The following is a 126,999-nucleotide window of genomic DNA, read 5'->3' on the forward strand; positions in this document are numbered from 1 at the left end:
GTCTGGAGGGCTGTGAAATCACCCCTGCCTGGAGCTCTCAGAGCGCTGAGACGGGGTTTCTCCGTCTGGCAGGGCGTAGGATAGCTTCATCCTTGATTGGAAGGCAAGCAGAGAGACGGTGGCCTGTGGCTATGAACCTTCCTCCTGGCTTAAGAATTCCACTATCATGTCTTTTCCTGAAAGGAGTCCCCTCCTCCTCCTGCACAGTAGAAGATACCAGATCCCAGAAGGAAATAAGCAACAGTTGGAGCCAGGACAAAAGTGGGAGGAGAAGGTTTGTAGTAACTGGCCCGCAAATGAACTCCATTGAGCCCAGGCCCTGCGAGAGGGCTCTCTGCCCAGTTCCTATTGACGAAAGACAGACATGGGAGCCTCTGGGACGAGGGAGGCTGGGCCCCGAGAACTCTTTGGAGAGGAGGCACAGGGCTCTTACTCATCAGCCCCGTCAAAGGTGAGGGTCATCGCACGAACACACACAGCTCGCCTCTGGTAAACCACATCACCACCCATCCTGGCAACCTGGCTTGTGTCTCAGAAGTGTCTCTTCCAAACTCTTGCAAAGGTGGCCTGGTTCAGCATGAGAAATTAGACCATTTCCCCAAGGTCTGTGTTACCGATGATCAGGTCCAATGGCATCTATGAAATAATCTACGTTTGGGGGTGTATCTTTTCTCTGCCTCCGTCCTTTCTTGTCTTGAATGAAAATAGAACCATAGAGTATCACCTTTTCTTCCTTTTTTTAATTGTTAATTTTCACGGCCAGTGGCAAATCCATTTGGGGCTTCCGGCCATGGATCTTGAGCTATCTGCTTGCAACACCCCAATCTCAGGTGAGGCCCTCTCCTTGAGAAAGTCCCTGCTCTGTGCTGATGGTGCTGATAGGCTGGCGAGCAGCTGGCCAAGGACCGTCCTGCTCCTTCGGGAGCTTTTTAGTGAGGATACGACAGCTCATGTAAGGGAGAATGCACAGTGACCAGAAAGGACTACAGCAGGGCCTGGCCAAGTGCCAGCTTCTCTCTTCCTGGAGCAGGGAATGAGAGATCTGTCTGGTCAGAGAGCTAATCTGTTTCCAATGGCTAACATCAGAGGAGAACGGGGAAACTAGCCCAGTCATTAGTGCACGAGCATTGTTCCCCGAGCCCCGGAAGTCTCCAGGAAGCCAACCAAATCGGACCGTTAAGGAGGGCTGTAGCTGGTGCAATCAGAAGCACAGCCGACGTTCTTTATTTAGTGCCACAGTCAGCAGGCAAACAAGGGCTCTTTAAAATTCGTCTTCACACACACCTAACAAATTCCAAATTCCTAGAAGGTAGGGCCTTTTTTTAAAAAAAGTCTCTTTATAATCCCTATCATAGCGTTAGACATAGACACTTATTAAATTTGAAGGGTGATGCACTTTCTCAAATTAATAATAACAAATCAAACCATGTCATGGATTTATCTTGCATAGGGAACATTTTAGGAGTCGTGCCCGAGTATGAGTAAGGGCTGAAATTCATGCTGAATTGTAATCATTTTAATGAAAGGATTAATTCAGATTCTGGGAAGCCTTGGCCAGTCTGTCTAGGAAAAGGAAAGTCCATATCTCTCAGGGAGGACACAGGAAAGTGTGGTCATGGAAGCTATCTCTAACTTCTTTCCTTGCTCTAAAGGTGAGGCAAATTTGCAAGATTCTTCTCTTCATGAGTGAACCTAACCAGTTCAAGATTTTAAACAGGAGAGAATGAATCATTCAAATTTTTCCATTTTAAGAATACAAATAAGGGGCGCCTGGGTGGCTTAGTCGGTTAAGCGTCCGACTTTAGCTCAGGTCACGATCTTGCGGTCCGTGAGTTCGAGCCCCGCGTCGGGCTCTGGGCTGATGGCTCGGAGCCTGGAGCCTGCTTCCGATTCTGTGTCTCCCTCTCTCTCTGCCCCTCCCCCATTCATGCTCTGTCTCTCTCTGTCTCAAAAATAAATAAAAACATTAAAAAAAATTAAGAAAAAAAAAGAATACAAATAATAAAGATACCAAATATTGTCAATACTTGATAAATACTTGTTGAATGAGAAAGGTGCTTAATAAAGGGAAGTAGGTTGAAACTATAGTAGTTTCCACCTTCAAAGCCATCACTATTCTAAAAAAATACAACTTGTGAACAGCACAGCCTATCATTAACAACAGAATTAACAAAAGAAAAGATGCCTACCCATGCCGGCTTTAGGCTGAGAATTTCACAAGAAATATATAACTATGCTCCCAGAACTTTTTTTTTTTCTCACCAAATAAAACACAACTTTCTTAGAGCAGGTGTAGGAGGCTAGGGTCCATAGGACTCTCATTACTGTGGGGTTTCACACTATAGTTTGCATATTATCACTGTTTAAAGTTACCCAACCGTAGCAAAAAAATGTTAGGGTTATACACACAGTATAGATCTGTTCACTCAGACTTGTAAGCATGTGTCAGCTGAACCCAACAAACAAAACCAAGAAAGATGCCTTAGAATTTTAGTCATAAAAGTTTCAAATCTGTATAGATTTCCCCATCTTTCTTCTCTAAAATACAAAAACAGTAGAAAGAAATGTATGTAGCCTCTCACCTACCCAGGGCGATGCTACCCAGGGAAGATGAAATTACTGAGGAGAATAATTTTCACATTTCACTGCAAGTTTTAGGTTTTCTTGCCATTGTACAAGGCCACGAATATACAAGTCAAAGACATAAATGCCATTGGGAATTCCTGATTTGGGCTAAAACAAGTATATTTTTAAAATACCCTTTAAAACCCGAGCCACTGGTTAAATGCCCTCATTGGAATCAATCATCAGGCATGGGGTGCACATGAACTTATACCATATACTTTTAATGAAAATTATTTGCATTATTTTAAAGATCGACTCCATTAACATGGGGCAACCTGGCATATATAAATTGTGTTTGAAGTTAAATAAGAAAAAGTAAGAATCGAAGTGAACATCATTCAAAGTTAATGAAGTTTGCCCTTGACCACGGAGTGTGATTTACATTTTTCTTGCTGTATCTGTAGACACATGTACACCTGCCCTGACGATTACAGTTCCAACAAAAGTATCTCTTTATAAATTCAAGAGCATGCTAATCAAGAGCTTTATGGAATTCTGGAGTACTCACCTTGCTGCTGTACAAGTGCGAAGATGAAAGAGACCCAAATTCTAAGTAATGATGAATAATTCATCCTGGAATTTTAAAAAGAAAAAGAAAAAAAAATCCCCAGCTTGCCAGAGTAAATAGAACACCAGGTGTGTTTGGTAGCAAATCCCAAGCCACATCACAACCATCATAGAACAAATTCACATAACGACATCAACAGTTCTGCATCAGGTTGAAATTCCCTGAATGCTGGCAGGTCCTCCCAAGTTCAATGCTTCACGAACAAATTAGACTCCCCCATGAGATGCCGGTTTGTAAGTACAATAAGATCATTCAAATTGCAGGAAATTCTATGGAATCAATGAAGGTGGCAACGAGTAAAGGAAAGGCGTCTATGCTGTAGCTACCAAGGACGAGAAATAGGACCAGGCTCTAAAGAGGCAGGTCCTGTGTTGTGTCTCTAGAACAAGCATTTGTCCTCTGTGAGACCTGGCTCTCCTCATTTTTAAAATAGCTTTTGATCAGGAGCAAATAAAAAGTTGATTAAAGCACAATGTGTTTCTGCAGGTAGGAGAGGAGGATTTAGAGTTTTGCCATCGCCTTCCCTCTAGGACAGAGCCAATCCATCATTTTGAAGTACGGACCAGATTCACAGGCAATAGAAGACTCTGTCCACTGACTTTCCTTAGTGAAAGGAACGATAGACACGTTGGTAATAGAGAGGAACCACGCCAGGATTGCTCCTTGGCATTACAATAAAAATAGAATCCAGTACGTAGCAAGCAAGTCATTAGTTCCAGCAAATTAATGAAAGCAGGAACATCACAAAAGTGAACTTGTTTGCATCTTAGTTACAATCATTGAACTGGCGGCTTTGTCCTCCGTGAGGAACTGGTGGATGGTCTGTGCCGCTCCACAAAGCTGAGATGCGCACACATAACGCAAAGACCCAAGTTACGCATATACCTGCTTGAGAACCAAGTACACAGGTAGACCCTGCAGTCTGCTCCGATAGAATTCTCAAAAACTGAAAAAAAACCCTCCTCTTATTATTGGAAACGACTGCAATTTTTCAGCCACATTTTCATGGAAAATCAGTGGATTTACCCTGGGAGAGTTTTATGGTAAATCTTCAATGTCAGGTATATACATTGAAGTCTCAAGCACACAATAAATATTAGTCCGTTTGCTGAAAATGGTAGTAAGACTAACAGAGATCACACGAGGCTTTAGCAGAGGGAGCTGCCATGCGAGTTTAAGACTTGAGCCTTTAGGGAAACAGTTCAGAGAGCAGTAAGGAGGATTCATTTTTAAGTATTTGTATTTATGAAAAATGTCACTAACCTGTTCTGTAGAGACTGGAGGAACTGTCAGAAATATTAAGCCAAATCTTGGGAAACCAGGCAAAAATTAGGTAAGACAAGAATTCATGTCAGTTCTCCCCTACTTGCTGCCGATTATTTCTGATTCCTGAAATGATGTCTGAATCCCCTCCTCGTAAAACCAAAAATTCAGTTAGTCCTGTGTTAGAGTCAGATAAGTGTTGAGTTGCAATCAAAGGTTTTTTCTATTGATTAAGGAAAAGCAAATCTAAAGATCGGTTTCAGGATTGCGCAGAGAGGTTCTTTTCCTGAAAAACTAGACCTTTCTTTCCCCCTCTTAAAAAAAAAAAAAAGTAGATTCAGATGGAAATGTCAGGTAGGAGCTGAAACCTTGGTCCTTTCTGATCAGAATCACTTTGCACTGAAAAACACAAAAGAAAACCCCCCTTCCACCTTTGTACCCAAAAAAAAAGGCAACTGTATAATGTTACAGAATTAGCATCCACCAGCATGGGATTAAAACTCCAAACAAAGCTGCTGCCTCTAACGTTTAAATGAAGTTGGTTTTCTACTAAAGTCTTCCCCCCACCCCAGTTGCCACAGATAGGCTCTACTCTGTTTTTCTACCCCTCCCCCCCCCCCCGCAGGTATGCATGAAGTATTTAAAGGAACTTTCTCAAACTTTTCTAGGTTTTTATTCCTTCCCTTTTCTCCCTGATATGCCGCTGCACAGCTTGATGGGCCAGGGCGCTTTCCTCACAAAACCAAAGGAGGTAAGCAGTGCAAACCATCCCTTTTCACCAGGGCAAAACCACGCCAAGTCCTGAAAACCTCCCCTGAGGCCTGCTGAGGGTCCTCGGAGGAAGAGAGGGGAGGGACCGATCCCTCCTGACAAAAATGTGCAGTAAAGCAAATAATTTAAAAGGCGTTGTGAGCAAAGTAAAAACACACTACATTTGATGCAGAATAGGAAAATTTGCCTGAGGCATAAAGTCGGTCAAAATATTTCAAAATTCCTCCCAATTTCTCTCTGACCAGACATTTAAATGCCCCACTGGACAGAAAAACATAATTCCAGTCGAGCAAGTTGTCCTAAAATGAATGGGAGCTCTTGGGGAATGTTTTAGTCTACTTTATTCAGTATTTTCCCCGAAAGCTGGGACATAATTTAGTACATTTTGCACGTTAAACCAACTCTCTCACCACTATTATGAGTCTTCCACATCGATTTACTTACAGGTGTCAAAGGATTATTTGCGTCTGAGAGGCACACGTCTATATAACAGAAAATCTAACTCTTGGGGGTGTCGATTTAAAATAAGATTAAACACAAATCTAAGACCTCCTAGAAAAGCTTTCTCCTTGCCCAGTCTTTATTAAGTCTTTACTCCTATGCTCAACCTAAACGTCTTAAAGCAAAATGGTTGGCTCTATTTGAAAAACTGCCAGCGGCATCATAATTGCTTTGGTTTTCTTTCTTCACGCACTCAAGGATATTTATATCTCAGCCCTTTTGACCCCTATTAAATGCATCCTTCTTGAGGCAGGACCAGGGCAATGTGCCGTCTGGGCATAACCGGATATACAAGACGGTGGCGTAAATGAGTCGGGATGACTTTGGGAATCTGGGTGCCAGCTAGTGCCATTGCTCGAGGAGAGGCTGGCCCTGGCTTATCACCGGTTGGGCCGGGAAGCCGGTCCGCGTGTGTGCGCGTACTCTGGGCGTCCGCTCCGTGGTCACAGATGGGGCAAGGACAAAAAATCCCTTTTTATGCCGTGTCGGCAGGAGGGCTTATTTTGTTGAAGGCGTGAAGTGAGCAAAGATTTTTGACAAGATGTAGACCAAAGGTGGCGTGGGGGTGGCTTGGAGCTAGTAACTCCAGACGCGTGTGCTTTGCGAAGGTGCTGCGCTTCAGGCAGGAGGCGAGACGCCCCCAACACACCCAGAAAATGCAATTCCCTGACAACAAGCGGAAGGGGCTTTACGTGCTGTTTTTGGTCCGCTTGCTTGTCTCAGGTTGCCTGGACCGTTTCTGTGACAGAGATGGTCAGATTGGAACCAGGGGGGATGGATGCAGTGAGAAGTGTGCTTGGCCATCAGCCTCCAGCTGGTACCTCCTGCAGGCTCAGCCTCAGCGTAGGAGCCAAGGGCAGGCTCTTCTTGGGGCAGCCCCTAGCCAGCGACTGGGCAGCTGGTGGGACAAGAGTCCAGCACTTTCCACCGAAAGCAAGCCTTCTAGAATGGGCAGTTTTGCTCTGGAGAGCCTAGTTGAGCTGACAAAGACTATGTCACGTGCTCAGCCGACAGCTCTATTATGCCAAAATCAGGGCCTAATTGGAAAAAGCTTATATGTATATTTAACGTCATATATACATACATACACATCTATATCCATATAGACACCATATATATAGATATATATCCATATATCCATCTATATCCATACATACAGATAGGTACATACATATATACGTGTGTGTGTATGCATGTGTGATGGCATTATCTGGTAGAAACCCCCAAAGATTTTGACCCTCCGGATTTCTCAAAGTTTTTGAGCCCTCAGACACATCCCACTCCACCTCATTAAGAGCTAACATTTCTCCCAGCACAGGAAGACAGTAGAGAGGATTCCCTCCCCTTCAGAAGCTGTTCCCATCTCCTGACTGCTAGGCCTATAATCAAGGTCAAGTGGCAGCTCACCGGGCCTCGTGAAGGAGGAAAGGGACCACCCCCAAAGGAGCTGCAGGGCATCCTGGCGTATCCTGGCATGGGATTGGATTGCGAGAGCGCTCAGTCAAGGAGACTGGGCCATGACATGGAATAAGAGAAGGTTCATGCACTTGGGGGCACTCTCTAAGGATACAGGCCTTAACATGCAAGGACCCCAAGGAGTGGTGCAAACTCACTGCTAGGGCAGCTCCTGGAAGCTTGGAAAAGAGTGAGAGCCCACACTGAGTGATGCTGAAATGCCTGAATTACTGTGGCAGATGGTAGAAGGGATTAAAGGCTCAGGGAATTGAACATGCGGGATCAGATATATTACGAGAGTCTGGAAGACCCACTAAATGGCCATGTTCCACGGGAAGGCCCAGAGGACAGACACATCCTCCACCAAAGCCAGCAGGAATCTGCTGGTGAGGAAAGCACCAGCGTCACTAAGAGACTCGGTGGTGGTTTCCCTCTGCAGGCCAGAGAGCAGGAGAGGGGGTCATAGAACTCGGTTACCTGATACCAGTGGAGAAGATGGGCCCCTGAAACGATAGAGACCGGGTAGCAGCACTCTGCTGCCTGAAGCCGAGGGAGCCACAATCTTCATAATGACCAAACAGATCAGAGTGGCAGCCAAGGGAGCCTGATCCATAGAGAATTAAGGAGATGATTAACAGAGCATGGCATTACAGGGCAAAGTAGATGAGCAGCTGACAAGGGGGATTGCTTACTATGTATAATTTTATAAGGGCAAAATTGGTGGATCAAGAGGCTGAAGGCAGTTACCCCCCCCCCCCCCCCCCCCCCGCCAAATTCTTGATCACTTGCTCAGTTTGTGGCTCGGAGTCAGTTTTCAAATTTGGATCCTGTAGACTAAAAAAGGTAACCAGGTCCCCAAAGAGAAGGACCCTGAAACACCATGACATGGTAATGATTCTCCCACTCCTTCTCCCAAAGACCTACTTCATTACTTCGATAACATCAAACTGACTGGGCATGATGAGCAAGAGGTGACTAGAAGCCTCCAGGCCTTAGGAAGACACATGTGCTCCAAAAGATGGGAGATACATCCTTCAAAGATTCACGGCTAACACCTCAGTAAAATTTTTAGAAATCCAGTAGTCAGGGGCATGCCGGGACCTCCCCTCCAAAGGAAAAGACAAATTCTGCATTTCGCGACGTCTCTACAAAGGAATTCTTCTTTGTTGTTTTCTTTCGGTTCTGGAGGCCACACATTCCATACCTAGGAAAACAGCTCCCCTATTCCAAGTGATATGGAATTCAACCATCTTTGACTTGGGCAAAAGAACAAAGAGCAAAAGAACTTTGTAACAGCTCTAGGCTGAAATGCAAGGAACCTTGACACTTGGGTCATATACTCAGTAGACCCTTTGTTGGAGGTGTCAGTGGTGGAAAAAAGATAAAATGTGGAGTTTGTTGCAAACCCCAGTGGGAGAATCACAACACAGGTCCCTGGAGTTTTAGAGCAAGGTCATACCACCTGCAGTAGAGAATAACCACACCTCCTGAAAACCAGCTCCTGGCATGTTACTGGGCCATGTGATGGCACATTTGACCAAGATCCAAGTGACCATGTGTCCACAACTCCCATCATGACCTGGGAGTCAGAAGGTCAGGTGGACCCAGTAACAATGTATCATAAGTTGGAAACAGTGTATCTAAGACTGGCAATGGCAAGCTGCCTGGCCAGGTAGATCAGACTCCCTGTCACGTGCTATGGTTGCACCAGCACCCCCTTAACCCAAATTACACATATGGCTACATGTGGGGTGGGGGTGCCTACAATAAGCTGAAAGAAGACAAAAAGCCTAAGCTTGAGGTGTGGATGATTCAGCTTGGTGTGTGTATGCAAGCCTAAAGCAGATAGTAGCTATTATTGCCCCACTCAGGGGTAGATTTGGAAATACAATCATAAAGGGACATCTTTCCAACATGCGGAACTTTAGGCAATATATTTTGTCATGTACCTTGTGTCAAAGGAAAAGTGTTCTGAAGTTAGAAACATGTACAAACTTGTAGGCAGTAGTGAATCACATAGCCAGCTAGACAACGACCTGGAAGCAAAAAAGCTTGGAAAATCAGCACCAAGGAGGCCTGGAGTAGAGACATGTGGATAGACAGATGGGAATGTACACCAAGTATGAAGATCTTCGTATCATATGTTAACATCCACAAAAAAAGCATCCACTACAGAAGAGGGACTAAACAACCAAGTAGACAAAAAGACTTTGCCAATTGACGTGAGAGAGATTTTGTCAGTGTTGGGACAATGCGTACATGTATGAAGTGGCCACAACAGCAGGGATGAAAGTAATGAATAGACCCAGTAGCATGAACTCCCCTTTAGCAAGGCTGACCGGGCTTCCATTGCCTGTGAACATTCAATCTGCTACTAACAGAGACTAAAGCTAAGCCCCCAGTGTGTCCCTGCTCCTTGGAGAGACCAACTGGTCACTTGGAGTCAAGATGACTCTGTTGGAGGGGCCAGTGGTTCCTTCTCACAGGAGTAGACCTCTACTGGGGGTACTCAGTCAGTACCGTTAATGACAGGCTTACAGAATGCCTGAGCCAGAGGCCTAGAATCGCATGCAAAATAACATGTGACTAGGGAAGCCACTTCATAAAAAGGAGATGTGGGAGTGGGCCATGACTATAGGATCCACTGGCTGGAGCACAAATGCCATGACACAAAAGATGCCAGCCTGATCAAGCACCGAATGAATTGCTGAAAGAGCAGGGTAGGCACCACCTTGGAGATAATACCGAGAGGAAGGGGTATGGGTGCTACCCTCAAGGATACTGCACAGGCATTGGGTCAGAGACCTGTGTATGAGCCAGTAGGAAGTAGTCCCCAGTAGGGGACGGTATGAGGCAGTCCCCAGTAGGAAGAATACATGGATCCGGGAACCAACGTGTGGAAGCAGAGGTGGCCCCACATGCCATTACTCCCAATGATTACTGAGAGATTTTGGGCTTCCCAGCCCCTCATCTCTGGGTCGTGCAGTTTGACATCCTGGTCCCCAAGAGGGTACACTCTCACCAGGGGGAACACAGCGAGAGTCCCACTGAACCATAAACTATGGCTGTGGCGTTGCCTGGGCACTCGGGCTCTGTGTTCAGAGAGCAGAAGGAAAAGAAGATGAGGTACCATCCTGTTAGGAGTCATTGACCCTGATGAGCGGGACGAGGTGGGGCTGCTGTTACACGATGGATTCAAGGGATAATGTGCGTGGAACTCAGGTGACCCATTTTGGTGGCTCTTGGTGCTCCCTTGCCCAACTGTGACTGCGACGGGCAAGTGTAGCAACCCAGGTCTGAGCAACATATGGTTACGAGGGTCTCAGACTGTTTGGGAATCAGGGCTTGGGAGAAACCAGTAGATAAACGCTGAGACCACCAGACGTGATAGCTAAGGTGGTAAGATGGACAGTGGAAGAGGGAGACAGTGTCTACAAGTTGTGACCCTGAAATCAACTGCCATGACAGGGGCTCCAGTTCATTCCCTAACCTCCCTATTCTCAGCATCCCCCCCAGGAAGAGGGGGCCACTGGAGCCTGAGAGGAGCTGGCCCTCATTATAGAAAACTGGATCTACAAATCGCACGGGATGCTCCGTGGTAGATACGAAGGTGCCCCGCTCGGATCCACCTTCACGCAAGGAATACTTTCCCGCTACAAGGAGTGTGGTTAGCTGACATCTTCCAGTTGTTGGCTCCTTCAGTATTCACATCAGGGTTCAAGCTGAGGTTATGTCCTTATTGTGTTCCTCGCTCGTTGGCCGAGAAAAGCATCGGTCAAAGGGCCCCGGGCGGGACTCCTCTTGGCTCCAGGGCATCTTACTGGGCTGGCAGACTGTTAGCTCTACAGCCTGGTCTGTGGCCCCTCCTGTCCAATCCTCCTTCTCCCCCTTTGCTTTCACAGGGGTTATTCCCCAGTAAGCCTTTTGAACTTCTATGAGTGTCTGCTTCCCAGATAACTGAATCTGGGACACTGAGGTCTTGAATACCTTTACGAGCCCTTTACAACTGAATGTTCTGCCTTGTTGGATAATCTGCCATGGAGGTTCCGGATGTATCTGTAGTGCACTTGTTTCTACCACTTAGCCACGGATTTAGTGATGTTCGACCTCCTAGATCCAGTTCAATGAGGTGATTGCATCTAAGGCCATACTTACGGTCTCCCTGAAAAATGGCGGTTATCCAGAGCAGAATCCTTGAAATGGATGATGTAGAAGAAGCAGTTATGCTCCTGAAGACTTCTCCTAAACAGTAAAGACATTCAGAATGAAGTGATTCTGAAGAGCATTACATCTGGATGTTTCCTTCTCTCACTGCCTCACGATCCTCATTCTTGGACGTCTAGATTAACTTTTATAAGATGGGATACTCATGTGGTCTGTTGGTTTTCATTTATTCATTTATTTATTTATTTATTTATTTATTGTTAACGTTTATTTATTTTTGAGACAGAGAGAGACAGAGCATGAACGGGGGAGGGGCAGAGAGAGGGAGACACAGAATCCGAAACAGGCTCCAGGCTCTGAGCGGTCAGCACAGAGCCCGACATGGGGCTCAAACTCACGGACCGCGAGATCATGACCTGAGCCAAAGTCGGCCGCCCAACCGACTGAGCCACCCAGGCGCCCCTCATTTTTTTTTAATTAAAAAATTTTTAACTTAATTGAAGTATAGTTAACATACAATAATATTAAATTAGTTTCAGGTGCACAGCACTGTGATTCAACTCATATACATTACAAAACGCTCACCATAAGTGCATTACAATATTCTTGATTATATTCCCTAGGCTGTACTTTTAATCTCTGTGACTTATTTTATAACTGAAAGTGGGGGGAGGGGCGCCTGGGTGGCTCAGTTGGTTGAGTGTCTCTTGATCTCGGCTCAGGTCATGAGCTCACAGCTTGTGAGATCGAGCCCCACATCAGGCTCTGTGCGGTCAGCATGTAAGTCTGCTTGGGATTCTCTCTCCCTCTCTCCTCTCTCTCTGCTCCTCCCCCTGCTCATGCATACTCTCTCTCTCTCTCTCAAAATCAATAAACATTTAAAAAAATAATAATTGAAAGTATGTACCTCTTAGTCACTTTCACCCATTTCACCCACCCCCCTCCCCTTTGGCAACCAACCACCAGTTTGTTCTCTGTGTTTATGAGTCTCTCTGTTGTTGCTTGTTTGTTTAGATTCCATTTAATATAAGGGAAATCCTATCATATTTGTCTCTTCCCTGCCTTATTTCACTTAGCATAACACCCTCTAAGTCAGGCCATGTTGTCACAAATGGCAAGTGTCCCCTTTTTGGGGTTCAGTAATATTCCACTGTGTACACATACCACATGTTCTTTATTCATTCATCTATCAGTGGGCATTTAGGTTGCTGCCATATCTTGGCTATTGTAAATAACGCTTCGATAAACATAGGGGTACATATATCTTTTCGAATTAGTGTTTTGGTTTTCTTTGGGTAAATAGCCAGAAGTGGAATGACTGGATCCTATGGTACTTTTATGTTTAGTTTTCTGAGGAACTTCCATAATATTTTCCACAGTAGCTGGATCAAGTTACATTCCCACCAACGGTGCACAGGAGGGTTCCCTTTTCTCCACATCCTCATCATTACTTGTTATTTCTTGTCTTTTTGATACAAGCTTTCCGGTAGTTTTATTTCTTAAATGCAAAATTTTTAAAAACCTGATATAAAACTTACTTCTAAATTTGTTCATATGTATTAGTATCATGGCAAACTGAAACCATCAGTTCAAATTGTAGCACAAATGATCTGGAACCTGTTTTCTTAAAGAATTAATATTAGTTGCCTTTAAGTTACATTTCTTTTTTATGCAGGCCTTACTCACTCTAGACACTGAGCTCGAACTAAGCTAATAAATATGGCTTAATTACGAGAAAAATGGCATTGGCTCTTCGAAAACCACATTGAATGACACTTATTAATGTTTATTAACCAATCAGGAAGACTTTCTAGACCTAAGATCTAAAAAGATGTTCATCTCTGAAATTTAAATAAGGACTCAAAGATATTTTCTGAAAGCAACTTTAGCATCTGTATCTAGCCAAGGAGTTTGGAACAGCTAATTCTAAGGAGACCAATAGAACCCAAAAAAAGCTCACAACTGGCCTTATTCTAACATCCTTGCCAGCACCTTAGCATAAAGCTGGAAAAAGGGTAGGGGGCGGACACACTATATTCCCTATTCGCCACATAGTACCAAGTAGTTCCTCTAGAAGAATTTCTCAGGTAAGAAGCAGTTCCAATCAAAGCTTCCTGTAGACAATAAGCAAAGGGTTTTAGGGCTATTAATCCATCACTTTTCAAGAGCACTCAGATGAAACAAATACTCATACGTTGTTAAGGATAAATAATACATATACCTTCTCCTGCAGAGGTGAAATCTCACCAAAGATTAAACATTAGATTCCAGAGGAAAGATAGCTCAGAAAATAGGCGAGGTGCATGGCAAATTGAAGTCTGTAATGTGTTGAATTCAAGTGCCTAGCTTTGCACGCCTAATTGGGAAGAACCCTATCTTAGTTGCACAAACCAGTAATCATATATCAAGAACAAGATCAGTAAAGTCTTTGACTTTGCAGGGCTGGGACACACAATAAAACCGGTGGGTGGGGGGGGGGGGAGTTATTTTTATGTATCTCTAATGCAGAACAATTTGGCAATATCTACCAAAAGTACAAACACTTTGACCTTTTGATCCAGCAATCCCTCTTCTAAAAATGTATTCTATGGATTTATTTCAAATATGTGAAAGAACATATGCTGTTTACTGCAGCAAATTGAAAATAGTAAATAAAAGAGAGATTGGGATGGAGAGACACAGAGACAGAGACAGAGAGACAGAGAGAGAGAGAGAGGAAAAAATGTCTATCAATAAGGTATGAGTCAAACAAGGATAAAGTGTGTCCATATAAATATTATTAAACTGAAAACAAAGGACAAGGTGATTCCCTATGTACTGCTATAGAGATCCGAGATCTCCAAGATACATTTTAAGTGAAAAAAAGCAAGGTGCATGATAGTGTGTAATATGCTAACTTGCTGTATAAGAGGGGAACAAAAAAGTATCTTCTTTTTGGCTATTATTTATGTAAACTCTGGAAAGATGCATAAGAAACTGATAAATGATGAAATACAGGGGGTTATAGAGTGGGGTTTTTCCAATGTATACCATCTACATTGCTTGATTTTTAAACCATGTGAATGTTTTCTATTTAGAAAATAAATCTAAATGGTTTTTGAAAAGACTTTTTTTGTAAACAAATTGAAATTTGAACCAAACAAAAGTTGAACACAACCAAAGCAATTCGTAATGTCCTATTTATATTCTTTAATAGTGGAGTAAGGCTTACATGTACCTTCAAATATATCAGGTATCTCGGAAAACATTTTTTTTCTCTTTAATATGTATTTTTTTAAATGTCTGCCCCATTATATTCTCACTTAACACCTTAATTGTATTACTTACAGTGACTAAGAACCATTCAAGGATGGAGAGTCTGTGTAAGAAAGACTTGACAAACTGAAATTGCAGTTTGTAACTTTTTGGTACATCTAGATCTTGCAGACCGTAATAGATGAACTTTCTCTTCTATTTTGCCAGCAATATTTATATTCTTCACAAGGCTCTCACTTAAATTTTAAAGAGGAACAACAGCAGTGACAGCCTCATCCTTTCCTGCAACGAAACCTTTGAAACAGGCTGCATTCAATTATAAAACTTTTTTTCCTCTATAAATATCCATTTTAAGTTCACTTAAACACTGGTGACTCTGAAAAAAGTCTGAGATTGAACGGAGTGACCTCTCTCACCTTTGTTTACAGAATAAAAGTTCTGAGGCTCTAGAATGTTCTCAGGTTAAAAGCCAGAATATCTGTTTTCTTGCATCATATTATTTGGTTCATTTGGTCTTGTCAACAGCACCCATCACAAGCGTCCAAGTGGCATTTCAGAGGAGCAGGGAGGACAATAGATACACATCAACTGCAGTCTCATGATTCTGGAAATGGCATGAGGACAAATACCAATTTGGATTTAGAGCCATCGGCCACATCAGTGATTTTGTTATAGAGCAAATCAATTTAGCAAATGGATGTTGAGGAACATAACGTTTTAATGACACATAAAGAACAACAGTGAAGAGGGGTGTGTGTGTGTGTGTGTCATGGTGGGGAGTGGGGGGAGGGTTATGGAGAACTTTAACGGCAAGTACTACATAACAGCTGTCAAATGCCTGGATTCCACAGCCAAATTCCCCGGGTTTGCATCCTGGCTTTGCTGCCATTTGCCAACGGTGTGACCTTTGGCAAGTTACTCAACCTATCTGTGCCTCCACCTCTTCACTAGTAAGAGAAGATAGAGACAGCAACAGGGCTAACCTCACAGGGATGCCATGAAGACCAAATGGGCTTGATACGGTAGTGCATCTAGAATGGGTTCTGGTTGATAATCATGGCTCATTTATAGTGTTTAGAAGAAACGTGAGAAACAAACATTCTAAGCCTGGACCCCTGGCAATGATTCATACAACCCGCAACTCTATCCAGGTATGGCTCTCCTTCCTCCTGGGTTACGAGTTTGTTACTCTCCTCGTAATATCCGTGCCTTCAAATAGAGTGCAAGCAAATTATGCAGGTGTCTAAACCACATTGAAGAAAAGGGTAAGACAAAACATTCAATTAGTGGCAATTCTTGTTTGACCTATTTAAAAAATGGGTTTCCTTTCTTTAGTTGGCTCTGTTAGGACGAAGTATTGTTTAGGTCACTGTTTCAGTGACCTAATAAAGAAATAAAAAGTTGTAAAAATGTCACTGACTCAGAAAAATGCTAAATTGTATCAGTAAGAAAAACCTCAGTTGTGTTGCTGTCTTTAGTTCAGAGTAAGGTGGGAGGCTAGCACAGGAATCCCCAAAGTGTATTATATTCACACATATAGGCAAATACATGTATTTGAGCATTTTAATAGATGTCTGTTAAACAAAAAATGCTAAAGATTTCCAGCGTTATTCTCCAATTTTTGAAGGAAAGGAATCAGAAATTCATGGTATCTTAAGGAGATACAATATGATATGTTCATGGATTAGCTCAGATCCTAAGTCTTGGTTACATTAAAAGGTTAAAAGTAGATGAAATGATATATAGGTTTCAAAAGTTATGTGGACGAATTTGGGCTCTGAACTTCTAAGTTGGAGACCACAGACAACTAACGTCCTTTCCAGAGGAGGGTTGGAAAGAGAAACGTTGACTTCAAAGGTTAACCTTCTTGTTTTACGTGCATCTAACTGGGAACTGGTGGGGGTCACACTGTCTTTCAGTCCAATGGGTATTGGATGCCTTGAAATAGGTCTCCTTTGCCAGTATACTCAGAGAAGCTCACAATAAATACTGCCTTAAAAAGCATTTAGCAAAGAAGGTAAAATTATATTCTTTGAAATCTGAAAAAGAGGTAGAAATATTTAAACAGATCACGGTACTCACGTGCTTCTGGGGCACTGAGAGAGAAGCGAATGGACTCCGTCTTCTCAATACAGAAATATAGCACACTTCTTGGGCCTTCATTCTTTGATATAAGGTTAACTCATTACAGCTCACCCAGAAATTAGTGGTAAGTGGGTAGGGTTCAAGGGTCCAAAACCCTGATTCTTACAGAAAATTATTTTCTAAAGGCAAAGAGCGTCACTTGAAAAAATGTCGTAAATTTTTCGTGCACCAAAATGAGGTTTTCATTCTTAGAGGATGCCAAGTATCTCCAAGGGAGGTCTTTATCCTTAAAAGGATAAAGAGGGAGTGTCAAGAACATGCTAGAAGTATAAACACACTTCCTATGAATCTCTCTTTTGCGGTTTCCATTTACAACTGGCAAAATCCCAATGAAATCTGTTAAAATGGTCAAATTCTTCCCAGCTTCCACCAGTTCCCCAGAGGACTCGACCACAGCAGTGATGTCAATTTTGGGCTGTATAAAAATGAACACGTATCTTGACCCCAAACTCCAGAAAAAAAATCAGAACACAAAGAGAAAGTAGACTTGGATTTTTAATTTTTTTAAAGATTATCTCTCTATATATGTATTAATAAAAAGTGCAAAGAATAGACCTTCATGTTTAAATTATATTCTAAAATAAAATATATATTTCCATTAGCTGCAGGAGACAACTGGCAAGTGAGGAAGGAGCCTGGGAGAGCCCCGTCCCTCTCCGTCACTACAATGGACATGTTATATTATGGAAGCACCTATGAGAAACAGAGTGTTCACAACACATCTGGTAACACAGACAGCTTCTGGGTGTACTTGAACGCAGGTTGTTTGTGTCTTCAAGCTAACATGAAACGGAGGGAAAAATCAAATTCATAAACAGCAGTGGCATCGCTGAGAACAATCTATTATTTTGTACTCCTGTTTTATGTGCCCTAGAGCCTAGCACTTCGCAGAGGTCAAGTCACACACACACACACACACACACACACACGTGCACTGGTAAAAGCTATCACCAGCGAGCCCTGAGTGGGGGTCAGATCCCTGTGCAACAAAGGTCCTCCGGCTGGCGCACTGCTTACTCGGCAACACAGCTGAAACATCTGGTGACGTTTCATTTTGTTAAGCGAACAAAATTTTAAAACATAGCATCATGACACTCGGCTCTGTCACACGTAGCTCATGTTTCGGGCTTATTTCCACCAAAGGCTCTTAAAAGAAACAAGGTGTGGGATTTCCGTTGCTTTCTTATGTGTTTACGGATATGGTGGCAGAAACAATAGAAAATGTTATAATAATGAAAGACACTGGGCTCAGCTTTTTTTCTCCTTTAAAGCAGTCTGGGATATTTCAACAATTCGATTAAAAAGAAAACTGATCTCTGTTGTGGCCTCAGCAGCTACGTGTGAGCACGGAGGACCCCTCGGTTTTGATCTGGCTTCCTTTCCCTTTTCGTAACTGAAAAGAATTTCTAGTTGAGGACAGGTATGTCCTATACACTGCGCCTGCAGCAACGTATCTGTAACACTGGCTCTGACAGCATTTTGCCTCATAAATGCCAATAATATGCTCTCACTGCATGTGGATGGAGGAAGTCAATATTAAAATACATAAGCTGCAGCAATCAATTATGCATAACATTTAGGCTCAAAGGTCCACGGTCTCTTGTCTCCTTTCCGGCCTGTTACAAAAATAATTTTGGTTACAAGTGTCTACACAGCACCAATTTTATTTCAAAAGCAGCATCTTTGCTCAGCCCCCCAAATACATCTACAGGTACACATGCTCAAATAGCTTCTCTCTTTTACTTCTGTTCTGTAGCTCTAAAAGACCAGGAATTGTGATAGATTTCATCTCCATCAAAAAGTATGCGGCAATTATTGAAAGCATCAATTACAAGGCCCTAAAAATACCCACATCCACTGCATGAGATGAGAAGTTCCCCTGACATGCAACTGTATGATGGGCGAATTATGCCTGCAGTTGACGGACGCTGTGTTCCGTCGTAACAGAAGCAACAGGTCTCTGATAGTAAAAAAGCGTTTCATAAAACTTTGTCATATATAAAATAGCTCATTAGTCGTGACCATTCCACTTATGATTAAAGCATAACAGAAGTGTTTGCTCTGCCTTCTGCTGCGGGACAGTCAGGGGTCATAGAACCTCAAAAAATAAGAGTGCATCTGTCTCCCAGGCTGACGAAAGCAATGGGCTCCATTACACGGTTTCTCTTTCAAACTCGTCGGCACTCATGCACACATACACAAAGCACCCACAGTTTTTGTCTTCACGACACTGTTGCCACGCTTTTTTCCCCGCTTCCAAAAATCTGTCAGGAAAATGTGACTGCAAAATAATTATTCTTGTTTATACCCAGCCCCGGTCTCCATTGCTCATTCTTCTGATTTTGAAAGATAGAGTCTTGCAGCAGGAGGATGGGCTTCGTTCATCTTTCTCAAACCCTTTGGTTTCCACCTTTAATGTTACAGTGAACGTAGATTTGACTCAGTAGGCCTGGGTCAGAGGCTTTACAGACACTGAACCTGAAGTGCATTAAGAGAATAAACATCTGCTGTTATGGCATAGGAAAAAAAATTTAAAGTAGCAATAAGAGTCACAACTCTGCAGATGTGAAGGATTTTATAAGAGCCATCTAAAAATTTCTTACGAAATTAAAGAATTTGTAGGAGCGGTGGAATCCTATAACAAAGGTCAAAAAGTCAAATGTAATCAGATAATGATCACATTCTTCGAAAAAGAACATACCTTCTTTTTTATGTGCGCATCTCCTGCCCTTAGTTATGCTAAGCCTTCCTCAAGTCTCCCAAGTGTAAACATGGTGGACCAAGAAAGACATACATTAAAGAAAGGGAGTACACTGATTAACAAAGGACTACAAGAACAAACACAAAGATTTCAGAGCAGGCGAGGAACCAGCTTTTCAAGAAAAGTGCTTTAAATATGCTTCTGCAAAAAATATGACTTGGAGGCAATTCTGGAGTTTTGACACTTAGACTTTACTCATAGATTAGGCAGAGTTGTTCTTCAGTAGGGGCGACTAAGTTGAAACGTAAAACAAAAAGAACTGTTCAATTACGACGTCACAAAATCCCAGGGAAGAACTGGGAATCAAAACTCCCTTTGATTAAAATTCCCCACTTTTGACGCAAAGTGCAAGAGCAAGGACTTCAAATGACGACACAGGCAGGAAAGCCACGACACTCTCTTTCTCCTGTACGACCTGACTTTTCTCCTGCGATGCTCCCTCACACACGCCACAGATCGTCTGTTAGCTAATTCTCACCTCTCCTGGCACGTACATCCATTACTTTTTTGGGTCCTTCCTAAAGTCAGGCCTCTGGTCCCAGTAGTTTAAGGTCAGGAAAAAGATAGCTAGATATGAGGAAATACATTCGAACTGGGGAATGCTCGGGAATGCGACATATTTCATACTATGGACGTGAGGGTTGATACAGTGTGTGCGAACACCCACGTGGACACTGCTACACACAGAGACCAGGCTGCTCTGCCTGTGCTGCCGAACAGGAAGTTTTCCTGGAGTTTTAACTCTCCGTCTGCTCCTCTTCCAGATCCTAACAGAGTTATAGGTGCTAACTGAGTACCTGAGATCAGGATCAGGTTGAAAAATGCTTAAAACACGAAACTGTTTCAAAAGGGAGAAATGAAGAAAAAACCCCGCCCACACTGAGAAATGAGAAGTTACTTATAGACAGAATGAAGCTACTAGGTAAACAGGGGCTGACGCTAGTCAAAGTGAAAAACTGAACCACAACAGGAAAGGAGGGAGAACGAGGGAACGCGGAAGAACGGGGGGAGAGAAATGCTGGCCCTTCCTGGAAAGATCCCTGCTCCGGATTTAAATAGTCAAGTTACCCTCCTGCGGGGGACACACTGTTCGTGCTCTTTCCACAAGTACCCCGAAGCGGTCGGGACGACCACGCGGCAGACACGTCCCAGTGAACACGGTACGGACACGGCGGCTTCCTGCTCATCTTTCGTGAGGGAGGGAGGGCGGGCGGACTGGAGATGTGGCCAATTCTGCTGGCTGAGCTGAAGAAATCTGTGGTAGAAAATACCAAAAACAGTCCCCTACCCATCCTAGGGGGAAAAATATACAAAACCCCCCTGAAACTGAAACAAAACAAAACAAAACGAAACGAAAACAACCTTCTCCCTCCTAAAGAAAACCATTGGGAACAAATGCCCTGCAAGAAGTCCTTATGTATGTGTTTTTACAAGGCTCGTAGAGGTTATTTTGTTTTGGATTCCACATAAATTTTATCTCCATCCCTAATGCCAAAAGAATGCAATGCGCGAGAGCTGTACTTCATTTCCTCTGGGCCAAAGGGTGCTTCGTGGTCAAAATAGTAGAGAAGCATGTTGCTCGTGGGTAACTGCACTAGAGTTTTTAATTGTTTCTTTAGTTCTGCAACTGTTTGGTCCAGACGAATGCTCATTTCTTCCACCTGATCATTGAAGTGGACTTCTACTTTCGCGCTGCTCTGGGGTCTTAGGTCCACTTCTGCCAAAGGCTCCAACTTCCCATATTTTGTAATCAGTTCATGATACCTAGAAGGATAAAAAGACAGTGTCAGCTCAAGCCGCTAGCACATGGACCACGGACTTTTTCAGAACTACGGGTAAACTGCACTGCCACCACCCTATTCTAACATGATCTCCATGGAGCTACCTGACAAATTATTTGCGTCATCTGTGATCTGATACGGTTGCCCTCTTGAGGCTACAGTAAAACCACATTGTTGTGGATAGAAGAGTCTGTCCTAAAGATGGTCAGCATGCCTGCTGTTAATCATTATTTACGGAGAGCCTTACAGAGGAAAGGAGAACCGAGAAAAGTAGACATTCCCGGAATTTCAGAGCGATGTCTAACCACTCTGTAAAACTTGCTTACTTGGACGCATCATCAAAAAGGGAAGACATCTAAGCACATGTTCCTTGGTAACAGATGGGAAGGTGGAAGCAGGCTGGCTTCTCGCCACCAGAGAAGATGACTTACAAACAACAACAACAACAACAACAACAACAACAGTCGAGTTGTATGTGAGCTATTAATCTAGCTTTTTCAGTGATGCCTTGTTTGAATGTTCCAGCCTGGTCTCGTTGGCTGCAGTACAAGGAACTTGTGGAAGACTCCAGAATACATTCTCATGAAAAAGTGGCAAATGGCAAATGAGGAATAGAAGTTCCTTGATCAAGGTGGGAAGAAATGGCAAAAGATGCTACGAGGAAGGTGAGTTACAGAGGTGAGAGCAGGGCCCACAAAGTCAAGTTTCCTATGTGGAAGATCCTGTCTCTACTGCCAGCCTTAGAGAATCTGGGTCTGATTTTACTGAGGAAGCTGAGCAGTTCCTACAAATCAGGGAAGGAAAAAATGATGAAAAAACCTGATATCGGCTTTATTATAACCAAGACACTGACGTTAATTCGCGATCAAAGTACAATGGTCACGTAAGATTATTCCCCCACCTCCCCGTTCCTCCTTCTGGCTTTAACTCAGTTACATCAATGTTATAGGTTGGTAGGAACATTAAAGACAGAGGTAGACGCCTGTGATTAGGGATGGAGGTAATCATTTTCATCAAAGGGAGTAACAGGTTATGGTAAAATAGTACTTGCTTTGCAGTCAGAAGATCTAACTTCAGAATCCTGACTCCATCTTATAATTAGCTATGTGACTTACCGACTCAATCCCTTTGGATCTCAGTTTCCGTATTAGTAAAACTGGGATAAAAAGTCTGCCCTTCCTACCTTATAAAACAGTCAAGAGAATTATATAAAATAATAGATGAGTGAGTACTTTGTGAATTCTAAGTTTATATACAAATAAAAAATGTCAACATTACATTCCTAGTCTGGAATTTACAGTGTCAAACCATACACACCCTTTAGAAAATAAATACTTGAAATCTAGGTAGAACTTCTTGGAAAAGATGGTGGTATGATGAGACAGTTTACAGAATCTTCTCTCCTAGAACTTGTGTCAAAAACGGTATTTTTTTTTCAACGTTTTTTAATTTATTTTTGGGACAGAGAGAGACAGAGCATGAACGGGGGAGGGGCAGAGAGAGAGGGAGACACAGAATCGGAAACAGGCTCCAGGCTCCTAGCCATCAGCCCAGAGCCTGACGCGGGGCTCGAACTCACGGACCGCGAGATCATGACCTGGCTGAAGTCGGACGCTTAACCGACTGTGCCACCCAGGCGCCCCTGAAAAAACGGTATTTTTTTTTTAAAAGTGTAAGAATATCACCAGCAACAACTAACAAGAAGAGAGGGAGTAACCTTACCGGGATAGCCCTTCAGAAAGGAACCGCAGCCGTGGACTATGTGGTTCTGCTAGCAAAGATTCTAACCCAACCCTCAGAGTCCATTACGGAGAAAGAAAGTAAAGAGGAAAATCCTGAGCTAACACTCCCCAATTTACAGAAAATTGGGCTGAAGGGATGAGGAGCCAGCCAGGAGAAAGACTGAGAAAACACCGCGGGGACCAGAAGCCTCTACACCCCACTGCCGGCATGTCAAGATCTTAGCAAAGGGAAACAGGACAGAACAGAACAAAACAAGCTCAAACAAACAAAAAGCGAAACTACCAGGCCCTGAAATTTTCCCAGGCTCCAAACTGAAAAAGTGAAATGATTCAAACTCCAAGGTTATCTTTCCCGACCCCCATCTCTTCATATATGACTTCAAACAAGTGAAACAAGGCTATGATAATTGAGCAAAATCTCAGAAAAGATAGCAGAACCCAAGAGGCCAAATAAAAGCTAAACCCAACTCCAGAGATGTTTTCCCTTCAGACTACAGAAAAGTAGAATCGTAATACCTCACTCTCACTCCCAAACTCTGCCTAGGGGGGACGGAACAATGGTGAAGGGGTCAAGGAGAGTTTACTTAGACTATGTTTCAGTAAAGAGATGGTCTGGAGAGAGGTGCCCACTTTTAAGCCTAAGTGAGAAGACACAAAATGGCAACTAAATGCATCCCATAGCAAAAGGTAGAAAAGAAAGAAACACAAAGTAAGTAAAAGGCAGAGGCAGGACTCAACCCGAAAGAAAACATAATCAAAGGAAAGTGGCCTGGAACTTAATAAATGCATGAATATGATAAAACACGAGCTCAAAGACAAATGATGGACAGCAGAATGAGCTGAAAAGAAAAACTGTAGAGCAAATGAGACAAATGGAGGAGCAAAACAATGCCAAAGCTCACCAAGTAAATGTATTAGAAAGCATGACCCAGGGATAATATACCTTGCCAAGTTTTGTTCAGAAATACACTTAAAAGGCAATTATTCTGGGGGCGCCTGGGAGGCTCGGTCAGTTAAGCATCTGACTCTTGATTTCAGTTCAGGTCATGATCTCACAGTTTGCGAGTTCAAGCCTCGTGTTGGGCTCTGCGCTGACAGCACAGAGCCTGCTTGGGATTCTCTCTCTGCCCCTCCCCTGTTCTCTCTTTCTCTCCCTCTCTCAAAAATAAATAAATAACATTTAAAAAAAAAAAAAAGGAGGCAATTATTCTACAATAAGAAGAACTCAGGGAATAGGGCACCCGTGAGTTCTTCTGAAAAACACTGCTCAACAATGAAATTAAATAGCTAGCAGTAATCTCTAAACATATTTAAATATTAAAACTAAAACTTAAAATAATAATTATATAATCTTAGAGTTATTTATACCTGACACTAGAGCCAACTGAGTTAATCTCACCCATAAACATATTTGTACACAAAAGTATGACCCACAGGCAGAAACTAGCCTACTTGCCACAACAGGCCAAGTCTATCTACCAATTAAGTGACCTATAAAATAGGACATTCTAAGGTCCTACAGTTTTCTCAAAATCCAGAAATAATCCATTGTCACTGCTAACCATCTTTCTTTCGGTCTTTCTTATGTCAGTAAATGGCACCAGAAACTACCTACTCATCCTAGCCAGTAACTGCACAGTCATCCTGATTCCTTCCTATCCCTCCCCGCCTCCCCCCAACCCCCATTCCATCAATTGCCATGATCTATCAATCCTACTCCTAAACGTTTCACGAATCTATCTGCATCTCTCTTGCCCACTTGCCTTGTAAATTCAAGCCATTATCATTAATAACCTGGATTGCTAGAGCTTTCTGTGGACGAGCTTTCTCAGCATGTGCTTCAACCTCCTCTGGAATGCCTTCCTCCTGGATTGCCAAGACTGGAAAGCTAAAAACTCCATTTCCCACATATCTTTGCAGGTGAGCTTCAGTTTCTATCAGTTACACTCAACAGTCCTGGAGACACAGATCATGGATCTAGCAGATGCTATGAGAACAGTTTGGGCACAGGCTCCCTATTACCAAATGGCAATTCCCTGCATTCCCTGCATTCCCAGGGTCAACATCCCTGGCAGCAGTTTGCTGATCCCCAGATCAGCTAAGGTGCTGTGATCCACCACCAGGGACAGCAGTTTTGTGAGCTTCTCCTTGTCTGACTCCACCAGAGGCAGCAGTGCCATTGGGGGGCCAGTCTGTGGCAACATTCTAAAGGTAATCCTAGGGACGCAGCCATCTCCAAAATGTTTGTAAGCACTTTATTCCCTGTTTTAAGTCCCTTTCTTCTGAACATAGCTAGCATGATTTCTGTTACCTATAACTGAATCTCAAACGACACTCCTTCAAATGGTTTCCCATAACTTCACGGTGGCCCCAAACTGACTCTTGTCTACGTTACAGCCAAAGCGATTGTTATAAAACACAAACGTGACCACATCACTCCTCTACTGAAAATCACATAAAGCCCTTAAGAAAAAAGCCTGAACTCTTTATTGTGATTGTGGAAGGCACAATTTTGGCCCCCACAATCTTCATCCCCTTGAGTGCTATTCTCAAGATTATATTATGTCATATGGTACTGTTGACCGTAAGACAGAGAGATTCACTCACTGGACCTAAGCTAATCATATGAGCTGTTAAAAGCAGCAAACTTTCTCCAGGCAGCAGCAGAAGAGGAAATCAAGAGAGATTCCAAGCATGAGAGAACCTGATATACCACGGCTGGCTTGAAGATGAAGGTGGCCACGTGTAAAGGATGAGAAGGAACATAATTCCGCCACCATCCTGAATGAGCCTGAAAGGGGATTCTTCTCCAGAGCTCCCAACAACAAACACAGCCCTGCTAACCCCTTGATTTTGGCCTGTGAGATGCTAAGCAGAGAAGCCGGTTAGGCCACACCATGCCCACACCTCTGACGCACAGATACTGTGACATAACAAACAGATGTTGTTTTAAGCCACTAAGTTTAGGGTAAATTGTTACAGCAGCAATAGAAAACTGAGTGACTATAAAAGGCCCTTCATTATCTGGTTGCTTTATAACCTTCCAAACTTATTTTTTGCCATCAACATTACCACTTCTGCACCTGCCTTCCCACTTGTTTAACTCTTAAAATTTAGACTTTTGCACATGGATGGAAGTTTTGATATGGGCTCTAACACATTCACTCTTTATTCTATAAAAATGAAGGAAAAGTATCAGAGTTGTGACTCAGTACACATCCTAAATATGCTCCCCTAAAGGTTACATATGTAACAAGTATGATTTTAAGAGAATATGTTTAATCCCCATTTTCTTATTTTGGATTCTCTTTAAGCAGGGAAAAAAATCAGTAAATATAAAAAAAATCGTGATCTTACAAAATGCCCAGTAAATTTCAGATCCCAGTTTCTTCCTAGTCTTCCAGTTCAGGTATTTTATTCACTATTCAACAGTCCATCCAAACTGACCTACAGCTGCGAACTTGGTATTATCTGAGCTTTTCTCAGCACTGGCCCCACAGCTATAGTCTTAAGAGGTAAATGGTTTCTGATGACTAAGTATTCTTCAAAACAAATAATCTCAATTTATATTAATATTCTCAATCAATCAGTACATTATAAGTCTCACTTCTGAAGTGGGCAAAATGCCATAAACCCACCTTGAAAGATATTATTGACAAGGGTGTACTGTAATAATCAAATGCTAAAATGTAATATATACTATACTTCTGTTCAGGAGTTCTTTTTTAAAAATGTTTATTTATTTTGAGAGAGAGAGAGAGGAAGAGAGACGCTGGGGAAGGGCAGAGAGAGAGAATCCCAAGCAGGCCCAGGCCATCAGTGGAGAGGCCAAAGCGGGGCTTGATCCTACAAACGTGTGAGATCATAACCTGAACCGAAATCACGAGTCAGACGCTTAACTGACTGAGCCACCCAGGTGCCCCTGGAATCTTTATTTTCAATAAAGCTATCTTACTCTAAAATAAATCCCTAATCCTCTCTTTAAGGAAATGTGACACAGAATACATGAAAAATCTCTGATGGTTTGCTTGGTTTAACCAAATCACTTAATAACTAGAAGAAATACATTAATTTAGTTTACTCTGTTTCCTAAGGCATTATGGACTCAAAGTAAATTCCAAACATCTGATTGCTGGCATTTAATCTCTCTTGCTATACTATGCTGTCTCTCATTTTGATATGGTATCACATCATGGCATATGTAGAAATCTCAATTCTACAACTGAGCTTTCACACACCACTAAAACAGTCTTCTCAAGGTCACTGATATTCTATTTATTAAACACACAAACATCGCATGTTAGACACAAAAAGGATCTTAGAGATCTTCTAGTATGCATTTTACAGATACAGTAATTGGGGCAGTTTGTGAACCCAAGGTCTAATAGCTCTGACGGAAGGGTGGAAGATAGCGCTCAGGTCTTGTTCTCAGACTGTCATTCTGTCTTAATTCTCACCACTTTTATGGTTTGCTAGAGTAATACTGTTCTGGAAATTCTCTTCTCCTTTCCGTATTTCAAATGCCGCTTTTCAATCTCTTTTTAGGGGTTCTCGTTCCTTTCGACCATCTACACTCAGGTAGTTCTCAAGATTCCTTCCTGGAAGCTCTTCCCTTTTCTCTTTATGATCTTCCATGTCAGATCTCATTCTCTTACTTAGTGTAAGCCACAGAGGTTTTCTCACTGGTCTTCTTCAAGCTTCTGTATTCTACCTACCTCTAGGATTATTTACCCTTACCTCTCACACATGGCAAAGTACTTGAGCTGAACTTAGTATTTTTCATACTAAGTACATTTCATCAAGGCTTAAGTCATAGAATTTGTTTCAACTCACTATTAAACTCAAGTGCTGTCAAATAACTTAGTGATTGGATAAACAGAGTGTGGCCTATCCATACAATAGAATATGATACAGCAGTTAAAAGAATTATTTTGATCTACATTTATCAACATGATTAGGACTTTGATCAAAATGACTCCATAAATTCACATTTTAATATACTTCTGCCCCAAACATAGAGATTTAAAATGGATAAAATATGAAAGGTTGAATTCCAAGAAGGCAGCCTAGCCTCAGAAATAATAGACATTTCTATGACCAGACACAGAAAAGAAATGCAAAGCACACAAGTAAACCACAGAACCACTGGATCCCAAACCCAAAGCAGGTGGTGGCGGTCAGGAGCTAAAGTCCTGTTAGTCAAAGGAGAGTAAAAGTACTCTATGGGAGAGAGAGGAACTCAAGCCAGGTTCACTGCATGAAGCAGGGGTAGAGTTGGAGGGATGTAAGGCTGAACAGAAAATAAGAATGCAAAAAACTGCTACAGATCCAATGCTCTTTAGAGCAAAGGGTCTAGATAAAAGAATGAAAAAGACAGCTCTGGCACCAGGAATTGAATCAAATCACCTGCTGCCTAGGTGACTAGACAGGTACTAACTACAATTACCATGGGACCGGAGGCTGGGAAGCTAGTTAGAGACAACTGCAAAACCATTAGATAGGGAGAGGTAAACTCAAACAGGGAGACATAACAATCTTCAGTGTGTATGTACCTAACAATGCAGCTTCAAGATAATGAAGCAAAAACGGACAGAAGTGAAGGTACAAAAAAACAAATCCACAATTACAGTTGGAGACTACAACACTCCTTTCTCAATAATTGATAGAATAAACAGACAGAATATCATTAAAAACATAAAAGACATGAATACTACTAAAAACTTGACCTGACATTTATAAAACATACTTCCCAACAACATTAGAACACACATTTTTTTCTAGTACATGTGGAGTACTGACCAAAACAGACCATATTCTATGCCAAAAATATATCTCAATTAATTAAAAAGAATCAGAATAATACAAAGTATGTTATCTTACTGCAATGAAATTAAACTAGAAATCATTAACAGAAAGATAGCTGAAAAATCCCCAAGTATTTGGAAGATACACAACACACCTGTAAATAACCTATGTGTAAGAAAAGGAAAGTCACAAGAGAAATTAAAAAATATCTGACTTCAATGAAGATGAAAATACAATATATGAAAATGTATAGACTGTAGTTAACACAGTGCTTAGAAGAAAATTTATATAATTAAATGTTTATAAGAGAAAAAAAGAAAGGTCTCAAATCAATGACATAAGCTTTTACCTTACGAAGCTAGAAAAAGATGATCAAATTAAGCCCAAAGCTAGAAGAAAGGAATTATTATAAAGATATTAGCAGAAATCAGTGAAATATAATGCAGGGGGAAAAAAGAAAACCAATAAAACTCAAATCTGGATCTTAAGGGGAGCAAATTTGAGAAACCTCTAGCCAAATTGATCAAGAAAAGAAGATATCAGTATCAGGATTGAACAAAGGAACATCACTACAGACACTACAGACCTTAAAGGTTTATAATAAGTGAGTATTATGAACAGCTTTATGCCCATAAATTCAATAACTAAGATGAAATGGGTTAATTTCTTCAAAGACACAAACTACCAAAGCTCATTCAAGAAGGATATAACTTGAATCAAGTTATATCTCTTAAATAAATTAAATCATAGTTAAAGCTTCCAGCAAAGAACACCAGGCACAGATGGCTTCACTGACAAAATTCTACAAAATATTTAAGAAAGAAATAATACTAATGCCACACAAACTCTTTTAGAGAAGAGGAGAGATAACTCACAAATTCATTTTATGAGGCAAGTGCTATCCCAATATTAAGTGAGACAAAGACATTATAAGAAAAGACAATTAAAAATCAATATCCCTCATGAACAGATGCAAAAAATCATCAACAAAATATTAGCAAATGAAATCCACCAACATAAAAAGGAGATAATCATTATAACCAAGTGAGATTTATCCTGGGAATTTAAGGCTAGTTAAACATTTTAAAAAATCAGCCAATATAAGTCACTATATGAACAGACTGAGAAAAACTGTATAAATTTTTCAGCAGATGCAGAAAAAGAATAAGAAATAGAAAAAGAAAATTTTAAAAAGTTATATAGATTGGAAAAGAAAATACACACTGTACTTCATAGGTAACATGACTGTCTACAATAAATCTACTACAATAATTCTAAATAAAAGAACTACTAGAATAAGTTTAGCAACGTTGTAGAATACAAAGTCAATATACAAAAATCACACGTATTTCTACATCTAGCAATGAACAATTGAAAATTGAACATAAAAAATACTATTTTTAACAGGACTAAAACACATGAAATCCTTATGTATAAGTGTAACAAAATATGAGCAGGATCTATATGTGGAAAAATACAAAACACCAATTTCTGAAAGAAATCAAATAAGACTTACATACACGGAGAAATATACTGGTTCATGAACAGGAAGACTCAATATTATTAAGATGTCAATCCTATTCAAATTGTCCTGCAAGATTCCACACAACCACAGTCAAAATCCCAGAAGAATTTTTTTTCCCTAGAATTCAACAAGCTTATCCTAATATTTATATGAAAAAGCAAAGGAACTAACATAGCCACAATACTTTGAAAAGAAGATCAAAGTTGGAGGACCAACATGACCTGAATTTCAAGACTATAAAGTGACAGGAATCAAGACAATGGGATACTACCAAAAAGGACAGACACATAGATTAATAGAAAAGAACAGAGAATCCAGGAGTAGAGTCTACCTATATGGTTGACTGATTTTCAACACAAGTATAAAATCAATTCAATAGAGAAGGGATAGTCTTGTCAATAACCACTGCTAGAACAATTGACACTCATATGCCAAAGTTTCAGCAAAACAAAAAAATTCATATTCTACACCATATACAAAAATTAGCTCAAATGAATCAAAAGCTTAAATGTAAAACTTAAAACTTGTAACATGTCTAGAAAACATACATGATAATCTCTGTGATCTTGGGTTAGTCAAAAATTTCTTAGATATCACACCAAAATCATGATCAATAAAAGGAAAAAAGAACAGTGAGTTGAATGTCTTCAAAATTTTCTTTACTGGTTTTGAAAAAAGTATTTGAGGAATGCAATGAGAAGCCAGACTGAGAGAAAAAAATGTACCAAACACACATCTGGCAAGGGATGTATATCTGGTGTATATAAAGAACTCTCAAAATCCAATAATAAGAAAACAAAAAACCTACTACGAAAAGGGGCAAAAGATTTTAACAGACATTTCACCAAAGAAGGTATCTGGATGGCAAAGAAGCTCCTAAGAATATGCTCAACATCATTGGTCATTAGGGAAATGCAAATTAAAACTACAATGAGATACCACTATACATCTATTAGAATGGCTAAAATTAAATAAAACAAAAAACAGAACAAAAACAAAACAGAAATAAGAAATTGAAAATACTGAGTGATGATAAGGATGTGGAACAATAGGAACTCTCACATGTAGTTAGTGGGAAAGCAAAATGGTGTGCCACTTTAGAAAACAGCTTAGCAAGTTAAACATATACTTTCCATGTGACTCAGCAATTCCACTTCTGGGTATTTATGCAAGAGAAAGAAGAAGTGTATTCACACACAGAAACCTGTAGCTATTTATCACAGCTTTCTTAATAAATTGCTAAAAAAAAAAAAAAAAAAAAAAAGGAAACACTCCAAATGTACTTCAGTTGACGAATCACTAAACTGTTACGTCTATATAAAAGAATACTACTGGGCAGTAAAAAGGATCTCATTAGTGATATACACAAGATAGATGAATATCAAATGCATCATGTTTAGTAAAAGAAAGGAGACTCAAAGGGGTGCCTGCATCTCTTTTCAGGAAATGATAAAACTACTAGGCAGAAAATGAGCAAGAACAGAGATTTGCACAAAACAATCAATCATCAGTATCCAATTGACATATATAGAATTTTATGCCCAACAATAGCAGAATACACATTTTTTGAAGTACATGAAATAATCACCAAGATAGGACATAAAATTAACTTTAACAAATTTAAAAGAATTAGTATTACCTAGTGTATGTTCTCTGACCATAAGAGAACCAAAGTAGAAATCGGTAACAGAAAGATAACAATTTACGAAAAGTCCTAAATACTTGGAAATTCAACTTTTAAATAATCTAGAGATCAAAGAGAAAGCCTCAAATAATTTTTTAAAAACAAAGAGCTGAATGAAAATTAAAATATAACACATCAAAACATGGGATGCCAACAGTGCTGTGAGTGTAATTTCAAGCACTAAATGTTTATTAGGAAAGACCTCAAATCAATAATCTACATTCCTACCTACCTCAAAAGCTAGAAAAAGAAGAGCAAATCAAGCAAAAGGAAGGAAATAATAAAGGTAGTAGAAATCAAAATGGCACTTTATAAAAAATGTTTATTATTTATTTTTGAGAGAGACAGAGTATGAGCAGGGGAGGGGCAGAGAGAGAGAGAGACACAGAATCCAAAGCAGGCTCCAGGCTCTGAGTTGTCAGCACAGAGCCCGACACAGGGCTCGAACCCATGAACCATGAGATCATGACCCGAGCTGAAGTTGGCATACTTAGCCAACTGAGCCACCAGGCACCCCCAAATGGCATTTTTAAAAAAAGGAAAACAACAAGGGTACCTGGGTGGCTCAGTCGGTTGAGCATCTGACTTCGACTCAGGTCACAATCTCATGGTTCATGAGTTCAAGCCCTACATCAGGCTCTCTACTGTCAGCGTAGAGCCTGCTTCAGATCCTCTGTCCCCCCTTCTCTTTCTGTCCCTCCCCCACTTGTGGTCTCTCAAAAATCAATAAACATTAAAAAAAGAGAAAAATATTTAAAGGAAAAAAAAGGAAAATAACACTGAAAACTACAAAACATTGCTGAAATAAATACAAATAAATGGGGAAAATTCCATGTTCACAGATTAAAATATTTAATATTATTAAGATGTTATACTAACCAAGGTAATATACAGATTCAATGCAATCTCCATCAAAATTCCAATAGCATTTTTTTTGCAGAAAAAGAAAAAAATCATCCTCAAATTCATATGGAATATCAAAGGACCCTGAATAGCCAAAATAATTTTGAAAAGGAAGAATGAACTTGGAGGACTCACACTTCCTTACTTCAAAATATTACAAAGCTACAGTAATCAAAACAGTTTGTTACTGGCATAAAGACAGACATATAGACCAATGCAAGAGAATAAACAGGCCAGAAATAAAACAACATGTATGTGGTCAAATGATCTCCAATAAAGCTGTCACGACCACTCAATACATAAAGGACAAACAGTGCTGGGAAAATCGAATACCCACATGCAAAAAAGTTAGAGTGGATCCTCATCTTAACTACATACAAAAATTAAGTCAAAATGTATCAAAGACCTAAATGTACAACCCAAAACTATAAAACTGCTAGGAAGAAAACATAGGGGAAAAGTCTCACTGACATTGGATTTGGCAATGATTTCTTGGATATTATACCAAAAGTACAGGCAACAAAAGCAAAAATAGACAAATGGGATTACTTCAAACTTAAAAACTTGTGTGCATCAAGGGATACAATGAGCAGAGAAAAAGCTAACTTACATAATTGGAGAAGATATTTGCAAATCATATATCTGACAAGGGGTTAATATCCAAAATATATAAAGAATTCCTTCAGCTCAATAACAAAAAATAAGAAAGAAAAATGATTTAAAAATAGGCAAAGGACTTGAATAGACATTTTTCCAAAGATGGCATACAAATGGCCAACAAGCATATGAAAAGATGTTCAACATCACTAGTAATTAAAGAAATGCAAATCAAAACAACAGTGAAACACCACCTCACACCCATGAGGATGGCTATTTCCAAAAAAACCCCCAAAAAACAAAAAAACAAACCTACACACATATACACAAAATAATCAGTGTTGGTCAGTGGAGAAATTGGAACTGTTGTGTACTGTTGGTGTCACTGTAAAATGATACAATCACTATGAAAATAAACAGTATGGTGGTTCTTCAAAAATTTAAAAAGAGTTTTACCATAGGATCCAGCAACCCAATTTCTGGGATTCAAAGAATGATAAAGCTGGGTGTTAAAGAGAAATCTGCACATCCATATTCACAGCAGTATGATTCATAATAGCCATGAGGTAGGAGCAACTCAAATGTCTATTGATGGATGAATGGTTAAATAAAATGTGTATATACATACAATAAAATATTATACAGCCTTAAAAAAAAAAAAAAGGAAATCCTGTCATGTGCTACAACATGGATGAACCTTGAGGACATTAGGCTAAGTGAAATAAGTCAGTCACAAAAAACATACTGTATGATTTCATTTATAGAAGGTATCTAGAATAGTCAAATTCATAGGGACAGAAAGAATAGTAATTGACAGGTGACTGCAAGGGGTTAGAAGGAGTGGGTAATGAGAAGATGATGTTTAATGGGTATAGAGTTTCAGTTTTACAAGATGAAAAATGTTCTGGAGATTTGCTGTACAACAATAGAAATGTATTTAACACAACCAAACTGCACTTTAAAGTGGTTAAGGTAGTAAATTTTACGTTATGTACATTTTACCACAATTAAAAAAATAGTTAAGATGGCAAATTTTGTTATATGTATTTTACTACAGTGAAAATTTAAAAAAATTTTTAAATGACAAAAAACATTAACACCAATTGTACCCAACTTTTCCAGAAAACAGAAGAGAAGGGAACACTTACCAACTCATTTTATGAAGCCAGTGTTACCCTGATACCAAAAGCACATAAAATACATTTTTTTAAAAGAAGCATACTACATACTAATCTCTCTTATGACCTTAAACACAAAAATCCTCAACAAAGTATTAGCAAACCGAATCCAAAAATGTAAAAAAAGAAACATACACTATGATAAAGAGGAATTTATTCTAGATATCTAATGCCAGTTCAACATTTGAAAATCAATCAATATAGCTCTCATATCAATAAGCTGACCAAGAGAAATCAGATTGACACAGAAACAGCATTTGAAAAGAACTGATATCCATTTATGATAAAAACTTTCAGCATGTTAGAAATAGAGGGAAACTACTTCAACTTGATAAAGAGCATCTATGAAAAATCCCATAGCTAACATTGTACTTAGTGGTAAAAGACTGAATGCTTTTCCCTAAGATTGGGATCAAAGCAAGGATGTCCACTCTTACCACTCGTATGCAACACAGTACTGGAAGTTCTAGCCACTGCAATAAGGCAAGAAAAAGAAAAAGGTCATACAGATTGGAAAGGCATAAATAAAATTTTTATATTTGCAAATGACATGAAATATTCAGGTGTAAATCTAACAAAAGATTTGTAAGTCTTGTATGTTGAAAATTATAAAATGCCAATGGAAGAAATTAAAAAGGCCTAAATAAATGAAGAGACATACTGTGTTCATGCATTGGAAGATCCAATATAGTAAACGTGTCAATCTTCCCCAAACTGATCTACAGGTTTAATAAAATTCCCATCAAAATCTCAGCAAGATTTTTTGTAGACAGAGACAAACTTAGTCTAAAATTTATATAGAAAGGCAAAGGTCCTAGAATAACTAAAATACTCTTGAAGAATAAAGTGGGAAGAATCATTCTATATGATATGAAAGCTAATTATACAGCTACAAGACAGTGTGGTACCTGTGGAATAATAAGAGACATAAATCAGTGGAACAGAACAGAAAACCCAGATATATACCCACACAAACACACTCTCACGATTTTTTTAAAAAGCTGCAAAACAATGCAGTGGGTCAAGCAGCCTTTTCAACAAATAGTGCTAGAAAACTGGACAACCAGAGGTAAAAAAAAAAAAAAAAAAAAAAAAAAGAGCCTCAGCTTAAACTTCCCACCTTGCACTGAAATTAACTCGAAATGGATGACAGATTCGAATGTACAATGTAAAACGATAAAACTTTTAGGAAAAAACAAGAAAAACTTCAATATCTATGCCTAGGCAGAGTTATTAACACTAACAGCACAATTCATAAAAGGAAAAACTGGTAAATTGGGTCTCATCAAAATTAAAAATTTTTGTGCTATGAAAGCTCACAGGAAAAAAACAAAAAGACAAAGCTACATACTAATAGAAAAAATTTGCAAACCACATATCTAACAAAGTAGTATCTCAAGCATATAAATAGCTCTCAAACTCAACAGTAAGGAAAGAAACAATCCAATCAAAAATTGGGCAAAAACCACAGAGATATGTCACTGGAGGCTTTACAGATGGCAAATAAGCACATGAAAAGGTATTCAAGATCTTTAGCCATCAGCGAATTCCAGGGGATTAAGTCATCAGCCATCAGGAGATATTATGCACTGACCAGAATGGCTAAAATATGAAAAAAGTGACAACATCAAATGCCAGCAAGAAAATGCTGCAGAGAAATTTGATCACCCATTTATTGCTGGTGGGAATGTAAAATGATACAGTTATTCTAGAAAACAGTATGGTAGCTCCTTATAAAACTATGGATGTAAATTTAAAAAAATAAAGAATAAAACAAGTTAAAAAAAACAAAACAACTATATATGCAACTACCGTGCTGTTCGGCAATTGCACTCCTTGGCATTTATCCGAAGGAATGAAAATTTATGTTCATAAAAAAAACCTATACAAGAATATTCATATATTATTTGTAATAACCCCAAACTGGAATCAATCCAGATGTTCTTCAGTAAATGAAGGGTTAAATAAACTTTAGTACATATATAGCATAGACTACTACAAAGCAGGGGCCCCTGGGTGGCTCAGTTGGTTAAGTGTCTGACTCTTAGTTTTGGCTCAGGTCACCATCTCACAGTTTGCGAGATAGAGCTCTGAGACAGGGTCTGTGCTGACAGTGCAGAGCCTGCTTGGGATTCTCGATCTCCCCTTCTCTCTGCCCCTCCCCAACTCGCACACACACACTCTCTCTCTCAAAATAAATAAACTTAAAAAAAAAAAAGAGGTTAGTAAAAATAGACGGATCGGTGACGCTTTGAGTAGGTATTAATTAAAAAGAATAAAAGAGTACTACGTAGCAATAAAAAGGGCACAAAGTACTGATACGTGTAACAATTTAGATGACTCTCCAGGGAATTAAGCTAAGTGAAAAAAAAAAAAAAATCCCAAAAGGTTATATACTGTATGGTTCTATTTTTCTAACATTTTTGAGATGGCAAAATTTTATAAATGAAGATAAGATTAGAGGTTGCTAAGGGACAGAGATGGGAATAGGGGAGCTGGCAGGGAGTAGAGTGTGGTTATAAAAAGGCAATGTGAAAGGTCATTGGTGATGGAACTGTTCATCTTGACAATGGCAGTGGACACATAAACTTACACATGCAATAAAACGTAGAGAACTAAAATACACACAGACACACAGACACATGTACAAGTAAAACTGGAGAAACCTGAATAAAATCAGTGAACTGTATCAACGCTAAAATCCTGGTTGTGATACCGTACTACAATTCTGCAAAATTTTACTATTGGGAGTAAATAGATAAAGGGTACATGGGACCTGGCTGTATATATTTTTTTAATTTTTTCTTAATGTTTATTCATTTTTGACAGAGAGAGAGAGCACAAGCTGGGGAGGGGCAGAGAGCGAGGTAGACACAGAATCTGAAGCAGGCTCCAGGCTCTGAGCTGTCAGCACAAAGCCCACCACTGGGCTCGAACTCCCGGGCTGTGAGATCATGACCTGAGCTGATGTCAGATGCTTAATTGGCTGAGCCACCCAGGCGCCCCTGTACTATTTTTTACAACTACATGTAAATCTACAATTATCTCAATAAAAATTTCAGTTGAAAGAAAAGGTCACATACTATGTGATTCTATTTATGTGACATTCTGGAAAAGTGAAAACTATAGGGTCAGAAAACAGATCAGTGGATGCCAGAGGATGAGGTCAGGGAAAGACTTTTCTGGGCGATAGAACAGTTGTATGTTCTGACTGTGTTGGTAGTTACATAATTGTAGTTTTGTCAAAACTCAGAAATGTACACTTAAAAATAGTAGAACTTACTCTGTCAATTATACCTCAATAAACCTAACTTTAAACAAAGGATACTACTAAAAATATAATCATTCAGTAGGACCAATTAAAAAAAGAGAGAGAAAGGCAGAAATAAACATTCAGAATGAAAAAGGAGATGACTATTAATGCAGCACTTTTCTTTGATCACAAAAGATCAACTATATAGAGGGTGTGTGTGTGTGTGTGTACAAATATGTAATAAGGGCATTATAGAATGTTGTTGAAGATCTACTGTTAAGTAAGAAAAAGCAAGGCTATGTACAAAAATTATGTACTAAACAGCAACGTAACTGTAACAAGAAAACAGTGTCAGTAGTCACCTGGGGACCACATATCTGAATAGCTGCTGCTAAGGATAAAAGTGGGAAGAGGGGCACCTCAGTCGGTTAAGCATACGACTCTTGATTTTGCCTCAGGTCATGATCTCACAATTTGTGGAATTGAGCCCCGCATCAGGCTCTGTGTCAACAGCACGGAGCCTGCTTGGGATTCTCTCTTTCCCTCCCCTGCTCATGTGCGTGCACTCTCTCTCTCGCTCTCTCTCTCTCTCTCTCTCAAAATAAATAAATAAATAAACATTTTTTAAAAAAAGTGGGAAGACTTGGTTTATGGTCTATATGGTTTCAGAAATTTTCAGTTGGGTTCCATGTGGAAGCATCACCCAGTCCAAATGAGAATTAAATAGAATAAAATAATTTAAAAACATAAACACCTATTCCCAAATCCTAAGAATATTATGAATGACTATAAAAAGTTAACACTAAATGAAAAAGTTACTTTAATAGAAAAATATAAAATTACCAATCCAATTCATTTTATGAAGCTAATAATATAACCTTCAATAACAAAACCAGAAAAGAACAGTAGTAAAGAACATTACAAACCAATACCAAATATTTAAATATGAAAATGGATGGAAACATCCTAAATAAAATCATAAAATTAGATTCTGCAGTGTTGTAAAAGAACACTTAATATTTTACAACCAGGTTGAATATTCCAGGAATGCAAAGATGGTTCACTATCTGAAAAATGCATCACTAAAATTCAGATTATCAAAACAACATGTTCACCTCACTACAGAAAGAACATTCTGTAAAAAAACAATAGTTGTTCATATTAAAAGAAACTCTTAGAAAAACAGAGGCAGTAAGTACCTCGACCTGATATGAAAAACAACTATGAAAAACCGACAGCAAAAGTCGTATTTCATATCAAAATACTTCACACCGAAACTTTGGAAGCAAAGTGAGAAACAGTGAGAAACAAGATGACGATGCCCTCTTTTACTGATAATACTACACTGCAGGACTGTCTACCCAGAAACCCAGAAGAAAGTAGAGATTAACTATCTTACACGACAGCGAGACCGATGGCTACATGACCAGCACACACAAATACACAGCATTCTTCTACACCAACAACAGGCAATTAGAAAGCAGTAACAGAAAAAATGATTTCATTTAAAATAGCAACAAAATGCATAAGACGCCTAGAAACAGAACTGAACAAATATGCACGAGGCCTTTGAGAGAGAATTAGAAACAATGCTGAAGGACATAAAAGATGCTCTGAATTAAATGGGAAGATCTCCTATGTTCACAGATGAGAAGACAAAATAGTATCAAGCTGTCAATTCTCCCAAATTAGTCAGTGAATTCACTACAATCAGAATCCAAACTGCAGCAGGATTTTTGTGGTTCTTGGTAAGTCAACCCTAAAATTTACTAGGGAAATGAGGCTACAATCTCAAAGGTAATCTGAGAAACAATTAGGTGTAGAGACCTGCCCTTAATGGGAATTCAGACTTTGCAATGTGATTTCATGATTTTGTAACGGTATAGGAAAGGACACATACACCAGTGGAAAAGACCAGGGTGGAGGCAGAACCACGCATGCATATAAAAAATGAGATATATGACAGAGGCAGCATTAAAGATCAGTGGTGAACACCAATTATCCATATGGGGAAAAAAGCAAACCCTCACATCTCTATTTGACACCATCTGCAAAAACAGATTCCAGGTGGATCAAAGACACAAATGTGAAAACACATTTCGAAAAAAAGCCAGGAGATTATCTTAAGTGATCTCTGGAAAAGAAAAGATTCTGTTAGAAAAGATGGAGTAAGAATAAACCACAGAGTGAAAGACTGACACATTTAATGGTAAACTTTTGAAACTTCTTTTCAACAAAATACAAAGTGAAAAGAGGAGACTGAAAAGTTATAGACGGAGAGAAGAAACTGCAGTGCATATTAACACAGAGTTATAAAATCCCATTGTATATTTTTATGGATATATACAATATAGTAAGTAGACAGAAGGGATACACATCAAATTCTTGCCAGGGATTACTTCTTGGCATAAACAGGACTGAGAACAGGGGCAAAAACCTCCTCTAATTTCACCTGTGATACTGTTACTTTCAATTTAAAAAATAAACTGGCAGTGAATAGTAAAATATTAGTAATCACCAGTTCTGAATAACGTGAACATGAGTATTTTATTTTATCGTTCTCAGTATTATTTTTTTTTAATCCTAAAAAGCAAACAGAAGCAAAACAAAGATCAAAACTGGCCCCTGCCCTGGCCAAAACAAAAGTCGAGACGCCAAAGATCATTTCCCCCAAGACCATGATGTGGGGGGGCCGATTCTCATTCTCTCTTTCCTTTGCAGGTATATGCAAATTCTCATATATAACTCCAATCAAGATGAGGAAGGTAGCCTATCTTCTGCTGGGCTGGGAAAGTGGCAAGAAGTCAAAATCAAGTCCAAGGTAATTGGAATGACAAAGGCTGTGAGCGACAGGGAAAGCTACCATTTCAGGGGCTCTCCGTGGTGCGCCAAGGAGAAAGCCCCTTTTGTTTCTCATCAGACTGGAAGCTGAATGGGAGGAGTGCTGTGTCACGGCCCTTGTCAGAGGATGATGGAGCCTGGCAATATGGAGAAGCCCAAGAGACTCCTGTCCAATGTAGGAATGTTCCTTCACAACAGCAGGTCCTCTGTCTGGGAGGAATATGAGGTAACAGATGCAGCACACTAGGATTTCTCCAGCATCCAAGACAAAGCAAGCCTTCACTGAGGTGGTGTCTGAATACAAGCTGCTGCCCTGCTCTCACAATAACGTGAAGATACAATCAGCTGTATTTAGAAAAGCCATTAGTCTTAAGGAGGAAAAAAACATACTCTCCATATTTTAAAAAGCATGCCACTAATGACAAGCCAATAAGCATTTGAGGAATGCCTAATATAATCCTTGACATAATTAAGGACTTCCCGGGGCATAGTTTAGGGACCCCTTAGGACAAACAGAAAGTGAGGTATCGAAGGAGAGTAAAACTGAAGCAAAGCCTTTAAGAAAACCTATTTCTGGCTTTGCTGCTCTCTCTGACAGCAGTGTCTCTTCCCAGCAAATAATTGTTCACTGGAGCTATGCCTCTTCTAACTCTTCATGAAAAACAAAATTCAAAGCCTGAAAAAAAGAGATCCCCCAAATCAGTGAATTTACTTCCTCCCCACTATCATCAAAAACAAAAAGAAACATCTTCAACAAATGACGTTGAGAAAACTGGACAGCAACATGCAAAAGAATGAAACTGGACCACTTTCTTACACCAGACACAAAAATAAATTCAAAATGGATGAAAGACCTCAATGTGAGACCTGAAACCATAAAAATCCTTGAAGAGAGCACAGGCAGTATGTCTGTGACATCAGCAGTAGATAGGTCCCCTGAGGCAAGGGAAACAAAAGCAAAAATAAACTACTGGGACTACATTAAAATAAAAAGCTTCTGTCCAGTGAAGGAAACAGTCAACAAAACTAAAAGACAACCTACTGAGTAGGAGAAGATATTTGCAAATGACATATCCGACAAAGGATTAGTTCCAAAATATATAAAGAACTTCTAAAATGCATCACCCAAAGAGCGAATAATCCAGTTAAAAATGGGCAGAAGGCATGAACAGACATTTCTCCAAAGAAGACATCCAGATGCCCAACAGACACATGAAAAGGTGCTCATCATCACTTATTGTCAGAAAAATACAAATCAAAACTACAATGAGACCAACACCTCACAGCGGTCAGAATGGCTAAACTCCAAACCAGAAGAAACAACAGGTTTGGGCAAGGATCTGGAGAAAAAGGAACCTTGGGTATACTGCCGGCGGGAATGCAAACTAGTGCAGATACTCTGGAAAACATATGGAGGTTCCTCAGAAAGTGAAAAACAGAAGTGCCCTACGATCCAGCAATCACACTACTGGTATCTACCCAAAGAATACAAAGACACTAATCAAAAATACTGTAGCGAAGGGACACATACACTCCTATGTTCACAGCAGCATTATTTACAATAGCCAAGATACAGAAGCAGCCCAAATGTCCAGTGACTGATGAAGGGTAAAAAAGATGTGGTATATGCATACAAAAGAATATTATTCAGCCACAAAAAAGAAGGAAATTTTGCTAATTGCAATGACATGCATGGAGCTAGACAGTATAATGCTAAGTGAAATAAGTCAGTCAGAGAAAGACAAATACTGTATGATTTCATTCAAATGTGGAATTTAAGAAACAAAACAAAGGAGCAGAGGGGAAAAAAGAGAGACACAAACCAATAAACAGACTCTTACCTAAAGAGAACAAAACTGATCGTTACCAGATGGAAGGGGTGGGGAGGAGTGAAATAGGTGACAGGGATTAAGGAGGGCGCACATGTGTGATGAGCACCAGGTGATTAAAATAAAAACGTAAAAAACAACAAAAAACAAAAAACCACCAACCGCCTCCCCCAAAGAAACAGTTGAACCGTAAAAGATACATGATATGTTGATTTTTTTTTTATTATTATTATTTACATCCAAGTTAGTTAGCACATAGTTCAATAATGATTTCAGGAGTAGATTCCAGTGACTCATCCCCTACGTAGAACACCCAGTGCTCGTCCCAACAAGTTGTCTTCCTTAATGCCTCTTACCCATTTAGCCCATCCGCCCACCCACAATCCCTCCAGCACCCCTCAGTTTGTTCTCTGTATTTAATAAGAGTCTCTTATGTTTTGTCCCCCTCCTTGTTTTTATATTATTTTTGCTTCCTTTCCTTTATGCTCACATGATATGTTGATTTCTCAAAGAAAAGTTACATGGGTTTTCTTTTTGTTTCTCTTTAAAACTTAACAGAGGAAGACCGGTATTAGTTCAGTACTAAATAAGCAATTTAAATTCACGCAGAGGAAATGGAGATAAAGCAAACAACATAAAGGAAAAACTGATAAATATAGGCAATGCAGACAGACATTTGATAAATGGGGAGGCAAAAACGATAGTACGCTTTAACTTGCACAGATTCACAAACGTGTAGGTTTCTTTTTCTCTAAAAATGATACTCTTATACCCCTAGATAAATCAGGGCTATACATATCAGAAAACAAGTAGAACTTCCCCGTGCGTTTTCTAAGGACTATTTCAAATTCCACAATGGAATTCAGTCCTCACGTGCCCCTCTGCATAAGGACATAAGCCACCCCCAGTGCACATTTGCTTTACCAAAGTTTCAGTTATTAACTGGTTCTCTCTAAGCTTCTCCCTCGAAATAGAAACCACAATCTTCCCGAGAACTTCCCCACTTGAAATGTCTCAATGATTTTCCACTGCATGCAAAAAAAAGTCCTAGTGTCCTGGCATGGCATACCAAGGTCTTCAAGGCCCTGCCCTGGCTCCTACCTTCCCGCCCAGGACTACTGTGGCTACTTTCCACGAAGCATTTCAAACCACTGCAGATCACTACACATCAGGAGTTATTTCCTTTTTTGCCCTTCTGTCTGGAACATTCTCCCCTCCCCTTCACCAGGTTGACTCATTCATTGTCTAGGAAGTACCACCTTTTCCAGCAGAGCAGAGTAACCCTGCTTCGTGCTCCCTGAGCATATGCGGAGATTCAGTCATTTTACTGAACTATTTTGGCTGTTTTGTCAGGCACCACCCTAGGCGTTGAGGTTAGGACCAAGTACAAAACAGAAGTCCCTGCCTTTACAGAACTTACAGTAGAGTGTGGGGAGGCCAGGAGCGTATAAAAAATGCAAGTCAGGTGTTGCTAAATAAGAAAAATAAAAGTAGGTTAAGAGAATTGCAGGAGACAGAGTCGCACTGTTTGAGATCAGCTGGTCAGGGAGGAGTCTCTGATAAGGTATCCCAAAGAGAGAAAGCCATGCAGTTAACCTTGTGCATTCCACAGAGGGAAAAAGTACAAAGGCCTGAGGTGGGAGTGTGCTTGATGGGTTTCAGGAACAGCACGGGAAGGCTTTTTCGTTTTTTGTTTTTTAAATAAACTTGAGTTCTGATAAACTGGCTCCCATGTGGACAATAAGCCACAGGGGCAAGGTGAATTGAGGGAGACCATATAGGAGGGTGCTAGAATAATACAGGTAAGACACGACGGAAGCTTGAACTAAAACGAATGGTAAGAAATAGACAGATTGCCTATATATTTTTGGAAGTGGTACTGAAAGAAAAAAACCTAATCGACTAGATGTGGAGTATGGGAGAAGGAAATCAGGGACAACTCTGAGGTTTTGTCCCTGGCAACTGGAAAAACGAGCGATGGAAAACTTGCAGAGGAACAGACTTGCAGAACAGTAGAGGCAGGGGCCAGAGAAAGGTAAGGGAGGGTATCAGAAGTTTGGTTTGGGACACAACAGGTTTAAACATTCAGGTGGAGATGTCAGGTAGGCCTTTGGAAATACTAGGCTGAAACTCAGGGGCAGATCAGAGCTGGAGAATGAATTTGGCAGTTATTAGAATAGAGGAGGCACGTAAAGACGCAGGACTGGATAAAAGTACCTAAGGATGAGTACAAAAGAGGAGAAGTCCGAGGACCAAATCCTATGGTATCTTTATTTTTAGAGGTGGAGAACATGAACAGGAGCCAGCAAAGGAGATACGTCTTTAGCTTAGCCCAGATGGCAAGCTTCTTGAGAGCAGACAGTACTTTTTTGTCTCTTTGCCTCCCACTTCTGGCCCACAGCCTCTTGGTTCACAGCAAGTGTTCGGTAAATAAGTTAAACTAACTGCCCTTTGAAACCCAGCTAGAATCCAGAGTTACTTCCTAGAAGTTCCTCTGGTAAAATCTGAGAGTCCAATAAATGAAATACAACCAGCCCAGTGAGGACATCTTTTCAGCCACCAGCGGCACACACGGAACTTATTTTGAAATAGCACACCACTGTTACACAAGCCACGAAAAGACAAGGCACAGATGAAGGCTTCAAAAGAAAGTGTCCATTGATTGGAAAAGCAAACACTATGATGTTTAAAGGTCAAGAATCAGGAGTAGAAATTTTTTGCCTTCCATTATCTCACAAAGTAAATCCACATGAAACATATAAGCAACTGCTCGTTCTTCTGTGTTAGTCCATTATTACCATGAACATCTACAGTAAACGACAGACTTCCAGCTCCACCTATCAACAGAAAACAATAAAAAGGATAACTGAGCATCTGTAAGAAATTACAAAACTCTTAATTAAGTGTATCTCCCTTTTGTCCTCTAAACATTTTATTCTGTTCATCATAAAAAAATTGAAATCGTTCAGGTAACTGGAGCTAGTGTTGTAGTCTGAGGGAGAAAAACAGAATATGTAAATTTATGGATCATCTTTATAAAGTCTTCTGTTGCTAAAACGACTAATCACATGGAAACAGATGTGTGTGAGTAATACAACTGACTCACAAAATCACTTTGCTACCATAAAGGACATTCAACTGATCATAATGGCTTTTTATTCATGCCCTTGAAAGACATACTGGCTACCTTTTCTTACGTCTAAGTTGAATACAAGTATTACATGTTTAATGGAAGGAGAAGGAAAAGCTCAGGGAACCTAACAATTGGAAAAAGATGTTGGTAGAAGTCAGAATTTATAGGAAAATCAAGTTAAGCACTGGTTTTTAAAAAATCCATGGTCAAATGGATTTTATTTCTCCAAAACCCATCCTACCTGGAAACTAAAGTTCAAATGTGGTTCTGTATGAATTATTGAATTATCCAGAGTTAAATTTTCACCTTTTATTACCTAGACACTGTGTTATTCACTGTTCATTGGTATTTTAAGGAGAGATTATGCATATAATTTGGAAGACAATTAAAAAAATGATAGCCACAGTAAACACCTTTATAGATCAGTATTCTTAATTCATAATAAATGCATTATAATACAAATTCCTCCATGCTTATCCATCATTCCATCTTGATATCAGGATGAATGGTATTACAGTTCTTTTTTAATTGCCTAACACAGTTCCTAGCGCATTACAATGGCTCAAAAAATATTTGCTCTACCGGAGCAGATCATTCTACTGGAGGATTTATGAAAACAAACAAACAAACACACAAACAAAAAAACTATTAGGCAACAGGTACTATAGTGGATATATGTCAACTTTAGCTGTCCAGCATCGGATTTGAGGGAAACCCCAGACAGATCAGAAGTAGGAACTATTTTCCACTACAAAACTAACGAGGAGTAAGTACTCTTTCTTCTTTCCCTGAAAGCCAAAACACAGGAAGGTAACAAACTTACCTAACTGTAACTGGAAATGCAAAGACACAAGGTCTAACAGCGATTATTCATAGCAGATACAGAAAAATCAAGAATTCAAAGGCATGACTGTAAATGTGTGGGGGCAATGAAGTCTAGCAGCGTGTTGATGACTGACCAGTGACCAGAGTCTGTAGAGAGAGATCTAGAAATCTTGGCTGTGCCTGGCTTTCCAACAATCCTGCCTAAGCCTGATTTTCTAATCTTCCTGTCAATTCTGTGAGCTACATAGTATTCATTATTCTTTTACTAAATTCATACCCTACTGAAGTTGGCCAGAGTTGATTTCTGTTGTGTGCACTCAGAAACTGGCACCAGGGAGATTACCAGCAAGAGCCCCGCAGGTAATTATAGGCAATTTGAAATTGGTTTTTGGCCTAGCAGGCCCAGCGAACGTCGTCTTAGTGTTCACGGAAGGGATTGTGCAAAGGCCTTGACGTGGTGTAGTGAAGTAACTCATGACCACTTGTGGCCCCATGGAAAGCTCTAGGTGATTCAGAGAGTGCTGCCAAGAATAAAACAATGTGAACGGTAGGAAGAATTCAAGACTATGAGGCAGAGCATCTGCTACTCTAAGGGCATAAGACAACCTGAATCAAGAGAATATTAAGGTCAAATCCCTAGGAACTAGGCTTAAAGCAGACTGAAACCCAGGTACTTTAAAGAAAAGTGTCTTTTCTCTTACAACAATAAAGCTGAGGTAGCTATTAAAAACAAATGCACACAGTTTGATGCCCCAGGTTGCTGAATTACAGGCCAGTTAAATCTGTATCCATATCGGGACTGTTCTACGAAAGCTGAAGCACGGACCGGAAAGAGTGGGGATGGGGAGGAGAATGACCCGGAGTAGAGGTACATAGGAAGACTCTGAGGGCTCGGGAACATCCTGAATCCCTAATCCTCACTCAGGCCCCTGGCTAGCAGGCTTAAAGAGACTGTTCCTCTCTTGCTTGAGAAGGCGGGAGAAACCCCTGCCTAAGGGAATTACCTTGCAAGAGTGAACGAATCCCTATTTGCCTCATCCTTCCACACACACACACACACACACACACACACACACACACACACACTCTGCTCCACTACCATCAGATCACAGCATGCTCTGTGGGGTTGATTACAAAAACATCAAAGGAATTGCAAGAATTCGGTCATTTACGTGGACAAAATGCAGGAAATAAGTACAGGAATAGATTCCGAGTGTGCTGACCCAGGAAGGAGAAGCAATGTTAGATCTAGCTGATTTTGTTGATGTAAGTACAGTACCAGAGGTTCTGAGTTCAAAAAGGTAGCTTTAGTGGCTGGAAGTGGTTCTAAAATTTTGTCTAGTTGGATGATTAGAAATTGGACTCATGGTGGTCTATGCTAAACGAAGTTGAGATGCCACCAATTTGGGGGATGATGTGGAAGGAGAAAATAAAACACTTCAGGACACAGGAATGATGGAAATTATTGCCACCCATGTTATTCCTTCACTCATTCTCCATCTATGAACCAAAGGACCTAGAAGACACTTCCTTTTCCAAGGCCTTGAAAAATACATTCGTGAGTAGAACACTCACACCTGTGAAAAATATTTAACAGACCAGTAAGGCACTGACATCAGTTTGCTCATTTCAATTTCAAGAAAAGTGGAAGACACTAAGCAGTGACATTTAACCACTAGTGAGTGGGAAAGGAGGCATAATTCCATAAACAGGCAGCAAGGCCAGAGTGGTAATTAAAATAGCTTGAATCTTTTACAGTAGCTAATTGGTCACAGTCTTTAGGATTAGAATAAACAGGTTATCTCATTTCAGGGAGAAAGAAATGTGTTTTCATTTGTACAAGGACTACATTAGGACAGGTAAGAATAATTTTTTATATGTAGAACTATGCGGAAAAGGTATCCTCATAGATGTTGGACAGTCAAAATGGCAGACTATCATAGAGGGTCTTTTTGCTGAATTGCTCCTGTTTGGGGAAAAGTCCCAAGATCAGGCAAAGCAGGATTCTACCTCTCACTGCAGAAGCCAAAGTGGAACAGGTAATCCCTCTCCCTATCTCTCTGAAGACAAAATGTGAGCACGTACCCTAAACACAGCCAATCGATTGGTCAGACACAGAGGCAAAGGTCAGCGAGAGATTATTTCCAGCACAGCCCGTTGCACAACCGCAAGCGTCCGGCGGTGAAGTCCAGCACTGTGGTGACTAGGGAGGACGGTGCCAGCAGAGACACGTGAGGCCAAACACCAAGTGACACCTTGGCTGCTCTTGCTGCCCCTGGCTCCTGTCTACGCCTGGTTCTGCAGCTTGCCTAACAATTCTCGAAGTTTCTTAATATCCTTCCAATAAATTCCTCCTGTGGTTGAAGATGGTGGCCGTGACCCGAATTCAAGAACACGGACTAGTGCAGAGGTATATACGCACTTTAGGAAAATTATGCCATCGAGACAGAAAACAACGTACTGCCTATATGTGCGCTACTTCCTGCAGCGGGCTGGAAATTAAATAAACTATAATGATGGGCTTATGCTCAAAGCCCAAATATTTACTTCTCCCGTTAATAAGTTAGAGTGAATCAAGTAAAACTATAGATGTTAGGTCATGTTTTACAAAAAAGAAAAAAAAAAAAAAAGGTCATGCTGCTTAACCTATTATTTCTAGGTTGTATTAAAAGGCACAGTAATATTTATTTCTCCCTATTTGGCTGTCCTTAGCTAATTTTAAAAGGCAATCTTCAAAAATCTTGATTTGTCTCATATTTTTAAAATGTTTACGCTTTAAAATACTACTAACAAAACCACAGAATCTTTTTATACAGTACTACTTGAGCCTTATAGAATGTTAACCCCCTCAAAGCTGTAAGTAATAGAAAACTCTGGGGAAAATTAGATATATTTAGTAAGGATGAATTGGAATCACAGAAATTTATAACCAGAAGATCAACTGACTAGACTCCCATTCAGTCCTAACTTGCATCCTGCTTGTCTAATGTGATTCGTGTTATTTCTTAAGGTCATTAAGGAAAGCATAGAACATTTTTGCTTAGTGGTTCTAGTTGCCAACACCTAAAAACCAGTTTGGGGGGATATTTTTTCCTTGTATGTTTACCTATATCATACTTGTTACATTTCCTTTTACATTTACAGGGTATTAAATGTAGCTCTTTCCCAACCTTCATGCACTATGGTGGGAACGTAAATTGGTGTAGCCATTGTGGAAAACAGTATGGAGGTCCCTCAAAGAATTAAGACTCGAAATACCATATGATACAGCTATTCCACTTTTGGGTACTTATCCAAAGAATTAAAAATACATTAATTTTTTTTTTTTTTTCAACGTTTTTTATTTATTTTTGGGACAGAGAGAGACAGAGCATGAACGGGGGAGGGGCAGAGAGAGAGGGAGACACAGAATCGGAAACAGGCTCCAGGCTCCGAGCCATCAGCCCAGAGCCTGACGCAGGGCTCGAACTCACGGACCGCGAGATCGTGACCTGGCTGAAGTCGGACGCTTAACCGACTGCGCCACCCAGGCGCCCCAAAAATACATTAATTTGAAAAGATATGTGCACCTCTATGTTCACTGCAGCATTATTTACAATAGCCAAGATACGGAAGCAACTCAAGTGTCCATCGATAGATGAGTGGATAAAGATGTGGCATGTGCACACGCACACACGCACACACACACACACACACACACGCTGAAATATTACTCAGCCATAAAAAAGAATGACATTTTTTTTGCCATTTGTGACAACATGGATGTACCTAGAGGATATTAAACTAAGTGAAATAAATAAGATAAAGACAAATGCCATGTGATTTCACTTGCATGTGGAATCTAAAAACCAAAACAAACAAAGCAAAAAGCAGAATCTGACCTGTAAACACAGAGAACAACCTGGTGGCTGCCGGAGGAAGGGGGAAGGGGGAAGGGGAATGGGCAAAACGGGCAAAGGGGACAGGAGGACACAGGCTCCCAATGATGCCATGAGTGAAAGGTACAGAACGCAGAATATAATGAATGGTATTGCGATCGTGTTGTGTGGTCCCAGACGGTGGCCACACTGGTGGTGAGTGCAGCACAACATACACACTTGTTGAATCTCTCTGTTGCACACTTGTAACTAATGTGACATTGTGTGCCAACTATACTCAAAGTTTCATTTATTTTTATTTAATAAGCAAACATAAAAAAAGGTAGTTGCTCCTCAAACTATGTACAGTAACTCTTCGTATGCTTAAAGGTAATCACTAATTCAGCCCTCCGCATTTCTCTTCATACTCAACCATCCTAATTCCTTTAGTATTTCCTTAAGAGTCTGTTTTCTAGTCCTTTCCCCGTATTCTCGAAACCTAATGCCTATTTGCCAAATCTTCCAAACTGCAGAACCTAGTATATCCTGAAAGCAGGTCAATGTGAAAGAAGAGACCAGTTTTGGGGGAGGTGAAGATGTGTCCCTGGAGAAGAGAATCAAACAGGAATCAATGACATGGAGCATGGGGGTGGAAGTGGTCAAATACTTACCCGACCATTCTTAATACAAGTGCAAGGTTAGAAGAAACACACTGTGGAAAACGAGATAAAATGGGTTTGCTTTGTGTTTCTTCCTTTTTTTTTTTTTAACCTATCACCAAAGTCCTCTAAAAGGGTCGCATAACAAATTATTAGATTTGCTCTAAAGCAACAGTTCTTAAATTGCCTCAATACTTGCTAAAATGTAGCTAAACTGATGAGTAGTTTTTACCTGAATGGCACTTCTTCCTGTGGAACATCCACATAGTAACGGATAAAAAATCTCTCCGAATCTTCTCGCTCACCATCAGTAACAACACTGCCATTAAGTTTGGAGACGGATGGCAATCTGTAAGTAAAAACCAAAATAAAGACATGTTAAGATACTAAGAATATTCAGCTTTCGAAATAAAATCATTGGTTTGAGGCCCAGTCTTATTCTCTTGAAAGGACACGTTTGATGTAACTCTGCTTATGTACAACTACCTACATGAACTAAAGTGGTATAGAATAAAAGGACCCAAAATGTCTAAAGTCTCGTTAAAAATTTATTTATTTATTTATTTATTTTGAGAGAGAGACAGAGAGAGTGAGCAGGGAAGGGGCAGAGAGGGAGAGAGAATCCCAAGCAGGCTATGCACTGTCAGCACAGAGACTGACACGGGGCTCCAACTGAGAACTGTGAGATCACGACCTCAGCTGAAACCAAGAGTTGGATGCTTAACCAACTGAGCAGCCCAGCTTCCCTTAAAGTTTCATTTTTAGATGTGACACTGACCTTTTATAATTATACCTTACCTTTCAAAATAAGATTCTAGCCAGCACTGTCCAACTTAAATATAATCCAAGCCACGTATGTAATTTTAAATTTTCTAGTAGCCTTATTTATTTAAAAATATTCATTTATTTTCTGGGAGAAACAGAGAGAGCAAGAAAGAGAGAAGAGAGAAAAGAGACAGAGAAGAGAGAGAGAGAGAGAACACGAGGAGGGGAGGGTCAGAGTGTGAGAGAGAGAGAATCCCAAGTAGGCTCTGTGCTGTCAGCACAGAGCCCGACATGGGGCTTGATCCCATGAACTGTGAGATCATGACCTGAGCCAAAATCAAGAGTCGAACACTTAACTGACTGAGCCACTGGGCGCCCCTCTAGTAGCCATATTTAAAAAAATAAAAATACAACAGGTGAAATTAATTTTAAGGATATATTTTTATTTAACCCACTATATCCAGGATTTAATCATTTCAACCTGCGATCAATACTAACAAATAACTAATAGGATACTTAATGTTCTCTTTTTCATATAAAGTATTTGAAATCCCGTGTATATTTTTACACTTACAGCACATCTCGATTCAGACTAGCCATAATTCAAGTGTTCAAAAGTCACACATAGCTAATGGTACCATACTGGACAGCAGAGGTCTACAGAGTAGACAGTACAGGAATCAATTTACTATATTTACAACAGAATTACGTGAAGAAAGTAAAGTATAAGGCCTACTACAAGACTTACTCTTTCTAGAAGGAAACTACGCTGAAATGTATTTCTTCAATGAGATATTAACGTGTATGTTACAAAGCAGTAAGGATCTGTTAGGTGTTAGCTGGGTAGAAAGAGCAATACCCTGTTTAAAGAATACTCTGCTTTTTTAAATTTTTTCGTTTTTCAAGTTTTTATTTAAATTCCAGTTAGTTAGCATGGATGTAATATTAGCTGCACGAGAATCTGGTGATTCCCCACTTATATACAATACCTGGTGCTCACCACAAGTGCCCTCCTTAATACCCATCACCTTCACCTCCAGCAAACCTCAGTGTGTTCTCTACAGTTAAGAGTGCTTTCTGGTTGGCCCCTCTCTTCTCTTTTTTTTCCCTATGTTCATCCGTTTTGAAGAACCACTCTTCTTTAGGGAACTTAAAGCCCCTTTCAAAACCACTATGTATGGCACGCAAAGAGAACAAATGAAAGCTTCACGGCCCTTTACATCTCAGGCAAAATCTTACTGCTGCTAAAGGCTTATACAAAAATAAACACTCATTTCAGCAGTCTGGGAGAGGCAGAGATGGAGACACGAGAGGCAGGGGAGCCAGAGGAAGAACACAGCCGTGTGGTAGTCATGTTTAAGTCAATCTATATTCAAGGAGAAAACACAGATGCTGCTCTCTTAAGCTTCATAGAACTGAAACCGTCCAATTTTTAGGTATTTACGCTTTAAATGACACTATTTAACAGAGAAAATAAATACAACTAAAACAGAACTCATTCCCTGTTATACCTACTTTTTCTCCATAATCCAAAACAGGGCTTCAAATATTGTTAAGTATTAAAAAGTGTAAAAATAGAATAGATTTGTGAGGGAACGTTTCAGTGCTCTTGGCAGGCCGATTACTTTTCACATTTTTCTCATCACACCGTGTTCTCTTTCTTCTGGGATCTGGAGCTACAGACGCAGCCCCTTCAAGTGCTGTCTGTTCAAGAGACGGGGAAACGTATGGTGCACTCCCCCTCATTAGCGCACCATCCCTTTAATGAAACAAGGCCCGAGAGAAGCAAGGAGAGTCATCAGACAACAGACCTGGCTATTACCAATTTCCTCCGCTCCTCGGTGGTATAGGGCTGCAGGAGAGGAATTCCTAATAATCTCACTTCTTCAAGTTTGGGGAATGAATTTAGTTTGTCAATGTCTTCCCAGGACTGCAAACCTGATTTGAGAAATATATCATTTAAGTAAATCCAGAAAAGCACATAAAAAAGAAGATTAACATAGAAAAAACTGCTTCAATTAATTTCTGAAATGTTAAAAATGATCGTAAACTAGTTAGAGATCCTGAAAATCTTCTTACATGCAACGACAGAACAGAATACAGTCAAACACCATAGAAACTTCCCTAGAGCCGCTCCTCTCCCTATGATCCCAGTGGTCAAGGAGAAGAGAGCTTCATTCTCCAACATCCTACTAAGGTACTGATTGTCCACCCAAATGGCCTTGTAAAGAGGGTCACCGCCGGTTTCTATAAGCACGATGTATGCCATGATTACATTAAAAGGGGGACGCGGTCAACTTTTTCACCAGATACAGACTCACAGAACATAACTACTGATCAGAGTTAATACTGTCAAACTCACATTTTTACCTAACAAATTCTAAAACGGGGCAAGTTCAATAGAGCCAGAAAATAAATAATATCTTACATACTGCCCTCATTTTGGGGACAGGGAAAACAGATTTTAAAAGCAAAACAAACAAAAGCAAAAACAGACAACTTGAACCATTGGGTCATGAGAACATGCAATAAATTAAGATTACTTAGTGCTAAAAGAAAAGTCTTCCTATGGCCCGTGAGCAAATATATCATCCAAGTCAATAGTTGGCACTTCCAGGAAAAATATGCCTGTAATAATGAACATGGTCAATTTTATAACAGGCTCAGTCTATTTCAGAGAACAACATAGCCCCTTCCTCTCTCCATCAACCTGAAGCAAGGGTAAGCAGAGGAGTGATATATGAGGGCTCTGGTGTATACTGTCCCAAGCCACCACTGTTCTCTTCCCTTCAGTTGTGTCATAAGCAGCTTCCTTATGCAAAACACTGGTTTTTAAAACCTCATTCCCACTTCCATGGCATGACTTCCATGGCAAATTAAGCTGTGTGTTTTTTCGATTGTAGATTAGAGTTGTTTTTAGCTACATAGGTTTTAAGAAATGGGCCGAAAGACAATGTCAAGAGAATGAGAAGAAAAGTCACCGACTGGAAGAAGAGATTGGTTAAAAACACATCTGATAAACGATTGTTGTCCAAAATACACAAAGAACTCTTAAAACTCAACAGTAAGGAAATAAACAACCTGAGCTAAAAAATGAGCAAATGACCCAGACAGACACCTCCCCAAGATGGCAAATAAGCATAGGAAAAGATGCTCGACATCATAGGTCATTACAGAATTGCAAATTAAAACAAGATTCCACCACACACACCTAGAATGGCCGAAATCCAACACATCCACAGCACATAATGCTGACAAAGATGAGGAGCGACAGCAAGTCTCATTCGTGGCTGGTGGCACGCCAAGTGGGGCGGCCACTTTGGAAGGCAGCAGGCAGTGTCTCATAAAACTACACATATTCTCACTGTATGATCCAGCAACCGCGCGCCTTGGCATTTACCCAGATGAAATGAAAACTTACTGTCCACACAAAACCCCGCACACAGAGGTTTACAGCGGCTTTATTAATAAGCGCCAAAACTTCGAGGCAACCAAGATGTCCTTCAGCTTGTGAATGGATAAACAAACTGTGGCGGAGCCACACAATGGAAAGTTACTCAGCGCTGAAAAGAAATGAGCTATCAAGCCATGAGAAGATATAGAGGACACTTAAAGCGTATTATGAAGTGAAAGAAGCTTATCTGCAAAGGCCACATACTGTATGAGTCCAACTATATGACATTCTGGAAAAGGCAAAACTACGGAGACAGTAAAAAGGTCTCTGCTGTTTGCCAGGGACTGGGCGTATGGAGAGACGAACAGGCAGAACCCAGTGGATTGTTAGGGCAGTGAAACTTTTATGTATGATACTATAGTGACAGATACATGTCATTCCACGTTTGTCCCAAGCACAGAACACCAAGAGTGAGCCCTCATGTGAGATACGGACTTTGGGTGATGATGTGAAAATGTAGGCTCGATTAACAGATGTATCACTTTGGTGCTGGAATGTTGAGAGTGGGGAGGTTGTGCGGGGGGAGGGGGGGGGCGGGGGTGCAGAGTATGTGGGAACTCAGTACTTCTGCTCAATTCTGCTATGAATTTAAAACTGCTCTAAAACATAAAATTTATTAGTTAAAAAAAATAGGCTAAAAATACTCATTTCTGGGAGACACAGAATCAAATGGCAGCAAACTGGCTATCAATCCTATCTAATACTATGTAACTACCATACCATACTAGAAGAGAAAAGTAAGCACTTACAGGGTACGGTAGGTTGAAATTCCTTAACCTGAATCCAGGCAAAATGGGCTAGTTTGTCATTCCTTGTACTCTGACTCTGCCTTTTACTGTCCAACTCATCAATCTGTCTCACTCCTTTCATGGTATGACCTCTTCAGCATATAAAACATAAACAGCTAATAAGATGCTATGCCACTTGGTATTTATCATTTACGAACACGGACGCCCTAAATTTAGCTAATCAACTGGCACCTGCATGTCACCCTTGAAAACGCATCTTACAAGGAGGCAGAGCCGTGACTGAAAGAAATACACGATCATTGATCTCATGTGTAAGCTCAGATCAATTTGCATGTACCTCACCTGATTTGTGGAGGCTGATGGATCGTAGATTAGGAAACAACCGGGCCAGTGAATCATCAGGCTCCTCAATAGCATTCAAATGATTGTTCGCCAGGACGAGAGTATCCAGTGAAGGAAACATAACTCCTAACTTTCGTATTTCAGTCCAGTCTTGGAGGTTATTGTCTGTTATATGTAGTAGCTTAAGAGAATGACAGCAAATAGAAGGACAAGACACTGTTTCATAGTCGTTAAGGCACAGGAAGAGCTCCTCCAAACTGCAGAGAAAAAAGGAAATATTTCATTGTTGAAAGCAGATATGTTTCTACTTTGCACCTACTTTCATTGATTCGATAAATAAATAAGTGCCTACTGTGTGTGAGGGTCTGGTAGGTATTGCGGGGAAGACATAAAGATGTCTTTCTCAAGCTTAAAATATAGCTGGAGACACAGAACCCAAAACACATAAAACAGCAGAGAACGATATAACCCAGGATGATAACCCACTAAATTAATTTTGTGCTTAAATAACTAAATGCTAAATAAGGCAGTACTCACTCTAAGATAGCAGTTCACATAGGAGTGGAATTGAAATTGTAGTTAGAATAGTCAGGGAAGACTGCATGGCCTTGAAGGAAGGGCAGACTTGCAAAAGTTGAGAGGAGATAAGAGGAAAATCCCAGAAACAATGTGAACGCAATGTGTGGAAACAGAACTATTAACTATCATTTACTAAGTTCCTACCCTGAGCCAGGCCCTGTTCCAAGTGCTTTATTTCTGCCAGGTAGATACAGTTACACCCATTTTACAGACAAGGAAACGGAGTTCATTCGCTTCTCAACAGTCATATGGCCAGTAGGGGGAAGCAGGCTCTCCAAGCTCATTCTCTGCCATGCCAGGGGTTGTGTGAAGTGAGTGGCAACCAGTCTCATTAGAGGGATGGTGAGAAACTCAGATGGAATAAATGGGGTGAGACCAGACTCAAAAGGCTTTGATAAGTTCCATATTTAGACAAAGAAACTACAGTTTCACATATTTCTTTAAGCTGCTTCCTTTGAATACTCGTGTGTTTATTCAAAGCTACATACAAACAAATGTAAGAAAGCATTTCTAAACTGACAAACAAAAGCATAATTTCTTGTTTAAATTATCGAAAAGTGTTCCATTTTCCCATCGGGCCAGCGAGGCACTTAATCATCTGAGTGTTAATATATTTTATAGATCGTATGATTTTTTTTTTCGTCCCAAAGAAAAGCGCTGACGCAAAATTCTGAAATCAGGTAATCAGAAGATTAAAATGGAGAAAGGGTGGGTTGATCTAGAAATGATAAGTGCTTCTCAGGGATATTTTCTCGCCAAAGGATGACATATCTTATGTCTGGGTGCTACTCAACACTAAACAAGTATTCCAAAGAAAATGCTACTAAATTACCCTCCTTCTAAGTACTTCATTTTTCTGACTTCGTTCTCCATCCAATCTGCTGTTCTAGTGTTTCTGAGATGGGAGATCAGCAGTGATTCTGTGTACTAAGAAAGATGGCAACACAGCCCCCTCTCCATCATGCTCTCTGAGCTTACTCGGGTAACTCCTGCAGTATCGTGTGGACCGTCTCCCAAGAAGCTTTGCTGTTGTTGAGGACAAGTTTGCGAACCCCAGAGAAGGACCCAGCACATGTTCTTTCTAAAACCGACAAATTCAGAGGGTTGGAACTCAGGTTTAGAAACTCCAACTGGGGAACATTTGACACAATTTTACTGACCTGGGGAGAAAAAAAGAAATGCGTATCAGGCAGCAATCAGAGTTTTTAAATCGCAATCATGCTCATAAAGCTTAAGTGAGTGGGGCTCCAGGCAAAAGGCCATTCACATTAGGGAGTCCTGTTAGTGACGATACCTACAGAGGGGTGTAAGTAATTTCAACAAATCTTGGCAAAGAATTTAATCTTTCTATGAAAGAGTGACATAATTGAAAATTAATGGTACAAAAGAAAGACTTTACACGTTGCCTTTGGCAAGGTTTTTGATTCTGTTCTGTATGATATTCTCTTTGATAAATGGAGAAAAGATAATTTTGATGACGTTTTAGGCTGCAAGTTTCTACAGACCTGAGACTGGGTCATGTAATTCTCTTTGACTTTCTCCTTCCTTTTGTCCTCAGTACAATATTAAGGCTAATTAAAGATTTACTGAAGAACACACGGTAACAGCTCAGGTGTTCAAAACTGACATAACCACAGTCACTTAGAAACAGTTTCAACTTGGGGTGCCTGGGCAGCTCAGTCAGTTGGGCGTCTGACTTCCGCTGAGGTCATGATCTTGTGGTTTGTGAGTTCCAGCCCCGAGCCAGGCTCTGTGCTAACAGCTCAGAGCCTGGAGCCGGCTTTGGATTCTGTGTCTCACTCTCTCTCTGCCCCTCCTCCACTCATGCTCTATGTCTCAAAAATAAATAAAACATTAAAAAAAAAATTTTTTTTTAAAAGAAACAGTTTCAATTTGGCTCAAAGATGACCAAATTGGGGGCACCTGGGTGGCTCAGTCGGTTGAGTGTCTGACTTCAGCTCAGGTCATGATCCTGTGGTTTCACGATCTCGAGGTTTGTGAGTTCAAGCCCCACATGGGGCTGTCTGCTGTCAGGGCGGAGCCCACTTCAGCTCCTCTGTCCCTCTCTCTCTGCCCCTCCCCCACTTGGCTCTCTCTCAAAAGAATAAGATAAAAGAAGATGACCAAACTTTATATACACTCAAAAACAAAAAGCATCCATAACAAAAGAGGAAACATGATCATCAATTTAACGATTTAGCTAGAAACTTGGTAGGAAAGAAGATTTTTTTAAAAAAGGAAATCAGCATTACTCACCTTAACTATTACCTCTACATGGTACTAGTCTCTTTTCATAAAGCTTATTTCACTCAATTCTCAAAACAACTTGCAAGATAAACTATTTTCATTTTAACAAATGAAGAAAGTCAGGCTCAGGAATGTTAAACAATTTGACTAAGGTCTCAGCATCACAAGAACCCAATCTAGGATTTAAAAATCAGAGCCATGGTTCTTCCAACATACCACAACTAGATTATAAATACAACCAGAAAAAAAGAACGAGCTTAAACAGTATGAAGTAAATGTTCAAAGCCCAGTAAATGTAGTAAGCATCAAATAGGAAATGTGGTGATTAAACGTTATGAGAAATAGGACTGTTTTCAGAGTCAAAAAAAGCTAGGTTCAAACCAGGTTCCAACACTTCCTAGCTGTGTGGTCTGACAAGTTACTTTCCCTCCCCAACTCTCCACTTCCTCATTTGTAACTTAGAGACAATAGGACCCACCTGTTTCACAGGACTGTTGGTGGGAACAAATGAGATCCAGTGTGAAGCACTGAACCCAGTGTAGAAACTTACTTCCTTACCTATTCCCCAATAGGATGTAAATTCCATGAAAGCAGGGGATAGTTCACTACTGCACAGTGGGCACTTAATGTTTGCTGAATAAATTAATGGCACAACATCATTCAATAAATGTAACTATTCCTAACATAGTAAGTATAGTATGAACCAATCTGTCAACCCTGGCTGTATGTTATATCGTATGGAATATCCTAGAAAAATAAAATTGGACTATAGTCTAATAATTCAAGCAGGAAAAAATAATATATGTTACAAATAAAAATATTCTTTAAAAGGTTAAGGCTAAAAAGGATTTGGGGGTAACCTTACACTAATGATAAGATTTTCAAAAATATATTAATTACACAGGCAAATGTACTTCTAAAAATGTCCTACAAACAAACATTCAGCGAGTTTCTAGGGCAGTATACTGACTTACCTTTTTTAAACTCTAAAAAAAAAAAAAAGACTCCTTTAGTTAGAGTGATACAGCTGACCCTTGAACAACGCAGAGGTTAGGGGCACCAACACCCCACAAAGTTGAAAATCTGCCTACAAGTTTTGACTCCCCTGAAACTTTATTGATAGCCTACTGTTGACGGGAAGCCTTAATGATAATGTAAACAGTCAATTAACTTTTCTGTATGTTGTATTATGGACTGTATTCTTACAATAAAGTGAGCTAGAGAAAATATGTTTTTGTTTCATTTTGTTGTTTTAGTAATATGTGTTTTGTTTTCATATGGAGAAATATAAAGAAAACTAAAAAAGGCCCCAATTCAACAGCCCCGGTAATCCTTAATGAAGTCAAAACAGAACAGTAACAAAATGTTCACAGTTATGAAATTTGAACAGAACAAATTCTTGCGATTCTTCCCAGAAAAAAAAAATGCATGCATATTCCAACATATACACTTACATCTGTAGATATTTTAAGAATTTTTACAAAAGAGATCCTCTCTTTTACACCTGACCTTTTTTTCTTCTCTTCTTCTTTTTTCTATATGTTTCAAGTCTTTATTTAAATCCTAGTTAGTTAACATATAGTGTAATATTAGTTTCGGGAGAAGAATTTAGTGATTCGTCACTTTCAGACGCCAGCCAGTGCTCATCACAAGTGCCCTCCTTAGTACCCATCATTCATTTAGCCCATCCTCCACCCACCTAGAGAAAATGTTATTAAGAAAACCGTAAGGAAGAGAAAATATATTTACAGTACTGTCCTGCAAGAAGCCTGCATGTAAGTGGACCCACACAGTTCAAACCTGCGTTGTTCGTGTGCCGAAACATGGAGTGAACTTACACGACCTTCTAGGTCTCTACAGTTCTATGATTTAATAGAGGAGCCTCTACTCTGCTTGTAAAAATGAAGAAACTAAACTTTTGAGAAAAATGGGGAAAGGGTTGTAAGATAACAATCTGTAACTTATACCCAAGCTATTCTCTGCCTCACCTGAGGGGCTAATTCCTCCCTCCTCTCAACTACTTGGGTTAATTTCTCCTATAAAATGGTTTTGATAAGAAAGGGAGGAAAAAGGAGATGCCTTGGGAAATTCAAGTCAAAAGCTAAAAAATGCATCTTTTTTCACACACAGATGCCCAATTTTCAAAGGATGGAGACAAATCTTTGCCTCCCCTCACAGTATCACACTTCTCACTCATATTTATCTTTGTCCCTGAATATACATACAGTAGCCAGTAGTTTAAACTACAAAAGAAGTTACTTATAACATTAGTCACCATTCAAAACACGAAAAGAACAAACTATCTTATTTGGTCCCACATTGCTATATCAAAAACTGGCCAAAATAAACTGACTTAATGGCCAGGGATGAATTTATCGTTTTGGTGATCAGGTACACAGGTTGTAAGGAGGTCGAAATGTAATGTCTTAAAACTGTGACCTATGAGGCATTTGTAGCCTGGCAGAGTTTAATCTATCCTAAAAATCAATATTCTTCTGCTGTCAGTGTTTCTCCCATCTCTGTGCTCTCTGATAGATATTCTAGAAGATTGGCATCAACTACAGTTAAAGCAAAGGACAAAATATAAAGGAATGATGAAAACAAAAATAAATTGGAAAACGGAAACCCGAACGGTAGCAGCAACAAAGACTTATTTGAAAACTGCCTGGATATAGACTTATAGAGGACACGTAAGAATATGCATACAGAGCACAAATGAACATATGACCCTCTGGCCATACATGTTAATGGATGGAAAATATTTAGTGTAGACCTTTCTCTAAGCAGAGAAAAGGCTGAACTGCCTAGTGTAAACTCTGTGTTCTGATCCACACTGACATAGATTGTTCTTCCGAGGCACCAGCTCGATCACTGTTAAACTGTTCTCACCACTTGGCAAAAGCTTAGCTTATGTACGTGGTCAAAGCACAAAACCTTTGTGAAATTTTACACTCCCAAAGAAACACATTTAAGGGAATCAGCCTGCGAACATAGGATGTGAAATGATTCAGAGGAAAATGTGGTCTGACTTGTCACCCGTGCAGGTTAAAAACTCTCCCTGGAGGTTCAGCAGCAGACCACTGTGGGAATTCGGGAGATGGGGAGGGGTGAAGCAGGCAGTTCTTGTTGCCTCTGTGCAGCGTGGACACAGCATGCATGTCAACTAAGCATCTCAAAGGACCAAGAAGACAAAGACTGTAATTTGTTGAACAGTGAACTATACTAGTTGTTTAGATAAATGAATTAGTAAATAAATCCATGTACAAATAGAGATTATTTCTTGGAACACAAATCTGCATATATATTAACAAGTCACTTAAAAATCAAAGGACATGCATCTCAAAGAATTTGGTAAACATCTTAATAAAAATAGGAAATGTAACCAGAAGCACAGTTATCAGAGTAAACAAGACAATGAAACAGACAAATAATAAGAAAAGCTGAAGACAACTAGGTCACCGACAGGTTTTTCTTAAACAAAAAAGCTGTCTTGGAATCTGTATGGCATTTAATACCCACAAAGCACCTCAATGATCAGTTTTATCGGCAGCCCCGGCAGCCCCGTCTTAGAGGTGAGCAAAGCAAAACACCAAAGGATTAAGTGAGCTTCTTAAGATCGCAGGAAAAGTTGGAGCAAGAGGTCTTGATCAATCCTTAAGATACAATCATTTGTTCATTAATGCATTCAACGAACATTTGAATACCTAGTATGACACTCTGGGTGCTGATGATAATAGAGACAAAAATCTCGACTTTTAACAAGCTCAGGGTCCAGCAGGAAAACTATCAAGTAAACAAGTGACTGTACTACATCGTGATAAATAATCACATGTAACATAGCAGCATGATACAGGTGCTGGGATAATCTACTTCTGCCTGAATGAGAGCCGGGGAAAGTTTCATAGAGGAATAGTGACTTGGGCCAAGATACATGGGAAGGAAGACGCCAGGGAGACAAGGAAAAACAGCAGTGGACTGAGAATGAATAAAAGCAAGGAAGCTTTTCATGTCAAGAGTTTATCATGAGCTGCAAGAAAAAGCATATGGCTAAAGACGGAGATAAAGCTCTAAAAGTAGCCAAGGGCCATATGGTGGAAGGCTACATTTAGAGAGTTCAGATCTTAGCAACTAAAGGACTTTAAGCAGGAGAGTGTCATAATCTTATTCCATTTATTAAAAGGAGTCTGGTTGCACTATAGAAGACAGCTTACGGGAAGCCGGAAAATCCATCAGGAAACTTTCTCCACAGTTTAAGCAAGAAAGAAGATCCTAAATTAAGGCAGGAGAATGAATGAAGTAGGAAGAACTATTTTTCCCTAATTCTTTTTTATTTTTTTGTTGGAGAGGGAGAGAGAGGGAGAGAGAGAGAGACAGAGAGAGAGAGGGAAGCTTAAGCAGACTCCACGCTCAGCACTAAGCCTGACGTAGGGCTCAATCCCATCACCCTGGGACCGTGACCTGAGCCGAAATCAAGAGTCAGATGCTCAACTGAGCCACCCAGGCACCCCTTCTTCCCTAAGTCTTAACAGTAGCTTCCACGAGTTAATTTTATCATCAGGTAGGCAATGTTATGTTGTTAATACTTTTATTTGTGTAGTTGGTTTGACTTACTCTGAGGTCAAAAGACATCGGGTCTGTCAAATCACCTATGAGACTTAACAGAATAAGGAAAAGTTTTAAAATATTCGTTTTAGAAAAGTTCTTAAAATTTGGAGTAAATTTCAGTAGTAAAAATTAATATTTTTACAATCTTAGTTTTGAGCTCAAGCAATTTTTATGTGAATTTATAGTAATAAATGGTGAACGAGTGGTACAATGAACACAGGATGTGTAAACTAGTGAAACAGTAGAAACGCCAATGCATTGTTGGCAGTCTACACCTCTGCAGCCTTATTAACCTCTAGATGCCTGGAAGAAAGTTCCCTGGTGCTTTTCACATTAATGAAAAATTAGCAGTAACAATGTTAATTGAAAAGAAAAAAACCAACAGAACAGCTGAAGTAGTCAGTTATTTATCTTGAGACACAGAGACAAGAATCTCCAGTGAGAACCAGAATTCAGTAGAAGTCACCAAAATGCAGCAATATAAAAACTTTACCTCATGCCAGTCTTCGAGTTTGTTGTCAGAAAGATCTAGTTCCGACACATGAGCACAGAAGGCAGCAATTTCTTTTTCATCTCCTGCACATGTTATTCCACAGCTGTTCAACACCAGTACACTTGGGAGGTTGAGGCGATCTGAATCGGGGCCGGGGGGGGGGGGGGGGAACACAACACGTTCTAAATCAGCCTGATTCTTGTCTACATACATTCAGCCCCCAGGAATCAAAACCAAACAGCACAAAATTACACGAGGACCTGGAAAACACGGAATATGATGGGATCAAAGGGTACTGAATTTAATGGGAAACAGTCAAATATGGACCAGGAGGAGAATAAAAGTACTGGACTAGTACAACCCAAAGAGTCTTGCAGGCTTCCCCCCATGGCAGGATTGCTGATCTCAACCACAAACAACACGGCTATCATCCTTGCTATGATCTTATCATCTGAACACTAGAAACTGTGATTCATCTGGACTACCACTGCCTTCTAACTGGCCTCAATTCTTTCTTTTTTAAAATTTAGTTCAAAAGTATCATTCTGGATAGCTCTTTTCTCTCTGTCTGATGTGTATTTCCACCAATTGCTGCCCTCGAAAATTATTTCAAACCATTAGTTAGTCTACTGTGAAATCACTCCTATTTTCAAATTCCTATCATTGAGGAAATCCTCCTCACTTAAGTGGATTCATTAAAAATCTACGTCTCTTTCTCTCATACTTCTCTGTCAATCATTTCTGTTTCATATCCATGTAGAATGTGTCCTTTATGAAAATTAGACATTTAAAAATACATCATTGTAATGGGAGAAAGTATTGCAGGGTCTTAAACTATTTAATGAATTTGGTCCAACTACTGCCCGGTTCAAAAATACGTGTCAATAAAACCATGCCTCTTGCCCTAGGAAAAAGGACAGACATGAGAATTCAGCCACTCTTTCCCTATCTGGTATGAAATAAGGACTCACAAAGGAAATATTTGATTCATGGAGGCCTCAAATCATATAATTTTTCAACTCAGCACTTTCCAGTATCAAATTTTTCAGCATGGAAATGAAGCTTGAAAAAAAATGACTAAGTAAGAAAGCCACCTCTTTCTGCCATTCCAATTTATATGGAGTGATAAGACAGTTGTATTGAGGAACACAGGAACTAAAACACTGTCAATATTGATCTCCCACACTCACCAAGAGCTACATCCAAGAGCTGTTCAATACGCATGAGCCTAACATGTAAGCGAGAGACACATCTTGCACATTTCTAAATGCTGTAGATCTCTGCTCACACCATACCCCCTCTCCTAGATCTATGTCTTTATCTCCTCCCTAACCGAATTCTACATTCTTAAAGAGTCCGTTCAAGTCTCATAGCTTTGAACCCTTTCCTGATCATATTTATTAACTCTCTCCTAAATTTCTTTCCCAATCACTGTGCCAATCATTTGGCTCAACGTGAACTGCACATAACTGTGTTAGATGCTTGTAAGTGTGAGTATCTTGTAATCCAATTAGGTTGTAAGGTCACTGAGGGCACAGGCCAGTCTTGGACTATCTCACATCCTCTGAAGTTCCTCGTCAGAACACATATTTGAAACATCACCACTCAGATATTGTTCGCGCCTTATGAGCGCAAGTAAGCCAGCTTCCGGCCAGTCTGTAGGAAAAGAGATCCTTCTGGGTTTTTCAAAAAACTGAAGTCCTAACAAGAAAGAAAGACTATGCAACTCGAATTCCAAAATAAAGGAAATAACTTACAAACAAGGCAATATCTGGTTTGATGTCCTAAGTACTAAGCTCCAGTAAATAAATGTTTTAGGTCACGTCTATCTTACCTTTCATAGGAGAGCCCTGAGGTGTGGCTGGGACGTGGACTCCCATCCCAGGACCACGACGGTAAGGAAAGTTTTCAGGACTATATTTTTCACATAATACTTGCATAAAACTCCTTCCACTAGGTTGATCCATCTTCCTTTCCTAAAATTCTACAAGAAACCAAGAAATCATCCAAGTTACTCATTTAGCATATAAGAAATTTGTATCGCAAACCAATTATTTAGAATGCACCAGCCCAGGCAGTACAGACATATGAGACACGGTCAACGCTCCCAGGAATATACACTGTGGTGAGACCTTACGATATAGGGAGGCTACATATGTAGACAAATGACAGCAATGCAGTCCAGTACATGATAACTGCAATCCAGAATAACAGTGCCACAAGATGTTGATGAGGAGACAGTCATTTCCAGCCAACGGTAATAGAAAGACTTTGGGCTGGAACATGGGGTTTATGTGGTAAGTTAGAGGAAAAAGGACTAAAAAGAAAGGTATAGACTCAACATCAGATTAAAGAGTTTAGATGAATCCGTTGATATTTATCCCTCAAAATCCATTCTCCTCTTCTTCTACCCTAAAAGAATTTTTAACTGTATACATCGGACTTAGGGATGAGTATAGGACTAGGTTCTAGTTGACGGGATAGAAATGGTCTATGGCAGAGAGCCAGAGTAATGCCTTTGCCTCCTTCCTGGTCTCTGGCTCAATTCTATTGCCTAGAAAACAAATACCACCTCGCACTATGGGCCCCAAAAACACACCCTGAGGAAGGAAAGTCCCTGAGGACTTCATGGAACTGGGCTGCCATAATGGTGCTGGATTGCATACCTCTGGAAATTTCTGTGAAAGATATATAACTTCTGTTTTATTTAAGCCAGTGTTCAGTTTTTCAATTACTTACAAATGGACCTAATCCTAACTAATACAGAATGTCATTTCTTTTGGTTTTGAGTTTGAGTAGCATCTTCAGTGTCTAACCTCAGCTTAGGGTCCAAATTACAGTAACTCTAGCATCCTCTCAGTACTCACGCAGAGTTTAAAACAGGTAATGTTAAAAATATGCTAGAGGCCCCTAGGTGGCTCATTCAGTTGAGTGTTTGACTCTTGATTTTGGCTCTGGTCATGAACCCAGGGTCATGGCATTGAGCCCTGAGTTGGGCTCCGTGCTGAACATGGAGCCTGCTTGAGAGTCTCTTTCTCTCTCCCTCTGCCCCTCCCATGCTCGTGCCCTCTCTCTAAAATAAATAAACAACCAAACAAAACAAAGTAAAATGCTAACTTCTGACAGCCTGCTAACCCATTATCTTGAGGGGCTGGCCTATGAGCTATATTGAATATAAATCAAAATGTAGGCAACTAATTGACCTCCATAGTTCCAACTATCAGATGCTAAGCTTTTTACTAAAATAATCATAAAAAGGAAGGTGAGTTAAGAGTACTCTAAGAAGGGATAACATGTAAAAAGGTATAGCAATCCGAATGCACAACGGCCTAACAGAAAATAGCATAAGGAGTAACTAATCAGGAACCTCAGAGGAGATCGTATGTACTACATTAAGAAGCTGGACTTTATCCTGTAGAAAACAGGAAGAAACTAACAGGTTTTAAGAACGGGAATACAACAATTAAAATTTGTAGGAAGCTCTTTTTGGCAATCAAGTAGCTGATGAATAAGAGGAAATACATATCAAAGGCAGGGAGAAGAGCTAGAAGGATACCACAAAAATATAGGAGAGACCTCAGGCAAGGAAAATAAAAGCAAAAATAGATTATTGGGACTACATCAAAATAAAAAGCTTTTTGCACAGCAAAGGAAACCATCCACAGAACAAAAGGCAACCTACTAAACAGGAAAAGATATTTATAAATGATGTATCTGATAAGGGATTAATATTCAAAACATATAAAGAACTTATCCAACTCAACACTAAAAAAAAAAAAAAAAAAACAATTAAGATATGGGCAGAGGACCTGAATAGACACTTTTCCAAAGAAGATGTACAGATCGCCAATTGGCCCATGAAAAGCTCAAGCATCACTAATCATCAGGAAAATGCAAATCAGAACCACAATGAGGTAACACCTCACATCAGTCAGAATGGCTGCTATCAGAAAGACAAGAAACGAGTGTTGGAAGAGGATGTGGAGTAAAGGGAACCCTCATGCACTACCGGTGGGAATGTAAATTGGTGCAACCACTGTGAAAAACAGTATTGAGGTTCCCCCCAAAGTTCAAAATAGAGATACCATATAATCAGTTTTTCCACTACTGAGTATTTATCCAAAGAAAGTGAAAACACTAACTCGAAAAGGTATATGCACCCCTATGTTCACCGCAGCATTACTTACAATAGCCAAGATACGGAAGCAGTCCAAGTGCCCACAGACAGATGAATGGATAAAGATGTGGTATGTGTGTATGTATGTATACAGACATACATACATACAATGGAATATTACTCAGCCTTAAAAAAGAACGAGATCTTGCCATCCCAGACAACATGGATGAACCTAGAGGGCATTATGCTAAATGAAATGAGCCAGAGAGAGAAAAACAAATACCATATGATTTCACTTATATATGGAATTTAAAAAACAAAACAAACAAACAAAAAGACAGACCTTTAAATACAAAGAAAAACTGATGGTCGACAGAGGGGAGACAGGTTGGGAGATGGGCAAAATAGATAAAAAGGGGGATGCGCCTGGACGGCTCAGTCAGTTAAGCGTCCGACTTTGGCTCAGGTCATGATCTCGCAGCTTGTGAGTTCGAGGCCCGCGTGGGGCTCTGTGCTGACAGCTCAGATCCTGGAGCCTGCTTCGGATTCTGTGTCTCCCTCTCTCTCTGCCCCTCCCCAGCTCACATTCTCTCTCACAAAAACAAACATTAAAATATATATATATATAAAGGATTAAGAAATACAAACTTTCAGTTATTAAAAAAAAGTCATGGATAGGGAATACACTCAACAATATTATAATAATGTTGTATGGTGACAATGCTGACTACGTTTATTGTGGCAAGTATTGAGTGATGTACAGGACTGTTGCATCAATATGCTGCACACCTGGAACTAATATAACACTGTGTGCTAGTTACACCTCAATAAAAAATAAAGTGCGATGTTCTTAAAATGTTAAAAACAAAACAAAACAAACAAAAAAACAAAACCAGGAGAGAGATGACAAGGGCCTGACCTAATACAGTGTTAGTATAAAGAGAAAGCTGGGGCAGATTCAAGGTCAATTTAGAAAAGCAAGCTTTTCAGTCCAGTCTCCAAGTTAAAAAAAAAAAAAAAAAAAAAAATATATATATATATATATATATATATACATATATACATATATATGTACGTATATATATATATAATATATACATATATACGTATATATGTACGTATATATATGTATATATATATGTATGTATATATATATGTATGTATACGTATATATGTTAAAGCAAGCTTTTCAGGAATTATAGGGGCTGAGAAGAAGATAGAGTCAAGACTGATCCCCAGGTTTCTAGCACAGGTAACCAGGTGACTGATGATACCATTAAGTAAAAAGAAAATATGAAGAGATTTCGTTCTGCAGAAAAAAATGATGAAATCCACTTTATCCACTTCCAGTCTGAGGCATCTGTGGGCTATCCAAGGAAACAGTCTGCAGTTGGGTGAGAAATGTGAGCTAGAGATGAAGATTTCTACATCATCAGGATACAGGCAATATTTCTAAGAACAGCAGGACAATCGAACTCTCAGGGACGCTGCTGTTTAAAGGACAGGCAGAGGGAGCAGAGTCATGAAGGAATGGAACAACCACAGAGTAGAGCGTACAGTCAACATTTTGAGGAGTTTTTAAAAAAAATTTTTTTTTAATGTTTATTTATTTTTGGCAGAGAGAGAGACAGAGCATGAGCAGGGGAGGGGCAGACAAAGAGGGAGACACAGAATCCGAAGCAGGCTCCAGGCTCCAAGCTGTCAGCAAAGAGCCCGACGCGGGGCTCAAACCCACAGACTGTGAGATCATGACCTGAGCCGAAGTCAGATGCTCAACCGACTGAGCCACCCAGGCGCCCCAACATTTTGAGAAGTTTTAATTAGAAGGGCAGAAGGGCAGTTGACAAGAAGGGGAGGATGAAATGGGCTGATAAATTAGGCAGGAACAGGACAGAGTAGAGAATTGGGGGCAACTGTCAAGATTTTTCCTCTTAAAATAGAAGAGGGATGAACATATGATTATAGATTACAGAGAAGCAGCAAGTAAAGCTGAAGAGGCTGGAAATGACTACTTGTATATGGTCCTAAAAGAAACCAGCAGGTATGAGCATTAAAAAACTTCTCAGAAGGCTGTGTGATATGCGCCAGATAATGCTCCAAACTATTTGTCATTGGAAGTGACATATTTACTTCACTATGTTACACTGGTTTACTTTTGCTTATATGGTTTAATTATGCTGAGTGGTAGGTATTTTCCCATGTGACTATACTAACTCCACCATTACAGTATAAAGGGGAACACCACAGGGTCATTTTATTTCTCCAATATTAATTCCCAGCATCTGGCACAGTGCCCTATACAGAACTCAATAAATGTTGTGGAGTCCAAAAACCACTAGCCTCCGGTGTGCCAAGCAGGAGGAGCAGAGAATTCAGGATGGGGAGTAGATGTAAGCCCCACTCAGTACTACCACTTAATAGTTTTGTGTCATCAGGCAAGACATTATTTCTCTAGGACTCAAATGTGTTTGTCTGTAAGATACAATAGGAACATCCAGACTAATGGGCTTCAGGGCTGCTATAGAGCTCTAAAATATACAAATGCATTATTGGGATTACAGGGCTGTTGTAAAGCTCTAAAATATACACACGTTATTAATTACATATTACAGGAAGTTGTAGTATGGTAGAAAGCACATGAACATAGAAAACTCAGGCTCGATCATTTACTAGCTGGGTAGAACATAAGCTAGCTATGTAACCTCTCTCTACTTTAATTTTCTCACCTATAGATGGGCTAAAATGTTCCTCTCAGGTTTGTAATAAGAATTTGAAAAAAAACATGAATATAAAAGTGGTCTTTCAACTTGGCCCATTCCCTAAATTACTACCAGGGCCAAGTCTACTGTACTTTGTAAAATCAACTCACAAATGCCTAGAACACAGCGTAGATACTCACTAAGCACATGGCCATCTACTGAACAAAAGTTTCATTTATCAAGGTCTAGACTATGAAGTACATTTCACAATGAGGATATCACACGACATCTTGAAAATTCAGGACTGCCCTCTGTCAGGATCCTCATTCGTGAGCTTAAAGACAGAACCTGTTAGTACAAGGCAGTCTGTTCTTTCCATCCACACGGAGTGATAAATGCTGCTGCCCTCCAACTCAGTGCTAATGGTTGTCACAAAACTGAAGTGTATGTGTTCATCAAAGACTTCAGGAATCTTCAGGTGGAAGGTTCTTTTACAACGTAAGCTTATCACCAACAGCAGACAACACAGGGCAGGTGCTATGCCACTAGGGACAGACACCACGGTTCTTATCAAAGACTGGTCTCAAGCAGAATGCCAACAGAATTTTTGGAAGTGTTTAACAAAAGTCAAAGAGGTTACATTGTTATCTTCTATATACTTAGTTCAATGGGGCATCAGGATGATTCAGTTGGGTGTCTGACTCTTAATTTCAGCTCAGGTCTTGATCTTATCTCACTGTCAGTGAGTTACTTAGTGAGTTCAAGCCCCACATCAGGCTCTGTGCTGACAGCATGGAGCCTGCTTGGGATTCTCTCTCTCCGTCTTTCTCTCTGCCCCTGCCCTGCTCGCACACACTCTCTCTCTCAAAAATAAATAAACATTTTTTTAAAAAAGAATAAAAAGTAAAAAAAAAAAAAAAAAAAAAAAAAGAATAAAAAGTGTGTAGGGAGGGTGCTCAACTCACTGTGTGTCAAAATAATGTTCACCAAGTTTAAACAGCATCTTTAAACTGGAAGCTTTAGAACCACTTAAACTCAAGCCAATTCAGGGGCAATAATCTAATACACAACTTAAATACAGGCAAACTGAGGGATGGCAACACTAGAGGCATACTCACATTGAAATAAGTCCTAGTAAGCCAGCAATCACGGGAACGTAACAAGTTATTCCTCATGGCCCCATGCTTTAAAAACTCTTCCAAATAGTCTAGAGGTTTATTTCATATTCTTTTTTCCCTAAAGACTTAAAAGCAATGCCAGGCGCCTTCATTGGTCATTTTCCAGGATACTCTATTGGAACAGCCTTCCAGGAACGTAGATAGCGTACACATGAATACATGGGCTTTGAATTAGAACATTAAGATTGCAAAATGGATCAGTAACATAAATCTACTCAAAATCTGTTGGGGCAGTTTTAGGAGGAACAGTAGGTGGGAAAGGAAAACTGAAAACCAAACAGTCTGAAAAATGAGGAAATACAGGATGGAAAAAGATCTTTAACTGGAGCCTTTTAAAAGGTTTTGGTGGGGGGGGGCGGGGTGGAGGGGGTAATCTATGACTTTCTGGAAAGAACAGGTGTCAAATTACATCTCACTACCTCTGTAGTTGGCAGAGTTCTAATGCATTTGTAAAAGTATTCTGAATTGGTTCTGAAAGCCAGGGAGCCAGGAATCTTGGGTGATGTTGGTTCCATTACCAAGTTGTGGAGTGTGCCTGTGAAAATCTCAACTGCTTTGTGCCTCGAATCTGAACCATAATGTGCTCTTGTAAAAGTGCTTGGAGAAAGTCAGGATGAAGTGCAAATTGGAGGATAAAGTGCTCAGTACATTTTTGCCAAATAGATTAGTATAGGAAAAGAATGTCCAGTCACCTAAAACTCCTCATCACTGTCAAACCATTCACACTTTATGTTCCCAGCAAAGGGTCAGGTCAAAGTCGGTATGAAACTCAACACAACTGAAAACAGAACACTTCTGACCACTAACACTGGAAGATACACAAGACAAATCTTTACACCGGTACGCAAGATCAATATGTACTTCACAAAAATAATTTATGGTGGAGTACCATACTTCATAAAGTGTGAATGCCAATACCACTAGTCTCACTCACAACTTCAAAAAAAAAAAAAAAAAAAAATCCAGAGGGAGGAAATGAAGAATAAGGGTGGAAAGGAGATTCGCTTTTTCACTGCACCCATTTGAACCACCTGAGCTCACTGCATGCATACATCATCTTTTCCTTTCATATACTGCGTTATCTTTTTGAAACATAAACATTTTTAAGTGATCTATCTGGGAATGAGCTAATAATCTGCCAAATGGCTTTTTAATTCCTCATTGTTATCAACTGCCTGTGAAAAAAGTTCCAAACTGGAATTTGGAATTCCATGTGAAATACAGAATATTAATAATAATTTTTAAAGGAATTAGGGAAGGAGGAAGAAAAGAGAAATAGAATGGTGGCCAAAAGGAAATAAATACTTTTGTAAAACAGCAACTGGCAAAGAAAAAGAAAGAATGAAACCCACCTGAGCCGCAGAACGAGGCTAAACGAGGGGAGGGTAAGACGGAGCCAGAGTACACAGGCTCCCCAGGGCCTTAACAAAGGTGAAGCAAAAGTCCACCGTGACATGTACAGAGGGGTTGGAAGAATACCCTCAGGCCTGCAGGGTCACTTCCTTTGCTAGCCAAGTTAAATGGGTTAATAAAAGTTAACTAAATATTTTATACAAATTACCCAAGCTGTATCAAAACTACTGTGACTTTGGAACCACAAGGACTCCAGGAGGCAGAGCTTACAAAGCCGTAAGCCCAGGGATGCTCCGGGAGCTCTGGGCTTCCCAGGCACCTGTCCCTGTGGAGACGACCAAAAAGAGCGGTGCTTCCTGAAGCAGGAAGGTGCTTCGTGTGCAGGATGCACATTACTGCAAGGGTAAATGGTTGGGAACAGATTCACAGTTGTTGTTTTTAATGTTTACTTATTTTTGAGAGAGAGAGAGAGAGAGAGAGAGAGCGAGCAGGGAAGGGGCAGAGAGAGAGGGAGACACAGAATCCGAAGCCGGCTCCAGGCTCTGAGCTGTCAGCACAGAGACCGACGTGGGGCTCAAACTCAGGAACCGTGAGATCATGATCTGAGGCGAAATCAGATGCTTAACGACTGAGCCACCCAGGTGCCCCCAGATTCACAGTTCTAAAAAATAAATCATAATAATTCAAAATATGCATTAATTTAGGATGAGCCTAAATATCAAGGAAGATTTTTCATAGCATTAAACTAATGGAGAAGAGGGAAACACTCCTAGGTAGTTTTAAATTATTTTCAGCCATCTGACATGGGACCGACTTAGGTACAGCTAACCCAACTTATCTATTCATCGGAGAAGGGCAGCAAAACCACACTCTAAAACCTACCTGCTGGTATTTTGTTACCAAATACTTGAAAACAAAACTTAAACTAAACATTTTGGGAGAGGCTCTACCAATTCGCTTTTAGTTTCCTTTCGTCAGATGACACTTTGTTCCCTTCATCTTTCTGCACTTAGGTGCCTATTTCCCTTACAAGACAATCTGAGAATAAGAATCTCTTTATCACTTGTTTAATAAAATTGGGGACAACAAATATATTTAGTTTTCTCTGCTCTTTTTTTGCACTTTATCAAGTGGTTCCCATTAGGCTTATTTGCCCGTTCGTTCGTTCATGAAATGTGTGCCCTCACAAAGCTTACAGCCTCATTTAGTTTCATTCAACAAAGATGAACAAAAAACAAAAAATAAAAAAATCCTGAAAACAGAAACAAAGATGAACCAGACACCAGATCTATGTCAAATGCTGGACTAAACGCTGAAAGAAAGTGAGAATGAGTAAAATCCAAACTCTGCCCTCAGAGCATCCACGATCTAGAAGGAAATTCACAGAGATAACACAAACCTGAAATAAGCCACACAGAAATAGTGAATTCAAACAGAAGTGATTCACTTTTGGAAGCATGATCAAGGAGGCTGAAGGTAAATCGTGAGCCATTTTGAAAGACAATGAAGACTAGGTTAACAGGATGGAGAAGAGTATTCCAGGCACAGGAAACAGAACGTGAACAGGCACAAGAGACATGAAACATGGCTATGAAGTGATACTGCTAAAACAGAAAAGACATGTGGGGAGAGCAGGTGAGGCAGGAGGCTTGACTGCAGGCGGGGGACAATGGTTAGCTCATGACTGACCTTGCTCAGGTCAGCCTCCTCTTATATGGATAAAAGAAAACTTGATAGATCACTGCGAATACAAGAGGTGAAAAATGATGAGAATTTTTTAATCCTTAAAAGACTGGGCAATTAGGAGTTTGTTACCTTAAGGGAAGCAGTTTCAGTACAGGGAGGGCATAGAAACCATAGCACAGGGAATGAAGGAAATGAGTGAAGACTGAGTATAGACCATGCCTTTGAGAAGCTCAGATGAAAGCAGAAAAGATAGGACAGGTGATGAAGAAACACCAAGTGTTCAGAAAGAACAGTTTTAGATCTTGGTCTTTCTTAAAAAGGACAAAAGAGAAATGTGTAGGCTGAATTTGGGGGTGAGGCAGGTGGAGGAGGTTAACAACATACCAACAAAACAAGTCTAAAGAGGAAAAGCTCTTGAACAGCTTCAAAGAACCTCTTAGGATTACTAGCTTTCTCAATTTTTACAAGTTTATTTTTTATTGTTTGTTTGTTTGTTTTTAAAAAGAGCAGGGGAGGGGCAGAGAGAGAGCAAGAAGGAGCAGAGGAGGAGAGAGACAGACAGAGAGAGAGAGAGAGACAGACAGAAAATCTTAAGCAGGCTCCACGCCCAGCTCAGAGATTGATGCAGGGCTGGATCTTACAACCGTGAGGTGATGACCTGAGCCGAAATCAAGAGTCGGACGCTTAACTAAGCCACGCAGACACCAGTGTTTATTTGTTTATTAAAGCCCATTTAACTTCTTTGTGGATTCCTAACACCATCAACAGAAAGCTTCCTTTTTAGAAAAACCCCCACTATACCCAAATCTTGCCAGATTCTCAGACATTTCAGGTACCTGGGACTTTAGTTTGCTTTGTTTTCTAAATCTCTCTCATCTTCAGCATAAATGTACCCCAATAAAACATAATTACTCTGTGGGATATATTTTTCCCTCCAGGAATGATTAATTAATGAATGGATGAAGGTCTATTAATAAGCTTCTTTCTAAATAATTGTTTTTTAAAAATGTGATAGATATTCCAAATTTTTAAAAATTTCCAGTTGAAAATCAGTGAGAGACCTGTAATCCCATGTAGTTTCCATGTAGATGTAGTTTCTTGTTTATTACGTAAGCTAGCATGTAAATAGGTGTTATCAAAAGCTATTGATATCGGAAGCACATCATATCATATTAGAGCCACAGCCAGAGCAGGAAGCTGTGGTCAACAGATGTAGCAAGTAGGTTAAGCCTGAGGATGCACCTAATAGTGTGTATTTTTTCTGGGCCATTTTCCCATGCTATGGAGATACATAACTTTTTAACGAAATTAAATTACTTTTAGGTAGTTGCGCAACCTGCCTTTTTGCTAAATAGCTCATGAAAAACTTTCTATACCAATAAATACATATCTACATAATAATCATTTTTCAGGTTTGTAAAGTATTCCATTAAACAATCTTTTGCCACTGAAGTCATGAATGACAGCTATCTTGCCCGTAAAAACACTTCAGGGACATTGTCCAAGGCAATACAATTAAGCTAGACAGTCTCATCCTGTATGGCAGATCTAATTTCATTTATCATAAAGTATGCATACCTGTAATTTTATCTCACTTAACCTCCTCTGACCATTATGTACTATACCTTAGTGGATGCCTTCTTGGGATGAAAAGTAAGGAAAATAAGCTAATTAAAGTTTCAGAATGAGTCTGTAGAATTATAGTTCACCAATTCATAAATTTACTCTAAGCATTCCAAGTGCAAAACTTGACCGCGGCTGATAAATCCATTATCATAATACACCATGCCACAGTTTCACAGCCTACTAAGAACCACCCTGTTTCTCAGTCTCTCAACTGCACACTAAACTACACCCAAGTGTAATAATGTGGCATATCAACTTTTTGGTAGAAGATTAAAAAAAAAAAAAATCCAACACTGCCAAATGAAATGTGAATTCAGACTCCTGGTCAGTCCTTGGGTTATGCTTTTAGTGGGGCACTGCTTCCCCTTCACGTACCACATCACTTTGCTTCACCTTAAGAGCATGGCAGACCTTAAAATATCTAACCCAAATTCTTTACTTCACTATAGTCGTGACGCCAAAGATGTCTAAAACTGTGACTCCGTGTTACCAGTGAGTACAGCTTCAGAGCTGTCTATGTTGTCTATGAAAGAAATATATTGTATATGAGGCATGTTTAACGTTGGACAAAAAGTCCGTTTTCTCATCTACAGCCACACAGTAGCAAACAGGACTGCCCCTCCTGGGCATGGTCTACTGGACATAAACACAGCACTTGACAGGTCTTATCTAAATGCTCTAGCCCAAGAATTTTACGATTTTGATGAAAAAGTAGTTAAAAAAAATTAAGAACATACCGCTATTAAAAAAAAAATAAAATGCAAACATACATACACACATACATAAAAAGAAAACACTGCTATTTAGACTTAAGTACCTCTTTATGTGAAAATATTTCTAAGCACTTCTTCCTTGATTTGCAGTTTCTTACTGTCCAGAAATGTTGGCTTAAGCCAGTTGTCTATATCCTATGAAATCATGCATTCTGAAATTTACAAAAAAAAAAAAAAATCACTTTCCGCAATTACAATAACAGTGAAAAAAGCTCAACATTCACTATATCCTTTACTTCAATGGCTTCCAAGGAGAGTTCCACTCTTACTCCCCATCTCAACCCCTTCACAAACAAATTTGCATCCAACCCTACCTTTCCATATGGCAAGATTCCATTTGGGAAAATCTCAAAGCTTTAATGTCTCACTCACTCAAAATTCAGGAGGTAGATACATTTGCTCTTGAGTCAATGTTCTCCAAAAGCCAAGTCTCCCCACACCGAGATTAACAATCTTTTAAAGGCTAGTAATTTCCATAACCACCCTCTGAAATAGACAAACTGACACTTATCTCTGTTTACAGGACACGAAACTGAGCTGACTTGCTTGAGTTTCCACGGCCCAACCAGCATGCTAAGTCATACTTTCGGTACCCCTAATCTGTTGAGTCATGCTATCTTTACTCAAAAAAAAAAAAAAAAAAAAAAGGTATATTTCATGTCAACAGTATATGACACCATGCACAAATCATAGAAACACAACTTATTAAAATAATCGAAAACGATCATAGCCAAAACATGCCTTGTAACCACATCAGGGGGACTGAACCACAAAACTAAGCAGCAGGGCTAGTCTCGTCACCAAAGGGGCAAAAATTATTTTTAACTTCTCCTTCCCACCAAAAAGCAATGGATATTAGTCTCTTGAACAGAGTAGTTTTCATCAGAAGAAAATCACATATGCATGCTATCTTTCAACTGTGAATACACAAGTTTAAGGTCATTACTCAGCTGAATACAGAAGAGATTACCCCCATTATCTCTCCTCCTGAACACCTACAAAAGCTATTAACTTAAAGCAAGGCCTCACTAGGAACAAACTACTAGTACATCACTCTGCAAGCAGCCTTATAGCAGAATTTACACACCATTCCAACACATAACCAGGGATTGCCAGGATGTTGAACAGCAGCTACACAGAAAAGTTGCAAAGTTTCCAGATCACTAGCCTCTTCCACATTTAGTGCTATGGTGGTTTGCCCAGTGGTAGGTAACATGTGCTGTTTCTAAAAACCAAACTGCCTGGAGGTAAATCAGAACTGACTCTACTGCTCTGTGTGACTGTGGGCAAGTTACTTCGGTTCTCGGAGTCTCCATTGCCTCATCCATAAAAAAGAGTAACAGAGAGCCCCCAGCTCCCAGCTCATACGGTTGCTAAAGAATGGAGACAATATGGGTAATAAGTGTTTAGCACAGTGCCTGGCACCTAGAAAACACTTAATAAATATCCATTTACTATAGTTTCTACTGCCACAGCTATTACTACTCCCATCACCACCCAGGAAGCATGGTAGCATTAATGTACAGCTGGGGGGACTTACTTGTAACTTTGTTAAATAGATTTGATCTAACTGTTTTTGGTCCCAGGACCATGCCAATTAATGCCAATTAGTGACTCAGGCAATAAAAATGTCTGACACTTCTAATGTCATTCCTCCTTAACTGGAAGGTCTTTCCCCTTCTTCTCTAAATTTTATGTATTCTTCAATATCTTGCTCAGAATAAACTTCACAGATACCTCCTGCCATAATGGTCCTTTTCCTTTGAGCTGAGCTCAGGGTATCTACTGCCTAAAATTTTCAGCAGGCGATTAATCAGTCACGTTAGCATGGTATCATTTTTGTCCTACATGCCATTATTATTTAACTTTGGCCCAGTAATGTGATTTTCATGGGTTTATGTCTCATGGCCTTCGATTGTATAGCTCTTGAGGGTAAGGACCATATCATAATGTTTCTTTGTATCTATCAAGGACTGGACCTTTACACATAATCGGCACTCTATAAATGTGCTAATCAATGAGTTTTCTAATCACTTTTGATTGTGGATATCAAATGTATTTTACAAAACAAAAAAAAGCAGTTTTATTAATAAACTCTGAGACCAGAGTCCTTGTGAACAAAAATGTTTCATAGCTACTGAAACGCATAATTATGTCTACCTCTCCATGGAGATTCCAAAAATAAGAGATGAAATGATACAGCAATGAATCAGGAGCAGTCAGAAATATTTGCTACCTAGCACAAGTTAAATTCTCCTGCAAAAATATAGTCACAACAAATTTAATACTGATTATTTTAGTATCCATATTAATACTTCACATTTTATATGCAAAAGCTAGTGATTTATGCCATACTTGAGAACAGGCACTGTTTAGTAACGAAAGATGAATATATGTGCCTTTCTGGTGAGAATGTAAAATGGTATAGCTGCTGCAGAAAACAGTATGACAGTTCCTCAAAACATTAAACTTATAATTTACCATATGACCCAGCAATCCTACTTGTGGATACATAAAAAAAGGACTGGAAGCTTGGACTTGAAAAGATACTTGTGTATCAGTGTTCATAGCAGCATTATTCACAATAGCCGAAAGATGGAAATGACCCCAATATCCGTGGATGGATGAATGGATAAGCAAGATGTGGTGTGTATACAGATAATGAAATATTACTCAGCTTTGAAAAGAAATTCTGACACGTGCTACAACATGGGTGAACTCCGAAGACATAATGTTAAGTGGAAGAAACCAGATATAAAAGGACACATACCATATGATTACACTTATATGAGGGATCTATAGTAGCCAAATTCACAGAGAAAGAAAGTAGAATGATGGTCGCCAGGGACTGGGGAGAGCGAAGCATGAGGATTCCTGATTCATGGGGACAGAGTTTCAATTTAGGAACGTGAAAAAGTCCTGGAGATGGATGGTGTTGATAGTTGTAGAATAACGTGAATATACTTAATGCCACTGAACCATATACTTTAAAATGGTTAATGGGGTGCATGGGTGGCTCAGTGGGTTGAGCATCCGACTTTGGCTCAGATCATGATCTCACGGTTCGTGGGTTCGAGCCCCGCGTCAGGCTCTGTGCTGACAGATCAGAGCCTGGAGCCTGCTTTGGATTCTGTGTACCCACCTCTCTCTGCCCCTCCCCCACTCATGTTCTGTCTTGCTTTGTCTCTCAAAGATAAATAAATGTTTAAAAAAATTTTTTAAATGGTTAAAACTGCATTTTATCTTATATTTTACCACGATATAAAATATTTCAAAAAATTATGGAACATATGCCATACACACACACAGTGTGTATATATATATTTATATTTTTATATATTTACATATTACATATTAATATATATGTATTATATATGTATATGTATTCTATATTTATAATATTATAAATATATTTTTATATATTTATATATTATAAGTTTATATTTATATATTATAAATTTATATTTATATATATGTATATTTATATATATATAAATAAGATGAACATAGAGCAAGTCCCAAAATTCTGGTTATTACTCCTCCAGCACACTTACCAAATTAGTGCCAACAATTCACTTAAGAATGTGAAACAGTGAGTAAAGGATAAACTAGCCAAGTCTCAATAAATCCATTTTGCGAGAGGTTTGATTTATAAAGTATACAATCTTCATTAATCGCTTTCTTGGACTCCTTTACTAACAATGTTCATGTGGACAAACAGCACTAACGGATAAGGGGCTAACAGAGTCAGCATTTCTAAAACTTCCAGAAGAAAAGGAAAAAGAAGAAAAGAAAAGAAAAGAAAAGAAAAGAAAAGAAAAGAAAAGAAAAGAAAAGAAAAGAAAAGAAAAGAAAAGAAAAGAAAAACTTCCAAAGGGCACTTGACTTTATAAAACTCATGCCTTAAATTACTAATAGTACCTATGAGAAACTGTGTTCATCACACAAGAGTCACAAGAATAAGGATTTAATAATTTACATTTGTTTTCAACATTTGAAGAGTTATAATTCTTTCCTAAAATTCTTTGCCCATTTAACTATGAACTAAATAACAATACTGTGATAATAAGTAAAAACCTTCTCAAATAAGAAGTGTTTTTACTGAGATGATGGCATCTGACAATCAGAACTGAGCATCTGAGACATCCTTGGTATTATTCTTTTAAAATGTTATGAAGACATGTGCAAGCATGGGAGAAAAGAAAAAGGACTGAAGACAAGGGTTTCCTGAAACACTGCGTCTCTCACAAGACTTCATAGCGTAGTCGAGTGTCATTATTATAGAATTCATTATTTGCAAATTCACCTATTCAATAAAGTTTGTTTGTGGCCCCCAAATCCATACTTGCAGCTCACGGGCACGTGCAGATATTAAGTTGAATCGCCCACCGTGCACGTATCCAGCTGAGATAGAACAAGGTAGCACTCTGCCATCCTGCTTCAGCTCTCACACTGTAAGCAAGCACCCTTTTTGCGATTTAGCACCATGTTTTTCATATTCTTCTGTTTTCATTATTACGATGGCTCTGAAGTGTCCTGCAGAAGTGCTGTCTAGTGTTCTTACACACAAGAAGCCTGTGATGTGCCTTATGGAGAAAAGACTGTTAGATACGATTTACTCAAACACGAACCGTACTGCTATGCACTCTGAACTCAAAGTTAAGAGATCAACAATATATGTTGAATAAAATGTCTTTAAACAGACACACATATAAAACAAGGTTATGTATTGATCAGTTGACAAAAATGTGACCAGAACTGGCAGGAACCTAACCTTGTATCTCCCACAGGAGCAATGGTTCCACATTGACTCATTCAGTGTTCACGGCAACTCTATATAAGTACCGTAAGTACAAAGTGTACTTTGTTAAAGAAAACAACTCGGGGGGTTGGGAGCGGCTGGGAAGAGAGGGGTGGAGATCAATGGAATCGAAAAGACGGCCCAGAAACAGGCCCATGTAAATATGGCAGGAAATGGCAAAGAGATCAGTAGGAAAACATGAAACTTGAGTAACTGATCCTGGGACAAGTGATTATCAATATGAGAAAGGGAAAAGTGAATACTTCCCTCACAACATAGAAAAACTCAACTCAAGCCTTATCCTTATGAAAAGAAAACAGTTATTTTTTTCTAACAGGAGAAGAACTTTAAAATCTTGATTTAGGGAAATATTTCATAAACATAAAGAACCATAAAGGAAAGGTTGGCCAGTAAAATAAAAAAAACTTTTGATCAAAAGACATTAAACATGAAAACACATAAGACAGAAACTGGAAAAAGATGCTTCCAACACATGTAACTAATACGGAGAATTCCTAAAAATAGTGAGAAAGAGAAAAACAATCCAATAGAAAATGACAAAAGATATGAACACATTATTTAACAGAAGATGAAATTCCAATGACTAATACATATATGTAAAAGATGTTCAAGCTTAATAATATTCAGAAACAAAAATTAAAATATCAATGGAATATTATTTTATATAAATTAGCAAAACTTAAAAACTCTGACACTACCAAAGTACTGGAGAAAATGTGGAAGAACACAAACTCTTCCATTGATACTGGGAGTACAAATACCTTAATAAAAACTGGTAAAAATACCTTGGAAAACACTTTATCACTGTCTAGTTAAGTTGAAGATGCACATATCCTGTGATATGGCAATTCTACTTCTCAGTGTAAACTGTATAGGAACTTGTACAAGTGTACAAGGAGACAAGCGTAAGAATGTTCACAACAACAATACTGTGTTAAATTATGAAAATCCTGACCAAATAAAGGCCTTTACATCCAAGAACAGGCTTGAATAAATTATGCTATATTCATAAAATGCAATGTTACACAGCAATGGAAACTAATAGTTCTCTGGTTTTCTCATCAACATAAATGACTTTTAAAATCAAGAAATCTGAGACACAAATAAATGGAAACATATTCCATGCTCATGGATTAAAAGAATTAATAGTTAAATGTTCATGCAACTCAAAGTAATACAGATTCAATGCACTACCTATCAAATTCCAAAGGCATGCTTCACAGAACTAGAACAAATAATTCTAAAATTTGTATAGAACTACAAAAGACCTGGAATAGCCAAAGCAATCTTGAGAAAGAAGAAGAAAGCTGGAAATATCATGCTACCTGATTTCAAACTAGACTATAAAGCTACAACAATCAAAACAGTATGGTACAGACAAAGGGGATTAAGAGTACACGTATCCTAATGAGCACTGAGAAATGTACAGAATTGTAGAATCGTTATATCGTACATCTGAAACTATCATAACACTGCATGTTAATTATACTTCAATTTTTAAACAATTGATTTGAATTTGGTATAAAAACAGATACACAGATCAGTGGGACAGAACTGAGAGCCCAGAAATAAACTCACACATATATGGACAATTAATCTCTGACAAAGAAGTATACAATGAGGACAGTCTTCAATAAATAGTGCTGGGAAAACTGGACAGCTACATGCAGAAGCATGAAACTATATCACTATTTTACAACTCAAATGGATTAAAGGCTTGAATGTAAGACCTGAAACCACAAAATTCCTGGAAGAAAACATAGATGGTAAGCTCCTTGACTCAGTCTTAGCAATGTCTTTGTGGATCTGACTCCAAAGGCAAGGGAAACAAAAGCAAAAATAAACAAATGGGACTATGTCAAACTAAGAAGCTTATGCACAGTCAAGGATATCATCATCAAAACGAAAAGGCAGCCTACTGAATGGGCGAAGAGATTTGCAAACATGTATGTGACGAGGGGTTAATACCCAAAATATACAAAGAACTCACACAATTCAACAACAACAAAAAATCCAAACAACCCAATTAAAAAATGGACAGAGGATCTAAATAAACATTTCTCCAAAGAAGACACACCATATGGCCAATAGGCACATGAATGCTCATCATTACTATTAGACAAATGTAAACAAATCAAAACCACAATGAGATATCATTTAACACCTGTTACAATGACTATTATCAAAACGAAAAGAAACAGCATGTGTTAGAGAGGATATGGAGAAGAGGGAACCCTCATAACGCTGTTGGTGGGATTGTAAATTAGGGCAGCCACATGGAAAACAATATGGAGATTCCTCAAAATATTAAGAAAAGAACCACCATATGATCCAGCGATCCTACTTGTGGATATTTATCCAAAGAATACAAATATACTAATTCAAAAATATATGCACCCTTATGTTCACTGCAGCATTATTTACAATAGCCAATATATGGGAACAACCTAAGTGTCCACTGATAGATAAATGGATAAATAAGATGTAGTATATTTATACAATGGAATACTATTTAGCATAAAAAAGAATGAAATCTTGCCATTTGGGACAACATGGATAGACTTCAGGGTATTACACTAAGTGAAATAAATCAAACACTGCATGATGTCACTCAAATGTGGAATCTAAAAAACAAAACAAATGCCCAAACAAAACAAAAATAAACTCATAGAGAGGATTGTGGTTACGGGGGTGGGAAATGGGTGAAGGGGGTCAACTGATTGGTGATGGATGGTAACTAGACCTGTGGTAGTAACCACTCTGTAGCGTATGCAGATGTGAATTACAAAGCTGTATACTGGAAATTTATATTAAAAAAAAAAAACACTGTATTTCAAGCTGTATTACAAAGCTGTAATCATCAAGACAGTATGGTTCTGGCACAAAAACAGACACTCAGATCAATGGAACAGAATAGAGAACCCAGAAATGGACCCACAAACATATGGCCAGCTAATCTTTGACAAAGCAGGAAAGAACATCCAATGGAATAAAGACAGTCTCTTCAGCAAATGGTGCTGGGAAAACTGGACAGCGACATGCAGAGAAATGAGCCTGGACCAGTTTCTTACACCATACACAAAAAGAAACTCAAAATGGATGAAAAACCTACATGTAAGACAGGAAGCCATCAAAATCCTCAAAGAGAAAGCAGGCAAAAACCTCTTTGACCTTGGTAACAGCAACTTCTTACTCAACACACCTCCAGAGGCAAGGGAAACAAAAGCAAAAATGAACTATTGGGACCTCATCAAAATTGCACAGCAAAGGAAACCATCAGCAAAACTAAAAGGCAACTGACAGAATGGGAGAAGATATTTACAAACCACATATCAGATACAGAGTTAGTATCCAAAATCTATAAAGAACTATCAAACTCAACACCCAAAAAACAAATAATCCAATGAAGAGATGGGCAAAAGACACGAATAGACACTTCTCCAAGGAAGACATCCAGATGGCCAACCGACACATGGTAACAAGCTCAACATCATTCATCATCAGGGAAATACAAATCAAAACCACAATGAGATACCACCTTACACCTGTCAGAATGGCTAACATTAACAATCCAGGCAACAACAGATATTGGTAAGGATGTGGAGAAAGAGGATCTCTTTTGTACTGCTGGTGGGAATGCAAACTGGTGCAGCCACTCTGGAAAACAGTATGGAGGTTCCTCAAAAAATTAAAAATAGAACTGCCTTACGACCCAGCAATTGCACTACTAGGCATTTATCCAAGGGATACAGGTGTGCTATTTCGAAGGGACACATGCACCCCCATGTTTATAGCAATATTATCAACAATAGCCAAAGTATGGAAAGAGCCCAAATGTCCATCAACAGATGAATGGATAAACAAGATGTGGTATATATACACAATGCAGTATTACTTGGCAATCAAAAAGAATGAAATCTTGCCATTTGCAACTACGTGGATGGAACTAGACAGTATTATGCTAAGCAAAATTAGTCAGAGAAAGATAAATATCATATGACTTCACTCATATGAGGACTTTAAGACACAGAACAGATGAACCTAAGGGAAGGGAAGCAAAAATAATATAAAAACAGGGAGGGGGACAAAACATATGAGAGTCTTAAATATGGAGAACAGAGGGTTATGGGAGGGGTTGTAGGAGGGGAGATGGGCCAAATGGGTAAGTGGCATTAAGGAATCTACCCCTGAAATCACTGTTGCACTATATGCTAACTTGGATGTAAATTAAAAAAAAATAAAAGATATTCAATAAAAAAAACACTGTTGAAAGGATAAAATAATTGTAAAAATATTTACAGTAAATTCCACTTCTACAAAATTCAAAAACAGAATTAATCATATTGTTTACGGTCACATATATATGTAATAAAAACTGTAAAGAAGTTAAAGAATAATAAACACAAAATTCAGGGTTGTGGCATCCTTGGAGGGTGGGGATGTATCATCAGCGAGGGGCACAAAGGGGGCAAAAACAGAACTCTCAGGTCTCTCTTTCAAACCTTCTCTTCCTCTACCAGTCCCCTATTTCTCTCTTCCTCTCACAGTCCCATGTAATTAATCAGCAAGGTCTATCAACAGTCCAAACACCCTGACTCCACTCAATTCTTTCTGTCCGCATTACTTTACTCTGGTTTAAGCCTTCATCAACTGCTCACTGGGACTGCTCCAATAGCTTCCTTCCTGATCTCTCATGACTATACAATCCCTCCTCCACAACAGAAGCCAAGTGATCTTTTCAAAATTTAAGTCAAATCATGTCCCTTAAATTCACCAAAGGCTTCCCTTCACACTTAGAATGAAATCCAATCTCTTTATCATGGTCTTCAGGGCTTCCTTGAATCTGTTCTCTGCTCACCTTGCTCACCGAACCTCCTCCCACCCACTAGATTTCAGCCAGCCTGGCTTTCTACTTCTCAGAACTGCCAAGCTGATTCCCTCTTAAGGCATTCCCAGGAATGCCTTTTACCTGGCTCTTGGTTTTGCTGGCTTCATCTCAGTATCCAAGCCTCAAACAAATTCAAACACAAATGTTACCTTCTCGATGAGCTGCCTCTGGCCAACCCATCAAAAAGAGCCCCATTACTACCATTAATCACCATTACTTCAGCCACTTTCGTTCTTTACACCACTTACTACTACATGTTTAGTGCTTGAGTCCCTCTCCTAAGTCCCACAAAAGCTGAGATTTGTCAGTCCGGCTCAGTGTTATGGAGAGGAGTATCTGGCAAAGGGCAACAAATATTTGTTGAATGAATAAAAAAGTGAATTTTACTTTGATTAAACATGATGTAATATCTTCTAGCAATGAGATGAAAATCAAGTATACCAGTGATGAGTATGACAGAATCAAAAGAGAAATTTTGAAAATCACTAGAAAAGCATTAACCTCAGATGACCTTTAAATAATCTTTTCTTAACAGTGCTAGTAATAGATCACATTCCTAAGGACCATGAATGAGTTATTAGTAAAAGTTTCACATAGCCAGTTTTGGAAATGTGTCATCTTGTTTACCTCTGTTTCTAGAAGAGCCCTGTGATTAAGAGCTCGGGGCTTCAGTTCAGCCTGAGTTCAATTACGAATCTGCACTGGACTTCGAGCAAGTTACTTACCTCTTTACGCCTGCTTTCTCATTTGTAAAATGGAACTATTAATAGCTATTCCGTAGTCATTAGAGTCACCGTGAAGATTAAATGGAAGTGTTTAAAGCATTTGGTTGTGTCTGGCATGCAGTAAGTGGTCAACAGATCATGCTGGGGAAAGTCCAGACAAATGGGACAGCTTAGAAGAGTCAACCACCAGACATCCTCTGCCTCTAGCAGAGGTGGACTAACTACCTACCATGTACCTAGAACACAAGCCAGGACCAAATCCGTTCCCTGCCAAAAAGAAGTCCAATGTACACACAGGTAGTATGTAAGGATGGGAAAAGCACTCTGAGAACACCAAAGCAGTGACTCCTTTCACCGAGCTTGGCCACACACGAAACTGAGTCTTAAACGAGTCACAGGAATCCCCTAGATGAAAAAGGGGGAAAGCACGTGCAAAGGCCCAAGTAAGTCAAAGTGAGAAACTGGCTGGTGTGGTGTGTGTAAGCAGGGCTAGAAGATGATGCTGGGCGGGCAGGACCAGATGGAATGAGGCGAAGGCCCTCCGTTTAAAAGTCTGCAGTTTTCTTTAGGCAAAGGGGAGGTTAAAGGGGGTAATTTTAACATGCTAATTGAATTTAAGCACCATACAGGTCCCGTGTTAGTCTAAAATGGAAAATAAATGTTAAGCCTGAATCCTTGAAACCATGAGCAATTAACAATGACTGACGTGAAACCTATTCTCACCACTTTTTGTTACTTCCATAACCACTGCTATCATGCTGATCATTATGACCACAGCAGATAAAATTTATTGAGCTTACTACGTGCTTTGCACTCTGTTGTTTTACACATATTACCTCATTCAACTGTCACTTTCCCTTATGAATGATACTATTATTACTGCCACTTTATATATCAGAAAAGCAAAGTTAATGTCAGATGGCTAATGAGTAAAGGTAACAGAATTCAAATCTAGGCTGCCTGACTGCTAAGCCCTAAAATTAAACCAATCTGCTGAACTGGTATTACTCAGCTCATTTACATCATTTGCACCAAAATTACGTGTGTACCTACTGTAATTTAAGGCATCATGCTAGGTAAGTGATTCTCAAATTTTACCGTACAGAAGACTCGCCTAGGCAAATTCTAAGATTCTGATTCAGTAAGTCTAAGGTGGAATTTTTGGAGACCTGCAATTTTAACCATAAATTCAGTCAATTCTGATTCACTTGGTCCATGAACTCTGATAAACCCTGTGCTAGGTGTCCTAGAGGTTCGAGGACATTTGGGCCTCCTGTCCTCTATGAATTTATAATCCAAAAGGGGTAAAAAAAAAAAAAAAAAAAAAAAAAAAAGAAAGAAAGAAAACACACAAATATCACAAAGCAATGTAGGAAAAGTAGTATTGGCAAAACAGGCAAGAAAGACTTCAAGGAAGAAGATGATAAAATGATGTAATAAAATGATGAGTAGGAATTCATGAAGAACACATTTCCCAGATTTTTAGGAATCAAGTTAAAAAAGAAAGTACAATGAGTAGACAGCTTGGCGGGAACAGAGGATCTGCATTTAGGAATGGAAAAACAGGGTCAGGATAAAAGTAGCCGCTCCAGAATACCGTCAATGTCAACTTAAACAGTGTAGACTTTATCCAGTGCTGGCACTAGGAAGTTAATGGTTTTGGAGAAGAGAAATGATAAATTAGGGCATTGTTCTTGGGAAGAGTACTCTGATGAAGCTGTGTGAGATCAAGTAGAATGAGAGTAACAGACAATGGGAACAGTGAGGCTGTTAGCATTCTAATTGCAAAGAAATCCAAGTCAAGAGAGGGTAACGAAAAAGATTAAAAAGGGAGGAATAGCAACTCTTAATGACTCATTGCATGTAGGGCAAAGGCAACAATCACGGCTGATCGCTTCACTCCTTAGGTCCTTCATCACTGTCAGTTTCTGGTTTCTTTTTAGAAATTCTTCTTATATGCCTAACTAGACTAAATATATAAAGAGTTCACTTACTTTAAAGATAGCCCACAATTAAGAGGTCAATAAATAGGCCTCTGACTAGCCAAAATACATGTCACATAGTTCATACACTAAAAAAAAGTATTAGTATACATATAATATACATATATAATTGAAAGAACATTATTCAGAGCTGCACAATCTTATTTTACACAAAGTTCTAACAAATATAAGCATCTAATTTCCAAACCCAGAGAAGTTTGGAAGCAAAAAGGGGAAGGGGAAAAGAGCCTACTATGGGTAGACAGACCTAAGAGTCTGAGGTTCAAGAGAAAAAAATGAAAACTATAAAAAAAGCACACACAATCACTCAGGGTAAATTCTCCACAACTGTTTATTGACAGGTACACATGATTCCCAGGAAAACGAAATTAATGAGACTCTTCCTTCATGTTTCAAGCAACTACCACAAAAAGAAAGCTTTTAAACATTCTTTAAAGCCAAGGATTTCAAAAACAAATATTTACCTGATTAAAAAAAAAAAATCATTTTTAAAGGATGACTGATACATGCCAACACAGACCCTCTCACCAGTACCCAGGATATAATCAATCAATCAATCAATAAAGATATAATTTACAACACACGAAGTTTGAAGATGATTAAGAATGTTTTCATAAGGCTTCTCATCAAGAATATGGCTCCAGTGATGAAGTTTAATTTGGGCAATTCTTTTCTGATGGCTATGGCTTGGAATTCCAAGTTCCAAATAATATGAAGGCATCCTCAACAAAAATTAACACCAATAAACTGGTCTTAAATACAAACCCTATACATTTACCTCCCGAAATCAGGCAACATTATTTGACACTCAACATCACGTAACAACAGGCTGGGTGACAACCTTTAAAAAGACTTAAAACATAGCAACACATGAAGGTCTCTCTGTTCACCAATACTCACCAATATTCATTATAATACTGTTCATATGAAGACCTCATCTATTTTACAAACAGATAAAAACATTTTCGTGGGGGGAATTAAGATGTTAACTCAAAGTTATACTCAGACTTATGATTTAAGTTTAAAGTATATACTAAAACCATGTACCTGTATCTTTAATTATGTATAACTCTTATACCATGTATTATTGGATAAGAAGAGTTTAGGTTTCAGCTTGAGATTTTTTTCTAAATATGGCAGAAAAGCAAACCAATGTATATTTACAACACTATAACATTAACATTACCTTAAGTATGTTGTAGGGACAAATCAACTCAACAGGATTAGGCCTCTCATTTTCTTTGACACAGCAAAGGATGGAGAAAATTAAAGCATGCACGCACTTCAGAAGTTTTATAAAATGATCAGGCCACATTAAGATACCAAAGGTTAAGATTATGATCCAAAACACCAAATATGCTACATGTTATAAATATGTAAACAAATGAAGCGGTCAGTTGCACCTGGCTGGCTTGACACCCCCCCCCCCCAATCTACTTATAATCTCATCTCCTTATAATCATCGTAGCTCTGTAGAACCATACAACACCATTGTAACTTGTCAGGACACTAACTGAAGCCAAAGAACTGTGCCTTGGGACAGTGTTTTTCAAGCAGCAGCTTGTGACCCACAAATCAATTTGGTGGATTTCAGTCAGCATTTTTTAATAAAAGTGAATGGAACAGAATAGAACTTATCAGAATGTAACACATGTCCTAAGAGTAAACAGTGCTCTGCGAAACTTTTCACTCATTATATAGGTATGTACTAGATCATAATGTAAAAAGTGCTTCTTCATATGGGGCATGATGTGTAAAAAAAAAAAAAAAGTTTGCAAGCTCTTACCCTAGAGATCTAGCTCTAATGCCTCAGGACCCAAAGGCTGAGTGTTTTCATTAGTCCTCAGCACCTACATATAATCTCTTCGCTCCGAAGGGACTCTTGGAAACCAATTTCAGAGCTCCAGGGAAGCATACACAGAACGGGGACAGCCCCAGCTAAGCCAGTATCTGGACCTGAAAGGACCGCTAACTTGCCCGAACGACAACCCTAGGCGGTTGCCTACAAACTCCCAGTAACTTAGCAACCTTCAGACGACAGCTCCTCCTTCTTCCACTAGCTGTCAACCGTTCAACTCTTCCAACCAACTTTCCTCAACTGCAACTTCTAGGATCACTGTGCCAAGAGAAGACGGGATGAAATCTTCTCGTTTCACCAATTCCCAGAATGTCCTCCTAGGCGAGGATCTAGAACTCAATGCTCCCCATCCCCAACAAAGAATGAAGCTCCACGGAGATCCTTACATTGGCCCCCCTCCCAGATCCCAGGGCCGGGTACCCTCCTCTCAGGCCCCATCTTACTCCAATTCCCTCCTTCTCAAAGTCTCCCAATGTGAGGGCAAAACGATTCTCCCCAGGGCCCTTGTTAAACTACCGCGTCCTTTCATCAGCCCCTGGAAGGAGCAGGCCTAGCGTCCCAGCGGCCTGGAAATGCCCGCCCGCCCCGTTCCCCACCAAACCTCCCGGGGGACACGTCCTCTACTCCCCCCCAACCCCCACCCCATACACTGGTTCGAAGACAAAGTTTCCTATTTCCCCCGCAGCCCCAGACCCGTCTCCATCTCCTACCAGCCAGAGGGCATCTTTCCAACCCCCACGCCCCTAGGGCACGGCAAGAAGCCCGGAGCCTCCCAGGAACTCGGGCTCCCCCCCAACCCAGCCCTCCGCCTCCTCCCAGCCCAGGGCCCTCCCCGCGCCTCCCCAGCCAGGCCTGGCCCCGTCCTCCCTCCAGCCGCGGGCAGGTGGCCCAGCCCTCCCCTCCTCCCAGGCAGGCCTCGTCCGGCTCCGAGTTCTTCCCGGCGTCCCCCCCCCCCCCTCCCATACTGCGCCCCAGCAGGAACGGCCCTCCGCGCCTCGGCTCCGGAGGGGAGCTCCCGGGGCCTCGAGAAGCCGGCACTGCCGGCGGGCCCGGGCTCCACTCACCCCTCAGCCCGGGAGGCGGGGGAGCTGCTGCGGCGGCTCCTCGGGCTGCGCCTCTCCTCCCCCCTCCCGGCCACCGCCGTCGCCGCCGCCGCTCGGCCTCCGGCCTGGTCCCGGCCGGCCCCGGCCCGGCTCCGCTTCACCTCGTCCCCCACTCTGGCCGCCGGAGCCCAGTGTCCTGCATTGACCCGGAAGCAGCTTTCGCGGCCCAACAACAACACGTGACCCCGCCGCACGTGTCACGTCCGCTGCGTGAAGGGGAGGGGGCGCCGGCGGAGCGGGTCCTCGGCAACCGAGCTCGGGTTGCCATGGCGACGGGGAGGTCTTTAAGGGCCTGGTAGTCTCTACAAACACACTGCACCTGCTCTTTCTCTTGGCCCTCGTGAGGAGACACCTCAGGTGCCAAGGAAGAGTGAATTGTCACATCAGAGTGAGGTAGGGGCGGGTCAGAGCAGAACCTGGGCAGCTGGGAGGCTGCTGCCTTGCAGAAAGGAGCCTTGGGCTGAACCTTTCCGGACTGACCTGGAATTTTGTCCCGGCCTTGGCACCGGTTTGCTGCGTGACCCTGATTAACTCACTTCCTGCCTCTGGCTTCAGTTTCCTCACTAGGCGAGTTCACGGCTGTAATCTAATAAAGTCCCAGGATGCTTTTGCATCGGGATGTGGTCGCACTCACTCTGGCCTTGATTCTGCGTCTCCTTTGCAAGGGCCTCTGGCATCCTGAGTTTTCAAATGCTCCCAGCACCGATGGAGAGACCGCCGCTTTCCATTCATTGGGCACCTTCTAGGCACACTGTACATGGGCTGTTTCTAATGTTCACAACTCGCAAACGTAGGCATTTTGTAGAACCGAGAACTGAAGTTCACAGACGTTAAGCGATCTGCCCAAGACCGCCCAGTTAGGAAAAGTGATCCGGCTGAGATTTGAATCCAGGTCAGTCTGGTGCCAGAGTAAAAGTCCATGCACTTCACATTATGACATGCTATTGCTTCAGCCCCATACACCTTATCTGTGGCTGTTGGGCTGTGATTGCTTATGTACTTTTTTGTCCCTTTCTTTTGCAAGGGCGTATATGGAATAGGGATGGTGTTGGCTGATCTTGAAGAGAATTCAGCCTTGTATGGATGTGTCAGCTGACGTGCTAGGAGTTGCAAGGTTCTATGTGCTACACACATAAGATGTGTGTGCTTTTATGTGGCGTGTGTCAGGGAGCTGGGGAGGAGTTGTGATATGTATATATGTATGTATGTGTATATATATATGTATATTGGTTCCTAGAGTGGGGGGTAAGGACCCAATGGCGGCTTATTACCATCAGCAATTAGGTACTTCTCTCGTTTTGTTTTGTTTTGTTTTGTTTTGTCTTACCCCATGTGTAGAGCTTAGAGAAGTTGAGGCAGGGAGCCCAAAAGAGCTGGTTAAAGAAAATACTTTGAGGATCAAGGGGAGGGTGAGCCAAGCAGTGTGGCTTAGGTTGCTGAGATGGGGACATTCCTCCTCCTTCTGCAGAGAACAGAGCAGTGCCCTCAGAGTACCTCAAAGTACCGTCAGTGGCAAGGACCAGAGAAGAACAAAGTGATAAATGCACAGAGGAGGAAGAACAAGGTGAATGCTGCGTGGATATTTTGTTAATAGACTTCCTTGTGAGCTCAGGTACCACTGGGGACACACAGAAATACTTGGGAGGGTAGATGTCCTGTGAGCAACTAGAAAAAGGCAAGAAATGTGGATCATGAGTGCACAATGTATATAAACATATACATGAGTGATGCCTTTGACTGGATGTGATTCGTTATATATGTCTTTGTCTCTTTGAGATATCTTTGAGTCATTTTGCCTTTGTTCCCATCTCTCCCCTTAATGAGCCAACTCCTAAAGACAAGATCCATTTCTCTACCCTTCTCCTGTCTATCTCCATAAGGCAGCCAATCCTATGTTTCTAAAACTCCTATCTCATCATGTTATACCCTGGAATGTAAAATCCTTCTGAGGTGAAAATCATAGTTATTAACATGCTCCTCAAGGCTTTTCATGGTCTGGAACCCTGCTGACTTCTCCAGTCTCATCTTTTTGTCCTTTTATCCTCTTCCTTTATACTCTCTGTTCAGCCTGGTAGCCGCTAGCCACAGATGGCTATTTAAATTTAAATTAATTAAAATTAAGTTAAATTAAAATTGCATTTCCTGAGTGACATGACACTAGCCACATTTCAAGTGCTCAGTAGCCCTAGGTGACTGGTGGCTATCATAAGGGACTGTGCCGATACAGAGTATTTTTATCATCACAGAAAAGTCTTCCGGCAGTGCTGCTCTATACTCTCAGTTCCTCATGTGTGATACATTCCGCGGGAATTCGCTCAGTTAAGCCCTTTGCTTGCAACGTTATTCTTCCAGCTCCTTGAATCTGAAAATGATACACAATTGCTTATTTTGTTGTCTCCTTAATAAGCATGTAAACCTCAGTGAAGGCAGGAGCTAGGTCTGTCTTGTTCCCCATTGACTCTCCATTGTCTCTAAAGGATTGTCCTGTAGAAGGAGAGAGACGATGTCAAAGCAAGAGGCAAGGATAGAAAGACAAATTTCTGGTCTTTTTAAATACATTGTTGATAATTTAATTGTTTTGACCCAGAAATAGCAATTTCATATGACTCAACCTAATAGTAAGGAAGAACTTTGGAAGAATTGGAGCTGCTTCAGTTGGTTCTAATGAGTTCCCTGTCGCTGGAATGTCTTAAGCAAAAGCAGAATCTGTTAGAACCATCTGTGAATAATTCCAGGATTGGGTAGACTGGTTGACCAGTATAATTCGAAGAATCTAAATCTGTTGTGCTCCAACTGAGTCTTTAATTCAAGGGTTGAGTATGTCATAACAACAACACAGCTAACTAAAATCTAGGTACCAGATACTGCTCAAGAGATTTCACGTAGATTATCTCCTTAATCCTCACAATGATCGTATAAATTCAGTTTGGTACCATCGGATTTACCAAGTGAGACCCAGGTTAAGTAATACACCCAAAACATAGAGCTAGTAAATAGCAGAGGCTGAATTCATATTTAGGTCAGTCTGACACCAGAATCTAAGCTCCTAATAACGCTGTAATTACAGGATATCATTCTATCATGAAGTTTCAGTCACATATTTGCATGTCCTTTTAATGCAACACATGTTGGTTTTATAATGGATATATTTCTTGTACTTAGCTAGGTGGTTTTAGGGAAAACAAAGACAGATAAGGCATGGTTCCTACAGTGTGGTCCGGAAGACAATGCATAGCCTCAAATACAGTGATACAGAACAATTTATAGGATATTATTTTAAAAAGGGCAGGGGCACCTGAGTGGCTCAGTTGGTTAAACGTCCGACTTTGGCTTGGGTCATGATCTCACGGTTCGTGGGTTCGAGCCCCGCATCGGGCTCTGTGCTGATGGCTCAGAGCCTGGAGCCTGCTTGGGATTCTGTGTCTCCCTCTCTCTCTGCCCTCGCCTGTTTGCTCTCTCTCTCTCTATCCCTCAAAGATAAATAAACATTTTAAAAAAATAAATAAATAAAAAGGGGAGTCATCTTAGGTGAAAGCATCTCTCAAGTAAGCAAAAGGATAAGGACAGAATTACATGAGAATTCAATCATATATGAGAATTATATGAGAACAACAACATATATATATATTACATATATATATTACATATAATACATATATATCTATTACATGCAACATTATATACAACATATATATATATATATATATATATATATATATATATTACATATAATGCATATATGGGTACACAGGAGAAGGAAACTGCTTTACTTGAAAGAATAATGACTCGTTTGGAAATTAAGAGTCTGCAATATTGGAACTGGTTTTTCCACTAACCAGCCATGTCACTTGATCTCTTTCTGCTTTAGAGCTTTATCTACCAAATAACCTGGACTGGACAAACTACCATGGTGAGCTAACTGAAATTATGTGTAAAATATTATATATATACCTGTATTGTACACATATGCATTTTCAAGAGGAAGTGCCCTCGATTCCATCGATTTCACAAAGAAATCACAACTCAGAAAAAAAGGTTAGGCTTCAGTGTCCCCTTAAATTCTGCAATTCTGAGATTCTTTATTTTATTTTTGTCAACACTATTGACATATCTGTCAGGAAATGGACTGTCATGCCAAGCTTCCTGACCAAGCAAAGGGCAGAGATATTTTTATTTTAAACTAGAGAGTCATACCTAGAACGATTTATTTAGAAAGTATCCAGATTTCCTTACTGGGCAAAATATGGTCTTCAAAAAACAACTCTTAGTTTACTTTTCTGCAATTTACATAAATGGATCAGTCATGAAGACCTTTATTTTCAAAGAGGCCTTGCATTTATTAAAAATATTTGCAACAAATTGATATAAGCCTCACTAACCCCTCTTAGTTTTTTTTTTATTATGAAGGGATAACAACATACAGATTACTGCACATACGAATGTACATAAATGTACAGCCCAATGAATTATCACAAAGCAAAAACCCACATAACACCACCCTACCAAGTCACAGAACTTTGCCAGTTTCCCAAAGCCTCCTCCCAGTCACTACAGCTAGTATTCTCCCCAAACTAGTATCCCGACTTCTAATACGGTAGCTTAATTTCCCATTTAAACTTTATATATGGAATCAAATGAGATGATTTAACACTGTGAGAGTCATCCAGGTGGTTGAATACAGTTATAGTTTACTGATTTTTGTTGCTAAATAGTATTTCATTATTGTAATTACCCCTTATTTATTTATCCATTCCACTGTTGAAGGCCATTTGGGTTATTTCCAGTTTTTAGTTATTGCGCATAATGCTGCTATAAACATTCTTGTGCTTAACTTTTACTGCGTGTATATACACATCTCTGTTGGGAATATACCCAGAAATAAAAAGTGAATGAATCTTAGCTTTAGATCAGCACCATCCTAGAAATATAGTACAAGTCAAGTCATATATGTAATTTAGAATTTTCTAGTAGCCACATTAAAAAGGTTTTTTAAAAGTTAAATTAATATTAAGCGTGCATTTTATTAATCCAGCACATCCAAAATATTATCATTTCAGCATGTCCTCAGTATGAAAGTTATTAATCAGATATTTTTACATTGTTTTTTACATATTAAATCTTCAAAGTTCAACGTGTGTTTTACATTTATAGCAATTGGACCAGCCACATTTCAAGTGTCCAATAGCTAATGTGGTTATGAGCTGCTACACTGGCCAGTGCAGCTCTAGGTAATACTAACAAACATATTCCAAAGTGGTTGTGCCAGGTTACCTTCCTGACAAACAGTGTTATGAAAGTTAGACAATTGTTGGAGTGCCTGGGTGGCTCAGTCAGTTGGGCGTCTGACTTTGGCTCAGCTCATGATCTCACAGCTCCCGGGTTCGAGCCCCACATCAGGCTCTGTGCTGACAGCTCAGAGCCTGGAGCTTGCATGGGATTCTGTGTCTCCCTCTCTCTCTGTTCCTGCCCTGCTCACACTGTGTGTGTGTGTGTGTGTGTGTGTGTGTCTCTCAAAAATAGATAAACCTTTAAAAAAGGGGGGGGTGGTGCCTGGGTGGCTCAGTCGGTAGAGTGTCCGACTTTGGCTCAGGTCGTGATCTCACGGTTTGTGAGTTCCAGCCCCGTGTCAGGCTCTGTGCTGACACCTCAGAGCCTGGAGCCTGCTTCGGATTCTGGGTCTCCCTCTCTCTCTGCTCCTCCCCTGCTCATGCTCTGTCTCTCTCTCTCTCTCAAAAATAAATAAACGTTAAAAAAAATAAGAAAAGAAAAGAAAGTTACAATTGTTCCACATCTTCATCAAAGTTGGTCCTGGAAGCCTTTTTAATTTTAGCCATTCTGATGATTCTTTAATGGTATCTTATTTTGGATTAATTTATGGTTCCTTAATGACAAAGAGGTTGAGTCTCTTTTTCTCTGTTTATTGGCAAATTGATATTCTCTTTCATGAAGAGTCTGGGTCCTTTTTTCTATTGAATTGGTCTTTTTCTTATTGGTCTCATAAGATTAATTGAAAGTCATTTTTTTTTTATTCTCTGGAAAATCTTGTGTAATATTAGCATTATTAACTCCTTAGCTGATTGTTGAAGTTCTCCAACAAAGCTGTTTGACCTAGATGTTTTCTATATGGAACGTGTTAAATTATAGATTCAATTTCTTTCTCTTTTTTGTCAATTTATTTTTTAATTGTAGCACTATTCAGATTTTCCTATTTCTTCTTGTATCAGTTTCAGTAAGTTGTATTTTTCTAGGAATTTGTCCACTCCATATAAATTTTCAAATGTATTAGTATAGAGATGTGTATAATATATCCTATTATATTTATCAGAGCCGCAGTGTCTGCAGTGATAACTCATTTTTATTTAATTTATTTTTTTTTTATTTACATACAAGTTAGTTAGCATATAGTGCAACAATGATTTCAGGAGTAGATTCCCTAATGCCCCCTACCGATTTAGCCCACCCCTGCTCCCACAACCCCTCCAGTAACCCTCTGTTTGTTCTCTATATTTAAAGAGTCTCTTGTGTTTTGTCCCCTCCCTGTTTTTATATTATTTTTGCTTCCCTGCCCTTATGTTCATCTGCTTTGTCTCTTAAAGTCCTCATATGAGTGAAGTCATATGATATTTGTCTTTCTCTGACTAATTTCAGTTAGCATAATACCTTCAGTTCCATCCATGTAGTTGCAAATGTCAGGATTTCATTCTTTTTGATTGCTGAGTAATACTCTGTTGCGTGTGTATATATATACATACATACCACATCTTCTTTATCCATTCATCTGTTGATGGACATTTGGGCTCTTTCCATACTTTGGCTATTGTTGATAGTATTGCTATAAACATGGGGGTGCATGTGTCCCTTCGAAATAGCACACCTGTATCCCTTGGATAAATACCTAGTAGTGTAATTGCTGGGGCGTAGGGTAGTTCTATTTTTAATTTTTTGAGGAACCTCCATACTGTTTTCCAGAGTGGCTGCACCAGTTTGCATTCCCACCAGGAGTACAAAAGAGATCCTCTTTCTCCACATCCTGGCCAATGACTTTTGTTGCCTGAGTTGTTAATGTGAGTCATTCTGACAGGTGTGAGGTGGTATCTCATTGTGGTTTTGATTTGTATTTCCCTGATGCTGAGTGATGTTGAGCATTTTTTCATGTGTTGTTTGGCCATCTGGACGTCTTTGGAGAAATGTCTATTCATGTCTTTTGCCCATTTCTTCACTGGATTATTTGTTTTTCGGGTGTTGAGTTTGACAAGTACTTTATAGATTTTGCATACTAACCCTTTATCTGACATGTCATTTGCAAATATCTTCTGCCATTTTGTCAGTTGCCTTTTAGTTTTGCTGATTATTTCCTTCGCTGTGCAGATTTTTATGTTGATGAGGTCCCAATAGTTCATTTTTCATTTTTATTTTAGATACTGGTTAATTACTCCATGTTTTTTTCCTTTATTAGTCTCCAAATTTTGTTGGTCTTCTGAAAGAATCAATGATCAGTTCTGTGAAATCTATTTTATTTTTTCTTGTTTCATTATTTTCTACTTATTGCTTCCTTCCTTCTGCTCTTTCTTATTAAATATAATTTACAATACTTTTTCTAACTTTCTTTTTTTTTATTTTTTTTAACGTGTATTCATTCTTGATAGAGTGAGAGAGAGAGAGAGAGAGCACGAGCATGACTGAGGGAGGGGCAGAGCAAGAGAGGGACACAGAATCCGAAGCAGGCTCCAGGCTCTGAGCTGTCAGCACAGAGCCCAATGCGGGGCTCGAACCCATGAGCTGTGAGATCATGACCTGAGCCAAAGTCAGATGCTTAACCGATTGAGCCACCCAGGCGCCCCAAACTTTCTTCTTTTCTAAAATATACATTTAGAACTACATTTCTGCCTCTAAGTAGAGCTTTAGTTGTGTCTCCTAGTTCTGATATATAGCATTTTTGTTATCATTCAGTTTTAAATATTTCCTCATTTCTTTGGTCTTTTGGTAGCGTGCATTACCTTAATTGATTTTTGAATAGTGAGCCAGCCCTGCCTACTTGGAATAAACCCCTAGTGGTCATGGTGTAGAATTATTTTTATACATTGCTGGATTCAATTTATTGTGATTTTTTTTTTTTGAGGATTTTTGCATCTATGTTCATGAGAGATATTGGTCTTTAGTTTGCTTGTTTTGTAATCTCATTGTTCAGTTTTGGTATTAGGGTAATCCTGGCCTCATAGACTAGGAAGTACTCTTGCTTCTATCTTCTGGAAAAGATTATAGAGAATTTATATAATTTCTTCCTTAAATGTTTGGTAGAATTAACTAGTGAATTCTGGGCCTGGTGTTTTATGTTTTGAAAGTTTATTAATTCTTTTTTTTTAATGTTTATTTATTTTTGAGGGAGAGAGAGAGACAGAGTGTGAGCAGGGGAGGAGCAGAGAGAAAGGGAGGCACAGAATCCAAAGCGGGCTCCAGGCTCTGAGCTGTCAACACAGAGCCACGTGGGGCCCAAACTCTCAAACCGGGAGATCATGACCTGAGCCAAAGTCGGACGCTCATCCAACTGAGCCACACAGGTGCCCCGAAAGTTTATGAATTCTTGAATCAGTTTCTTTTTTAGACATAGGGCTATTCAGATTCTTTCTTCCTATAAGAGTTTTGACAAATTGTGTTTCACTGAATTGGTCCATTTCATCTGGGTCATCACATTTCTGGGTGTAGGGTTGTTCATTGCATTCTCTTATTATCCTTTTCATGCCATGGGGTCCATAGTGATGCCCTCTCATTTTTGATCACTGTAATTTGTTTTGCCTTTCTTTTCTATTTAGATAGACTGGCTAAGGGCTTATCAGTTATATTGATCTTTTAAAAGAAACATCTTTTGATTTTATTGATTTTCTCTATTAATTCCCTGTTTTCAATTGCATTGATTTCTGTTTTAATTTGTTTTTTCTTTTGCTCAGTTTGGATTTGATTTGTACTTCTTTTTTCTAGTTTCCTATGGTGGAAGCTTGGATGACTGATTTTACATCTTACTTCTTTGTCTAATACAGGCATTCAATGCTATAAATTTCCCACTAAGCACTATTTTACTGCATCCCATAAAATTTGATACGTTGTATTTTTTTTCCCACCTAGTTCACATTTCACTTGTGGTCTCAGTCACTTCAAGCTGCTGTAACAAAAATACCATGGACTGAGTGGCCTAAACAACAAACATTTATCTCTCGCAGCTCTGGAGGCTAAGAAGTCAAGAGATCAAGGCACTAGTAGATTGGTGTTTGGTAAGGACTCACGTCCTGGCTTATAGATATCTTCCTTCCCTGTATCCTCATGACAGAGAGCAAACTATAGTCTCTTTATCTTTTGTTAATTTACACTCTTTTGCAATTTTTTACTCTTTTGTACACTCACACTCTTTTGTTAATTTAAATCAGTTTTATATAAGAATTTCCAACGTTGACAACTCTTATAAAAAGCATCCAAGCACAGGACACAGAACTGCATCAAACAGCATTCTTATGGGTAGCTGACAGACATTAGAACTTCCACCCTTCTTGGCGACACCCCGAGCTCACTGGTGAACTCTGCTTCCCAGTACTCCTGCAAAGCACACCACAAGATCAGTCCATCTTCTCAACCCACCAGCTTCAGTTCACAGGACCACACTTACAGATCAGGAACAGAAGAGAACACACACCATACAGCATTCACAGCAGTTGACAAAAGGGGAGGGGAAATACAAGTATCGTTTCACTCAACACATCCAACTAACGGGGTTATCTAAGAACAAAACTCACTTAAAGTCTTCCAACAGATGTGGATGTCCTTTGAATGCGAAACACATTCATACGTTATCTGCTATTACTGCTCTCTGCACACTCTCACACCAAAGCCACAGGATTGAGAGTCACATCTCGCCAAGTTAAAAAATATCCATTATGCACCACCAAGTCTCTGCACGCGCTCTCTCCTTTTCTCGCTCACGCTAGCCTTTCATGCCTCGGCACCACCATCAATCCCACACAAAGTTTCAAAAGTTCAAACAGCCTTCTGGTTCCATATCACAGCCTTGTGTTCATAGCGTTGATACGACTCCATGAAATAAAGAGTAGTGGGTAAAAATGGGACACCCACCATCAAAAACGCAGCCTGTGCAGCGTGATGACGAAGTCTTGAACGAGAGAGCCTGTAGACGGAAGTATTCGTATGGCAGAATATTTACAGCACTACTTTCAGTGAAGTGCTTCTTCCATAAACATTTGAAATGAGCTGAACTACAGAGATTAAATGAAGCCTTCGTATTGTACTTTTGCACACGAAGGGAGACAAATGTTAACAAAAAACAAAAATGAAAACAAAAGAACCAAACACTGTGACACCATGATCTCCAAAAGAGGAGATTTTCCTATGGAAAAAATTCATATGGTGGGGTTCAAATTAAAACAAGGAGAAAACAGTGTAGTTCTAATCAATGGTTTCTATTTTGAACGTGCAAAGAATTCACTTGACAAGTCCAGGGATAAAATATTCCAGGAGAAACCTTTTGATATCAATTGCAGTGTGTTGGGTTTTTTACCAATCAGGCAAACAGCGGTTCACTTTCAAACACTCAATATTTCAACCCTTTATGTAACATAACAAAACTTAGAAAATTCCTTTATCTTGTCCTCTTTTTCTAAAGAAAAATGTCAAAAATACTGCTGAATATACTCCACACTGAACAGACCAATTCTGAAAATTCTCGGTGCATATGTATTTTACAACATACTTACCATGTATTTAGAAAAATCTGAATTCCCACCAGTCTATACCAACCCCACCGTCTACATTCCCCAGCCAGAAGATTTAGAATCCGTGCTGGAGCCAAAGCCTCCATTAAAACCGCTGCCTGACCCTGCATCTGATGCGGATCCCCAACCAGTCGCTGCACCTGAATCAGAACCAGTATAGGAGTTATTTCCAGAACCAAAGGCCCGATTTGGCTCCCTCTGCATGTTGCCTTGGCTTTGGTTATTACCCGATGGGCCTGACTGGTTCTGCTGACTGGCTAACATGCCCACCATGCCCCAGCTGCTCTGCAGTGCCCCCTGGGCAGCTGCCTTCATTGCCGATTAATGCTAAAAGTGCCAAAGTTCATCCCCCCACTCGTATTACCACCTTGATTGTTTCCCACACCAGCTCCACCCCCTCTGCTGTTACCAAATCCACCCCGATTCCCAAAGCCACCTGGATTACCACCAATTCTTCCACTTCTTTCTGTCTATTGCTATTGTGCTTAGGTTCAGCATTGGCTGTATGGACGCTGATTCCTTTAATGATCAAGTCCTCTCCACAAAGAGACTGGGCCACCTGATCATCTGCAAATGTAACAAAGGCAAACGCCCTGAACGGTCTGGGAATGAAGACGTCTGCCACTTCTCCGTACTGGCAAAAAAACCTGCCGCCACTCATCGGCGGTCATGTCCTCTGTACAGCGCCCAACAAACACCTTCCTGCTTCTCAAAGGCTCATCTGGGCTTTGCTTAGAATTAGGAAGTTTACGGTCACACCGTGGTGCGTCTATCATATGTCGCCACGACATTACCTTCACCTGGGTTTCGTATTCCGTAAAACGAACAAAACCAAACCCCTCTGAATGACCAGTTTTAAGATCTGTCTTGACCTGAACCATAAGAACCTCTCCAAAGGTACTAAAATATTCTCTTAGATCCTGTTCAGTCGTTTTCCACGGGAGACCCAACACTATTAAATCCGATGTTTTCTGGACAGCTCTTTTCGCTTTCACTGGTGAAGAAGCATCCGTCTCATCCATTTTTCTTTTGTTGACAAAAAGATAGTTTGTGATCGTTGACAACATATACCAGATTTCCCCAGCCAGCTTCGGGGGCATGCAGAATTCCTTCTACCAGCCAGATACCTCTCATACACTGAGACACTGGACTCCTGGAGCTCAATCCACAGGCCCCCAGAAACTGGGCTGTAATTGTGGACGGCAGCACTGTCCCATCGTCTTCTGATGGTATTTCAATGGGCTTGTCATTCTCGTCTTTGGTTCCCCGAATACATTCAGACATCTTTTCTTAGTTTTCCGTTAGGCCACTGCTAGGAAGCCTGACAGAGAACCCGAAGCAGCGACAGTTCCAGGAGCAGCCCAGCTACCACTTTGCTCCCACAAAAGGTAGTCTCTTTATCTTCTTGTTAGTAAATTAATCCTATCATGTGGTCTCCAGCCTCAAGACTTCATTTAAACTTTACCTCCCAAACCTCCCAAAGGCCCACCTAATACCATTCTTTTGGCGGTTAGGATTTCAACATATGAATTTTGGTGGGACACAAATAGGCAGTCCGTTACCCTTGTGATTTCTTCTTTTGACCTCTGTGTTATTTAGAAGTATATTTCTTAACTTCTAAACGTATGGAGATTTTTAAGGGATATTTAAATCAATTTCTAGTCCAATGAAACTGTGGTCAGAGAACACATGCCATAGGATTTCAATCTTTTGGAAATTATCAAGCTTTGCTTTGTGGCTAAGCATGTGATAAACTTGAGAGAAATTTTTTTGAGGGCCTGAAAATATGTTATACAACAGTTGTGGAGTTCGGTGTTCTACATAAGCAATTAGATCAAGCTTGTTAATTGTGTTAGTCAAACTTCTTGTATTCTTATTGACTTTTTGTTAGAAATTGATTTTTGTAACAATTGTTAAAGCAGATTCATTCCTTGTTTTATTAGTTGCCACAGAGGTATGTTAAATTTCCGACTATGACTATGGATGAATTTGTTTTTCCTTGTAGTTCTGAACATTTTTGATCTGGGTCTTTCGACAACATGTTGTAGGATAAATAACCAGTTTAAAATTGATTCTCTTGCTGGTAAGTTAAACTTCCTTACTGTGAAATATCCCACTTATTTCTAGTAATGCTTATTACCTTAAAGACTATTTTGTCTGGACTTTTCTTTGCTGTCAGGTTTTTGATTGCTGATTCCATCCCTTGCTAGTTAGAAGCCTATACAGATCTTCTATTTCTTTAATGAAGGTTTAGTCTTCGTAGGCTGATGTTTCTATGAGTTTGTTCATTCTATCCAGGCTATCCACTGTTGCCATACCATAGTTTCTCATACTCTTTTATAATCCTTCTTAGTTCTGTAAAATCAGTATAAATATCCCCGCTTTCATTTCTGAATTTAGTTTTTTGAGCCTTCACTCATTTTTTTCTTCACCAAACTAGCTAAAGGTTTGTCAAAGTCGTCAATCTCTTCCAAGAAACAACTCTTGGTTTCACTTCATTTTCTCTATTATTTTTTGATACTCTCTTTTATTTACCTTTGCTCTAATCTTTATCATTTCCTTCCATCTAATAGATGTAGGTATAGTTTATTCTTTCTCTAGTTCTCTAAGGTATAAAGTTAGGTTGGTGATTTGGAATCTTTTTAATGGAAGCATCTACAGCTATATGTTTCCTTCTTGGCACTACTTTGACTATACTTTAATTTTTTGTCTGTTGTATTTTCATTTTAATTTATCTCAACATATTTTCTGATTTACCTTGTCACTTCTTCCTTGACCCATTTGCTTGTGTCAGTGTGTTGTTTAATTTCTACATATTTGTAAATTTTCCTTCTGTCATTGGTTTCATTTCATTCCATTATGCTAAGGAAAGATGCTTTGTACAATTTCAGTCTTTTAAAATTTATTAAAAATTGTTTTATGGCCTAACAATTGATCTAACCTGGAGAAGGTTCCATGTGTGCTTGAGAAAATTGTGTATTCTGATATTGTTGAGAGAAATTGTGTATTCTGATATTGTTGGGTGGAATATTCTTTATATGTCTATTAGGTCCACAGTGTTAAGTCCTCTGTTTCTGCAATAGAATATTTATGACCCCCTCATATTCATATATTGAAGTCCTAATCCCAATGTGATGGAATTAGGAGGTGGGGCCTTAGGGATGTGATTAGGTCATGAGGTTGGAGTCCTCAAAAATGGGATTAGTATCCTTATAAAAGAAACCCCAGAGAGCTCCCTTTCTCTTTCTACCTTGGATGTTGTGAGAAGATGGCCATCTACCAATCAAGAAGCATGCTCCCCAGACACTAAATCTGTCAGTACCTTGATCTTGAACTTTCAGCCTTTAGAACTGTGACAAATAGATTTCTATTGTTTATAAGCCATCCAGTCTATGGTACTCTGTTATACCAGCCCAAATGGATGGAGACAGTTTCCTTACTGCTTTTCTGTTTGTTCAGTCTTGACACTAGGGTATTAAGGTCTCCTAGTATTCTTGTAGAGCTATGTTTCTCCCTTCAATGCTGTCGATATTTGATTCATGTGTTTTGGAACTCTGTTGTCTTGTGCTTATTTATAATTGTTATATCTTCTTGGTGAATTGACCCTTTTCTCAATATATAATGCCCTTGTCCCTTATAACAGTTTTTGACTTAAAGTCTACTTTGTCTGATATTAGTCTAGCCACCCCTGCTCTCTTTTTGACTATTTGTTCAGAATACCTTTTTCCATCATTTCACTTTCAACCTAAGTGTGTCTTTAGATATAAAGGGAGTCTCTTTAGAGACTGTCCTTGAATTCTGCTTTGTTTTTTTTTTATCCATTCTTCCAAACTATGTCCTTTTCTTGGGGAGTTTAGTCCACTTATATTTAAAGTACTTACTGACAAGAAAGGACTTAAGTTCTCCATGATATTATTTGTTTTCTATATGCCTTTAGAATTTTTGTCCGTCATTTCCTCCATTACTGCTTTCTTTTGTGTTTAGTTTTTTTTGTTTTTTTTTTTTTTTGTAGCAACATGTTTTGATTCCCTTATCGTGTCCTTTTGTGTATATTCTATAGATATTTTCTTTGTGGTTACTGTGGGCTTACATATAACATCTTAAAGTTATAACGATCTATTTTAAACTGATACTCAACTTTAATTGCATACAAAGGCTGTATTCTTTTATAGCTCTTCCTCCCCATTTGATGTTATCAGTGTCACAAATGACATCTCTATATACTGTGTATTAACATAGATTTATAATTATTTTATGCATTTGTCTTTCAAATCTTGTACAAAATGAAAATTGAAGTTACAAACTAAGATAACAATAATACTAACTTTTATATCTGCCCATGAATTTATATATTCATACAGCTTCAAGTTACAGTATTTCATTTCATACTGAAGAACTCCCCTTAGCATTTCTTTTAGGCCAGATCTGGTAGTAATGAACTCTCTCAGCTTTTGTTTATCTGGGAATGTGTTACTTCCTCCCTCATTTTCTTAAATTGTTTATTTATTTTAGAGAGAGTGAGCACAAGTGGGGGCGGGGGGAAGAGAGAGAGGGAGACAGAGGATCCGAAGCAGGCTTTGTGCTGACAGCAGCTAGCCTGACATGGGGCTTGAACTCTTGAACCATGAGCTGGATCATGACCTGAGCCTAAGTCAGACACTCAACCACCCTACTTCCTCCCTCATTTTTGAAGGACGGTTTTGCAGATATAGAATTCTTGGCTGACATGTTTTTTTTTTCCTTTCAGCACATACCCTTAATATATTCCTACCACCTTCTGGCCTTCAAGGTTTCTGATGAAAAATTGGTTGATAATCTTACTGAGTATTCCTTATATGTGATGTGTTGCTTCTCTCTGCTTTCAAGATTCTCTCTTTGTCTTTGACCTCAAAAGTTTGATTATAATGTGTTTCAGGGTGGCATATTTGTGTTTCTCTTACTTGGAGTTTGTTGAGATTGTTGGATTTGTAAGTTCATATCTTTTATCATATTAGGGGAGTTTTGTCCCAAGGTTTTTCTTCAAAAAATCTTTCTTCTCCTTCCTTTCTTCTTTTTCTGGGACTCTCATCATGCATACGTTGGTACACTGATGTTGCCTCACAAGTCCCTTAAGCCCTGTTCATTTTTCTTCATTCTTTTTTTCTTTCTGCTCATCATAAGAATCTCAGTTGTCCTAAATTCAAGTTTTCTGTTTTCTTCTATTGATTCGTATCCGCTGTTGAATCCTGTAGTGATTTTTTTTTTAATATCAGTTATTGTACTATTCAGCTCTAGATTTCTGTTTGGTTCCTTTTTATGTTTTCTATCTCTTTGTTGATATTCTCATTTTGTTCATATATTGTTTTCCTGATTTCCTTTAGTTCTTTGTCCATTTTTTCCCCTGGGCCTTTGAGCATATTTAAAACATGTTTTAAAGTCTTTGTTTGGGAAGCCTGATGTCTGGGCTTCCATGGGGATGGTTTCTGTCAATTTTTTTTATTCCTTTGAATGAGTCATATTTCTCTGTTTCTTTGCGTGCCTCGTGAATTTTTGTTGTTGAAAATTGGATATTTGATTATTATAATCTGGTAACTCTGGAAATGGTGTTTCAGATTCCCTTCCCCAGGATTCACTTTCTATTTTGTTGTTTTGTAATTGTTGAAAGCTATAATAGCTTGTTTTGAGACTTTTACAGACTATTTTTGGAAGGATGAGCTCATTTAAGTCTCTGTTTTTAAAATTCATGTTCGGCTAATGTTTTGATGGAGGTTCCCTTGAAAGCCAGGAACAAACAAATAAACAACACACACATATACACACACAAATACACACACACTCAGAGAGAGAAAGAAGAAGAGAAGAGACAGAGACGGAGATAGAGAGATCGACAGGGAGACAACAGCCATGTTTCCCAGTCTTTGAAGACTGGATCTGTACTGAGGCAGTTTTTACAGATTAGCTATACTTGCTCTGAGCCGAGGGATCAGCCTATGGTGAAAATTTAAAGTCTTGTCAAGACTTTTCTGAGAACGGATTTTTCTGGGCGTGCAGGTGACTTCTAAATTCCTCCGTATATATGGTTGCTTTTGAATGTCCTCATTTCCCAGGGTCTCACCTCAGTTTGTTCTCAGGGCTTTCGATGCTGTATTGTATGTCTCCACCTAGAATCTCTTGCCCAGGCTGGGGGTAGGGGGGTGGGGTGGGGAGGGGTGTCTGTGGGCTTAAAGTCCCTTTATAACCTTTACTAGCAGGGCTCACCGGTTTCTCCAACCACAGTCCAAAGTATATAAGACAGAAAGGAGTGTGTCAGTCATATCAGAACTGAATACATAATAATTTTCAGGTAAGGTCTGTTCTCCCTTCGGTTCAAGATGGTGAACTAGGTTTCCGAGTGCTGAAAACCCAGACTGTCATCACTGCATCAGGGAGGTGGTGGGACAAGGATACCACAAAAGTACCACAGTGCTTTCCTATAGTTTTGAAGATTTTTTTCTTGATTAGGCATGCTTGGTTTAATTGTTTTCAAAGCTCCTACGAAGTTTATTCAAATAGCTTTTTTTTTTTTTTTATGGTTTGTGGACAAACAAAATGACAGAGCTTCCGAGTCTTCTGTTTTTCTGACATAACTCCAATTTTATTGGTTTTTATTCCTCCTGTGATCTACAACCTTCTTTCTGGAATCATTTTGTGTCTGTGTGTGTGTGTATGTGTGTGTGTGTGACAAATGCCTTTTAGTATTTCTTACTGCAATGGACCAGAGGTTATTAATTCTCTCACCTTTGTCTTTTTTTTTTACATGTTTTATTTTTGAGAGAGAGACAGAGACTGAAACAGAGTGTGAGTGGGGGAGGAGCAGAGAGAGAGAGGGAGACACAGAATCCAAAGCAGGCTCCAGGCTCTGAGCTGTCAGCACAGAACCCGACGCGGGGCTCGAACTCACGCACTGCGAGATCATGACCTGAGCCGAAGTCAGATGCTTAACCAACTGATCCACTCAGGTGCCCCTCTCACTTTTGTCTTAAGTAAAGGTCTTCATTTAACATTTGTATTCCAAAAAGATATTTTGTTAGTTTTGACTTGAGGATTGGCAGATATTTTCAACCAGCATTTGAAAATATCATTCCGTTTTCTTCTAGCTTCCATTGTTTCTTTTGAAAGGTCGTCTATTTTGGAAAAACTTTACCAACGGTGTTTTCAGATACTCCATCTGACACATTTGTTCTTTCCATCTGAGACCCTGGTTACATGTATGTTGTACTTTCTTGGTCTATCTTCTATGTCTTTTATGCTCACTTAGGAATTTTCTGTTTATTTCTCTCTCTACAATCTAAGATGGATATTTTCTTCTAACCTATCTTCTAGTTCATTAACTCTCTCTTCAGTTTTCTGCAATCAGATATATCATCTGTCTATTGAGTTCTTAATTTTTTAGCTTTATAGTTTATAAGTTCTCTGCACAAATTCTCAATCTTTTATCTCTTTTGAATATATCACAGCTATTTTAAAGTCTGTGTCTCACAGCTTATTATTTGAAGCCCTTGTGGGTGTGATTCACCTGCACATTGGTTTTCTTTCATGTTTTTTTTTTTTTTGTCTCCTCACATGCCTGATTAATTTGAATTACAGGATATATATGTAGGTTAAACATTGTAGCAATAATTTAGGGCCTCAGAAAATGACCGTGTTTCTCCAGAAAGAATTTAGACTAGCTGTGGGCAGGAAACCAGGGTCCCAGTAATCTCTGAACACTCTAATCCAATTTCAGACATTACTTGAATTTAGGCTTCAAAATATCTGTAAGCCAGTCTACTTCCAGTTCATCCTTTCTTCTGAGAAGTAGTCCTTTGGAGACCTAATCAAAACATGGTGGATTATCAAGACCTTCCTTATCAGGTCTTGGAAAAATTGTTGTCTTCGGTTTTGTATTCCTGGTCTTGTGAGGCTGTCAAAAACACTGCTCAGCTTATAAGCCTCTCAGGTGTCTCTTCCTGAATCAGCAGACACTACCAGGAGAAAACAGCCCCTGTGCCTCTCCGGTTTTTGTCTTCCCTTGAATCTTGACCTCTTTCCTTGCCTCTTTCCTAGCTATCTGATGCCTCCAAACAAACAAACAAACAAACAAACAAAAATTTGTGTCCAGTTTTTCTAGTTGTCTTCAAAAGGAGACTTACTTTCAAAAGGGAGACTAGTTTCTAGTTCACGCTAGAAATGGAAGTTGCCAATTCATTTCTACCACAACATTTTTTTTTTTTTTTTTTGCAATTGTTGCTAATCTCTGACCTTATTCAAGAAGTATAGTGAGAATGGATATGGGAACTGGAGAGAATTTTAGTGCGCATTTAAGGCTTAATAATAATAGCAGTTAAACATGCATTGAGCTCTTGCTAGAACCAGATATTATTCTTAGTTTTTCATGCACTTATGCCTTTAGCTTCTAGAGAGAAATTTTATGCAAAGCCAAGGTATTTTCTCCAGTAAAGAGTAATCATTGAAGTGGGAATCTCTCTAAAAATGGCACAGTTCTTGATCTATAGTTTGTTGATCGCATTCAGTGACTAGCTCAAGACTTGGTCATGGTAGTTAGGCCACAAAATTTGTGGAATAAATGAATTAATAAAGAACGTTGGGAGGTAATTGAACTATTGAACTATTATTGAGTTACACTTTAAAGAAGCATTTGTAGGCACAATTGAAGATGCATAGAAGCATCTAATCAGGGGTGTTCTTAGGCATGATTTAAATGCTGGCTCACAATAATGCAGCTGTTTATTCTCTATTCTCTGTAACCATTTAGCTCAGCAAAGTTGTGTCACAGTAAGCATTGCTTCTAAGCCAGGAACTTGTCACACATAAACCTGGCTTGCAATTAAGATTAAATATTGCTCATAAGTATCCATCTGTCTTGGAAGGGTTAGCTGTTCACCTACCTCAGGAGGTTCCAGGGAGCAATGTGAATATGTCATTTGAAAAACTGTCCCAATTTTGAAATAACACTGTGTGCAATGAAAAATATTGTACATAAGTTTAGCCCAAAAGATTCAGCCAACTGCTGAGGTATTGGGAAGACAATCCTCTCCAACATAAAATTCTCCTGTTACATGTTATTTCATTATTTTTTTGTTAGAATTTTATAGCTATTTTTCTCTAAAAATCTTCAAGGTACTCCCATAGGACTCTTTTAAATGTGTCTCTTCTCATGTAAAGTTGTAAATGAGGGAAGTATGGCAGAAAGGGGAAAGGAGAAAAAAAGGAAATGAGAAAAAGGAAGGTTCAGGAGGGACTTTGGAAGAACAGTGTGCACTCTTCCATACATTATACACAAAGAAAGTTATATAGCAATAGACATCACCTTGGTGGTAGCAGACTAGCTTTTCATAAGATCAAAGATCTCTATTTAATGACCTCATTTACTGACTCTGGTAATTTTAAAGCATGTCACAAATTCTTGGACACTCCTTCCACTGAGTGGTGCAGTCTGTGTCTTCTCTCCTTGAACCTGGGTGGGCCTTTGGACCGCCTCCATCAGTGGAGCAAAACGCCATGTACTACTGCTCTCGTTCTCTTGGGCCAATTGTGCTTAGAACTCAGCCACCATGTTGTGAGGAAGCCAATATAGCCACATGGAGAGGTCATGGAAGGTGTTGCAACGACCCCAGCCAACAACCTTGGTTAAGCTCTCAGCCCACAGCTAACGTCAACAACCAGACATGTGAGTAAGTGAGCCTTCCTATATTTCCAGCCCTCAGCATTGAGTATTCCTAGCAGAGGCCCCAGACGTTATGGAGCAGACACAAGCCATCCCGCTGTGTTCTCTCTGGATTCCGGACCTGCCAAATCTGTGACTATAATAAAATGATTGTTTTATGCCACTAAGTTTGGGGAAGTAGGCTGTACAGCAATAGATAAGTAGAACTCACTCATAGTCGAGGACTAGAAACTGGGCACCGCCTACTTTTGCTGGCTCATCTTCCATTGTTCTTCCTATCCTCACGTGTGCCATAGTCCTTTATTCTCTCCTCACTCTGCCCCTGCCCGGTCTGCTCTTCTTTACAAGGCCATCTCACGCGCTTTCACCTTCCCCAGGGTGTTTTGCTAATGCTGTTTCCCCTTCCTGGGCTTCAGCACTACTAAGACCTGGTTCAAGTCCCATTTGGGCTTCTCAGTAGCAGAGTAATCAATCCCTCTAACCTTTATCAGAAAAATAGGAATCAAAATAGAACCTATTTATAGATGAAATGGCTAAAGTATATAAGGTGCTTAGTTCCTGATACATAGTAAACACTCAGTAAGCGTTAGCTCTTATTATACGTTCTTCCTATTCTTGTTAAGTGAGTTTTCTATTGAACAGTTAAGACTTAAATGAAACTTTTGTCTTTTAAGTCTGAGCTCGTATGTCAATTCCTCTGTAAAGACATCCCCATTTACCAGAAAAAACTAAATTGCTCCTTCCATTATGCTTCCCAGTACTCTTCACATTCTTCTCTTTTGACTTTGACAAGTAACTTATTTTATATGTGAACCCCCCCCCCGCCGACCTTAGACTCCACATTCCTCAAGGGAAATGTTTAAGGCAAAGACCTCACAAAAATAAAGAATATCCTTGTCTCTTGTGTAAGTATATGTGTGTATGTGTGTGTGTATTTGATATATATGTACATCAAATACCATAATGAGGAAAGGAAAGTGAAGAATAAATACATGACTATAGGACAAGACTCAAGAATTTCTAGAATTTGGGTCCCTGCCAGGGAACTCTCTCCACTCACAAGACTTAAATTTTCCCACTTTGTTGAGGATATATAAATGAATTGTGAAAGCCATGTAAGGGGAAATGTACATTCTTCATTAGTTCATAATTGCCCACTGTGTACCAGCCACGGTAGTGGGTGCTATACTGCTTAGACTCCATGGTCCATCAAAATACGTACCCCCTTGCAAATACCCACAACTGCAGTGCCCAAGGATGAACCTAACTGTGCCAGGACTAGAGGAGTTGAGTGCTGCTAGAGAATATCACGCAACTGAGCTGACCGGATGCACTTTAATTTCATCTCTAACTGCAAGTGGGCATTCACTACTGCTCACCTATCTCACTTTTTCTAGCTTCCCACTCCTTAAAGTGACTTTCTCTTTCCTCAGACCTCCTATATCCCTGGCCTTCCTTCCTCCTAAGCAGATGACCTCACTTCAGATTTCATTAGTAAATATAAATAACAGCAGTGGGGATTTACTTGTCTTTCTACACCTCTCCCCAAAGACCAGCACTTGCCCCCGTTTCCTCCTCTGTTAACATGCAAGGTATATCCTTCCACCTATCAAAGGCCAGTTCTTCCCACTGTGTTCTGGATCCACCTAGAGTCTTCTACCTTCTGGTTTCCCCTTTCTTTTCATGCTTCCCCAATCTCTTTGTCCATTGGATCATTCCCATGACAACATAACCATGCTCCAGTATTTCCCATCTTCTTGACTTCACATTCTATACCCTTTCTTCTACTGCCTTATTTTTCAGCTCCCTTCTCAGGAAAGTGTCTTCAAAATAGTTGCTATATTTGTTGTCTCTGCTGCTTCTCTCACCACTCCCTCCTGGGTTGACTCCAATCTGGATTCTCTTTGCATGCTCTTCACTGACCGTTCTTGTGAGGTTGACCAATGGATGCTTCTGTTTTCATTTAAAATTCACAATGGCATTTGGTTCCCTCAAGATCTTCCTTCTTTTTGGCTTCTGGGACATTACTTGTTCCTGGTTTTCCTCTGTCACGCTGACTGCTCCTCTTCAGTGTCCGTGGCTAGCCTAACTTCCCTGCCCTACCTCCAAGTATTAGAGTTTCCTAAGGTTCCATAGACCTCTTCTTTACTTGTCCTTTCTCATTTCTCCCTAGGTCATGTCATCTATTGTCCTGGGTTTAAAGAACATCTTTATACTAATGAATTCTAAATCACCAGCCCAGACATCTCTGAGTCCCCAGACTTGCATCTCCCAACTGCCTTTCTAATATTTCCATGTAGATAGTCCTTAGACATCTCAAGTTTAACATGCGCCAAAGGAATCTCAGCCCCCTCCCTGCTTCCCCTCCCAATCTCATCTTCCCCATCTTAGTAAACAGCACCACTTTCCACACCAGCTGCCAAAGCCAATAACATGAAATTCATTCTTGACTCTACCAAATGCCGTCTCCTTCCAAAATATACTTATGTCTATCTCCACAGATGCCTGACTCAGATAGGCACTCTATAAATATTTGTTTAATGAACAAACGAAGAGGAAAGAGGTTTATGTTTGCCCACCAGAGAAACATGGAACAGGCTCCTGGGAGTCTTATGGGATGAGAAGTCAGTGTTCCTGTTGTCAACAGGATAAGAACACACTGGAGTTAAAGCACACTGGAAAGAAGTGGGAAAAATATTTCTCCAGCTTCTGGGAGAGAAAGGAAACTTGCCTGGGGGTAGATAAGAGTCCAGGTGGCTAGACCATTTTGAGTCCATATGCTGTGGTGTGCAGGAAGGAACACTCACACAGAATAGGCAAGAAACTCTTGGAGGGCACTCCTTGAGAACTTTTCCCAACTTTCCTCATGGAAGACTTTGTAAACCCAGAGAGCAAAGCAACCCTTTGGGGGTACTACTTAAAGGGCTATAGCATCTTAAGAAGAGAGGTGCTCTGAAGTAGGTAGCATGGAAGTCAACAGCAGAGTCAGTGGCAGTAACAAAGCAGCAGGGGAGATTTGGAAGCTACTGAGCATTCCTGCCAGGGAAAGGAGGTGAAGGTGACCATGTTCTCAAGTTGCAATAGGCGCTCTTACACACACACACACACACACACACACACACACACACACACGGCTTTTGTCAAAAATGGGAAAAGCAGCATCTTCTATCACCCTTTTGGGGAGTCATTACACATATTTGTATTATAAATACTCCAAGATGTCCTGCAGTAGAGAAAATGGTGCAACTTTATTTCATGCAGCATGTTCCAAACATGTTTGGTCTCAGAGCCCTTTGTCATGGAATACCTAATGTCACTGCCCCCTACTCTTCCACGAACAGAGGATTGATGGCAGGGAGGACATGTTTCCTTAGCTGTGGACTTAGACTCAGGGAGTCCCAGAGAGTTATCTACAAGGGGTCTGCAAATCCCTGTGTGCACCAAACCCTGAATCAATAACAGTACCTAAACACACATGGCTACTTAAAGAAAATTAAGTCAATATCTGTAATTTTAAAAATACTAATTCCTGATCACTCAATGCTAAACCTATAACTGTGATCCTATATGTGGGAGTATGAAGAATAATTTCTCATTAAAAAGGGATCTTTAGGGGTGCCTGGGTGGCTCAGTCGGTTAAGCGTCCGACTTTGGCTCAGGTCATGATCTCACGGTTTGTGAGTTTGAGCCCTGTGCCAGGCTCTGTGCTGATGGCTCAGAGCCTGGAGCCTGCTTCAGATTCTGTGTCTCCCTTTCTCTCTGCCCCTCCCCAGCTTGCTCTCTCTCTCTCTCTCTCTCTCTCAAAAATAAACATTAAAAAAATTTTTTAAGGGATCTTTATAAGTAAAAATTTGTGGGTCAACCATCCTTAAAATGACTTTGATCCTATAAATAATAATGGCTAACATATTTTGGTGCTTAATATGCTCAGGGACTATACTAAGTACTTTCTCGAGATCGTCTCATTTAATCCTTACCGCAATCCTATGAAGCAGGTACTGTTATTACCATCCTCATGGAGAAAAGTGAGGTTTAGTGACATTAAGTGCCACAATCTGTTGAAGGCCACACAATATAAAGTGGTGGAGTTGGGATTTGAACCCAGGAGCCTGACTCCAGAGCCTATATAGCTTAACTGTTAGGCTATGTGGCCCTCATCAGGGCAACCTGTCCTGAAGGGAATGGAGCACAAGCCATGTGTCTGAGCTTTTTCAGGTAAGAATGGAGGTTTTTGTGTCCTGTTTCACAGCAGCCATTCTGTTCCTACATGTTCCTGAGGAACGTCTCTGTGCCCCTCTCCTCCACAAGACCACACTCTCCCTTTTTCTCCATTAATTTCAATATTTAAAAAGAGAATGCAGTCCAGCATTTTGAGGAAAATGAAGATGTGAAAGAAGGGACCTTTCCTCACACGTTTCCCCCGTGAAATCCCATCCATCTCCCTAGTAGTTCACCAGGATTTGGCTCAAAAAGAATTGGGGAAGAAAGGAAGGACAGAGTTATGACGCAAGATAGTCTGGCAGGAGGGAAGTGTCACTGTAGCTCTCCTGAAAGAGGGGAGTATGCCTGGTTCAGAACTGAGACCTATCACTGCACCGTTGGTCATCATGCTGAATTATGTGCCCTCTTCTCAGTCAGGGACAAGGCATCTGATTTGAATGAGTTAAGATATACCCTTGAACCTATGGCAAATGTTAATCTATATAATTTTTTTAAGCAGAAACACCAGAGAGCAAAAGTCAGAAAGTGTAATGACGGTCCTTCATGCATAACAATGACAATGATTGCGGAAGTGCTTGAGTCCTTGACTCTCTGCCCCATAAATTATCTGCTGAGTGCTGCTTCTTAATGTCTCATGTTGGCACTGCTCTGCCCGCTCTTTCAGCATATGGAAGAGACTGTTGCTCACACATAAACAATGGCAACCCATCCCAGAGAGTATCCCACCAGGAAAATGCAACATAAAATTGCTTTCCTGAACTGTTTTTCTTTTAGCAAGTTAGTTATTTTCCAGAGTTTTCCCAGCATGTCTCAAGCACACTTCAATACCTCATCCCCTGAGGTGCAATACTATATTATAAATGATATACTGGGAAAACACTTACTTAGGGTCTAGTTGGGAGTTAACAATTTAACTGCCTTTTTAAGAGCTGCATTTTGACATGCATGTAGGGAGGGTCTATGGGAGAAGCAAAACTTGAGACTAGTCTGCTTTATGCTAATCTAGCCTTAGACCACCCAGAGGGATAATCCTACTTAATTTCTCTTATAGATTAGTAGGGAACACTATATTGTATACATGTATATATCTAGGTGTATTCTCCCAGCTAAAAGCAGGGTGAAAGAAGACGAAAAAACAAAGGCAGGAACAAAGATGACTCCAAGTTGAGGCTTAAAACAAGTGTACAGTGACAACAGCTTGCAGACCTCACGCTGAGCTTTCCAGATATGGGTTCAGAGAAGGGAAGGAACCTCGTCCGTTTATAGTATCCACAGGATAAAACCAATTGCTCAAGGGATTTTTAGCTATTTTTGGCACCAAAATCAGGTAGGGGGGTTTTCCTAGAGGCCTGGTAAAATGGGACACCATATGATGCGTGAACATCATACCCAAACGTTGTTTTACAGTGGAGTCAGTGAGGTTCATCGGGCTGTTTCTCATAAAGATCCTCCAGCCCAGCCAGAAGCATCCTCACCAAAGGGTAATTCCGTGAGAATAATTCTACAGAGGCCCGGTCTAGTCCATATAACCAGCCCTCTGCTGATCAATGATGTGCAAACAATAAAGCAAAGTGAAACCAGAAAACACTCTATTAATAAAGTGGACTGGCTGGTTATCATCTGAGAACAAAAAAGTAACATTTTGCTAGTAGATGCTTTACTGACTCACATTTTGATCAGTTTGTCAATTTCCTATGTCTTTCTCAGCAGCAGCAAAACTATCAGGAGGGTTCAGTTGATAGCACTGAGTAGTCACAGATTGAACGAGGATAATCATCATCATCACAAGCTCTACCGTTTCTTGGGCCCTTCTTATTTCCGAAGCCCTGTACACATGCGCTTTACATGCATTACCTCTGTAATCCTCCCAGGGATGCTGCAAGAGGTCCTATTTTACAAAATAAGACATTGGAGGTTACAGGCACACCTCACTTTACCGAGCCTCGCTTTATTGTGCTTTGCAGAGATCGCATTTTTCTTTCCTCACCCTGAAGGTTTGTGGCAAATCCTGCACTGAGCAAGACTATCATGGCATTTCCCAACAGCCTCTGCTCACTTCGTGTCTCAGTGTCACGTTTTGCTAATTCCTGAGATATTTCACACTGCTTCTTTATGATATTTCTTTATGACGACCTGTGATCAGTGGTCTTTGATGTTACCACTGTAATTATTTTAGGGCGTTCACATAAGATGGCAAATTTAATCTGTAAGTGTTGTGCGCGTTCTGACCGCTCCACCGATCAGCCACACCTCCATCTCTCTCGCTGTCGTCAGGACCCCCTATTCCCTGAGACACAATATCGAAGTTAGACCAATTAGTGACCCCACGATGGCCTCGTAAGTGTTCACCTGAAAGGAAGGGTCACACATCCCTCACTTCAAATCAAAAGCTAGACATGATTAAGTTTCGTGAGGAAGGCACATTGAAAGCGAGATAGGCAGAAAACTAGGCCTCTTGAGCCACACAGTTAGACGAGTTGTGAATGCCAAGGCAAAGCTCTTAAAGGAAATTAAAAGCGGTACTCCAGTGAACACATGAATGGCAAGAAAGCAAAACAGCCGTACTGCTCATGTGGAGAGGGTTTGAGTGGTCTGGATAGAAGAGCAAACCAGCCCCAACATTCCCTTAAGCCAAAGCCTAATCCAGAGCAAGGTTCTGACTCTCCTCCATTCTGTGAAGGCTGAGACAAGAAAAGTTTAAAGCTTGAAGAGGCTGGTTCCTAAGGTTTAAGGAAAGAAGCCATCTCCATAACAGAAAAGTGCAAGTTGAAGCAGCAAGTGCTGGTGTAGAAGAAGCTGCAGAGAAGATCGAGCTGAGATAGTCAATGAAGGTGGCTACACTACACAACAGATTTTTTTTTTTTCATGCTTATTTATTTTTGAGAGAGAGAGAGACAGAGCACGAGTGGCGGAGGAGCAGAGAGAGAGGGAGACACAGAATCCGAAACAGGTTCCAGGCTCTGAGCTGTCAGCACAGAGCCTGACTCGGGGCTCGAACTCAGAAACCGTGAGATCATGACCTGAGCCGAAGCCGGACGTTCAACCGACTGAGCCACCCAGGCGCCCCAACAGGTTTTCAATGTAGATGAAACAGCTTATTGGAAGAAGATGCCATCGAGGACTTTTATAGCTAGAGAGAAGTCAATGTCTGCTTTCAAAGCTTCAAAGTTCAGGCTGACTCTCTTGTGAGAAGCTAATACAGCTGGTGACTTTAAGTTGAAGCCAATACTCATTTACCACTCCAAAAATCCTAGGGCGCTTAAGAAATATACTAAATCGACTCTGCCTGAGCTGTATAAATGGAGCAACAAAGCCTGAACGACAGCACAGCTGTTTATAACACGGTTTACTGAATATTTTAAGCCCACTGTTGAGACCTACTGTTAAGAAAAAAATATTTCTTTCAGAATATTACTGCTCATGCAATACACCTGGTCAACCAAGGGCTCTGCCAGAAATGTACGAGGTTAATGTTGTTTTCACGCCTGCTAACACAGCATCCATTCCACAGCCCATGGATCAAGGAGTCATTTTGACTTTCCGGTCTTATTATTCAAGAAAGACATTTCATGAGGCTCTAGCTGCCATTCCTCTATGAATCTGAGCAAAGTTCACTGAAAACCTCTGGAAAGGATTCACCGTTCTAGAAGCCATTAAGGACATTCGTGATTCACAGGAAGAGAATATCAACATTAACAGGAGTCTGGAAGAAGTTGACTGCAACCCTCATGTCGACTTTGAGGGGTTCCAGGCCTCAGGGGAGGAAGTGCCTGCAGGTGTGGTGGAAATAAGACGGGAACTAGAATCAGAAGCGGAGCCTGAAGATGAGACTGCACGGCTGCCGTCTCAGGATCAAACCCGAACGGATGAGGAGTTGCTTCTCAGGGAGGAGCAAAGGAAGTGGTTTCTTGAGATGGAATCTACTCCTAGGGGAGATGCTGTGAAGGCCGTTGAAGTGGCAACCAAGGATTTAGAACATGACATGAACTTAGCAGATAGAGCGGTGGGAGGGTTTCAGAGAATGGACTCCAATTCGGAAAGAAGTTCTACTGTGGGTAAATGCTGTCAAACAGCATCGCCTGCTACAGAGAAATCGTTCGGGAGAGGAGGACTCCATCGAGGCAGCAGACTTCATTGCTGTCCTATCTTAAGAAATTGCCACAGCCACCCTAACCTTCAGCAGCCACCACGCCTGTCAGTCGGCAGCCATGAAATCGAGGCAGGACCCTCCACCAGCAGAGGGTTGCTGAGAGCTTAGATGATGGTTGGCATTTTTTTTTTTTTAAGCAATAAAGTATTCTTAAATTAAGGTATGTACCGGGTTATTTTTAGGTATAATGCTATTATGCAATTGATAGACTGCAGTAAAGTATAAACATAACTTTGACATGCACTGAGAAACCAAAGCATTCATTTGACATGCTTGGTTGGGGTGGTCTGGAACTGAACCCACAATATCTGCAAGGTATGCCTGTCGAGCCATGAAATGAATTGCCCAGAGGGCCACCAGCTCAGAAGCGGTGGAGCAGATTGTGACCCCAGTCTGACTACCCATCATACCATGCCACCTCCAAATTCCTACCATTTAATTAGGAGGTTCTCCCCTCCCCTGGTGTCTCGCAATCCCTTTCCATTTTGTGTGACTTTCTCCCCAGTGGTACATAGGACTAAACATCATTTGAAAGACGAAGTCACTCTGTTGATCTTTTGAGTAGAGTTAATACCCTTAGAGAGAGAGAAAGCACTTCTTTATTCTTTTACTCCATTGGTAGCAACCGTGCAACCTGAGTTCTCGAATAGTCTAGTCCAGATTCCTGTTGGCTAACACAGTCTCATTAAAAACCACTTATCTGCATTCCTTTACTGGGGTTGCTGCCCTTTCTGTGCCTCTGTGATGGGGAGTTGCTCTGGGGGTCTACGTCCGGGCATCAGGTCCTTTCTAGCGCTGCACAATGACCCTTCGTGTATTACAGATATACGCCAACCATGAGCAGTTTCCTTAAGGAAACCCTTCTTTGTCGGCATGAGATCAATTGTTCAACCTCCCCCAACACCTAGCTGCGGCCACGTCCCGAACGAAGAGTTGAGCAAGCATTCTTCTTGGTCACTGATGAAACTTGAGAGACTGCCTAGTTCACTCGAGATGTAGGGTTTCCGCTCAATATTATAGCGTCAAGGCTTATCCATATGGAAATACGTAGAACCGGTTCATTCACTTTTACAACTGTGAATTGTTGCAGCATATCGATTAAATCACAATTAAAAAAAAAAAAATCTATCCCTTGACTTGTTCTTAAAAAAACAAGTCTGTTTTGACATGACAAACCGCTGTGGCAAATACTCTTGCCCATGTCTACTTGTTGCACGTTTGCAAGAATTTTTCTAGAGTGCCTGATAAGCTATGGAACCGATGATTCGCTGGGTGTTCCTCATCTTTACCTTTATTAGCCATCGCCAAATTATTCTCCATTTTACATTCCTCTCAGCGGTAGACGTTATGAGACTTTCTTTGACCACACGTCTTCATCAGCCCTTGGTTTTATCAGATTTTTATTTCTTTCTTTTTGCCTACCTGATGGGGGTGAAATATTTCAGTGCTGTTTTGAAGGTCTTCAAGTGTTTGAAAAATAGCCGACTCGGTAGCTCTGTGAAATGCAGCTTGTTCCAACTGAAATCGATAATGCATGAGAAGAATTTATTCAACGAGGTCCAGTGACTGTGGTCCAGGAAACAAGTTGCCGCCAGGGCTTCGAGCGGTTGTGTTAAGAAATAAAAATGTCACTGGTATTCATCTTGTAACAAGCTGGAAAAAGTTCTTCCCCTTTTCCTATGCTACTTACCTTTTTCTGTTCAGTTTGGGTTATGAATTTGGTGCTAGCAATAAACGAACAAGTCAAGATTGGCATCCGTCTGCGTGAGGAAAGCAGGTGCTTAGACATGTGAAGCCTGGCTTTAAACAGTGTGCTGCACTTCCTTGGATGGGCTTGAAGATGCTCTCAGATGCTTAGGGTGCAGCAGAGTCGGGTGGAAGAGTTGGCCTCGGCCCTGCAGAGCAGGCAGGTGCCTGTGACGGTGCCCCCTGTGAGTCCTGGGCCACGCTCTGGAGAGCGGCCGCAACTCCTTGCCTCATTAGTTAGTTACCTGATAATCCATGTCTATTTTCCCTTTGTTATCTCGGAGCCTTTAATTAAGTCTTATGTCATCATTTTAGTCTTATTGAGACCTGCTACAGGAAATGCAGGAAAGAGTCTTAAGTCCACTTGAGTCCGATTTATGAAAGAGCAGAAGTGGCCCTGGAGACAAAGGCAGCAGCAACAGTGATGGGGGACAAGACTCCAAGGCAAAGGTGATCTTTGAGGGGACCGAGATCTGATGATCAATCCAGGAGCTTCTACCTCTGTTCCGATCTCAGAAGGGTTGTTAAAGGAGACAGTTTCCCTCACGCGCTGCTAGGCAGGTGAATCCTGGCTGACTCCTTTGTGAAATCAGCCCCCCTGTTCCTTAATTTCCAGGGAGTCGGCGTGATGTGGCAGAAAGAACATGCCCTTTGAAGCTGGCAAACTTGAGTTCGCATCCATGCTGGGAAAGGTTTGTGAACTTGGGCAAAATCACTTTAACATCCTGAGCCTCCAGTTCCTCAGCTCTACAGTGAGGGTAAGAGTGACCGCCTGAGAGTTACTTTGAGGATTAAATATGATTGATGTGGAAAACAAAGGCAGAAGGAAATGGCAGACAAAATGAAATTTCCTTATAACCTGCAGCCCACTGACAAACACTTGAGGCTGGCAGAGTGAAATGTTTCTCCCAGGACTCCCTACTGTCTTAATGCTAATGTTTTGCTAGAGGGAAAAAACAACCTTGGCCTGACAATAGCTAGGCCTCCAGTATCCTGGGAGTCTTCTTTTTTTTTTTAATGTTTATTTATTTTTGAGACAGAGAGAGACAGAAACACGAGTGAGGGAGGGGCAGAGAGAGAGGGAGACACAGAATCTGAAACAGGCCCCGGGCTCTGAGCTGTCAGCGCAGAGCCCGATGTGGGGCTCGAACTCGCGGACCGTGAGATCATGACCTGAGCCCAAGTCGGAAGCTTAACCGACTGAGTCACCCAGGCGCCCCAGAGTCTTCTTTAGCATATGCAAATCTCAGTGGAAACTTCCCTGGACTTTACCTCCCCCAAACCCATAGTGTATAACCAGTCCTCTCCTCATGGTCCTGGGGCAGCTTTTCCTGCCCATGGGTCCTGTCCCTAACGCTTTAATAAAATCATCTTTTCGCACCAAAGACGTCTTCAAGAATTCTTTCCTGGTCATCGGCTCCGGACCCCACGAACCCCACTATCACTCCCCAAACCTCATCGATGATCACTTAGGTAAAAGCACCTAGTGTAACGTCTGGAACACCACAGACATGGAAGAAACATTAATTCCCTTCCTTCCCCACCCCACCCCTCTGTTTCTGGGACCAGCCTTCCCACACATCCATTCCCCCTTTGCCCCCCCCCCCCCACAGCTCCCAGCCCCCAGGATCCTCGAGGGCAGGTGTGCTGTGCCCAGGACCTTGCGCGAGCTTCTGTACCCTCATAGAAGTTGGACCTCTCCCAGACCTTGTCTCTGCTATTGGGCAACAACTGACTTACAATGATTATCTCCATACCATATACTCTGTGGACAATTTCAGTTACCACAGATTTATGGGGGAGTTGCAGTATCTGGGGACAGCAGGAATCTGGCAATAATTAGCACTAACCTCCAGATCATACTACTTACCTTCAGGCCAAGTCTTAGCTCTTCAGTTTTGAAGTAAATGGATTTTTCTCTGAATGCCCCGAGGGAACCATTATTGTCCTCACTGCCCTTAGGGTAACTGCCTCTCCTCACTGCTGGAGAGATTTAGGACCAACAGATGAGATTATGAGGGTCCGTGACACTCTTTGGTCTTAAATTAAACTGCTCTCAAGGGTTGGTGGCTGGCTCAGGTGACTGCCTCTGGAACCTTCCATCTCTCAGTTAGCCTTTCAGATTTGCCTCTGCAGTTAGTTGCATTCTCCTCTGGGAAGAAGGCAGCCGCTGATAAGGAATCCGAATGGGGCCCCAGCCCCCTCGCTAACCCATGGAACCTCAGCTGGCTGGAAACATCTTTCCCTCTGGCACCACAGCCCCTTTACGGACACTCTCAGTGGAGAAACTGAAGAACAAGTTTAATCTGCTGACCCCCACACTGGCCACCTAGCAGGATTGTGTCTTCAGGGCAAGGGGGATCTGAAATAATTCATGTTGCCCTCATACAGTGTTCTTTCTCTGCAGGAGGCTGTCGGCGGTTTAGGGCTATCAATCTGACATACTCCTCTCGTTCTACACGGAGGACTAAAATACCATTTAAGTCTTATTCCAACATTTCTCGAATCATGTGGGTATTACCAAGCATGAAATCATCATCTAAAAACTCAATTTTAAAGAGCTGGTACTTTGGGAAAAATAAGAAAGAACGTTTCCCCCTGTTTACTCTGAGATTTGCTTTTTTTCTTTTTTCTTTGGTCTCCAATAGTGGTGTTATTGTGTTTTTCTTAATCTTTGGAGATTAAGCTTCAATTTTTCACCTAGACTCCCAATTTGCCATAAATCTCTTCATTTTGCTCATTTAAATGTTTTGGCCAACTTCATGGTTTAATAATGAGACATAAAATTGGAGCCTTAATGACTACTAAGGAGGGAATTTTCATTTCATCTGGAATTCAAAGAGCTGTTCAAGAGGCGGGTGCCCTGGCAGACAAGATGCCACAACCTTCGGTGGAGCGTGCCCAATGTGGCTTGATATCCTACCGTTCTTTATACCCAGGGCAATCCTCCAATATGATTACTTGGAAATCCTTCAGTCTCAAGTGAGACTGAGCTCAGTCTCACTTACATCCACCTGATTGCTATGCCCCTATTGATTAAACTGCGAACTAGTCATTGAATTCAGGCGCGTCCCTGGCTGTCCCCTCACGTGCTACCCATCAGAGCTAAGCCAGGTTACCCAGCTCCAGCCTGCTTTGGTACAAGTCGTATAACGGGGGGGGGGGGGGGGGGGGGGGGGGGGGGGGGGGCCGAGACCACAGGGATCTGAGAGCCAGGGGGGAGAAAATAGGGTTATC

The 126,999-nt window shown here is 40.1% G+C and overlaps 1 protein-coding gene and 1 pseudogene across 2 annotated transcripts; both read right to left on the reverse strand.

Annotated features, from left to right (window-relative positions):
- Positions 1-17,224: 17,224 nt before the first annotated feature.
- On the reverse strand, positions 17,225-93,341 carry TBCEL (tubulin folding cofactor E like). 2 transcript variants are annotated; one of them, XM_019468854.2, is made up of 9 exons: positions 93,147-93,341; positions 77,831-77,938; positions 66,189-66,338; positions 64,355-64,494; positions 57,988-58,169; positions 56,431-56,687; positions 53,697-53,823; positions 51,353-51,469; positions 17,225-21,272 (listed from the first exon to the last, which is right to left on the reverse strand). In XM_019468854.2, exons 3-9 carry the CDS (start codon positions 66,319-66,321, stop codon positions 20,954-20,956), a joined length of 1,275 nt encoding a protein of 424 aa, XP_019324399.1. In that variant the 5' UTR covers positions 66,322-66,338; positions 77,831-77,938; positions 93,147-93,341; the 3' UTR covers positions 17,225-20,953. The 2 variants fall into 2 exon arrangements, with proteins under 2 accessions (XP_019324399.1, XP_019324400.1); XM_019468855.2 differs by lacking the exon at positions 77,831-77,938.
- Positions 93,342-103,875: 10,534 nt separating this feature from the next.
- LOC109278498 (TAR DNA-binding protein 43-like) lies at positions 103,876-105,353 on the reverse strand (annotated as a pseudogene).
- Positions 105,354-126,999: the final 21,646 nt, after the last annotated feature.

This window comes from Panthera pardus, unplaced genomic scaffold (genome assembly GCF_024362965.1).
Source record: "Panthera pardus isolate Hobbes unplaced genomic scaffold, ASM2436296v1 HiC_scaffold_12, whole genome shotgun sequence".
NCBI classification, from domain to species: Eukaryota; Metazoa; Chordata; class Mammalia; order Carnivora; family Felidae; genus Panthera; species Panthera pardus.

What these genes read in the sequence shown, in the direction of transcription:
- TBCEL (XM_019468855.2), bottom strand. Translation starts at nt 66,321, where the DNA reads ATGGATCAACCTAGTGGAAGGAGTTTTATGCAAGTATTATGTGAAAAA. An exon ending in TCAGGGCTCTCCTATGAAAG is followed by an intron (nt 64,495 to 66,188) that starts GTAAGATAGACG and finishes GCCCCGATTCAG; the next exon opens with ATCGCCTCAACCTCCCAAGT. An exon ending in ATACTGCAGGAGTTACCCGA is followed by an intron (nt 56,688 to 57,987) that starts GTAAGCTCAGAG and finishes TTTTCTCTGCAG; the next exon opens with TTTGGAGGAGCTCTTCCTGT.